Below are 144,179 nucleotides of genomic sequence, written 5' to 3' on the forward strand. Positions count from 1 at the left end.
TGCATCCTTTGCATAGAGTGTTCTGGGGGCAGCCTGTAAGTGTCGCCACAGAGTGTGCCCACAACTTCCCAACCCGTACGTCTTTGGAATGCGGGAGGAAACCGGAGCACCCAGAGGAAACCCACGCAGGCGCAGGGAGAACGTACAAACTCCTTACAGACAGTGGCCAGCCTTCTGTACCTGAACTGAAGAGACAGGTATGACTCCTACATTGGCTCTTTGAGTCACATATCAGCCAGGTAACAGATTTCACCCCCTGAAAGTCATTTGTGAACCAGATGTTGTTTTAACCACAACTTAGTATGTTCATTGTTATTGTTAGTGAGACTAATTCATATAATTCCAGAATTGCTTATATAATAATTTTAAATAACGTAATATATTTAAATTTTATATAAGATTTTTTTATATAATTCCATTCGTATTTAATTACCAGAATTTAAATTTCCCAGTTACTAGGTTGGGATTTAAGCTGGTGTTCTGTATCAACAGCCCAGTACTGCTGCAAGCCTAGTAACTTATCCATTACATTGTACCTGCTTCTGTTTCTTTTATTAGGTAAATGGCCCTGTTGGCTGACAGCTCATTTACAGTATAAATTTGTCTGGTTCTCCTCTTAGTTGACTCATTCACAATGAATCGTGATCAAAACCCGGAAGCCCAGGAGGTCTAAAACGAGATTTGAAGATCTCAAGCTAGTTAATGCACTGGGTTTATCATTACTGTTTTAATGAACTCTTTCCCATATCCTGCAACATCAATGACTACAAGCCACAGCAAATTAATTTATTAATGTATGACCAGCAGAAAAACGATCCAGCGCAGTTTTCCCTGATTGACATTCATTATAAAACATTATTGCAAACAAAAGTGTCCTTGCAGAAGTGAGTCTTGAATGTACTTTTACGGTGACACCATTATAGATCAGGCTTTGAAAAGTAGTTGCTGAATACAGGCTGTAAACTAACATGCATCTGACCTCTTAACACCTTGCAAATTTTCATTCTTTTTCCAGAATGTGCTGTCCTTTGCTGGTTTACGGTTCCCACAGCTGTTGAATGTTCTCCAGTAGTTTGTCCAAAAGGTAACATGTCTCAATGATGACCGACCAGTGGCTCTGACATCCACCATCATGAAGTGCTTTGAGAAGTTGGTCATGGCACACATCAACTCCAGCCTCCCAGACAACCTTGACCCACTGCAATTCGCCAACATAGCATGCCCACAACTTCCTAACCTGTACGTCTTTGGAATGTGGGAGGAAACCAGAGCACCTGGAGGAAACCCACACAGACACGGGGAGAACGTACAAACTCCTTGCAGACAACGGCGGGAATTGAACCGGGGTTGCTGGCGCTGTAATAGCATTACGCTAACCGTTACACTACTGTTGTTTGCAGGAGCTTGCTGTGCATACCTTGGCTGGCATTTTCCTAGATTAGAGCAGTAAGCAATCTTCAAAAGGGTATTTCATTGGCGGTATTTTGGGATGAACAATACAAGGCAGGTAAAAAATTAAGTTTGAGATGGCATAAGAGACACCATATAAAGGCAGATCTCTAGCCTAACAGACAACCTGGACCCATTGCAATTCGCCTATCACCGAAACAGGTGATATGCCATCTCCCTGGCCCTACACTCAGCTCTGGAGCATCTGGACAGTAAAGACACCTATGTTAGACTATTATTTATTGACTACAGCTCTGCCTTCAATACAATAATCCCAAGCAAACTTGTCACCAAACTCCAAGTTCTAGGACTCAACACCTCCCTCTGTAACTGGATCCTTGACTTTCTAACAAACAGACCGCCATCAGTGAGGATAGGCAGCAATACCTCCGGCACGATTATTCTCAACACTGGTGCACCACAAGGTTGCCTCCTCAGCCCTCTACTCTACTCCCTATACACTCATGACTGTGTGGCCAGATTCTGTTCTAACTCCATCTACAAGTTTGCAGATGATACCACCGTTGTAGGCCGTATTTCAAACAGTGATGAGTCGGAGTACAGGAAGGAGATAGAGAGCTTAGTGGAGCTTAGAGCTTAGAGTTTAGATCTTAGAGCTTAGCTTCAAGTTCCTGGGAGTGAACATCACCAAGAGCCTGTCCTGGTCAAATCACGTAGATGCCATGGCCAAGAAAGCTCACCAGTGCCTCTACTTCCTCAGGAGGCTAAAGAAATTTGGCATGTCCCCTTTGACACTCACCAACTTCTATCGATGCACCATAGAAAGCATCCTATCTGGATGTATCACGGCTTGGTACGGCAACTGCTCTGCCCAGGACCGCAAGAAACTGCAAAGAGTTGTGGACACAGCCCAGCACATCATGGACACCAGCCTCCCCTCCTTGGACTCTGTCTTTACCTCTCACTGTCTTGGTGAAGCAGCCAGCATAATCAAAGACCCCACCCACCTGGGTCATTCTCTCTTTTCTCCTCTTCCATCAGGTAGAAGATACAGGAGCCTGAGGGCACATACCATCAGACTTATGGACAGCTTCTACCCCACTGTGATAAGACAGCTTCTACCCCACTGTGATGAGATGGACTATGACCTCACGATCTACCTTGTTGTGACCTTGCACCTTATTGCACTGCACTTTCTCTGTACCTGTGACACTTTGTACTGTTATTGTTTTAACCTGTACTACATCAATGCACTCTGTACTAACCCAATGTAACTGCACTGTGCAATGAATTGATCTGTACGACTGGTATGCAAGACAAGTTTTTCACTGTACCTCGGTACAAGTGACAATAATAAACCAATATCAATACTAAATTCCTTGGTCTTGCTGACGTTGAGTGTGAGGTTGTTGTTGTGACACCACTCAACCAGCCGATCTATTTCACTCCTGTACGCCTCCTCATCGCCATCTGAGATCCTGCCAGCATCAGTGAGAATGAAGGTACCAACAAAGTGCTGATATTTTCTACTGAAGACACTTATACCTCTCTCAAGGTTTGCCAAGCTTGGTGTTATCACACTTTGCGAATTTGACAATTTTGCCTTACAATGTGCATTCACAAAGCATCACTTTGAAGTGGGAATCAGCAGTGCTAAATGACTTGACATTTTGAACTAATTTATCCTCAGACTTCATTTGCACAAGAGTGGGTGAAGACATGAATGTGGACTATTGAGCAGAAGGCCCAAAACTTTAAGGGAAAAAAACTGCAACATTGCATGGGCAGGGAACATAAAAATCCCATGAGCAGTGAATCAACTTGCTGCAGAGGCTCTTAGTAGAACATCGATTTTAATATCCTGAGAAATATAAGTGTGCTCAACTGGTTAAGAATATTACAATCCATTATGTCAGCAAACAAGAACAAAATTGAAGGAACCCACTGTTTCCTATTAAGATATCTTTATTAGTCAGATGTACATTGCAACACACAGTGAAATACATCTTTTGCATCGAGTGTTCTGGGGGCAGTCCGCAAGTGTCGCCACGCTTCCGGCGCCAACATAGCATGCCCACAGCTTCCTAACCCGTACGTCTTTGGAATGTGGGAGGAAACTGGGGCACCCGGAGGAAACCCACACAGACACAGGGAGAATGTACAAACTCCTTACAGACAGCAGCCAGAATTGAACCCGGGTCGCTGGCGCTGTAATAACGTTAATCTGAGGAAGCATGTGCTGACCCTGGAGAGGGTCCAGAGGAGGATCACAAGAATGATCCCAGGAATGAAAGGCTTAACGTATGAGGAGTGTTTGATGTCCCTGGGCCTGTACTTGATGGAGTTCAGAAGGATGGGTGGGGTGGGGGCGGGGGGAATCTCATTGAAACCTAGCTGATATTAGATAGAGTGGATGTGGAGAAGATGTTTCCAGTAGTGGGAGAGTCTAAGATCTGAGGGCACAGCTTCAGAATTACAGTCACTTTAAACCTGAGATGGAGGAATTTCTTCAGCCAGAGGGTGGTGAATCTGTGGAATTCGTTGCCGCAGAAGGCGGTGGAGGCCAAGTCATTGGGTGTCTTTAAGGCAGAGATTGATAAGTTTTTGATTGGTAAGTTAAGGTTTATGGGGAGAAGGCAGGAGAATGGGGTTAAACAAAATCAGTCATGATTGAATGGCAGAGCAGACTCGATGGGCCGAATGGCCTAATTCTGCTCCTGTATCTCATTATCTTTGTCACACTGGACCACAGGTTGGAGTGGGTCCCCCATGCAGTCTGACTTGTGAAAAGTAGCACCAAGGAGCCAATTTTTGTGTATGATCCTCCCACAAACAACCACTAAATAATGACCAGATAATCTGCTTTAAGTAACACATAGTGGGATGAAACTAACAGTTCTCTGTAACACTGGCACAGCAACTTCAACTTCCACCCAGGAGGGGAAAACATCATCTCCACAGATGCTGCCTGACCTGCTGAGTATTTCCAGCATCAGAACTGGGTAAAGTTACAGATGAAAGTTTATGCTGCAGAGGAAGTGAAGAGGCGGGGAAACAGAAGGTGAGGACTATAATTGGGTGGAGAGCAGAAGAGATTGAGTGACACTAATGGTGTCAGTGCTAGCTGAAAGACGGTGGCGAAAGCTCACAAATAACAAAAGGTACCTCTGGGGCAGGGGTTGTATAAACTGGAGGGAATAAATGGAATCTGAATTTACCAGAAGAAGAGAAAAAAAATGAATTCAGGAAATGGGAGTGGCAATGGCTGATTATTCGAAATTATTATCATAATGTCATAGATTCAAAGGCAGTGAAGCAGGCCCTTTGGCCCAACAATTCCATGCCAGCCATCAACCACTCACTTGCACTAATCTTACTTTAACTCCCATCTTTTTTATTCTCCCCACATTCCCTTCAACTCCAACCAGATTCTACTGACAAAACTAAGGACAATTTACAGTTCCAGCTGTTGAACTTGATGGTGGCTCCGGAAGGCTTTAATTTGTTGTATGATTCCTTGGTATTTTACTGGCTAGTCTTCAAGTACTGATGCTGTGGAACACCACATCCTAATTTCCTCCATTCATTGTAGCCTCTTGTGACCCTTATTTGTGCTATGCTTTTAGCCAATTTTTCATCCATTCCGTTGTTTCTGCCCTGACTTTATGTGGACTACCCTTTGCCATCGGTTTACCTAATGAAAGGATTTTTGAAAATCCCAAGAGTGGAGACACCCTGCAGGTCCAAGGGATGTGAGGAATCTGGGAGTTCACCATTGTTTTCTGCATTCACTAAATTCTGCATTCTGTTTTTCTTTTTACTACCTTGATTACTTATGTATGGCATGGTCTGTCTGGATAGCATGCAAACAAAAGCTTTTCACTGTATCTCGGTACATGTGACAGTAATAAACCAATACCAATACTAGTACCAAATTACCTTTGTCTACTTCTCATTACTGCCGCAAACAACCCCAAATTAAGCATGACTTAGCCTTTCAGTATTCACACAAACTCTTTTTTAAAATTATATGTCACCAGATGCTCTTTGACTTCCTTTGTAAGAGGTATCTTTTCTATTAATGACATTATACTGGATGATCCGTAGCTCTCAGGCTTCAGATGAGCTCTGGTCAGAGCCAACCCCATAAAAACAGGCCATTCGGCCCACCATGATCATAGAACATAGAACACTACAGCACAGCACAGGCCCTTCGGCCCACAATGTTGTGCCAACATTTTATCCTGCTCTCATATCTATATAACCCTTCCCTCCCACATAGCCCTCCATTTCTCTATCATTCATGTGTGTCTACCTAAGAGTCTCTTAAATGTCCCTAATGTATCTGCCCCCACAACCTCTGCTGGCAGTGCGTTCCACACACCCGCCACTCTGTGTAAAAAATTTACCCCTGACATCCCCCTTATACCTTCCTCCATTCACCTTATAATTATGTCCCCTCACGTTAGCCGTGCCGACCATCAAGCACCCGTCTGCACTACAACAAAAACAATAAATGCTGGTGACACTCAGCAAGTCAGGCAGCATCTGTGGAAGGATAAACAGTTAATGTTTGCAGTCTGTGACCCTTCATTTTAGCTGCAGTTTTTTTTGATTCCCATCAATAGAACATAGAACGTTACAGCACAGTACAGGCCCTTTAGCCCACAATGTTTTTCTATCATTCATGTGGCTATCTAAGAGTCTCTTAAATGTCCCTAATGTATCTACCCCCACAACCTCTGCCGGCAGTGCGTTCCACACACCCACCTTTTACTAGTACTAACCCCTTTTACCAGCAATTGGTCTATAATCTACTATACCTATCAAATATTCATCCAGACACTTTTTAGATGCTGTGAAAGTACCTAGTACTTCATCAGAATCTTTTTCCCAGGGTAGAAATGTCATATAATAGAGCACATGCATTTAAAGTGAGAGTGGAAAACTGATGTGTGGTGCACACTTTTTACACAGAGAGTGGTGGGTGCCGAGAATGGGCTGCCAGGGATGGTGGTGAAAGCAAATACAATAGTGGTGTTTAAGGGGCTTTAAGATAGACACATGAATGTGCGGGGAATGGAGGGATATGGATCATGCACAGACAGAAGAGATTTAGTTTAATTTGGCATCATGTTTAGTACAGATATCATGGGCTGAAGGGCCTGTTCCTGTGCTGTACTGTTCTATGTTCCATCACCTTCTCAGGCAATGTGACCCAGCTTCTGGGTGAAAAGAAATTTGCTCAGATCCCAAAGACTGAGTTACTGCAAACATTGACTTTATTTAGGGTGACTAATCAGAAAGGAGAAAAAGCTGTGTCCATTTTCATTCATATGCAGTAAACCCTGGTGAACTAAACATTTTGATTTGCGCTATTAAAATTTAAACAGATTTCTGCCGACTTTCGCACATTGATTCAAGCTGTGCTTGCTCAAGAAGGGTGTCTTTTCAGGAGCTGTGGTAACATTCAAAGAAAATAACATCAGTGTATCTTCAGAGGAGTCAAATGCTGCAGCAGGAGCCTGGTTATAACAGAATAGTGAACTGTAAAAGTATTGCTTCAGTCTGTTGTTAATTGATGTGTAGAATGCTCTACATGGTGAAAAAACACTCACAGACTGCTTGCTTGTCTAAACTGCAAGTCTGATTCTGATCACTATCTGAGTCCCAATTAATCTGTGCGCAATGACTGACTGTTTGATGCCTCACTGGGGAAATATGAGCATGACTCAAAGAATGCTTATTTCTTACCCTTTGTAAAGAAGCTACTGTGTAGAAGCGCTTTGAATGGACCAAGGAAAGCACTTTGGTGAGACGGATTTGTCATGGAAACGGAGACATGGTCTGATTTTTGCTCCAGTGTTCTGTTGAGAGCCGAGCCCTGATGGAGTGGCAGAAGCTGAGCCTGGATGGATCTTTAGATCGGAGCTGTCAGCGTGACTCAAGGTCAGGTCACTCCAGCTTCTGGGTTAAAAAGAATAAATGTTAAAGTCCTAAATGTCAGAGGTGGGAGGGTGGGTGTATCATCTGTTGAGAGGGAGCAAATATTCAGTGAAATGAGCTCTGACAATTTTCCAACTTGTTTAAAGGGCTGCCCTCAGAACACTCTATGCAAAGATGCACTTGTTTTGATGCACGTGACTAATAAAGAAATCTTATCTTAAATTCATTTGAATTGTACCATAATAAGTGTACAGACAGACATGTCCCAGGGATTTACCTTAATTCTGCTTTTGAGGTAAGTGATGAACCTATTGGCCACCCCTTTCCTGTTAGTCCCTTAGCTGCATTTCATTGAGGGTTCCAATTAAATGATTACTGACCTGCCTGAGGCAAAATGTTTCTCTAAATTCCCAAATTGATGTTACTGGTGATGTGCCCTGAAAGGTAAACTTGGTAAAAAAAAATTAGTGAAATTGGTTTGTTATTGTCACATGTGCAGAGGTACAGTGAAAAACTTGTTTTGCATGCCATCCATACAGATCATTTCAATACAACAGTGCATTACGGTAGTACAAGGGAAAACAATAACAGAATGCAGAATAAAGTGTTACAGTTACAGAGAAAGTGCAGGCAGACAATAAGGTTCAAGGTCATAATGAGGTAGATTGCGAGGTCAAGAGTCCATCTTATTGTACTAGGGGACCGTTCAATCGTCTTATAAGAGTGGGCAGGCATGGTAGTGTAGTGGTTAGCATAATGCTATTACAGCGCCAGCGACCCGGGTTCAATTCTGGCACCGTCTGTAAGGAGTTTGTACGTTCTCTCTGTGTCTGCGTGGGTTTCCTCTGGGTGCTCCGGTTTCCTCCCACATTCCAAAAATGTAAAGGTTAGGAAGTTGTGGGCATGCTATGTTAGCGCCGAAGGTGTGGCAGTACTTGCGGGCTGCCCCCAGAACACTCTACTCAAAAAAAGATGCATTTCACTGTGTGTTTCAATGTACATGTGATAGAAGCTGTCCTTGAGCCTGGTACTTTTGTATCTTCTACCCAATAGGAAGGGGGAGAAGAGAGAATGACCTGGGTGGGAGGAGTCTTTAATTATGTTGGCTGTATTACCAAAGCAGCGAAAAGTGTAGACAGAGTCCATGGACGAGAGGCTGGTGTCCACAACTCGCTTCAGTTTCTTATGGTCCCGGGCAGAGCAGTTGCTACACCAAGCCGTGATGCACCTGGATAGGATGCTTCTATGGTGCATCAAATTTGTGAGGATCAAAGGGATTATGCCAAATTTCTTTAGCTTCCTGAGGAAGTAGAGACACTGGTGAGCTTTCTTGGCCATGATGTCTACGTAGTTCGAACAGGAGATGCGATTAGTGATGTTCATTCCTAGGAATGTGAAGCTTTCAACCCTCTCTATCTCAGCAACTGTCACCTGTATTGCAAACAAGGTCAATCAGATCATTATTACTGTAGGTCACATACGCTCCTGAACTGGACACCTAGACTCAAGGAATCATAGCATCATAGAGTCATACAGCATGGAAACAGGCCCTTAGGCCCAACAGGTCCATGCTGACTAGGATACCCACCTAAGCTGGTCCCATTTGCCTGTGTTTGGCCCATATTCCTCCAAATCCTTCCTATATGCACTTTGTCCAACTGGATCTTAAATGTTGTTGATGTACCTGCCTCAATTACTTCTTCTGGCAGCTCATTCCATATACAGACCACTCTCTGTGTGAAGCAGTTGCCCCTCAGGTTCCTATTAAATCTCTCCCCTCTAACTACACTTAGAGTACTGTGTCCAGTTCTGGTCGCCTCATTATACGAAGAATGTGGAAGCGTTGGAAAGGGTGCAGAGGAGATTTACCAGGATTCTGCCTGGTTTGGAGACTATGCATTATGAGGAGAGACTAAGGGAGTTAGGGCTTTACTCTTTGGAGAGAAGGAGGAGAGGAGACATGATAGAGGTGTACAAAACATTAAGAGGAATAGATAGAGTGGACAGCCAGCACCTCTTTCCCAGGGCATCAATGCTCAATACAAGAGGGCATGGCTTTAAAGTAATGAGTGAGAAGTTCAAGGGAGATATCAGAGGAAGGTTTTTTACCCAGAGAGTGCTTGGGGCATGGAATGTGCTTCTTGGGGTGGTGGTGGAGGCAGGTACATTGGTCAAATTCAAGAGATTGCTAGATAAGCATATGGAGGAATTTAAAATAGAGGGATATGTGGGAGGAAGGGGTTAGATAGTCTTAGGCGAGGTTTAAAAGTTGGCACAACATTGTGGGCCGAAGGCCCTGTATTGTGCTCTACTGTTCTATGATTCTATGATTCACCTTATATCTGTACCCTCTCATTTTTTATTCCCTAACCCTGGGAAAAGACTGAGTGCATTCACCCTATCTGTGTCCCTCATGATTTTATACTCCTCTATAAGATCACACCTCATTCTCCTACGCTCCAATGAATAAAGTCCCAGTTTGCTCAACCTCTCTGTATAACTCAATCCTTCAAGCCCTGGTAACATCCTCAAATTTTTTCTACATTCTTTCTAGCTCAACGGTATCTTTCCTATAGCATGGTGACCAAAACTAATCGCAATATTCCAAATGCAGCCTCACCAACATCTTGTACAACTGCAACATAACATCCCAACTTCTATACTCAGTGTCCTTACTGATGAAGGCCAGCATGGCTAAAGCCTTCTTTACTACCCTATCTACCTGTGGCGTCACTTTCAGGGAACCAGGTACTTGTACTCCTAGGTCCTTCTATTCTACCAGGGCCCTCCCATTCACTGTGAAAGTCCTACCGTGATTTGTCTTCCCAAAGAGCAACACCTCACACTTTTGGATTGCTCGACCCACTTACCCAGTGATCAACATCCCACTGTAGCTGTTGATAACTAACCACTGCCTAGCACATGCTCTGCACATCCATAGAACGCTTGGGCTTTACACAAGATATGGTAAGCAGGGCTTCGAAAAGGCCCAAGTAATTCTTTCTTATAAGTGAAAACAAATAGTGAATGACCTTCTATAACCAAGCATATCCTGCGATTTTATCTGTCAACTGTACGAGGAGGTGGCTGGGACAAATCCCTGGAGATTAGTCAGCATATTAAAGATGAAGTGACTGACCAAGACTCTTCCAGATGGAGTTCAGTGGTGGATAGGTTTCATGCAACCAAAGTTGGAATTACAAACGATAGATTCAGGAATTTCTAAATGCAAAAAAGATGGAATCCACTGATAATTAATATTTTTAAGAGCTTGTGCAGAAATTACTAAAACCTAGAGACAGATCCAGAAAAATAAAAGGCTAATTGGAACTGGTCTATCTTAAATTATGAGATAGACTGCAAAAGAAGAAGCTTGTAATAGGAGTGACTATTGAAGATTAAAAGGTGATCAGAATTGGGCTTATGAGATGATGAATGATCAGATAGGAGAGAGGGTCAAATTATTTTTCTCTGATGAGTGAAACAGAACAAAAAGGCACAAGCGCAAAAATGGATCCAAGTCATTCAGAGCTATGTTAAGATGAATTCCTATATGCAAACCGCAAATTGGAAGTCTTTTCACCAAAGAGGTGTTGAGACGAGAATGGTGCTGAGGGATGAGGCATGCCACAGGAAGGGGTGAGGGTAAGGGAGTGGGGGTTACAAATTTTATTACTGAGTTTCCTGTTGGGTAAGTGTATGAACCATTGTGGCTAGATGCAGCTGAGATATAGAACAAACCTGTTTTGGGGAACTAACTCAAGGCTTTTAAATGAAAATCAAAAAACTGCAGATGTTGGAAATCTGAAACAAAATCAGAAAAAGCTGATCAGGCAGTAACTGTGGAGAGAAAAACAGAGTCAAAGTTCAACCTGAAATGTTAATTCTGATTCTTTTCTCATAGCTGCTGTTTGACCTTGATAAATTCTGAGTTCCCATTCCAGCCTCAAATGTGGACATTCTCCATCTTAATTGCCCAAGATAATTGGGTAAATGAAGCAAACATCACTGAAAATGCTTCATACCACCAAACTCAAGGACAGCTTCTATCCTGCTGTTATAAGACTATTCAATAGACCTCTTGTACAATAAGACAGACTCTTAACCTCACAGTCTACCTCAATGGAGAGTAGGGGTGGAAGGCTCTTATTCTGGTTGGAGGTCCATGACCAGTGGTGTTCCACAAGGATTGGTGCTGGGACCTCTGTTATTTGTGATATATATCAATGATTTGGATGAAAATGTAGATGGGTGGATTATCAAGTTTGCAAATGACACCGAGAACGATGGAGTGTGGACAGTGTAAAGGACTATCAAAGAATACAGCAGGATGTAGATCAGTTACAGATATGGGCAGAGAAGTGGCAGATGGAGTTTCATCTGGGCAAGTGTGAGGTGCTGCATTTTGGCAAGTCAAGTGAAAGGAGAAAGTATACAGTTAATGGTAGGTCCCTTAACAGCATTGAAGTACAGAGGGATCTTGGTCCAAGTCCATAGTTCATTGGAATTAGCTACACAAGTGGATAAGGTGGTAAAAGCAGCGTATGGCATGCTTGCCTTCATTGGTAGGGGTGGTGAGGAAGGAAGTCATGCTGCAGCTGTATAAAACTTTAGTCAGACCGCACTTGGAGTACTGTGTGCAGTTCTGGTCGCCACATTATAGGAAGGGTGTGGAGACTGTAGAAAGGTTTACAGGATGCTGCCATGATTAGAGGGTATGAACTGAAAGGAAAAGTTGGATGAAATTGGGTTGTTCTCCCTGGAGCATCAGAGGCTGAGAGGAGACATGATAAGAGGGTTTTTAAATTATGAGAGGCATAGCTAGGGTAGACAGTCAGAATCTTTTCCCCAGGGTAGAAATATCAAACACCAGAGGACATGCTTTTAAGGTTAGAGGGGGGAAATTTAAAGGTGACGTGGGGGTCAAGCTTTCTACTCAGAGAGTGGTAGGTGCCTGGAATGGGTTACCGGGAATAGTAGTAGAAGCAGGCAGTTTGGTGGAGTTTAAGAGGCTTTTAGATAGTCACATAAATACGAAGGGAATGGAGGGATATGGATGATACACAGGAGGACATTTAGTATAAATTGGCATCAAGATTGGTACAACATCTTGGGCCAAGTGGCCCGTCTAGTGCTGTACGGTTCTATATTCCATGTCAAGGCCCGGCACTTTATTGTCTGCCTGCACTGCACTTTTTCCATAACTGTAACTGTAACAGTATATTCTGCATTCTGTTATTGCTTTTCCCTTGTACTACCTCAATGTACTGATGTGATGAAATGATCTGTATGGATGACAAGCAAAACAAAGTTCTTCATTTTACCTCGGTACATGTGACAATTATAAGCCAATTTACAAATTTACTTGAACAGAGATTCTTCCGAATCGATCAGATTCTTACAGCTGTTGACAGGGTTGATGCAGAGATGATGGTTCCTCAGGCTGGAGAATAAAACCAGGTGTTACTGTTTCAAAATAAAGGATCAGCCATTCAGGAGATGTGAACAATGTCTTCTCCTGGAGACAAGTAAATCTTTGGAATTCTTTAACCAATGATAGAGGCTCAGTCATGGAATGGGTTCAAGATGAAGACTGATTAGTCTTTGGATTACAGAGAATCAGGAGATGTGGGGTTAGTACAGGAAGGGCAACCATGAACATACAGAATGGCCTGGCAGACATGAGGGGCCAAATGGCCCACTAGTGCTTCTACTTCTGATACACCTATGGTCTAATTGCTGGGGCTGGGCTCACATATAGGACTGACCAAGCAAAGATGGCAGAATGCTTCCTTGAAGGATATTATTAGTAATTGGTGATTGGTTTATTATTGTCACATGTACCGAGATACAGTGAAAAGCTTTGCATACTATCCAGATGGATAATTCTATACATAAGTACATAGAGGTAGTACAAAAGGGAAACAACAACAGAATGCAAAATATAGTGTTACAGATGCAGAGAAAATGCGGTGCAAGTAGGCAATATGGTTCATGGGCCATGACGAGATAGATTCAGAGATCAGGAGATCATCTTTATCATAGAAGAGATCCGTTTAAGAGTCTTATAACAACGGGATAGAAGCCATCATTGAGCCTGGTGGTACGTGTTCTCAAGCTTTGTATCTTCTGCCCATGGGAGTGGGGAGAAGAGAGAATGACCGGGGTGGGACGGATTCTTGATTATATTTGGCTGCTTTCCTGGGGCAATGGGAAGTGTAGACAATGGAGGGGAGGCTGTTTTTCACAACTCTGGGCTGTGTTCACAACCCTCTGCAGCTTTTTGCAGCCTTTGGCAGAGCAGTTGCCGTAACAAGCTGTGATGCATCCAGATAGGATGCTTTCTATGGTGCATCTGTAAAAATTGGTGTCATTGGGGACACGCTGAATTAGTGAATCGGTTTTATGAGAATTCAATAATTTCACAAATACCATACCTTAGATTAGCTGCTTATTCCAGATTTATTTAATTACTTGAATTTAAATTAATTTATGCTGAAGGAATAGAGGGAAAGAAGCATCCAATGAATTAAGGGAGTTGCAATACCCGCATAACAAATTCTTGATTAATCTCCCTGATACATTCTGGTACTTTTTAAGTTGATAGAATCAGTTTGACCTGCTGTGTTAGCCAACAGGACCACAGAATTTAATAGTGCACCAATTACACCACCACTGTTGTATTTGGAGATCTATCCTTTGTCCTTGAATGAAAAGGGTCATGCACTTGTGGCTGGAGATGCAAATAGTCCTTCTTTTCCTTTGGCACTCACTCTGCCATCATTGAGAATGGGAATGTTTATTGAATCTCCTCCTCCTCTTAGATACCCCACCTGTATTCACAGGCTGAAACACTTCGAAGCTCTGATCTGATACATTGGATTTGGGTTTGCAATGTTATGACATGTATCATTTTGCATGCTCATAAAAATCAGCATTTACAACCAAACCCTATTGGTTCGAGCTTCAAATATGTTATAGCCCTAAACGCTTTACAAATCAAAATGAAAATATAAAGAACCATTTTTTCAGCTATTTTTTCATCTCTTCCACATTACCATCTGTATTTCGAAACTGAACTGCAATGTCATAGATTTAATTAACTTCATCCTTTTCAATGACTTTATTTGAATTTTTTTCTTTAGACCAGCACTTTACTACTCTATTAATAGATTCATTTGTGCAGTTGCATATTCACCAAGTAAAACATAATTATATCTGATTCAATACCATTTTGTACAAAAAAATGCTTTTGGTGCATATTATCAACTGAATCAAGGCCTCCAAAACATACGAATCAATTTTTATCAGCATGCACTGGTAATTCTTTGCTCTGGTTGAGAGGTCTCAAGGAATGAATATGACAATTCATTGCTCCGCTAAAATGTATTGTTCAGTGACATCTATTCATGCACTGATAGTTCAGTTCTGCTAATAACATGCAACACAATGGAACAGACATGCTAACAACATTATAAAAATGAAACTATTGAGCTGATATGTCCATGCACATTTTTGCAGTTAATACTTCTGTGGCTAATTATTGTTTAATCAGACTACCTAAAATAAAGCTTCAATTAGACATTCCATCAGTGGATGTCTGGTTAAACTGTACTGCTCAGCAAAATTTGTGATCACTCACATAGAATGGGCAAGGATTCATTTGGTTGATTGCTGCTTCCTAAATCCCAATGGATGTCAATGAACAAAGTGAAGTGAGTCATAGCTCTTGGTGGGAAGTTGTTTATGTCTTCAGGTCTGTGTTGTAATTATGTTAAAATCTGGCCTCTGTGTGCTCTAATATTCTGCTGGATTCTCCTATTTCCCTCATACTTCCATTCAATCCATTCTGTCTATGCTAGCCCTCTGTTCGCCATGGCCATCTGGAGCTCTTGGTTGCCAACCAATTCCCCTCCCCATTTCCACAACGACCTGTCTATCCTTGACCTCCAGGGTGAGGCCAAACACAAACTAGAGGAACAGCATCTCATATTCCGCCTGGGTCCTCTACAGCTCGACAGCATGAACGTTGAATTCTCCAGTTTCAGGTAACCCGCTCCCTCTCTGTTCCTTTCTCTCCTCACCTACGCAGGTCCTCCGACACACACCAAACCCCTCCAGCCCCCTATCACCCAACTTCTTTCCGTTCCCCCACCTACTCCATCACCCCCACACTCATCCCACTGGGTCCCCTCCCACCCCCCCCCACGCCCACTGTTCCCATCTGCCCACCCCACCTCCCTGATTTGATTCCATGCTCCACCTTCCTCTCCTATCCGATTCCAGCATCTGCAGCCCTTTGTTGCCTCCACCCATCACCTCCCGGCCTCTCTTCCACTCCTCCCTCCCCCAGCTGACTCCATCTGCCAACCCACACCATCCTCACCTGGATCCACCGATCCCTCACTCCCTTCTACTTCCTTGTACTGCCTATCTCCCCTCTACTCTTTCAGTCCAGATGAAGGGTCTCAACCCAAAACATTGAATGCCTGACTTGCTGAGTTCCATCAGATTTTTTGTTGCTCAGATCAATTCTTTTTATCCCTCTCTGCCTGTAGATAAATATGTCAATCTTCTTATAGTGAAGCAAAGCAGGTTGCGCATTCTGACATGCCTATCGGTGACCCTCATCCTCTTTCTGGTACATGCATATTTTGATCAGCAGCTTTTTCGATCAAAGCAGGAAAAGTGGTAGAGGATCAGACATGATCTTACTGAATGGTACAGCAGGCACAAGGGGCTGAATGGCCTACCCCAACTTCTATTTCTAATGATCTTACACACATTAAAGAGGGAAAGGAGTGAACAAAGTGATAATGGGTGAGCTGGGACAAGTTTGGGATACAAGCAGAAGTTTGGAGAAATCCAAGCTTAATAAAATGGGCAAGCCTTTCAATTTGAACATTTTACAGGTAAAATTCAAAAACTGAATCGTTAGTTTAAAATAAAGATGGCTTATAAGCAATAAGAATTGAGACACAGGACTCCACAGATGCTGGAATCTGGAGCAACAAATAATCTGCTGGAGGAAATCAGCGGGTCAAGCAGCATCTGTGGGTCTTTCGATCTGAATCTTTGACAATTCCTTTCCTCCCATAGACGCCGCTTGACTAGCTGTTCCTCCAGTGGATTGTTTGTTGCTTAAGTAATAAGAATTGTTTCATTTAACTTGGGGGTGGGGTGGGGAGGGAGGGGGAGTGGTTTCAGTGTGATGACCATTTTAATCTGATCTTCTTGTGATCTCTGATCTCAACGAACGAAATCACTCTTTCATATTCACACATACACTTGTATTTTATCTCTAAAGTATTTCCTTTCATCCTCAATATGTTGAGCTAACTGAGTTTTTGAGCAATTTCAGTCCTTTGTCCTCTGTGAATTTTCTTTGCATCTGCCACCATGGCATAGATGTCCCATATTATAAGGAGTCCCACCAGTACGCCTGAAACAGCTTTGAGTGTTTTCAAGCTATTTCTGGTAACTGCTGAAGTTACTGCAACAATACAACCTAAGCTCTTCACAAGAGTATGAGACGTACCAATAAATACTGTGTTTGGTAAATCTCTCTCTCTACATTCAATAAAAAATTCAAGTATTTCTTTGATCTTAGTTAATTTGTCTGTCAGCTGTTTAGTCTCTATTGTATATCGTTCAATGATTTTGTTTACTCTTTCTCGTTTGTTCTTTTGGTTAACATTATCAGAAACATTAGATACAATGTTAGTGACCCCACCAGCAACACCCAAACCCATTCCCACCTCGGTGAGTATTAACAAGCTGCCCATTGTGAAAGGAGCAGCAATTAATCCTGCGATGTTTAGAATTCCTCCTGCAAGACCTGCAGAAGAGCCTGCAACATTCGCAATCGTGGCATTTTTATGATACTTGTCAATGGCCTCTGCCAGCACTCGTAGTTCCTCAACATATTCTATTGATTGATTCAGCCACCTTGAGAAATCCTGCTGAAATATATTCCACGTATTTCCTGGAAAATTATAAAGACAAAGTTTAATTTCTGATGCAATGTTCATTCATTAACTGTCGTATTGTGCATGTTTTACTGTAATTGGCATTTCTGCAACATTTACAAGCATTTTCAACTTTTTTTAAGCACAGAACAGGCCCTTCCACCCACAATATTGTGCCGACATAGCTCCTACCTGCAGAATGCCCATATCCCTCTATTTTCCTCTCATTCATGTGCCCATCCAAGCCCCTCTTAAAAGCCCCCAATGAATTTGCCTCCACCACCCTATCAGGCAACACATTCCAGGCATCCACCACCTTCTCAGTAAAAAACATACCCCTCATGTCTGTTCTGAACCTACCCCTCTCACCTTAAATGCACGCCTTCTGGTATTGCATCACTCAATAATAGGAAAATGATATTGCTTGTCCACCCTATCTATGCCCCTCATAATTTTACACACTTCCAACAGATCACCCCTCAGCCTCCACCGCTCCAGAGAAAAGAGCCCAAGTTTGTCCAGCATCTCCTGATAGCACATGCCCTCTAATCCAGGCAGCATCCTAGTAAACCTCCTCTGCACCTTCTCTAAAGCCTCGACATCCTTCCTGTAGTGAGGTGACCAGAATTGCACGCAATACTCTAAATGCAGCCTAACCAGAGTTCTATAGAGAAGCATCATAACTTCTTGACTCCTGTACTCAATACCTCGATTAATGAAAACAAGCATTCCATAAGCCTTCTTAACCATCCTGTCTACCGGTGTAGCCACTTTCAATGAGTCATGGACTTGCACCCCGAGGTCTCTCTGCTCTTCAACACTGTTAAGGGTCTTGCCCTTAAGAGTGTACTGCCTCTTGACATTAGTCCCACCAAGGTGCAACACCTCACATTTATCCGAGTTAAACTCCATCTGCCATTTTCTGCCCACATCTGCAGCTGATCTACATCACGCTGTATCCATCGCCAGTCTTCTATACTATTCACAACTCCACCAATCTTGGTATTGTCTGCAAACTTACTAACCCATCCATCAACATACTCATCTAGGTCATTTATGTACATCACAAACAGCAGAGGTCCCAGTACAACAAGATTGTTAGAAGACCAATCACAACTAGAGAGTGAAATCAATCTCAGCAGCTTTTAGCAGAAAAAGATCTGAGTCTGACTATTTCACAGGTTTGAACTTCATCTTTCGTTTGTAATTAATTCCTTTTCATAGTTCACTTGTATAATTGGGGAGGGTTTAACCAAAACCAGTAGGGTGAAGGGCCCCAGTAGATGTTGTATAGTGTTTGATGGGATCAGATAGTGAAACTAAGGGATACAAAAAAACAGGTCTGCAATGCATGAGTGTAAATGCACGAAGTGTTAGTGAATTGAAAGTGCAAATAGTCATGTGATTATGATGTGTTCATAACTAAAATGTGGCTCATTGCAAAGGACAGGACAATATTCCTGGACACAAGGTGTTGAGTGGAGGTTCAGAAGCAGAAAAGGGGGTGCGGTGGCAATCCGTAGTGCAGTCCAAATCAATGGGTGGGAAACAGACAGCTTCCCCAGCAAGTCTGGAGTCAGGCAGGTCTGCCCTCTCTCCCCTTTCTTGTTTCTGTGCTGTATAGAACCCTTTGCCGAATCCATCAGGAAGGATGAGAGCATCAGAGGGGTGACATTGCCAGGCAGTGAGGTCACTCAGGTGAAAACCTCCCTGTATAGAGACGACGTCGCCGTCTTCTGCTCAGACCCGAGGTCAGTTGGCAGATTGATCAGCATCTGTGACCAGTTTGAGTTGGCATCAGGGGCCAGAGTCAACCGTGCGAAGAGTGAGGCTATGCTCTTCGGCAAGTGGTCCGACTGATCCAACATCCCCTTCACCGTCAGGCCTGACCATCCGAAGGTGCTGGGGATCTGGTTCGGAGGGGCCGGGGCGTGCAACAAAAATTGGCAGGAGTGGATTGGGAAGGTGAAGCAGAAACTGGGACTGTGAGAACGGCGCTCCCTATCGATAACTGGGAAGAACCTGGTCATCAGGTGTGAGGTGCTCTCAGGGCTGCTGTACTTGGCGCAGGTGTGGCCTGTTCCTCGCTCCTCCGGCTTGGAAATCACTCGTGCCATTTTCTGGTTCATCTGGGGATCCAAGATGGAGCGGGTCCGACTGGTCACCATGCACAAGTCCCTGGACAATGGGGATAAAGTTGTCCCCAGTGTCACCCTCATGCTGATGACCACCTTCGTCTGTGGCTGCATCAGGCTGTGCGTGGAACCCAAGTACGTGGGCACCAAGTGTCACTACGTACCGAGGTTCTACCTGTCCCGGCTGTTGTGAAGGATGGGCCTGGCCCGTGGCCACACGGCGTCCCAGTCAGCTGGACGTTGCCGCACTACCTGTCCTTCGTGGAAAAGTTCTTCCGGACCAATCCCTTGGACCATAAGTCCATCAGGAAGTGGTCAGCACGGAACATCCTTCAAACTCTGCAGGAGAAGGACTCGATGAACACCGTGGGGTGGTTCCCTGAGCAGACTGTCCAGACCATCCGGCAGAATGCCTCATCGCCAGAACTCACTAACAAGCAACAAGACCTCGCTTGGCTGGCGGTGAGAGGGGCCCTCCCAATCAGATCCATCCTGCATGGTTGGGGCATCACCCCCAGTGCGCGCTGCCGCCAGGAGGACTGCGCTGGGGACGAGACTGTCGCCGACCTCTTTGCAGGCTGTGGGCTTGCAAGGGTCCTTGTCACGTTTCATCCCCGGCAGCTGCGTAACAGAAGATTCTCTGATCTGTGGGCTGTTCCCGGGGACACACACAGAGACGGACATCAACTGCTGCTGGAAGGTCATCAACTCGGTGAAAGACGTCCTTTGGTCTGCCCGAAAATTGTTGGTCTCCCAGCACTGCGAGACGTCCGTAGGGGAATGCTGCCGACTGACACATTCCAGGCTGCAGGAGTACGTGCTGAGGGACGCACTGAAGTTGGGTGCAGCCAGCTCGAGGGCTCAGTGGGGAAGGACGACTGTTTAGGGTTCTTCTGCCACAGGAGGAGGGGGGAGGGGGTCAGGCGAGGAAGCCCCTTAAATGTTGTAAATATGGGATTGGGGTATCCCCCCAGGGAGCCACACGTGTGGCATCGGTGCTGTGTTTTATGATGTATAAAAAGGTAACACTAAGAATGGAACTGTACACGAATGTAAAGGTTTGAACTGTTTTATTATTGTATATAGTTTCTTTTATTATGAATAAAGTTTATTTTGGGAAAAAAATAATAGGCAAGGTGGTTGTGATAGTGATTGTCTACCTCTTTGCAGTCCTCGCACTTTATTAATCTACCTGCACCTCACTTTCTCTGTAGCTGCAACCCTTTATTCTACATAGAACAGTGCAGCACAGGAACAGGCCCTTCAGCCCACGATGTTGTGCCAAACTAATTAAACTAGTAATTAAATGCCCAACTAATCCCTTCTGCCTGCACAATGTCCATATCCCTCCATTCTCTGCACATCCATGTGCCTATCTAAGAGCCACTTAAACACCTGTCATATTTGCCTCCATGACCACCCTTGGCAGCACATTCCAGGCACCCACCATTGTGTGTGGAAAAACTTGCCCCGCACATCTCCTTTGAACTTACTCTGTCACCTTAAATGAATGCCCTCTAATATTAGACATTTTGACCCTGGGAAAAAAATACCAGCACAGTAGTGTAGCAGTTCGCGTAACGCTATTACAGCACCAGCGACCCGGGTTCAATTCCGGCCACTGTCTGTAAGGAGTTTCTGTGTTCTCCCCGTGTCTGCGTGGGTTTCCTCCGGGTGCTCTGGTTTCCTCCCACGTTCCAAAGACGTATGGGTTAGGAAGTTGTGGGCATGCTATGTTGGTGCTGGAAGCATGACGACACTTGCAGGCTGCCCCCAGAACACTCTACGCAAAAGATGCATTTCACTGTGTTTCAATGTACATGTGACTAATAAAGAAAATCTTATCTTATCTTACTCAATCTATGCCTCTCATAATCTTATAAACTTCTATGAGGTCTCCACTCAGCCTCTGCAGAGAGAACAACACAAGTTTGTCCAACTTCTCCTCATAGAGAATGTCCTCTAATCCAAACAGCATCCTGGTAAACCACTTCTGCACCCTCTCCAAAGCTTCCACATCCTTCCCGTCATGGGACAATCAGAATTGCATACAATACTCCAAATGTGGCCCAACTAGAGTTTTATAAAGCTGCAACATAACTTCCCAACTCTTGAAATCAATGCCTCAACTTATAAAGGCAAGCACACCATACACCTTCTTTACCACCCTATTAACCTGTGCAGTCACTTTCAGGGAGCGATGGACTTGGACTGCATGTAACATTTTGCTTTCTGTTTTCTTTTTTACTACCTCAAATGTACTTATGTATAGCAGTCTGTCTAGATGTCATGCAAACAGTTTTTCCACTGTATCTCGGTACACATGACGATAATAAACCAATACCAATAGTGCAGCAGTGAGAGATTGACTTTGAGAGAATGAATGCGAATCCTATTGGATAGACTAAAGAGACAAATCAAACTACATTCTATAAACCATCTAACAGTGAGAGGATGGACAAGCAAATCTGCAGGGAAACTAAAAAGAGAACTGAAGAATGGGGGAGTGCAATTATTAATTGGGGTAATTTAGAAGAGAACTTTTTGAATATACCCAGGGAAACTTCCTTAATTAGATTTTATTTAAATGGCTCATGAGAAAGGAAGTATTGTGTTTAGTTCTAGGAAATGAAGGGATCAAATATCAGTGGGAGTACAATTAGGGAGTAATGATTATCAGATCATAAGCTTTAGAAAAAGAGCAAGACAAATTTCTTAATTGAATGTGGATTAAAGTCATTGGTATGAAAGGCAATGCAATTATAGGTCAACATTAAAGCTGCCAGGTTGAGGCAGGTAGAATAACATTTAAAAGATATTTTGACAGATTCTTGGATAGGAAAGGTTGAGACGGATCTGGGCCAAATGCAGGCAAATAGGACTAGCTCAGATGGACATCTTGGTCCCCATGGACCAGTTGGCCCCAAGGCCTGTGTCTGTGCTGTATGACTATGACTCTAGAAGAGATTCCAGGTCTAGACTTGGACATTCCAAGAATGGAGAAAAAGTAAGAAAACCAAGATCAATGGCCTCTGGGCGAGAAAGGAGTCAAAGTCAAAATTTATTGTAATACATACGAGTACATGTATGCACAGGTACAACAAAAAACTTACTTGCAGCAGCATCACAGGCACATAGCATCATATAAGCAGCATTCACAAGAAAAATATCAGTTAAACATGATGAAACAAGACAGGATTTATGAAGTGTTAAATGAATGACAAGTGAGATCTCAGCTAAACGAACTAAGCTGAGAGGGGAAGTACAACAAAAGGTCAATAATAAAAAAGGTAGTAGAGTTAATGGATGGACTGAAGATGGAGGAGAAGTTGGAGAAAATGCTGGAGGTATTAGGCAGATCAGGTCAATGTTTTGGTATTAGTTTATTATTGTCACTTGTACTGAGGTGCAGTGAAAAACTTGTCTTGCATACCGATCATACAGACCAATTCATTACACAGTGCATTGAGGTAGTACAGGGTAAAATAATAACAGCATACAGAGTAAAGTGTCACAGCTACAAAGGAAGTGCATGAAGGTAGACATAAGGTGCACAGTCATAACAAGGTAGATCATGAGGTCAGAATCCATCTCATCGTATAAGGGGACCGTTCAATAGTCTTATTGCAGTGGGATAGAAGCTGTCCTTGAGCCTGGTGGTATGTGCCCTCAGGCTCCTGTATCTTCTGCCTGATGGGAGAGGAGAGAGGAGAGAATGACCCGGGTGGGTGGGGTCTTTGATTATGCTGGCTGCTTAACCGAGGCAGCGGGAGGTGTAGACAGAGTCCATGGAGGGAAGGCTGGTTTCCAATGTTTCAGGCTAATGACCTTCTGTTGGAACTGAGAAAACATGTGTTTTATGTGGTTGAGCCAGGGATTAGTGGTAGTGTGGAGACTGATTGTCCAGGTGGCACCAATGCCTCTGATGGACCATAGGACAGTACAGCACAGGAACAGGCCCTTCAGCCCATGATGTTGTGCTGAACTAATTAAGCTAATAACACCTAATCCCTTCTGCCTGCACATGGCCCATACCCTCCATTCTCTGCATATTCATGTGCCTATCCACACCAAGGTTGGCAGGGCCCATAACTGCATCTCCTCTATTTCACCACACTTCTGCCCACACCCCCTCTGAATATACTTTACACTTGAAGAGTGAAAAATACTTCAGGGTCAATAACCATGCCTGTCATCAATTCAAAGGAATAAGGAAAAGGCTTACATTACCTAATCTTGGAATCAGTTCCATTATTGCAAGAAAGGAAGTTCTAATTTGGGTAAAATTGAATATCTTCTACAAATTCTTCCAATCTGAGGCAAAAGAAATGTTCAATAATGTTACGTGTTGCATTAAAGTCTTTAACTTTGTGAAATGTTCCCATTTGCATTGCATGACAGCATCAAACAATAACAAAGGAGATGCAGGCATGGTAGTATAGCTGTTAGCATAGCGCTATTACAGCGCCAGCGACCCTGGTTCAGTTCTGGCCGCTGTCTGTAAGGAGTTTGTACGTTCTTCCCGTGTCTGTGTGGGTTTCCTCCAGGTGCTCCGGTTTCCTCCCACATTCCAAAGACGTACGGGTTAGGAAGTTGCGGGCATGCTATGTTGGCGCCGGAAGTGTGGCGACACTTGCGGGCTGCCCCCAGAACACTCTGCGCAAAAGATGCATTTCACTATGTCTTTCAATATACATGTGACCAATAAAGATATCTTATTTTAAAAGTTTCTTAAAAGAAGTGGAGAAGGGATTTTGGGAGAACATCCAAAGTGTGGGATCCAGATGCCCAAAAGGAGGGGAATGAACCAGAAGACAAGAAAACTCTGAAGTTCTCCTTGTTCACACTTCAGCAGAAGCTCCTTTGACCTATTTTAGGTAAGGTACACTTATTAGTCACACGTCCATCGAAACACACAGTGAAATGCATCTTTTGCGCAGAGTGTTCTGGGGGCAGCCCGCAAGTGTCGCCATGCTTCCAGTGCCAACATAGCATGCCCTCAACTTCCTAACCCGTACGTCTTTGGAATGTGGGAGGAAACCCACGCAGACACGGGGAAAACGTACAAACTCCTTACAGACAGTGTAAGATTTGAACCCGGGTCACTGGCGCTGTAGAGTGTTACGCTAACTGCTACACTACTATGCCTTCCCTTGTGTCATTATGTCATTGGTTACCAATATACAAATTAGGAACAGGAGAAGGTTCCTCATATCTGCTCCATTGTTTAATAAGATTATGGCTTACCTGACCGAGAGATCAAATCCACATTCCCAGCAACCTGGAGTAACCTTCACTCAGTTGCTTATCCTCCTTCGTATCAAAAATGTTCAAAGACTCTGCTTCCACTGTCCTTTTGGGGAGTTGTGAAAGCCCACTCTGATAGAGAGAAAAAAAATGATTCAGATGGTTATTTTTAAACAGTAAATCCTGCTTCTAGTTTCTCCACAAATGGAGTCAAGACCCCTCAGGATCTTCTGTTTCAACGTTTCCCTCATTCTTTGGAATTCCAGCTGATACAAACCCAACCTGTCCAAAGTTTTCCGAATAGGACAACTTGCCCATTCCAGTGATCAGTCCAGTAAACCTCCCTACATTGGCCACAGCAACTGAATCTTAGTCATGGTGTAATACAGCACAGAAACAGGCCATTCAGCCTACCACATCCATACTGACCAGTGGGCACCCATCTGTATTAATCCCCACTACTTGACCCAAAGCCTAGGTGGCCCAGGCGCTCGTCAAGACACTTCTTAAATGTGGTCAGCAACTCTGCTTCCACCACTCTCTCAGGCAGGCTATGGTGGGTACTCACCACTCTCTGGGTGATAGAGATCCCCCTCAGATCCTCTCTAAATCTTTCACCCCTTACCCTAAACCTATTCCCTCTCATTTTATCTACCTCTGATGTGCTTCCTGCAGTCTACCCTATCATAACTTTATATTCCTCAGTCATGACCCCTCCTGATCTCCAAGCTTCTCCAGTCCCTGCTCATAACTGAAATGCTCCATCCCAGGCAAAATCCTGGTGCAACACACAAAAATGCTGGAGGAACTCAGGGGGCCAGGCAACATCCATGAAGAGAAATGGACAGTGGATGTTTTGGGTTGAGGCCCTTCATCTGGGCTGAAAGATAGCTAGGATTAAAAGGTGGATGGAAGGGGTGGGGCAAGAGCTTGCAGGTGATAGGTGGATCCAGGTGAGGTGGGGGTGACTGATAGGCAGATGGGGGAGGGGATCCTGGTGAATCCCCTCTGTAGCCTCTCCATGAGGAGAATCAGTTCTACAGTTCTTAATCCAAGAGGTGTAACCAACTCCTGGAGCAAAGCATCCAGGGAACTTCCCCCCCTCCCTGATGTATCACAGTCTGAACCTCAGTCTCCAGCTCATCATCTGAGCCAAAGTTCCTCAAGCCACAGACTCGAATTGCAGATGTGGCTGCTATAGATCACAAAGGTTTCCACTGGCTCCCACATACTCCAGCTGGAACACATCACCTGCCTTTTCAGCCTTAATTTGTTAATAATAAAGCTGTATTTTTGTCCTTATCTCACATCAGCACCTAACTCAAATTCCACTCTATAGACACTGCGGAATTCTAACTGATTACCTAAAGATCTGGGTGATATTGGTTTAGGGAAAATGGAGGGATATGGGCATTCCATAGGTAGGAGGGATTAGCTACGTTGGCACAACATTGTGGGCCGAAGGACCTGTTCTGTGTTGTACTGTTCTAGTGTAGCAGTTAGCATAGCACTTTACAGCGCCAGCGACCCGGGTTCAATTCCGGCCGCTGTCTGTAAGGAGTTTCTATGTTGTCTCCACGTCTGCGTGGGTTTCCTCCAGGTGCTCCGGTTTCCTCCCACATTCCAAAAACGTACAGGTTAGGAAGTGGTGGACATGCTATGTTGGCGCTGGAAGCGTGGCAACACTTGAGGGCTGCCCCCAGAACACACTACACAAAAAGATGCATTTCACTGGGTGTTTCGATGTACATGTGACTAATAAAGATATCTTATTGTCACTTGTACGGACGTACAGTGAAAAACTTGCTTTGCATATTGTTCATGCAGATCAATTCATTACACAGTGCATTGATGTAGTACAAGGTGAAACAATACAGAATGCAGAGTAAAGTGTCACAGCTACAGAGAAAGTGCAGTGCAGGTGGACAATAAGGTGCTACAGGATCCTGAGAACCACTGCAAACAGAAACACCAAGGTTAAGAAAGTCTAGCAGTAAAATTAAATTAAACAAATAAATATTTAATGTAAAGTCATTTACTTACCTACCAAAGTCCACACTCCACTGGTACCGCACACTGAATTAAGATATACCGTGCCTGAACAAGTGACTTAGACTTATATACCTAGACACCAGAAATTCTGAGTCAGCAGACTTCAAATAAGTCATTCCAACAAGTTACCTAATTACGTGGGAGATTGGCAAGTCATAAGCTAAAGGGATAAAACCTTGCCATGATAATCTAAAGTATTTGACACACAGCAGGTGTGTAAGTATTGCGTGATAATTCCACAGAGCTATTTGCTTTAACAGCTCATAGGTCTGTACAAATACCTTCTGAGATCCTGTTCAAATACAACAATAGAAGCTGACAAATGTCAATTCTGACAATTTATTAAAGTATAAATTCAGAATGAAAAGATACTTTTGATAAGCCCTTTCCATTGGGCAGAAGATACAAAAGCTCGAGAACACGTACCACCTTGCTCAAGGACAGCTTCTATCTGTTGTCATTGGTATTGGTATCTGTTTATTATTGTCACTGTTACCTAGGTACAGTGAAAAACTCTCTTGTACGATAAGTGCAAACTCAATCTCTCAATCTACCGTCATGACCCTTGGACCTTATTGTCTACCTGCACTGCATCTTCTCTTGTACCATAACAGTATATTCTGCATTCTGTTACTGTTTTTCCTTTTGTATTACCTTGATGTAATTAGGTATAGAAAGATCTGTTTGGATGGCATGCAACTTTTCACAGTGTCTCTGCACATGAGACAGTAATTGGTAATTAGTTTATTACTGTCAAATGTAGCAAGGTACAGTGAAAAACTTTGTTTTGCATGCCATCCACACAGATCATTTCATCACATCAGTGCATTGAGGTAGTACAGAGGAAAAGCAATAACAGAATGCAAAATAAAGTATTAAATTTACAATAATAAACCAATTACCAATGAAACCATTAATTGTTATAGAGGCCATTAAGTGCATGAATGAAGTAGCAATCAAACACTTGCATTGTTACAGCAGAGAAGACCATGGACCAAGAGCTGGAAAATGGGATTAGTATCAGTATTAGTATTAGGGCAGGCACAGTAGTGTAGCGCTATTACAGTGCCAGACACCTGGGTTCAATTCCGGCCGCTGTCTGTAGGGAGTTTGTACGTTCTTTCCATGTCTGCGTGGGTGTCCTCTGTGTGCTCCGGTTTCCTCCCACATTCCAAAGATGCACGGATTAGGAAGTTGTGGGCGACTCTCTTGGTGGCGCTAGATGGAGTAGGTTGCATCTTGGCACTGCTCCACTCACTTTCTAATATTTTTTGTTCACCTCCCTCTTAATATCTATGCTAAAGTTTTAACAAGACTTTTATAATGCTTTTATAAGATTGGATTTTGATTTTTAACTGCCGGAAATGAACACCAGAGCTAAAGGTGCAGCTGAAAGCAAGGGGAATGGAGATCCTCAGCTTACTTTGGAAGCTATCTCTAAACTCCTGGATAAAAAAACTTGATCAGAAATTTTCCACTTTGAAAACACTGTTAAAGGAGATTGAAGACAGACTAACAACACTTAAACAGGAAAATGTTAAACAACGGAAATTAATTGCTGAACTAGATGAAGCTGGCAAAGAGAGATCATAGACTGAGCTCATTGGAAAAGGATTTAACTTTGACTACCCAAATATTGAAACAGCAAAGACAGAAGATTATTGATTTAGAAAGTCAAAGTTGGAGGAACAATTTGCAGATTATTGGCCTTCCTGAAGATGCTGAAACTGGTGATCTAATTGAATTTTTTTCCAAACTTCTGATGGATATGTTTGGCTCTGAAGTTTTCTCTGTATGTCCCATACTTGATCGTGCTCACCGAGCGTTAAGACCAAAACCTCCAGCAGAGCAAAACCACGGCCAGTAATATTGAGATTCCACTATGTGAGTACTAAAGAGCATTTGATTCCAATTGCTCATCGTCAAGGAATGATCCAATACAAAGATTGGTAGTTTCATCTGGTTGAAGGTTACAGTCCAGAAGTTATGAAAGAGTGATTGTGCTATAAACCTATTACGTTGAGGCTTTATCAAGGGAACTATCAACATCCATTGCTGTTTCCAGCCTGACTCAGGATTGTACTCCCTGACAAATCACGTAAATGGATTAATTCTCTGGATGAAGCTGAAGAATTTCTTAAAGATTAACTTTCAACTCCAGATGGTTATCCCTTTTATTATTCTACTTTAGTATTTTTAATTGTTTATTCTGATTGGGTGATTGATTGCTTTTTTTTCTTCTGAAATAATAATAAGATTGTATTTTTTAAGTGTCGACTGTCAGTATTTTTAACTGCGTAGAATTTTCTGTTCAGTCAATTTGTCTTAATGTTTATAGTACCTGTATCTTCATGTTTTGACAAGGATGGTGTTTTGCATTCCTTTTAACTTGGAGATTTGCCACCAAGAGAGGTGGGGTTAAGGGATTTAGTAAGTAGCATTCTGGCTGTCTATTGGCCAGTTTTCTGGCTTTTGTGGGTGGGGGGTGGGGCGGGGCTGTTTTTAGTTTTGTTTTTTTCCTTCTGGACTGATTTAAAATTAGAAATATGTCTGAATTGTCATCATATCCGGCTCCTCTTTGAACTCTCTTTCCTCTTCCTATTAATGAGTCTCCTGTGCATCAAGGTTAACCCTTTACACACCATATGCTTTAATTTATTAAAATGGATAATATGATTAATTTTATTTCATGGAATACGAATGGTCTAATAAATCCAATTAAGCAGAAGATCTTTAAAGTTTTTCATAGATTGACTGCTCAGATTATTTTTGCTCAGGAGACTCATTAGGAGAGAGGATAATCAGCACTTTTTTTTAAAAAAAGATTTTGGAGGGGTCAACAGTTTCATTCTAATTCATAAGCAAAGGTGAAAGGAGTCTATTTTTATAGACTCCTCGATTTCATTTGTTCATCATGAAACAATCTCAGACCTGAATGGTAGATTTTTATTAATTACTGGCTTACTTTTTAAGCAAAAAGTTGTTATGGTGAATGTATATGCACCTAATGTGGATCATCCACAGTTCTTTAAACATTTATTTGCATCTTTTCCTAATTTAAATGAATATACATTGATTATGGTTGGAGATTTCAATTGTTGTTTAAACCCTTCGATGGATAGGCCTGCGTCGAATCAAGTACTTCCAAACAAATCTGCTGTTTTTAATTAATTCTTTTTTAGTTGATTCTGGAATTCTAGAAGTTTGGAGATTTCTAAACCCAAATGATAGAGTTTTCATTCTTTTCTCATGCTTATCACAACTACTCCAGAATTGATTACTCCTTTATCGACTCTCGATTAGCTCCATCTGTTATTGAATGTAAGTATGATGCAATTGCCGTTTCTGATCACACACCATTGAAACTATCAAATTACTGGACGTAGCTTCTGGTGCCAGACAATGGCGATTTAATTCTTCCCTATTTCAGGATTTAAACTTTGTTAATTTTATTAAAGAACAGATTTCCTTTTTCTTCCCAACTAATTCTACTGAAGAAATTTCCAGTGGGATATTATGGGATACTTTTAAAGCTTATATTCATGGTCAAATTATTTCGTACTGTGCTGGTTTGAAAAAACAAACTAGTAATGAATTATGTATATTGGCTGATAAGATTAAAGAAATCGTAAAAAAATACTCTGTTGCTCCCAATCTGGAGCTTTATAAAAAGAGAATTGAACTTCAATTGCAACATAGTTTATTATTAGCATCTCCAATTGAAAATCAAATACTCAAAACTACAAGTCAGTTTTATATACATGGTGATAAATCTGGTAAATTATTGGCCAACCAATTGAAAACTGTTTCAACTAAATGTCAGATTATTAAAGTTCGTAAATGAGATGGTAATTAGACAGTTGACCATGATCAAATTAATAAATCTCTAAGAAGTTTATGCTTCTTTATATCAATCAGAATTTAATGCATGAATTTAAGGAAATTGAAGATTCTGAAATTATCACTTAATGAATGTTTAATATTAGATGCACCCATTTCGGAGGAAGAAATAAAGAAAATAATTTCTTCAATGAGTTCAGGGTAAAACACCTGATCCCGATGGGTTTACTGTTGAATTTTTAAAACCTTTTTCTGATCTTCTTTCTCCTTGGTTATGTAAAATTCTTTTAAAGATGCCCTATTAGTAGGTAAATTACCACAATCCTTTTATGAGACATCTATCTTTTTAATTCTTAAAAAGGATAAAGATCCTACTGAATGAGCATCTTACAGACCTATCCCTTTGACTGTGAACTCCAAAATTTTTTCTAAAATATTGGCTTCTAGACTGGAAAAGGTACTTCCACAAATTATTTCTGATGACCAGACAGGATTCATTAAAATAAAAATCAGTATTTGCATTTTAATATTAGAAGGTTAATGAATATTGTATATACCCCTTCATCTACAATTCCAGAATGTGTTATCTCACTTGATGCTGAGAAGGTGTTTGATAGAGTCAAATGGGAATATTTAACACACTTGAGAAATTTAATTTTAGCCCAAATTTTATATCCACAATTAAATTGATATATCATACACCTTTGGCTTCAGTACTTACTAATAATCAGAGACCCCCTTTTTCAAAGTACTAGACAGGGCTGCCCTTCAAGTCCATTACTATTTGATATTGCCTTGGAACCCTTGGCAATTGCCTTTTGGGACTCTTCGAACATATTTGGTATTACTCGTGGAAATGGGACACATAAGATATCATTATATGCAGATGACCTGTTACTTTACATCTCTAACCCTGAGAAATCCATTCCTGCAGCATGATCACTGCTTGCTCAGTTTAGTGTTTTTTCTGGTTATAGATTAAATCTTAAAAAGAGTGAGCTTTTCTCATTAAATATGCAAGTCCCAATCTATAGGTAATTACCATTTAGATTAGTGACCAATTATTTTACTTATTTGGGTGTTAAAATTACCAAGAAGCATAAAGACTTATTCAAGGTTAACTTTTTACCTTTAATCGATCATTTTAAACAATTGCCTACTAAATGGTCCCCATTGTCTATCATTGATTGGTTGAATCAATGTGGTTAAGATGAATACTTTACCAAAATTTTTGTATTTATTCCAGGTGTTTCCAACCTTCATATCGAAATTTTTTTTTGGTACTATTGATTCTGAAATTCTTTCATATATGGCAGAATAAGAACCCAAGGTTAAGCAAGAAATATTTACAGAAGTTAAAAAAGGATGGCGGTATGGCTTTGCCTAACTTTAGATATTACTACTGGGCAATTAATATTAGATATTTAATTTTCGGGACATAAGATTTAGATGCAATTCAATGTCCCCGATGGGTATACCTTGAACATGAGTCCATGTAAGGATTTTCATTAGCTTCTATTTTAGGAGCCTCGCTCCCTTTTGCACTTACTAAATTGAGTAAACAAATGATTAACCACATAACTAAATGTACAATACAAATATGGTTTCAATTTCGTAAATTTTTTGGATTAAATAAATTCATTTTATCAAGTCCTATCCAATCCAATGTTTCTTTCAACCATCCAGAATTGATTTAGCTTTTTCTTTATGGAAAATGAAGGGAATAACATGCTTTCATGATCTATTCATTGATAATTGTCTTGTCTTTTGAACAGTTATCTAATAAATACAACTTGCCTAGGTCACATTTTTTGATATTTACAGATTAGATATTTTTAGTTATTTTACCTACTTTTCTGATACCACATAAAATTGAAATTACAGAAAAAATTTTAGGTTTTAATCCTCATCAGAAGGGCTTGATAGCAATAATTTATGATCTGATTATGAAAATACATCTAGACACACTTGATAAAATTAAGAATGAATAGGAAAGAGAACTTCAGATACTTTTACCTAGAGAGACATGGAAGAAAATTCTCCAATTAATTAATACATCTTCAATATGTGCTAGACATTCTTTGATACTGTTTAAGGTGGTTCACAGGACCCATGTCTAAGAATAAGTTAGCCCATTTTTATCACCATATAAACCCTATAGGTGACAAATGTAATTTGGAGGTGGCTTCCCTGACATGTTTTGGTCCTGCCCTCTTTTGGAAAAATATTGGAAAGACATTTTTAATATTATCTCAATTGTATTGAATATTGATTTACAACCTCATCTTACTACTGCAATTTTTGGGTTACCAATGATGGATTCCGGCCATCTATCCACTTCAGCTTGTTGTATGATTGCATTTGTTACATTAATGGCCAAGAGATCCATCCTATTTAAATGGAAGGACCCTACACCTCCTACCACATTTCAATGGTTTTCTCAAACTATAACATGTTTAAACTTAGAAAAAATTTGGGAGTGGTATTATTGATCCTTAATTTAAATTTGTGGAAGTTTGGAGCCCATTTATTCAGTATTTCCATATGATGTAAGCAGACCTTATTAGAATCTCTTTCAATAACCTTCTATTTGAATGTAGAGGAGCAGAGCTAATGACACAATGTTTTTAACCAAAGAATTAACAGTCCAGCTTTCTTTCTTTTTTTTTGAAGTTTTTTGTTTGCTTTTGTTTTTTTTAAATTTTGGGGTTCTCTTTTCATATAATCAAATTTCTTTTCAAATTCTTTTGTATCATGTTCACTTAGTAAGAGATTATGTGGTTCAGATTATATATTTTACTGTGTTTGCATGTCAATTGTTACTATTGTAATCCCGATCTCTTTGCATCGTGTGTAATCACTATTGTTATGTGTATTAATTTGAAATTTAATAAAGATTGCAAAAGAAAGAAAGTTGCGGGCATGCTACGTTGGAACCGGAAGTGTGGCAACACTTGCAGGCTGCCCCTAGAACACTACACAAAAGGTGCATTTCACTGTGTTTCCATGTACATGTGACTAATTAAGATACATCATATCATCATCAATGAGGACTTGATGTTCAGCATGGACATGGTGGGCTGAAGGGTCTGTTGTAGGACCATACGCCTATCAGAGAAGGAAGTCTGCCATCCTTCCCTTGTTTGGCCTGTCCAACCCCTGGCTGACAGAAATACAGTCATCTCAATATTCCTAGGACCTGCGCTGCTGGACATTCAGTTGAACCTGTCCAAAGGCCAGAAGTGGGGATGCTTGCTGAGGATTGTGCAGAGTTCAGTTTACTCTATCTCCTCAGATAATGAAGCAAACCTTGTCCACTGGTAGAAAATGCTGCACAAAATTCATGCCTGGGCTGATGTGTCAATGAGTGTTCATAGAGTCATGGAGAGTCATACACTACAGCACAGAACCAGATCCTTCAGCCCATCTACTCCATGCCGACCTGGTTTTTTGCCTAGTCCCATCTACCTGCACCCAGACCATAACTCTCCATACCTCTCTCATCAATGCACCTATCCAAACTTCTCTTAAATGTTACAATTGAATCCACCATTCCCACTGGCAGCTCGTTCCACACCCACACCATCCTGAGTGCAGTAGTTCCCCCTCAGATTCCCCTTACACCCTAAACCTATGACCTCTAATTCTAGTCTAACCCAACCCGAGGGGAAAAAAGCCTGCATGCATTCACCCTATCTATACCCCTCAGAATTTTGTATACTTCTATAAGATCTCCCCTCATTCTCCTGTGCTCCAGGGAATAAAGTCCTAACCTATTCAACCTTTCCCTATAACTCAAGTCCTGCAAACATCTGTAAATTTTCTCTGCACTCTTTCAAGCTTATTGATATCATTCCTGTAGGTAGGTGACCAGAACTGCACACAATACTCTAAATTTGGCCTCACCAACATCTTGTACAACTTTAACATAACACCCCAACTCCTGTACTCAGTGCCCTGATTTATGAAGGCCAATGTGCCAAAAGCTCTTTTTACAACCCTATCTACCTGCGATGCCACTTAAGTAATTATGGACCTGTATTCCCAGGTCCCTTTGTTCTACTGCACACCTTAGTACCCTACTATTCACTGTGCAAGTCTTACCTGGTTTGTCCTCCCAAAGTGCAACACCTCACATTTGTCTGCATTAAATTCCATCTGCCATTTTTCAGCCCATTTTCCCAGCTGGTCCAGATCACTTTGCAAGCTTTGATAGCCTTCCTCGCTGTCCACTATACCCCCAATCTTGGAGTCATCTGCAAACTTGCTGATCCAGTTTACCACATCATCCAAATCATTAGTATTGGTAATAAACAATAACGGACCCAGCACCGATCCCTGCGGCACACAGGCTTCCAATCAGAGAGAACCATCTACTACCACTTTCTGGCTTCTCCCACTAAGCCAACATTGAATCCAATTGACTACTTCATCCTGAATGCCAAGCGACTTAACCTTCTGGACCAGCCTCCAATGCTACACATGGGTCAGATACTGATCATCTCCAATAAAAAAAGAATTCAGCCACCTCCCCTTAACATGCAGTGACATTACCATTGATGAGAATGCCACTCTAAACATCTTGGGACTAGAAATTTAACTGGGCAAGCCACCTAGGTACTTTATCAGCTTGACCAAGGCAGAACCTGATTTTTTTTTGGAGTGGTTTATTTCCTGAAGTTTTTCAACCATCCTACGTAAGAAGTGTGATGGAATACTCTCCCCTTTCCCAGAAGGATTTTTTGAAGCCAGGTGTCATCCACAAAAACGTATGCCACCTGGCCATCACACTGAGCATGGCTTCAAGATACTCAATTCTCCCAAATGCTCCTTCTCACCAGGGGTCAGTGAGGATCCTGCACTTCAAGTTTTGTCCATGTGCTTGAATCTTTGTTCCATCCACTTAGCAATCTCCTCTCACAGCATGAACAGAGAATGTTTCGGGGGTCTAATGTTGGCATGTGAACAATGTAGGCTGCCCAATATATCTGACTGCAAGTTCCTAGGGTCTCACCACTGGGGATATTGGCCAGGGCAGGATACTGTGGAAGAATAAATTGGTGTCTTCTGACTACACTGGGGCTGATGGGATATTTGATATTGTATAAGAGAACTATGCTTGCAGCCAACTGTAAATCTGGGCTTGGAGCCAGCAGGTCTGCAGAAGACTGCTGAAAGCAGACTTTTCGAAAGGATGAGAGTTCAGCCTTGAGCACACTGATAAGAGGAACTGGTTGGTTTTGTTTTATTTTGATCTTTGTAACACTAATTATTAAGCACATAACAACTAACTGAACTAGTCACATGATATAGCTGTCATTTTTACATATAATTAAGCTTGCAGCCTTCTGTATGAGAGAGTCTGGGTGACGGTGGAGATTGCTGCCCACTCTCCATGGTACCATGTATAAATAAAAGGCTTGGAATGAAACAGAGTTATCATCTCTTATTGTAGTACAAATTAGAGTTTCCATGACAGATACTGATGTGAGTTTGCTTACTCTAAGATTGGTAGAATTTTGCAGGCACAGCATTAGTAGTATTTTTCCAGTTCATTAAGGTGCCTATTACATACAACGTAGAACAGAACATTGCAGCACAGTACAGGTTCTTCAGCCCACAATGTTGTGCTGACATTTTATCCTGCTCTATTATCTATCTAATCCTTCCCTCCCACATAGCCTTCCATTTCTCTATCATTCATGTGTCTAAGAGTCTCTTAAATCTCCCCAATGTATCTGCCCCCACAACCTCTGCCTGCAGTGCATTCATGCACCCAACACTAAAAAACTGACCCCTGACATCCTGCTTATATCTTCCTCCAATCACCTTAAAATTATGCCACCTCTTTCACCCTGGGAAAAAGTCTCTGACTGTCCACTCGATCTATGCCTCTTATCATCTTGTGCACCTCTATCAAGTCACCTTTCATCCTCCTTCTCTCCAAAGAGAAGAGCCCTACCTCACTCAACCTATCCTCATAGGACGTGCTCTCCAATCCAGGCAGCATCCTGGTACATCTCCTCTGCACCTTCTCTAAAGCTTCCACAAAGCTGAACATAATACTCCAGGGTGTGGTCTAACCAGAGTTCTCTACAGTTGCAACATTACCTCGCCGCTCTTGAACTCAATACCCCGACTAATGAAGGCCAACACAACATATGCCTTCTTAAGGACCCTATCGACCTGCACACCAACCTTGAGGGATCTATGGATGTGGACCCCAAGATCCCTCTGTTCCTCCACACTGCTGAGTCCTGCCATTGACCTTGTATTCTGCCTTCAAATTTGATCTCCCTAAATGTATCACTTGACACTTTTCCAGGTTGAATGCCATCTGCCACTTCTCTGCCCAGATCTGCATTCTATCAACATCCTATTGTAATCTACAGCAAACTCAACACTATCCACAACACCACCAACCATTGTATCATCAGCAAACTTACTAACCCACCCTTCCACATCCTAATCCAAGTCATTTATAAACATCACAAAGAACAGGGGTCCCAGATCATATCCCTGCAGAACACCACTGGTCACTGACCTCCAGGCAGAATACATTCCATCTACCACCACCCTGTCTTCTATGAGCTAGCCAATTCTGAATTCATACAGCCTAGTTTCCCTGGATCCCATTTCTCCTAACCTTCTGAATAAGCCTTCCATAAGGAACTTTATCAAATGCCTTACTAAAATCCATGTACACCATATCCACTGCTCTACCTTCATCAATGTGCATCCTCAAGGAATTCAAATCAGGCTTGTGAGGCATGACCTGCCCCTCAAAGCTATGCTGACTGTCCCTAATCAGCCTATGCTTCTCCAAATGCCCATAAATCAGGTCTAAGAATCTTCTCCAGTAATTTACCCACCACTGAAGTCAGACTCACTGGTCTGTAATTCCCAGGGTTATCCCTACTTTTTTAAAAATTTGTCACCCTCCAAGCATTTGGCACTATTCCTGTGGCCAGTGAGGACACGAAGATCATTGCCAAAGGCGCAGCAATCTCTTCCGTCACTTCCTGTAATAACCTTGGATATATCCTGTCTGGCCCCAGTGACTTCTCTATCCTAATATTTTTTTGAGAGTTCCAACACATACTCTTTCCTCACACTGACATGCCCTAGTGTATCAGCCAGTCATACACCATTTTCACAAATGTAGGGCTTCTCTCTGGTGAATACTGAAGCAAAGTACTCATTAAGAATCTCCCATGCCTCTTCCAACTCCAGGCACATGTTTCCTCTTTTATCCCTGATCGGTCCTACCCTCACTAGTCATCCTGCTATCCTTCACATATGTACAGAACACCTTAGGGTTTTCCCTAATCCTACTCACCAAGGACTTCTCATGCCCTCTTCTAGCTCTCCCAAGTCCATTCTCGAACTCCCTCCTGGCTACCTTGTAACTCACCAGAGCCCTGTCTGATCCATGCTTTCTAAACCTCAGGTAAGCTTCTTTCTTCCTCTTGACAAGATATTCTGCACCTCTTGCACTCACTCTTCTATAGTTCCTTCACTCTACCATCCTTAGCCTGCCTCAATGGTACAAACCTATCCAGAACACCATGCAAGTACTCCCTAAACAATGTCCACATTTCTGTGGTGCACTTCCCCAAGAACATCTGTTCCCAATTTACACTCCCCAATTTTCTGCCTAATAGCATCATAATTCCCCCTCCTCCCCCAGTACTTTCCCATAGTGTCTGCTCTTATCCCTCTCCAAGGCTATGGTAAAGGTCAAGGAGTTATGGTCACTATCTCCAAAATGCTCTCCCACCAAGAGATCTGAAACCTGATCAGGTTCATTCCCTCATACCAGCTCCAGAATTGCGCCTCTAGTTGACCTGTCTACATATTGGATTCACCTAACAAACTCCGTCCCATCTAGCCCCTTTAGACCAAGGAGGCAGCAATCAATAAGAGGGAAGTTGAAATCACCCATGACAACCCTGTTATTTTTGCGCTTCTCCAAAATCTGCCTCTCGATCTACTCCTCAGCATCTCTGCTGCTATTGGGGGGTCTGTAGAATACTCCAAATAGAGTGATCGCTCCCTTCCTGTTTCTGACTTCCACCCACACTGACTCAGTTGGCGATCCCTCCAGGACATCCTCCCTTTCTACAGCTGTGACACTGTTCCTGATCAGCAAAGCCACTCCCCCACCTCTTACCTCCATCCCTGACCCTTTTGAAACATCTAAACCCCAAAATATCTAGCAGCCATTCCTGCCCCTGTGACAGCCAAGTCTCTGTAATGGCCACCACGTCATAGTGCCACATACTTACCCATGCTTTAAGTTCAGCCTTGTTCCTGATACTTCTCGTATTAAAGTAGACACTTCAGCCCATCCAACTGACTGCAATTTTGCCCTTTCAAATGCCTGTCCTTCCTCACAGTCTCTCTACACTCTGCATCTACTTGTACGCTAAATGCACCAACCTCTAATCTATCACTCTGGTTCCCATCCCCCTGCCAAACTAGTTTAAACCCTCCCCAACAGTTCTAGCAAACCTGCCCAGAAGAATGTTGGTCCCCCTCCAGTTCAGGTGTAACCAGTCCCTTTTGTACAGGTCATACCTTCCCCAGAGGAGATCCCAATGATCAAATCTGAAACCCTGCCCCCTGCACCAATTTCTCAGTCATGTATTCATCTGAGAAATCATCCTATTCTTAACCTCAGTGGCATGTGGCACAGGCAGCAATCCAGAGATTACTACCCTTGAGGTCCTGCTTTTCAGCTTCCTACCTAACTCCCTATATTCCCTCTTCAGGACCTCATCCATTTTCCTACCCATGTCATTGGTACCAATATGTACCACAACCTCTGGCTGTTCACCCTCCCTCTTCAGAATGCTGTGGACCCAATCCAAGACATTCCTGACCCTGGTACCCAGGAGGCAACATACCATCTGGGAGTCTCTTCCACATCCACAGAATCTCCTGTCTGTCCCCCTTACCATGGAATCCCCGGTCACTACCACCCTCCTCTTCTCCCCCCACAACCTGGATCAGTGCCAGAGACCTGTTATTTAGGGGAGCAGCCACAGGGGTACTGTACTACCTGCCTATTCTCCATCCTTCTCCTGACATTCACCCAGCTACCTGCCTCCTGCAGCTTAGGAATGACTGCCTCCCTGCAGCTCTTATCTAGGTACTCCTCATTATCCCATAGGAGCCAAAGGTCATCCAGCTGCAGCTCCAGTTCCCTAACATGGTCTGTAAGGAGCTGCAGCTGGATGCACCTTATGCAGATGTAGTTATCAGGGAGACTGGAGGTCTCACAAGCTGAACACACCACTGACCCTTGAGCCATTCTCACTACCCTGGCCTGGTGCCAGTGCCAAAGCCAAAGCCCCCCCACTCTAACACTGGCCCACTCACACAATAGCCACTCCCCAAAATAGCTGCTCCCCTTATACCTGCCTTCCCTTTATTTGCTGCTGTTAATAAGCCAATCAGCAGGTAACAATTTGCAAATGTGCCTCATTTAGACTCTTGTAAGGTGAAACTCAGAAGCTCAGGCACAGAGACTCACTTTTCAAAGGTCCCTCTCCATATCTCGCTCCAACTCCTGACTCCGCAAGTGAAATTCACCAGCTCAGGCATAGAGACCCACCTCTTTTCAAAGGTCCCGCTCCAAATCTGGCTCCAACTCCAGACTCTGTAAGGTGAACCTCACAAGCACAGGCACAGAGACCCACCTCTTTTCAAAGGTCCCTCTCCATACCTCGCTCCAACTTCTGGCTCTGCAAGTGAAATTCACCAGCTCAGGCATAGAGACCCACCTCTTTTCAAAGGTCCCGCTCCAAATCTGGCTCCAACTCCCAACTCTGTAAGGTGAACCTCACAAGCACAGAGACCCACCTCTTTTCAAAGGTCCCGCTCCAAATCTGGCTCCAACTCCAGACTCTGTAAGGTGAACCTCACAAGCACAGGCACAGAGACCCACCTCTTTTCAAAGGTCCCTCTCCATACCTCGCTCCAACTCCTGACTCTGCAAGTGAAATTCACCAGTTCAGGCATAGAGACCCACCTCTTTTCAAAGGTCCCGCTCCAAATCTGGCTCCAACTCCCGACTCTGCAAGGTGAGTCTGGGTCTCAGATTGTAGGTAGTCCATGTCTCAGAAGCATAGACATGGCACGTCAGGGGTCATTGCTACCCAGCACACTATGAATCTTTTTTGTCACATCTGTGGTATTGACCTTCAAATAATCTTTCCCTCAATTGACCTGTCAACAATGAAGTTTGCGATGAATTTCATCATTGATAGAATACACAGTCAGAATCTTTTTCCCAGGGCACAGGTCTAGAACCAGAAGGCACAGGTTTAATGTGAGAAGGCAGAGATTTAAAGGTGATCTGCAGGGTAGGTTTTTCACACAGAGGGTGCTGAATATCTGGAGATGCAGATAGAATTAGAACATTTAAAAGGTGCTTGGACAGGTACTTGGATAGGAAAGGCATAGAGGCATATGAGCCTAATCAGGCAAATGGGATAAATGGAGATAGGCACCACAGTCAGCATGGACGAGGTGCTCACTTCTGTGCTGTACATTTCTATGATTCAATGATTCTATGTATATCTGCCTTTGCAAAGAGGTAACGTTTAAATTGGTTAATTAGTTTATTATTGTCACATGTACCGAGGTACAGTGAAAAACTGTGTTTTGCATGCCATCCATATGGATCATTTCATCAGATTACCAGCATAATCAAAGACCCCACCCACCCAGATCATTCTCTCTTCTCCCTCTTCCCATCAGGTAGAAGATACAGGAGCCTGAGGGAACGTACCACCAGGCTTAAGGAGCTTCTATCCCACTGTTATAAGACTATTGAACGGTTCCCTTATATGATGAGATGGACTCTGACCTCACGATCTACCTTGTTGTGACCTTGCACCTTATTGCACTGCACTTTTTCTGCAGCTGTGACACTTTACTCGGTACTGTTATTGTTTTTACCTGTACTACCTCAATGCACTCTGTACTAACTCAATGTAACTGCACTGTAATGAACTGACCTGTACGATCAGTATGCAAAACAGGTTTTCACTGTACCTTGGTACAAGTGACAATAATAAACCAATACCAATAGCAAGGGAACACCAGTAACAGAATGTAGGATAAATGTTATAGTTACAGAGAAAGTGCAGTGCAGGCAGACAATAAAGTACAAGGTCATAATAAGGTAGATTGTGAGGTTAAGAGTCCATCTTATTGTACTGGGGGACTATTCAATAGTCTTATAACAGCAGGATAGAAGCTGTCCTTGAGCCTGGTGGTACGTGGTTTCAGACTTTTGTACCTTTGCTCCGATGGAGAGGGAAGAAGAGAAAATGTCCGGAGAGGGTGAGACCTTTGATTACGTTGGCTGCTTTACGGAGGCAGCGAGAAGTGCAGAAAGAGTCCATGAGGGGAACCATAGAACCATAGAACAATACAGCACAATACAGGCCCTTCAGCCCACCATGTTGTGCTGACCTTTAAACCATGCCTAAGGCTATCTAACACCTTCCTCCCACATATTCCCCCTATTTTAAATTCCTCCTATTTTAAATTCCTCCATATGCTTATCTAACGATCTCTTGAACTTGACCAATATATCAGCCTCCACCACCTCAGGCAGAGCATTCCATGCACCAACCACTCTCTGGGTGAAAAACCTCCCTCTGATATCTCCCTTGAACTTCCCACCTATTACTTTAAAGCCATTCCTCCTTGTACTGAGCATTGGTGCCCTGGGAAAGAGGCGCTGGCTGTACACTCTATTTATTCCTCTCAATATTTTGTACACCTCTATCATGTCTCCTCTCATCCTCCTCCTCTCCAATGAGTAAAGCCCCAGCTCTCTTTGTCTCTCCTCATAATCCATACTCTCCAATCCAGGCAGCATGTTGGTAAATCTCCTCTACATCCTTTCCAACGCTTCCACATCCCTCCTACAATGAGGCGACCAGAACTAGACACAGTAAGTGCGGCCTAACCAGAGTTTTGTAGAGCTGCATCATTACCTCGCGGCTCTTAAACTTGATCCCACAACTTATGAAAGTTAACATCCCATAAGCTTTCTTAACTACCCTACACACCTGCGAGGCAACTTTCAGTGATCTGTGGATATGAATCCCCAGATCCCTCTGCTCCTCCACACTCCCCAGAATCCTGCCATTAACCTTGTACTCCGCCTTGGAGTTTGTCCTTCCAAAGTGTAACACCTCACACTTCTCCAGATTGAACTCCATCTGCCACTTCTCAGCCCAGCTCCGCATCCTATCAATATCCCTCTGTAAGCTTCGACAGCCCTCCACACTATCCACAATACCACCAACCTTTGTGTCGTCTGCAAACTTGTCAACCCATCCTTCTATCCCCTCATCCAAGTCATTAATAAAAATCACGAAAAGCAGAGGTCCCAGAACTGGTCCTTGTGGGACACCGCTAGTCAGAGCCCTCCAATCTGAATGCACTCCCTCCACCACAACCCTCTGCTTTCTACAGACAAGCCAATTCTGAATCCACACGGCCAACCCTCCCTGGATCCCATGCCCTCTGACCTTCTGAAGAAGCCTACCATGTGGAACCTTGTCAAACGCCTTACTAAAATCCATGTAGACCACATCCACTGCAGTACCCTCATCAATCTTCCTGGTCACCTCCTCAAAGAACCCTTCACAAAGCCATGCTGGCTGTCCCTAATCAGTCCATGATTCTCTAAATGCTCATAGATCCTGTCTTTTAGGATCCTTTCCAACAGCTTGCCTACCACAGTCATAAGGTTCACTGGTCTGTAATTCCCTGGACTATCCCTACTACCTTTTTTGAATAAGGGGACAACATTTGCCACCCTTCAATCCTCCGGTACCATTCCCATGGACAAGGACTCAAAGATCCTAGCCAACGGTTCAGCAGACTCCTTCCTCGACTCGCGAAACAGCCTGGGGAATATTCCGTCAGGCCCCGGCGACTTATCTGTCCTAATATTTTCTAACAGTTCCAACACATCCTTTCTCTTGATACCTACATGCTCTAGAACATTAACCTTACCAACACTGTCCTCAGTGTCATCAAGGCCCCTCTCCTTGGTGAATACTGAAGAGAAGTATTCATTGAGAACCTCACCCACTTCCACAGCTTCCAGGCACATCTTCCCACCTTTGTCTCTAATCGGACCTACCTTTACTCTCGTCATCCTTCTGCTCTTCACGTACAAGAAAAAAGCCTTGGGATTCTCCTTAACCTTACTCTCCAAAGCCTTTTCATGTCCCCTTCTTGCTCTCCTCGGCCCCTTCTTAAGTTCCTTCTTTACTACTCTGTATTCCTCACAGGCCTATCTGATCCTTGCTGCTTACACCTTATGTATGCTGCGTTCTTCTTCCTAACTAGTTGTTCCACCTCTCTTTTCACCCATGGTTCCTTCACCCTGCCATTCTTTCTCTGCCTCACCAGGACAAATTTATCCCTAACATCCTGCAAGAGATCCCCGAACACCGACCACATCTCCGTAGTACATTTCCCTTCAAAAAAGTCATCCCAATTGACACTCTCAAGTTCTAGCCTTATAGCCTCATAATTTGCCTTTCCCCAATTAAATATCTCCCATCCTCTTTGCTCCTATCCCTGTCCATGGAGGGGAGGCTGGCTTCCGTGATATGCTGAGCTGTGTCCATAACTCTGCAGTTTCTTGCAGTCTTAGGCAAACCAAGCTATGATGCATCCAGATGGGATGTTTTCAATGGTGAATAGATAAAAATTGGTGAGGGTCAAAGGGGACATGCCAAGGTAGCTCCTGAGATACGAGAAGTGGTCCATGTTTTCTAGAGTCTTTCAAGGCCATGTATGGGGAATATAGCAGGCATGATAGTGTAGCGGTTAGTGTAACACTAGTACAGCGGCAGCGACCCGGGTGCAGTTCCTGCCGCTGTCTGTAAGGAGTTTGTACGTTCTCCCCATGTCTGCGTGGGTTCCCTCCAGGTGCTCCGGTTTCCTCCCACATTCCAAAGACGTACGGGTTAGTAAGGGTTAGGAAGTTGTGGGCATGCTATGTTGGCGCCGGAAGCGTGGCGACTCTTGCGGCCTGCCCCCAGAACACTCTATGCAAAAGATGCATTTCACTGTGTGTTTCGATGTAGATGTGACTAATAAAGAAATCTTATCTTGTGTAGAAGTCCCATGTGAGCAGCCGAAGGAGCAAACTACCTGCCCCATCACCCACTTCCTGCTCCATCTGTGAAAAGATTTTGCTGTTCCCACACTGGTCAAATTAGCCCCATTGGGACCCCCAAAACCACAGTGGAAACAAGTCCTCCTCGATCCCGAGGCAATGTTGAAGATTCGCTCTCTGCACCATGATGCATGGTGCAGTGGTGGGTTACTACTTACAAAAGGTCCTACAGCACCTTGGCAAAACGTCTTCAAAATATTTGTGATGTTTACCACTTGGAAAGACATGGGCAGTGACACATGGGAGCAGCAACCCTGCAACTCTCTGCACATCATGCACCGTAGACACACTTAACAACCGTTGTTTCCAAAATTCTGCACGTCGTCACTTAATTGCGCAGTTGGGCAATCTTCCCTGCAAGGACTGTAACCATTCATTAAGGTGGTTGCCCAAGGGGATGGGTACCAAATGCTGGCATGTGCTAATGAGACCCATGCCCCATCTGAGAATCGGCAAAAATGCTGCATTACATGCTGCAAGGGTTTAACTTAAAAAGTTCAGCCAGATCTGAACGCCGGATTTGGATGGGAACAGACACTGGTCTTGCCATCGCCTGCCGCAACCTGAGTAGGAATTGGAGCTTCAGACTGTGGATCCCATTGCAGACCCTCCAAGAGTTACTATAGAGCCCATGATGGACCTTCCGATTTGCTACAGCACCCATTGCAAAACCTCCAAGGGTTACTACAGAACCCATTGCAGACCCTCCAGGAGTTACTGCAGAACCCATCCAGGTATTACTATGGAGCCCATTATGCACCCTCCAGGAGTTACTACGGAACCCATGTACCTGTCCAAATGTGTTTTAAATGTTGTAACTACTCCTGCCTCCGCCACCTCCTCTGGCAGTTCGCTCCATATACCCACCATCCTCTGTATGAAAAACTTACCCCTCAGATCCCCTTTAAACCTTTCCTCTCTCACCTTTACATTATCTTGTTTTAGACTCCCCTACCCTGGGAAAAAGACTGACTATCTACCCTATCCATGCCCCTCATAATTTTATAAACCTCTATAAGGTCACCTCTCAGCCTCCTTTGCTCCAGGGAAAACACTCCCAGCTGACCCAACCTTGCCTTATAACTCAAGCCTTCCAGTCCAGTAAATATCCTTGTGAATTTTTTCTGTACTCTCTCTAACTTAATCCCATCCTTCCTATAACACAGCAACCACAACTGCATAAAGATAAGAAATATCTTTATTGATTTCGGAAGAGTTTTCTCATGAGATCAATGAAATTATTTTGGCTTTTATGCTCACTGAGAAATGTAATCAGATCTTTATCATCAATTCCACACTTTGATATTTCACTCTCTATATACTGAACCTCATCTTCCATATGTTGAGCTATCTGTCGGACCATCTGAGCAATTTCTGTCCTCCTCCCTCTGTGAAACTCCCTTGCTTCCTCCACTATGGAACAGAGATCCCACGCTACAGCGAGTGCCGACAGAATTCCTGAAACAGCTACAAAAGGTCCCAAGGTATTTCTGGTCACTGCTGAAGTTACTGCAGAAGCACAGGTCATGCTGCTTGCCACAGTCCAAGTTGCATTTATCAATACCTTTTTAGCTAAATCCATCTCTTTATCGTCAATCATTAAGTGAATTGCGTTGTTGATCGGAACTAATTCATTCGTCAGGTGTTCAGTCCCTTTTATGTACTCTCCTACAATTTCATTCACTCGTTTCCATTTACTCTTATGTGTGACATTATCAGTAACATAGGCTGCAACTTTTGCCACCCCTCCAGCCACACCCAAAGTCATTCCCACCCCAGCGAGCAGTAACGAGCCATCCATTGCGAAAAGAGCGGTGATTAATCCTGCGATGCTTAGAATTCCTCCTGCAAGCCCTGCAGAAGAGGCTGCGACATTCACAATGGTGGCCCCTTTGTGATAATTGTCGATGAAGTCGGCTATCATTCACAGCTCCGTCGTGTATTCTGTCGACCATTTTGTCCACTTGAGGAACAGGATTTGAAAGTTGGCCCAAGTGCTACCTGGAAAATTGAGAAAAGGTTTTTCACTGAATTTGATCTGACATATTGTGATGCAATGCAGATTTAAACAAATAATTCACGTTTAACAGTAACAGAACTGCTATTTCATTTGTCGTTCCACATCCCAGTGAAGGAAGCGAGGGTTGGGATCGAGGGACTGCCCCAAGTACACTGTCAGGCACACCTGGAGATGGGTGGTTATACGCATGAGTTTCAACGGCTTCATTCTGTGTTATGTTATTTTTGTTTATTTTGTCATGAAAGTTATGTATAATTTATGTTAACTTTAGTTTATAAGATAAAATTTCTTTATTAGTCACGTACATTGAAACACAGAGTGAAATACATCTTTTTGCGTAGTGTTCTGGGGGCAGCCCACAAGTGTTGCCACGCTTCCAGCACCAACACGGCATGCCCACAACTTCCTAACCCATACGTCTTTGGAATGTGGGAGGAAACCAGAGCACCCAGAGGAAACTCACGCAGACACACGGGGAGAACATACAAACTCCTTACAGACAGTGGTGGGAATTGAACCCGGGTCGCTGGTGCTAACCACCGCACTACCATGTCTACCATGTAATCTATATTTGTTTTGCTGTTGCAAAAAGCGAGTTTTTGTGGTACTTATACTCATTTATGCCCATGACAATAAACTTGAACTTGAGCTTCAGTAGAGGGAGAGGTTTGATGGTGCCAGCAAAGATGAACACACCTTTCTTTACCTGTTCAGCCAGTACAATCCAACCTTCCACAACACCAACACAACAGCATGCTGAAGAACATACATAGAGTAAAGAGCTTGTTCCTGGAGCTGAGGAAGAAGTCTCGAACTGCTAAGGTGATTGAGCAGTGACGCTCAGACTGTCAATATTTTACATTTATGGGCTTTTAGCAACACACACGCATACACGCGTGCGCGCGCGCACACACACACACACACACACACGCACACATACACACACACGCACACACAGCGCATATACACACGCGCGCACACACACACACACACACACACACACACACACACACACACACACACACACACACACACACACACACACACACACACACACACACACCACAATCACATGGCACAGTAGTGCAGCCACTGCCTCACAGCTTCAGTGACCTGGGTTCAATCCTGACACTTTACTCTGTACTGTTATTGTTTCTACCTGTACTACCTCAATGCACTCTGTACTGATTCAATGTAACTGCACTGTGTAATGAATTGATCTGTATGAACGGTATGCAAGACAAGTTTTTCACTGTACCTCCATACAAGTGACAATAATAAACCAATATCAATTCCTCCAGTGCTGTCTGTGTGGAATTTGCACATTCCTCTTGTGGCTGTGCAGGTTTCCCACGGAGGTTCTGGCTTTCTCCCACATCCCAAAGATACGTCAGATTGGGAGGTGAATGTAAATTACCCCAAGTGTGTAGATGGGTGACAGAATGTGGGTGGTGTGGGGATAGAGTGGATGGGCACATGGGAAGAACAAAGTGGGTCAGAGCATGATTAGAGTTCAAATGGACGCTTGCTGGTTGGCACAGACTTGATGGGCTAAAGGGTTTGATTCCATGCAGTACAGGTGACCCCCACGTTACGGCCATTTGGGTTATGGAATTTCGCCTTTATAGAATTCACAAATCACTACCCAAAAGTTTGAGATAGGGAATAAAATTCACACTCATAGAATTCATGTGAAAATAAAGTAAATGAATCAAGGCAATTTTCTTTTCAACTTGCGTTTCTTGACGTATGTGGAGATGACAGAGCTTTGCATTATGGAAAGTTGGGATATAGATCATCATCTCGGAACACAACTCCCCTACAACGCCGGGGTTGCCTGTATCCCTTTACGATTCCATGACAAGCCTTTTGTTCAACCACCTGAACAGTTATTGTTATTGATATTGCTATTGATTTGTTATTGTCACTTGTACCGAGGTACAGTGAAAAGCTTGTCTTGCATACCAATCGTACAGGTCAATTCATTACACAGTGCAGTTACATTGAGTTAGTACAGAGTGTATTGAGGTAGTACAGGTAAAAACAATAACAGTACAAAGTGTCACAGCTACAGAGAAAGTGCGGTGCAATAAGGTGCAAGGTCACAACAAGGTAGATTGTGAGGTCAGAGTCCATCTCATGGTATACACAAGTTTTGTTCTGGCTTTTTAAATTGCTGGAATGCCAACTACAGCTGGACAGTGAAATCAGCCTGCAAGAAGCTAGAGGGGAAAATGTCTGGGTCTGAATATTTCATTGGCTGGAATGGGTTCCCTTGTGTCACTAAGTAAGGATGAAGTAAAATTGGCATGTGGTTGGGCAGCAGCAGGCAATTGCAGAGAAGAAGAATAAGTGGAAATCTTGGATGGTACCAGAGATGTTGTACTGTAATTAATGGGAGCAGAAGAAGGGAGGCTATGAGTTTGGAGTTTGGAAAGAACAAGGTTGGAATACATGAGTGTAAATGTGCCAAGTGCTGCTTAGCTGTGAGTGTTACCAGCCAAGAACGATTGTAGTGTTGTGTCCAAAAGTAAATCATGGCTGAGAAAGTACGGGAATTGGAATTGGAATCGATTTATTATTGTCGCTTGTATTGAGGTACAGTGAAAAACTTGTCTTACATACCGTTCGTACAGGTCAATTCATTACACAGTGCATTGAGGCAGTACAAGGTAGAACAAGATAAGATAAGATCTTTATTAGTCACATGTACATCGAAACACACAGTGAAATACATCTTTTGCGTAGTGATTTTGGGGGGCAGCCCGCAAGTGTCGCTACGCTTCCGGTGTCAACATAGCACGCCCATAACTTCCTAACCTGTACGTCTTTGGAATGTGGGAGGGAACTGGGGCACCTGGAGGAAACCCACAAAGACACGGGGAGAACGTACAAACTCCTTACAGACAGTGGCCGGAATTGAACCCGGGTCGCTGGCGCTGTAAAGCATTATGCTAACCACTATGCTACCTTGCACAGAATGCAAAGTGTCACAGCTACAGAGAAAGTGCAGTGCAGGTAGACAATAAGGCACAAGGTCATAGCAATGTAGATTGCGAGGTCAAGAGATCTTATTGTACTAAGGAACTGTTCAATAGTCTGAGGGCAGGCACGGTAGTGTAGCGGTTAGTGTAATGATATTACAGCGCCAGCGACCCGGGTTCAATTCTGGCCACTGTCTGTAAGGAGTTTGTACGTTCTCCCCGTGTCTTTGTGGGTTTCCTCCAGGTGCCCCAGTTTCCTCCCACATTCCAAAGACATACGGGTTTGGAAGTCATGGGCATTCTATGTTGGCGCCGGAATTGTGGTGACACTTGCGGGCTGCCCCCAGAACACTCTACGCAAAGGATGCATTTCACTATGTGTTTCAATGTACATGTGACTAACAAAGGTATCTTATCTTATCTTATCTTATCTTATAACAGCAGGATAGAAGTTGTCCTTGAGCCTGGTGGTACGTGCTTCTGTATCTTCTGCCTGATGGGAGAGGGGAGAAGAGAGAACGTCTGGGATGGGTGAGGGCTATAATTATGCTGGCTGCTTTAACGAGACAGACAGACTGGAGGAACAGCGGGCTGGGTACATCCATGGAGACAAAGGGATGGTCAACATTTTGGTTCGAAACCCTGCATCAGGACCGAGATGTAGAGGGGAAGATAGCCAGTGTATAGAAGTGAGAGGGAGGGGTGAGACAGCAGGCTGATTGGTGAAAGATGAGGGACTGATGATAGGCAGAGGGAGCCAGGTAGACGAAGGGGAGGTGATAGGTAGGGTGAACCAGTCCAGATGGAGACCCAGAAGACTCCAGATGCTGGAATCTGGAGCAACAAACAAGATGCTGGAGGAACTCAGGCAGCATCTGTGGGGGGATTGAGACCCTTTATCTGACTGAAAGATAGAGGTGAGATAGCCAGTGTATAAAGGAGGTGGGGCAGGAGCTGGCAGGTGGATCCAGGTGAGGAGGGGTGATTGGCAGATGGAGGAGGGAAGAGGCCGGGAGGTGATATGAAAGGAAGGTGGAGCATGGCACCAAATAAGACAGGTGGGGAGGGCAGAGGGGAGGGGACCCAGTGGGAGGAGTGTGTGGGTGACGGGCAGATGGAGTAGATGAAGAAGGGGAAAGAAACGGGGTGATGGGAGTCTGGGGTGGGTGTAGGAGGAACTGGGCAGATCAGGGGGAGAGAGAAAAGGGACAGAGGGGGAGAGAGAAAAGGGGGAGAGGGTTAACTGAAATCGGAGAGATCAATGTTCATGCCGTTGGGCTGTAGACTCCCGCCACCCCCCCGGCAGGATATGAGGTGCTGTTCCATTTGGCCTCACTGTGGCAATAGAGAAAGCCGAGGACAGACAGGTCGGTGTGGGAATGGGGAGGGCAGCTGAAATAACGTGCGACCGGAAGCTCAAGATGCCTATTGCGGACAGGGCCTCCTCTACCTCAACATTGCTTTTGTCGGTGAAGCTGGTGGAAGTAGCAAAGGACGATATGTTAGGCGCAGAGGGGTGAAAGGTAAGGACCAGCGGATCTCTGTTTCTGGTCTATCTGTGGAGAGGGGGACACTGGGTTTCCTTAGTATTTATGTTCTAAAATATCTTACCTGTTTCTGAAGCCAGTTCTGTAAGAACAAGAAAGAAAAACCCAGCTCCAATTTGTACACAATTGGTGTTGATGAAAGTCTGCAACAATTTCTTCCAATCTGGGGAAAAAAGTGTTGAAACACATTCTGTTAAACATAATTAACATTGTCAAATATTCCAATTGCTTCACAATAGAATGGAAATCCAAGGAAGGTATTGTAAGGGATATCCTAAAGGAATTTAGCAGATTAGATTAGATATCTTTATTAGTCACATGTACATCGAAAGACACAGTGAAATCCACCTTTTGCTTAGAGTGTTCTGGGGGCAGCCTGCAAGTGCGGCCACGATTCGGGCACCAACACAGCATTCCCACAACTTCCTAACCGGTACGTCTTTGGAATGTGGAAGGAAACCGGAGCACCAGGAGGAAACACATGCAGACACGGGGAGAACGTATAAACTCCTTAAAGACGACAGCCAGAATTGAACCCGGGTCGCTGGCGCTGTAATAGCGTTACGCTAACTGCTACACTAGGGAGAACAATTTATAGAACTATGGGGACCATTTTGTCACACGATCTCAAAGCCCATGTTCAACTGAACACGTATTTTCTTCTTTTAGTTTACCACAATTTACACTACTGTTGAACTGGCGCTGTGAGATATGCACAAAGTTTTCAGTGGGCAAGAGTAAGGAATGCTATTTAGGTCAGCACTGCACACTCACCTGAGATCCACATGTCATGAAGGCGACTGGCAAGTTCAATGTTCGGTCGAATAATCAGTTCATGTAATTCTGGAAATGGAGTAGATTTTATATATGAAAACTGAAAAAGATTTGAAGATTTTTCACCTTGCTTTACAGTCAATTCAAAGAAAAAGTAGGAAATGGTTACGTTACCACTATTTGAAACCAGTTCTGTTTGAACAAGAAAGAGAAACCCGGCTCCAACTTGCATACAATTGGTTTGGATGAATATCTGCAACAGATTCCTTTGAGCTGAGGAAAAAATGTTAATTTATACATCAGATTTAACATTGTCAAATGTCCCAGGTATCTTAACAGAACAGTCACCAAGCAATAAAGAGGCCAAGCTAAAGAAGCAGGTATTAGAAGAGTTGTTAATGGAGGTCGTAAAAGGACTTGGGGAGAGAATGCAAGATGTGGGACCTAGACAGCTGAAAAGGCAGGGGACACACAACAGATATTTTGGTGGAAAGTTTAGGCAAACTCTGGTTATTACTTACTCAGTGAAATAGAGTTCTGAATTGGTGGATTCAGAAACACTTAATCTGGCGCTTCCAGTTACTCCATCCCACTCCCACTCCTGAGTTCCCTTTCACTGGCCTCCTACACTGTTCCAACAAAGCCCAGCATCATAGAACCATAAAACCATAGAACACTACAGCACAGAAAACAGGCCATTCGGCCCTTCTAGTCTGTGCCGAAACTTTATTCCGCTAGTCCCATTGACCTGCACCCAGTCCATAACCCTCCAGACCTCTCCCATCCAATTTATTCTTAAAACTTGAGTGAGCCCACATTTACCACATCAGATGGCAGCTTGTTCCACACTCCCACCACTCTCTGAGTGAAGTTCCCCCTAAACCTTTCCCCTTTCACCCTAAAGCCATGTCCTCTTGTACTTATCTCTCCTAATCTAGGTGGAAAGAGCCTGCTCGCATTAACTCTGTCTATACCCCTCATAATTTTGTAAACCTCTATCAAATCTCCCCTCATTCTTCTACGCTCCAAGGAATAAAGTCCCAACCTGTTCAATCTTTCCCTGTAACTCAACTCCTGAAGACTCGACAACATTCTAGTAATTCTCCTCTGCACTCTTTCAATCTTACAAATATCCTTCCTGTAGTTAGGTGACCAGAACTGCACACAATACTCCAAATTTGGCCTCACCAATGTCTTATACAACCTCAGCATAACATCCCAACTCCTATACTCAATACTTTGATTTACGAATGCCAGGATGCCAAAAGCTTTCTTTACAACCCTGTCTACCTGTGACCACTTTCAGGGAATTATGTATCTGAACTCCCAAATCCCTTTGTTCCTCCGCACTCCTCAGTGCCCTACCATTTATTGTGTATGTCCTACCTTGATTTGTCCTTCCAAAATGCAACACCTCACACTTGTCTGCATTAAATTCCATCTGCCATTTTCTGGCCTATTCTTCCAGTTGGTTCAGATCCCTTTGCAAACTTTGAAAGCCTTCCTCGCTGTCTACTACGCCTCCAATCTTAGTGTCATCAGCAAACCTGCTGATCCAATTTACCACATTATCATCTAGATCATTGATACAGACAACAAACAACAATGGCCCCAGCACAGATCCCTGAGGCATACCACTAGTCACAGGCCTCCAGTCTAAGAAACAATCATCCACTACCACTCTCTGTCTTCTCCCACACAGCCAATTTCGAATCCAGTTTACAACCTTTCCATGGATACCTAGTGTCTCAACCTTCTGAGCTAACCTCCCATGTGGGACCTTGTCAAAAGCCTTACTAAAGTCCATGTAGACAACATCCACAGCCTTTCCTTCATCTACTTTCTTGGTAACCTCCTCGAAAAACCCTACAAGATTAGTTAAACACAATCTACCCCGCACAAAACCATGCTGACTATCCTTAATCAACCCTTGGCTGTCCAAATACTTGTATATCTGATCTCTCAGAACACCTTCCAATAATTTACCCACTACTGATGTCAGGCTCACCGGCCTGTAATTACCTGGTTTACTTTTAGAGCCTTATTTAAACAACGAAACAACATGAGCTACCTTCCAGTCCTCCGGCACCGCACCCATGGTTAAGGACATTTTAAATATATCTGCCAGGGCCCCTGCAATTTCTACACTAGTCTCATTCAAGGTCTGAGGAAGTATCATGTTAGGCCTGGGGGATTTATCTAACTTTATTTGTTGTAAGGCAGCAGGCACCTCCTCCTCTTTAATCTCTATATGTTCCATGACACTACTGCTTGTTTCCCTTCCTTCCATATCCACTATGCCAGTTTCCTGAGTCAATACTGATGCAAAAAAACTGTTTAAGATCTCCTTCCTTCTCCTGAGGCTCCACACATAGCCGACCACTCTGATCTTCTAGGTGACCAATTTTGTCCCTTACTATCATTTTACTCTTAATAAACTTGCAGAAACCCTTCGGGTTTACCTTCACATTATCTGCCAAGAGCAACCTCATGTCTTCTTTTTGCCTTCTTGATTTCCTTCTTTAGTATTTTCTTACATTTTCTATACTCTTCAAGTACCTCATTTGTTCCTAGTTGCCTATACCTGCTATACACCTCTCTCTTTTTCTTAACCAAGTGACCAATATCCCCTGAAAACCAATGTTCGCCATGCCTGTTAACTTTGCCTTTAATCCTGGCAGGAACATGAAAACTCTGTACTCCCAAAATTTCACCTTTGAAGGCCTTCCACTTACTGAGCACATCCTTGCCAGAAAACAACTTATCCCAATCCACTCTTCCTAGGTCCTTTCTCATTTCCACAAAATTGGCCTTTCTCCAATTTAGACCTCAACCCGAGGACCAGACCTATCCTTATCCATAATTAACTTGAAACTAATGACATTATGGTCACTGGACCCAAAATGTTCACCGACACATACTTCTGTCACCTGACCTGTCCGGTTCCCTAATAGGAGATTAAGTATTGCATTCTCTCTCGTTGGTACCTCTATATATGGACGTAGAAAACTTTCCTGAACACATTTGACGAATTCCAAGCCATCCTGCCCTTTCACACTGTGGGAGTCCCAGTCAATATGTGGAACGTTAAAATCCCCTACTATTACAACTTTCTGTTTCTTACATCGGTCTGCTATCTCTCTACAGATTTGTTCCTCCAATTCTCTCTGACTATTGGGCGGTCTATAATACAACCCTATTAGTGTGTTCACACCCTTCCTGTTCCTCAGCTCCACCCATATGGCCTCTGTAGACGAGACCTCCAGGCTGTCCCGTCTATGCACAGCTGTGATATTTTCCCTGACTAGTAATGCCACTCCTCCCCCTTTCATCCCTCCCCCTCTATCATCTGAAGGTTCAGTATTTCATCCTTTGATTGGGCATGTTGCAACCCTCGGAAATGGAGACTGAATTCAGCAATGTCAGATAACACTTTGTATTAGATCTGGCCAGGTCATCAGCCACAAATATTAACTCCCTTTCAATAGATACTCTTGATTTGCCGAACATTTTCTATTTACGTAGAACATAGAACAATACAGCACAGGAACAGGCTCTTCAGCCCACGATGTTGTGCTAAACTAATTAAACTAGTAGTGTAGCAGTTAGCGAAACGCTATTATAGCACCAGCGACCCGGGTTCAATTCCTGCCGTTGTCTGTAAAGAGTTTGTACGTTCTCCCCATGTCTGCATGGGTTTCCTCTGAGTGCTCCGGTTTCCTCCCACACTCCAAAGATGTACAGGTTAGTTGTGGTAGGAAGTTGTGGGCATGCTATGTTGGCGCCGGAAGCGTGGCAACACTTGCGGGCTGCTCCCAAAACATTCTACGCAAAAAGATGTATTTTACTTCGTGTTTTGTTGTACATGTGACTAATAAGGATATCTTATCTTCTAAATGCCTAGCTAAACTATTCCCTTCTAACTACACAATGTCCATATCCCTCCATGCTCTGCATGTTCAAGTGTCTATTAAAGCCTCTTAAACGTCCCTATCATATCTGCCTCCACCACTAATGACAACCAACCAGTGGCTCTGACATCCACCATCACGAAGTGCTTTGAGAGGTTGGTCATGGCACACATCAACTCCAGCCTCCCAGACAACATGGACCCATTGCAATTCACCTATCGCCGAAACAGGTCTACAGTGGATGCCATCTCCCTGGCCCTACACTCAGCCCTGAAGCATCTGGATAGTAAAGGCACATACGTTAGACTATTGTTTATTGACTACAGCTCTGCCTTCAATACGATAATCCCAAGCAAGCTTGTCACCAAACTCTGAGACCTAGGACTCAACACCTCCCCCTGTAAATGGATCCTTGACTTTCTAACAAACAGACCGCCATCAGTGAGGATAGGCAGCAAGACCTCCGGCACGATTATTCTCAACACCGGTGCCCCACAAGGCTGCGTCCTCAGCCCTCTACTCTACTTCCTATACACTCATGACTGTGTGGCCAGATTCTGCTCTAACTCCATCTACAAGTTTGCAGATGATACCACTGTTGTAGGCCGTATTTCAAACAGTGATGAGTCGGAGTACAGGAAGGAGATAGAGAGCTTAGTGGAATGGTGTCATGAGAACAACATTTCCCTCAATGTCAACAAAACAAAAGAGCTGGTCATTGACTTCAGGAAAGGGGACGGTGTACATGCACCTGTCTACATCAATGATGCTGAGGTCGAGAGGATTGAGAGCTTCAAGTTGCTGGGAGTGAACATCACCAACAGCCTGTCCTGGTCAAATCATGTAGATGCCACGGCCAAGAAAGCTCACCAGCGCCTCTACTTCTTCAGGAGGCTAAAAAAATTTGGTTTGTCCCCTTTGATTCTCACCAACTTTTCCTGATGCACCACAGAAAGTATCCTATCTGGATGTATCACGGCTTGGTACGGCAACTGCTCTGCCCAGGACCGCAAGAAGCTGCAGAGAGTTGTGGACACAGCCCAGCGCATCACGGACACCAGCCTCCCCTCCTTGGACTCTGTCTTTACCTCTCGTTGTCTTGGTGAAGCAGCCAGCATAATCAAAGACCCCACCCACCCGGGACATTCTCTCTTCTCTCCTCTTCCATCAGGTAGAAGATACAGGAGCCTGAGGGCACATACCACCAGACTTATGGACAGCTTCTATCCCACTGTGATAAGACTATTGAACGGTTCCCTTGTAGGATGAGATGGGCTATGACCTCACGATCTACCTTGTTGTGACCTTGCACTTTATTGCACTGCACTTTCTCTGTAGCTGTGACACTTTACTCTGTACTATTATTAGTTTTACCTGTACTACATCAATGCAGTCTGTACTAACTCAATGTAACTGCACTGTGTAATGAATTGACCTGTATGATGGGTTTGCAAGACAAGTTTTTCACTGTACCTCAGTACAAGTGACAATTATAAACCAAAGCCAATACCACCCCTGGCAGCACATTCCAGGCACCCACCACACTCTGTGTAAAAAAACTTGCCCCACACATCTTCTTTGAACTTACTCCCTCTCACCTTAAATGCATGCTCTCTAGTATTAGATATTTCAGCTTTAATCAAAAGATACTGGCTGTCTACTCTAGCTATGCCTCTCATAATCTGATAAGCTTCTATCAGATCTCCCCTCAGCCTCCGCTGCTCCAGAGAAAACAATCCAAGTTTGTCCAACCTCTCCTTATAGCACATGCCCTCTAATCCAAGCAGCATCCTGGTGAACCTAAGCCCTCTCCAAAGCCTCCACATCCTTCCTGTAACGGGGCGACCAGAATTGAATGCAATACCCTAGCTGAGGCCTAACCAGAGTTATTAAAGCAGCAACATAACTTCCTGACTCTTGAACTCAATGCCTCGACTAATAAAGGCAAGCATGCCACACGCCATTCACCAAATTGTGATATTCTGTTTCACATTTCCAGCATCTGTAGTTTTATATACCTAAAAATTCCAGCATTACTTTCTTTCTTCTTTCTACTTCTCTATTTTCACTTCTATTTGCTTCTCCTCCAGACAGAACACACTCCCTCAGCCAGCACCACCTCCATTTTGTGTCATTCAGTCTCCCTCGGTCTCTGCTCAACCACAGATATTCCCTTTGTTCTGGCCATCCCTCCTCTTTCTCTACAATTTAAACAACACACTGCGGCTCCCAGCTCTATTGAGAAGTCATCAAAGTTAAATGTTATCTTTGTTTCTCTCTCCACAGATGCTGCCTCATCACAAGACATCCCCATTTCCAACCTCAATGCAAAAGGCTTGCCATAAATCCTCTGAAACTATTGAGACATAAGGAAGGAAACACATGGCTGGAAAGTGACAAATATGGGGGCACCTTTAGAGACAATAAACAGGGAAAAAATTCTGAGCTACTTGGAGAAGCTTCATTTAATAAAGAGGATTTATAAAGGATGGACATCAAAAACAAGGGAGACATAGGTTTAAGGTGAGAGGAAGGAGTTTTAAAGGGCATCTGAGGGATAAGTTCTTTTACACAGAGGGTGGTTGATATATGGAACATATTGCCAGGGGAGGTGCTGGAATCAGATACAATTACTATAGTTAAGAGGCATTTAAACAACCGTTTAAACAGGCAAGGCACAGTTGAAGCTAGACACAGATAGACACCAGGCGGAATATGAGGTGCTGTTCCTCTAAACAGCACGTCGTGTTCCGCCTTGGTAACCTGACAGCATGAACATTGATTTCTCTAACTTCTGGTAACCACTCCTCTCTGCCTCCATTTTCCCTTATCCCACTGGCCCCATCACCCCTTCTCTTTTCCCCTCCTCCGCCCTCTCCACCTGCCCATCACCCACACATTCCTCCCTCCGGTTCCCTTCCTCACCTCCTGCCCTTTATTCCATGGTCCACAATTCTCTCCTTTCGGATTCCCATCTTCTTCGGCCCTCTGTCAATTTCACCTATCAGCTTTCAGCTTCTGACATCATTCCCACTCATCCCCCCTCCCCCATCTGCCTATCACCCCCCCCCCCCCCCTCACCTGGATCTACCTATCACCTGCCAGATCTTGCTCCACCTATCCGGCTATCTTCCCTCTTTCTTTCCAGTCCATATGAAGGGTCTTGACCCAAAACATCAACCATCCATTTCCCTCCATAGAGGCTGCCTGACTCGCTGAGTTCCTCCAGCTTTCTGTGTGTTGCACCAGATTTCTGGCATCTGCAGTCTCTTGTGCCTGCACAGAAAGGTAAGGTCCTAATGTGGGAAAATGGGATTATGTAGATGGACATAATGGTCAGCAACTCTGTGACTCTATGAGAGTAAAATTTATTTTGTTCCAGGTTGAGACTTTTTCCCAGGACGATAATGGCTAACACGAGGGGACATAATTTTAAGGTGATTGGAGGAAGGTGTAAGGGGGATGTCAGGGGTAAGTTCTTTACATAGAGAGTGGTGGGTGTGTGGAACGCACTGCCGGCAGAGGTTGTGGGGGCAGATACATTAGGGACATTTAAGACACTCTTAGATAGACATATAAATGATAGAGAAATGGAGGGCTATGTGGGAGGGAAGGGTTAGATTGATCTTAGAGCAGGATAAAATGTCGGCACAACGTTGTGGGCCGAAGGGCCAGTACTGTGCTGTAGTGTTCTATGTTCTATGTTCTAGATCACGTTCAACCATCCTGGCTGAATATTTTGAAGAGGCAACAGGGAATGTCTACAGTTGAAAATGAACCAGTGCTCAGACCTTTCTGTGTGCGAGAGACAGGATTTACAATATGAACCAGCTCTGTACAGTTTCCTGAGATCCATGTGTAAAATATCTCACAGAACAGCACAGTCCAGTTGAAGGATTGGCCAAAATAATATAATAGCTCATGCTTTTAATACTGGAAGTGGAGGAGATTTTAAATGTGAAGACAGAAAGATGCTTCAACACTGATCTTGTTCCTTTGTCAATTCAAAGGAAGGGAATTAAATGATTTACTTTACCTGTTTTTGATTTACTTTCAATTAACACAAGAAAGAAAAACCCAACTTCAACTTGGATACAACTGGTATTGATGAATGTTTTCAAAAGTTCCTCCCAATCTAAGGAAAAAAGATGAATGTTAAAACATGTTCCAAGTTGCATTTATTAACTGCAATTGACATTGCCAAATCCAACATAAGAGTAATCAAACAGTAGAAGATGTCTTGTCAAAGACACAGCCATTTGAAGCATTTTCTTAAAGGTTTTGGAAGGTGTTTCAAATTGTAGGACACAAATATCCAAAGGGAGAGATTGTGCTTGAGAGTGCAGTATAACCTGAATGGTTTTCTAGAGGGAAGAAAGTCTGTCAGCGTAATAAAAACTCTAGAAATGCTCAGCACGTCAATCAGCATCTATGGTAAGAAAAAACAAGAGTTAATGTTTCAGGTTGATGACGTTTCATCAGAATTTGGAAAATTTAGAAGCGATACATGTTTTAAGACAGGGAGATGGTAGAGATAACAAAAGAAATGACTTTGATAAGTGAACAAGGAAGATTATGATGTAGATTGTAAAGGTTTGCCTGAAAGAGGCTGGTGATGGTTCTGTCTGGAGGAGATGATGAGGGAATATTGAGGGCTGGATAAAGTAAAAAAAGAAGGATATGGCATATAGAGAACTGAAAATGGGGAGACACAAGAGAGACTGCAGATGCTGGAAATCTGGAGAAACGCACACAAGATGTTGGAGGAACTCAGCAGGTCAGGCAGCATCTATGAAGGGAAATGAACAGTCGACGTTTGGGGTCAAGACCCTTCATCAGGACTGGAAAGGAAGAGGGCAGAAGCCGGAATAAGGAAGTAGGGGGAGGAAGGTGATAGGTGACTCCAGGTGAGAGGGGGAAGATAGGTGGGTGGGGGATGCAGGGTAAAAGGGAACGATGTAAGAAGCTGGGAGGTGATAGGTGGAAGAGGCAAAGGGCTGAAGAGGAAGGAATCGGATAGGAGAGGACAGTAGACCATGGAATAAAGGGAAGGAGGTGGGCAGGTCGTGAATGTGGGGGAGGGCAAAGAGAAGGGCTGAAGGGGCCACAGGAAACAGGGGAGGTCCTTTGGGAATATGGAAAATGTAGGATACTTAAAGAAAATTAGGAGGGCATGCAATATCACTGGAGGCACTAGAGACTGTAGGTGCTGGAATCTGGGGCAGAAAAATGAACTGGTGGAGGAACTCAACAAGCATCTGTAAAGGGAAATGGACTGTTGATGTTTTAGGTTGTGATCCTTCATCTGGACTGAAAGATCACTAATGGACAAGTTTAATGAAGATCCCAAAGCAGCTTATAGGTATATTCAGGACAAAAAGTTAACCAGGTAACGTGTAAGGCCCAATAGGGATCAAAATGGCAATTTATGCATGGAACCAGAAGATGCAGGTAAGATCTTAAATCAGTACTTCTCATCTGTATTCACTGATGATAAAGACATTGTAGTTGGAGAATTCAGGGAGGGGAGTGGTAAAATTCTCAAACACATTATCATTAAGAAGGAAAAAGTAAAAGATGTCTAAATGGGTTTAAAGGTGAATAAATCCCTAGGACCTGATGAGATTTATCCCAGGCTGCTATGGGAGGCAAGGGAGCAGGTTGCTGGGGCCAGTACAGGGATTTACAATTAGAATTGGTTTATTATTGTCACTTGTACCAAGGTACAGTGAAAAATTTGTCTTGCATACCGATCAATTTATTACCTTGTACTAAGATTTTTAAATCTTCATTTTCCGCAGGCGAGGTACCAGATGACTGGAGAACAGTAAATATGGTACCTTTATTGAAGGAGGGCAGTGGGAATAAACCAGGTAATTACAGGCCAGTCTCAGGTCCATGGTAGGGAAATTATTGGGAATTATTCTGAGGGATGGGATTAATCTGCATCTGGAAAAGCAATGATTAATCTAAGGTAGTTAGCATGGCTTTGATAGGGAGAAATCCTGTTTGATCAATTCATTTGAATTTTTCGAGGAGATGACAGTGTATTGATGAGGGTAGCGTGGCTGATGTGGTCTACATGGATTGCAGTGAGCCCTTTGACAAGGTCCCTCATTGGAAATTGGTCCAAAAGGTTACAGCCCATTGGACCCAAGGCAGGTTAAAGAGTCATAAAGAGATACAGGACCAAAACAAGCCCTTCTGACCTCCACAACCATGCCGACTATCAAACACCCATTTCAACATTAACTCCGTATATTCTTTTTATTCTACCCACATTCTCACGTCAAAGAAAAATCATAGTCTGTGAGTAAACACGTCTACACTCTTCTCCCATTAGCATTGGTTTGCAGGGCTGAAGGGCAGACTCAATGAGTCAGGCAGCATCTGTGGAGGATGAGAGACAAGTCGACTTTTCAGGACGAGACCCTTCATTTGGACTGGAAAAGTAGAGGGGAGATAGCCAGTAGAAAGAGGTGAGGGGAAGGGTGGATCAAGAGCTGGCAAGCGATAGGTGGATCCAGGGGATGAGGTGTTGACAGGCATTTCAATAACCAAGCTTCACTGTCAATTAAAAAATTGTTTACATTACCTATTTGTGAAATCAGTTCTGTGACTAAAAGAAAGGAAATCCCAAATGGAATTTGGATATATCCGATATTGATGGACAACTTGAGCAAGTTCTTCCAATCTGAGAGAACAATAATAATATTAAAAAGTGTACCAGTTGCAGTTATATACACACATTTAACATTGCAAAGTGTTCTATTACTTCACGGAATAAAAATAATCACTGAAGAATGCCAAGCCAAAGAAAGCAGATATTTGGAGGAGCTTCATAAAAGAGGTGGAAAGGGGATTTTGGGAGGGAATCCAAAAGGTGGACCTCAGATGTCTGAAGGGAGGGAGATCTTAGTGGCTTTCAGAATCAGAATCAGGTTTATTATCACTGACATATGTCGTGAAATGTATTGTTTCGCGGCAGCAGTACAGTGCAAGACATAAAAAGTACTATAAGTTACAAAAATAAATAAATAGTGCATAAGACGAAATACAAGGTAGTGTTCATGGGTTCATGGACCGTTCAGAAATCTGATGGCAGAGGGGAAGAAGCTGTTCCTGAAACATTCAGTGTGGGTCTTCAAGTTCCTATACCTCCTTCCTGATGGTAGTATCGTGAAGAGGGCATGTCCCATGTGGTGAGGGTCTTTAATGATGGATGCCACCTTCTTGAGGCACCGCCTCTTGAAGGTGTCCTCGATGGCGGGGAGCGTTGTGTCCTCCTTTACCAGAATTCAATAGAAATTCTGAATCTGGAAGAGACCAAACAGGATTTTTTCCGTGCAAAAGATCAACTGCTGGAAAAACTCAGCGAGTCAAGCAACATCTGAGGAGGCAAAGAGATGGTCAATGTTCCCTTTGCTTCCACAGATGCTGTCTGACCCACCGAATTCCTCCTGCAGCTCGTTTTTTGGCTCCGGATTCCAGCATCAGTAGTCGCCTGTGTCTCCAGTGTTCTCTGTTTTTGTTCAGATCTCCAGCAACCGAAGGCAGAGATTTAAGGTGAGAGGGGAAAGATTTAAAGGGGAGCTGAGTGGCAACTGTTTCACACAGAGGGTGGTGGGTATAAGGAACGAGCTCCCAGAGGAGGTGGTAGAGGGTACGCATTCAAGGTGAGAGGGCGAAAATTCAAACGATATGTGCGGGGCAAGGTTTTTACACAGAGGTGGGTGGCTGGAACGTGCTGCTAAGGGTGGTGGTGGAGACAGATATGATAGAAGTATTTAGATCTAAGAGGTTCTTAGACAGGAACAAGAATATGCAGAGAAACGAGGGATATTGATCATGTACAGGCAGAAGGGGTTAGTGTAATTAGACATCATTAGCTTAATTAGTCTAGCACAACATCGTGGGCCAAAGGGCCTGTTCCTGTGCTGTACTACTCTATGTTCTATTTTGTTCTGGAGATGGGTACAACTACAACATTTAAAAGTCGTTTGGATAGTTTTACGGATAGGAAATATTTCGAGGGATGTGGGCCAAATGCAGGCAAATGGGACTAGCTCAGGAAGACACCTTGCTTGGCATGGGATGAGTTGGGCAGAAGGACCTGTATTACTCGGTGACTCTAAATCTTTTTATCTCATCCCTCGTGCAGTTATCACTTTGCTGACAATCCAACAGATGGATCCATTGACCTGCCAGTGACATATCTTGCATGTACATTCTGTGGTTACCTTGACTAACCACTCACCAAGCTAAAAATGAAGCCCTTTCACAGAGTCATTGACAGGTATAAGTGTAGCCACACTGAAAGGCTGTTTCTAAGCAAACTGGAGGTGGCATTTGTGGCAATGAATTATTCATCTGAGAGATCTTTTCCTCCAAAAGTAAGAAGTAATAATTCCTAAGCTGTTTTCCCGTGCATTAAACTGACCTTGTTCTGTGAGTTAACAGCAGCGCATTCATGTTTGCGAGGTGATCTGTTCTTTTTAATTCTGACCAAATCAGGTTCTGTCTTTATCTTCCCTATTTAACCCTTTTTTATTCTAGTTAACATCTTACTGCCTCACCGCCTGAATTTAGTACATTACTCATGGAAGTTTATGACACAATGAATATATGTGTTTATTTTCTGATTGAGTGCTTCAATTAGAATAATTAATCAATATAAAAGTGGGAAAGAGATAGGAAAACTAACCACAGGTGCCTAAAATCTGAAATAAAAGCAGCAAATGGTTCAACTATCTCGAAAGTCACTCAGCATTTTGGGGAGAGAAGCAGATTCAATGCTTCACATGTGGAGAACTTTATCCTCCATACCTGGAACTATCGATCGGATTCCTTCATACTTTATGGAGTTCCATTCCATTCTCCACTATGGAATTGATACTAGAACATAGAACATAGAACATAGAACAGTACAGCACAGAACAGGCCCTTCGGCCCATAATGTTGTGCCGACATAGCTAATCCCTCCTACCCACAGAATGCCCATATCCCTCTATTTTCCTCTCATTCATGTGCCCATCCAAGCCCTTCTTAAAAGTTCCCAGTGAATTTGCCTCCACCACCCTATCAGGCAACACATTCCAGGCATCCACCACTCTCTCAGTAAAAAACTTACCCCTCACGTCTCTACTGGACCTACCGCCCTCATCTTAAATGCCTGCCCTCTGGTATTGGATTTCTCAATAATGGGAAAAAGATATCGCTTGTCCACCTTATCTATGCCCCTCATAATTGTATACACTTCCAACAGATCACCCCTCAGCTTCCGCCGCTCCAGAGAAAAGAGCCCAGGTTTGACCAGCCTCTCTTGCCTGGTTTAGAGAGCACATGCTCTCTAATCCAGGCAGCATCCTAGTAAACCTCCTCTGCACCTTCTCTAAAGCCTCGACATCCTTCCTGTAGCGAGGTGACCAGAATTGCACGCAATACTCTAAATGCAGCCTAACCAGAGTTCTACAGAGATGCATCATAACTTCTTGACTCCTATACTCAATACCCCGATTAATAAATGCAAGCATTCCATAAACCTTCTTAACCACCTTGTCTACCTGTGTAGCCACTTTCAATGAGTCTTGGACTTGCACCCCAAGGTCTCTCTGCTCTTCAACAATGTTAAGGGTCTTAAGAGTGTACTGCCTCTTGACATTAGTCCTACCAAGGTGCAACATCTCACATTTATCCGGGTTAAACTCCATCAGCCATATCTCTGCCCACATCTGCAACTGATCTATATCACGCTGTATCCATCGTCAATCTTCTGCACTATTCACAACTCCACCAATCTTGGTATCGTCTGCAAACTTACTAACCTACCCATCAACATATTGATCCAGGTCATTTATGTACATCACAAACAGCAGAGGTCCCAGCACAGATCCCTGCAGAACACCACTACTCACAGGCCTCCAGCCCAAACAAGTCCCCTCAACCACCACCCTCTGTCATCTATAGGCAAGCCAGTTCTGGATCCGCACAGCCAATTCTCCACTGACCCCATGCATCCGAACTTTCTTGATTAACCTATTATGTGGGATCTTGTATTCGACAGTATAAGGGATCCTGGCATGAGTAGACAGATTCTTGATAAACAAGGAGGTGAAAGCCTATCATGGTAGGTGGTAACACACAGTTGAGGCTACAATCAGACCCACCAAGAGCTTATTGAATCATGGAGCAGGTTCAAAGGGCCAAGTGCCCTCCTTCTGCCCTAATTTGCACATTTGTTTATTTGCAATGTATTCTGCTGATTGTTTTATCCAACTAAGGAACATAATTTGAAGATTTTTTCCAAATATTTCCTGGAAGATTACAAAGATAATATTTTTGACACATTATGGCACATGGAATTGGAATTGGTTACGTGTTGAGATACACGTACTGAGATACAGTGAAAAGCTCTTGTTTGCATGCCATCCAGACACATCACGCCCTACATAAGTAAATCAAGGTAAACTAAATTTTAAATTAAATTTTATTTACAGCGTGGTAACAGGCCCTTCTGGCCCAACGAGTCCGCGCCGCCCATTTTAAACCCAAATTAACCTACCCGTACGTCTTTGCCATGTGGGAGGAAACCGGAGCACCCAGAGGAAACCCACACAGACACGGGACAACGTACAAACTCCTTACAGACAGTGACGGGAATCGAACCCCAATCACTGGCGCTGTAATAGCATCGTGCTAACCGAATGCAGAAGATAGTGCAACACAAAAGGTGCTGGAGGAACTCAACGGGTCAAGCAGCATCTATGGAGGCAATTGGACAGTCGACGTTTCAGGTCGAGACCCTTTACCTGGACTGGACCAAGGGTCTCAACCCAAAGCGTTGACTGGCCATTTCCATCTATAGATGCTGCCTGACCTGCTGAGTTCCTCTAGCACTTGGTGTGTTGCTCCAGATTCCAGCATCTGCAGTCTTTTGTGTCTCCATGCAGAACATAGAGTCGCAGTTACAGAGAAAGTGCAGTGCAGGTAGACAAGTAAAGTGCAAGGGCCACGATAAGATAAATTGGGAGATCAAGAATTCATCTTTATCGTACAAGAGGACCGTTCAAGAGTCTAATAACAGCAGGATAGAAGCTGTCCTTGAATCTGGTGGTATGTGCTTTCAAGCATGGGTCTTCGAGCTGAAATGTTGAGGGATGTTGCTTGATTGCTGAGTGTTTCCTGCGTTTTCTGTTTTTATCTCAGATTTCTGGCATGTGCAGCTTTTGATTTTCCTACAAGAGTTGTTCAGTTGTGTGGACTCTGTCTATACTTCACCCTGCCTCGGTAAAGCAGCCAGCAGAATTAAAGACCCCCAGCCACCCCAGACATTCTCTCTCCTCCCCTCTCCCATCAGGCAGAAGATACAAAAGCCTGAAAGTACGTACCACCAGGCTCAAGGACAGCTTCTATCCCACTGTGATAAGACTATTGAATGGTCCCCTAGTCCAATAAGATGAACTTTTGATCTCACAATCTACCTCGTTATGACCTTGCACCTTATTGTCTACCTGCACTGCACTTTCTCTGTAGCTGTGACACTTCATTCCGCATTCTGTTATTGCTTTACCCTGTACTACCTCAATGCACTGGGTAATAAATTGATCTGTATGAACAGTATTCAAGATAAGTTTTTCACTGCACCTCGGTACATGTGACAATATAAAAAAATCCCAATTCCAATTTTTATTTTTAAACTGTGGCTGGAGAGTCAAATCACTCCCAATGCATTCTAAAAGTTGAGGGAAAATGCCTGGGCTTTAGTGTTTCACTTGCTTCAATCTCTTTCCATTTTCCACGACAATTTACTTTATTTCAGCTAATTCTTTTCCAAGTTGGAGGGTTCACTCACATCATTGGGTGGAGCTTAAGTAAAGTAAGCAGTGTGTTGTGCAGCAGAGCCTAGTAGAAAAGAAAATTTAGCACTGAGCAGTGGGAACCTAGGAAAGTACGGTAGGCATTGTACTGTATCCAATAGGGACAGAGAAAGGGAGGCTAGGAAGAATACACAAAAGGAGGAGGAGGCACTGTAGTGTAGTGATTAGTGTAACGCTATTACGGGTTCAATTCTGGCCACTGTCTGTAAGGAGTTTGTACGTTCTCCCTGTGTCTGCGTGGGTTTCCTTCGGGTGCTCCGGTTTCCTCCCACATTCCAAAGATGTACGGGTTAGGAAGTTATGGGCATGCCATGTTGGTGCCAGAAGCGTGGCGACACTTGCAGGCTGCCCCCAGAACACTCCATGTAATAGACGCATTTCACTGTGTGTTTCGATCTACATGTGACTAATAAAGAAATCTTATCTTGTAGAATGCGTGTGTGTCAATGCATGGTGAGCTGCAAGTGAAAATATCCATTGGAGAGACTAAAACATGGTACACAAAGGTGTGGGCACTTAATGTTCCAAGATTCAAGGTGCTCTGAAGAGATTTAGATGTTGATTCAATGAGGTATTACCCCTGGTGACTGACCAGGCTTCCTTTCCCTGACTGCAGGACCCTCCTAGATGAGAAGTTCTAAATTAAGGTAAATGCCCGTTACCCTTTCACAGCTGTAATTGTACCTTTCCCTTTTCTCTTGTGGCAAATTTTGCAATCCCTTCTCCTCTGCAACATCTCTTTTCCCCCTCTCCTGTCTGGTATCTGTGCCCGCTGTTTGAGTTATTACAAAGCAACTTGGACTAACATTTACAGTGGGATTTCAGTAGGAAGATATAGTTTCAATGGAAATACTATTTACAATTGGTTTTCTAGTGGGAAAATGGGAAGCATTAAGATTTCCTATGTTCCGATGCAGAAGCAGGTTTAACACATATTGATGTGAAATGCCATACATAAACAAACCAGACCTTCAGACAGGACAAGGTTTCAATTGATGCACTCTTCTCACAGTTTTAACCCAACAACCTCTGACTATTAATACTTCCAAAAGCTCGGCATGCAGAACCCAAACACTCAGAGTGCTATTTATCATCGTACCGTGAATGTTATAGACTTGTTCATAGTCAAAACCACAGGACATTGGGAACAAAAGAAATGATTAGACTTAGCCAATAGCATCTCTCAGAGACAAAAGAGTCTGCAGAGGCTGGAATCTGGAGCAACGCACAAAGCAACTCAGCAGGTCAGGCTGTATCTATGGATGGAAGTGGACAGTTGACATTTTGGGTTGAGACCCTTCATCTGGACTGAAATAACAACTGGAATCACATCTCTCTCTCTCACTCTTTCTTAAACACACGCACGTACACACACAGATGAGCACACACACACTCTCCATCTGTCTTTTAGAGCCTGTCAATCTCCATTTAGAGCCCATGTTTCTCCCATAGTATGCTGGAAGAGTAATTTTGGTCAATATCTCTGTGTGTGGACCATAAACTGCCTTACCCGTGACATCGCTCAACCCTGATAACATAAGTACACTGAGTTACCCTTCCCGCCGATGTGGATGCAGTGGGATGAACAAAAGTGCAGGGTGATAACAGAAAGATGCAAGAATGGTAAAGTAGTGATACTGGAGAACTTCAATTATTTGATTGGGATGTGAGAGTAAAGTCATAGACAGACATACAACTTGGAAACAGGACATTCAGCCCACTGACTCTGTGCAGGCCATCAAGCTCCATTGCTGAGGTGCAGATGACTGAGAGCTTCAAGTTCCGAGGTGTAGATATCACCAACAATTCATCCCGGCCCAGCCATGTGGGCACTTCAGCCAAAAAACCACCTCTTCTTCCTCAGAAAGCTAAGAATATTCGACATGTCCCTGATGAATTTTACCAATTTTTATAGATGCACCATAAAAAGCATGCTGCCTGGATGCATCACAGCTTGGTGTGGCAACTGCTCTGCCCAAGACTGCAAGAAATTGCAGAGTTGTGGACACAGCCCAGTCCCTCACGCAAACCAACCATTGACTCCATCTACAATTCCCGCTGCCTCAGGAAAGCAGCCAAAAAAATCAAGGACCCTTCCCACCCCAGTCATTCTCTCTTCTCCCCCGCCCCATCAGGCAGAAGGTACAAAAGCCTGAGAACACGTACCACCAGGCTCAAGGACAGCTTGCGAACACGTACCGCCAGGCTCAAGGACAGCTTCTATCCCACTCTCATCAAACTCTTGAACAGACCTCTCATGCACTAAATGATGAACGCCTGAACTCTAGATCTCCCAATCTACCTTGTCGTGGCCCTTGCACTTTACTTGTCTACCTGCACTACACTTTCTCTGTAACTGCAACACTATATTCTGCATCCTGTTTTCTTTTTAGTACCTCAATGTAATTATATACAGCATGATCTGTCTCGATGGCAAGCAAACAAAAGCTTTTCACTGTATCTCGTACATGTGACAATAATAAACCAATACACTAAGCCCATGTCATTCACCGCACATTCCTGTCAATTCCTCCCAGATAAAAGCAAAGGAGATGACTTCTTAAAATGTGTCAGAGAACTTCCTTGATCAGGTTTTTCATTTGTTTCAATGAAGAATGAGAAACTAATGCATCTAGTTTGAAAGGATTGAGTGGACCAAACGTTAGTGGGAGAATTGGGGAGCCTAAAGCAAAAAAGCTCATCAGAGAAAAAGTCTTAGGTTAGTCATAAAAAGGACCAAGGAGAATCTATTGTGAACTTCTAACCTGGAGGCAGGCAAAGATCAATGGTAGAGAAGGGTAATTTGGAACTAACTACCAGTGGAAAATACTACTCTAGTGTAACAGAGGAGATATGTCATGTGCAGGCTGGGTTAAATCGAAACCAAATCTCTCTGAAATCTCTCTGAGGGCAGGCACGGTAGTGTAGCAGTTAGCGTAATGCTATTACAGCGCCAGCGACCCTGGTTCAATTCCCGCCACTCTCTGTAAGGAGTTTGTACATTCTCCCCGTGTCTGCTTGGGTTTCCTCCGGGTGCTCTGGTTTCTTCACATTCCAAAGACGTACAGGTGAGGAAGTTGTGGGTATGCTATTTTGGCGTCGGAAGCGTGGCGACACTTGCGGGCTGCCCCCAGAACACTCTACGCAAAAGATGCATTTCACTGTGTGTTTCAATGTACATGTGACTAATGAAGAAATCTTATCTTATGATGGATGACATCTTTATAATTCATCTGCAATCTCAGCTAAATATACTGAATATAATAAGCCAACAGGGGGAGTTAAAAGGCAAAAAAAGACAAGCAAAGCAAGTATGAGCAGAGAAGGACAATGAACAATAAAGGAACCCGAAAGTCTTCCATGGGTGGTGATGATTTCCCATTATCTTTGGCAGTGAAGGTGCCAAAAGACCAGAAAGTGATATATGTGGGGAAACTTTAGAAACAATAATCAAGGCAAAAAAGGTTAATATGCACTTGGAGAATTTGAGTTAGTAAAGGAGAGCTGACCTGGATTTATGAAAAGCAAATTATTTTCAATGAAGCTAAATGAATATTTTGATGAGGCTGCATAGAAGACTGGTGAAGGAAATGAAGTGGATACCGTTCATGTGAATTCTCAGGTGTTTGATAAAGTCCCACACAAAAGGCTGGTTTAGTAGATCTGACTGCTGTGGAATTTAAGGGATACTGAGAGAATGTTTCATGATGCGTGTGGGAACCTTGGCTATTTTAGAATTGTGTCTATTTCCGCTCACCTTGAAGGTTGTGAAGACCAAAGAGAGAGTGGACAAGAGACTTGCAAGAGGGAAATCTAAACAGAAAATGTCAGAAGCAGGAGAACTACATCCACTAGTGGAGACACAAGAGAGACTGCAGATGTTGGAATCTGGAACCAAACTGCTGGAGGATCTCAGGGGGTCGAGCAGCATCTGTGGCGGCAATAGATGATGTTTACAGCCAAGACCCTTCATCAAGATGCAATGTCCTAATGCAGGGTCTTGACCTAAACATTGACTATCTCTTTTATTCCCATTAGTCTATGGTCCACGGAGTAGGGTTATAGATTTAAAGTTTTGAGGCAATAGGTAAAAGGGAATTATGAGGAAAAACACCTTTATGGAAATGGTATGATCTGGGGTTCACTGCCTGTGGAGTGGTGTTAACACCAGGATGTTCTTGACATTTGGATAGACATTGAGGGAGAATAATTTGTATGGCAATGGAGAGAGAGAGGAAGATTGGGATTGGCCTACAGATTCTATCATTCTTTGATTCAATTTTGCTTTGAGAAGCTTCAAGTTCCTGGGCATAAACATCTCAGATGATTTGACCTGGCCCCAACACATTGATGTAATCAGGAAGAAGGCACGCCAGTGGCTGTATTCCGTTAGGAGTTTGAGGAGATTTGGTATGTCACCAAAGACTCTTGCAAACTTCTATAGATGTACGTTGGAGAGCTTTCTGACTGGTTGCATCACCACCTGGTATGGAGGCTCCAATGCGCAGGATTGAAGATGCTGCAGAGGATTGTAGACTCAGCCAGCTCCATCACGGGCACAACCCTCCCCACCATCAAGGGCATCTTCAAGAGGCAGTGCCTCAAGAAGGCGGCATCCATCATTAAGGACCCTCACCATCCGGGACATGCCCTCTTCTTGTTACTACCACCAGGGAGGAGGTACAGGAGCCTGAAGACCCACACTCAAAATTTCAGAAACAGCTTCTTCCCTCCACCATCAGATTTCTGAATGGTCCATAAACCCATGAATGCTATCTTGTTATTCTTTTTATTTTGCACTATTTACTTATTTTTATAATTTCTATTAATTTTACTTTTCCACTCTACTGCTGCCACAAAACAACAAATTTCGTGACATAAGTCAGTGATAATAAACCTGATTCTGACTCTGATTCTGATACTGTACTTAAATTCCATATTGCTTTGCTGTTCCCATTCTTTTGTCCATTTTGAAAACAAATCATTTTGTATTTCTAGCAGGTTGTTAGTCTCTGCTCTGGTCATAATGAGGTATATTTGTAATGGTCTCACCCTTCCATTAAGTCTGTTTATTTATATTTATTTATTTACTAGTCACGTGTACATCGAAACCCACAGTGAAATGCATCTTTTTGCATACTGAGAATGTGCTGGGGGCAGCCCATGAGTGTCGCTACCCTTCCGGCGCCAACATAGCATGCCCACAGCTCCTAACCTGTACATCTTTGGAATGTGGGAAGAAACCGGAGCACCCGGAGGAAACCCACACAGTCACAGGGAGAACATTCAAACTCCTTACAGACAACGGCAGGAATTGAACCCAGGTCACTGGCACTGAAATAGTGTTACGCTAACCGCTACACTACCCTACGACCATAGTATGTATTTTCAGGATGTATTCTAAATAACTTTCACTATTGATCTTGCAATGTTTTTTTCATATGAGCCTGTGGCTTTCATACCACTTCCATGTTCTTCATTTCTTGCAGTTGTCCACCAAGTCACTCCATCTTAGGTTCTCTCTCCTTAAATACCGGCTCCATCACCCACCCCAAAGGTGATGAGGTCACCATTACGTCCTCTTTCTTAATCTTATTCCTACCTATTCACAAGAGCCTGCCGTTCAATCACACATCCGCCCTTCCTGTTGAACTTCATTTCACCATCATGAAGTGCTTCGAGAGGCTGGTCATGGTATGCATTAACTCCAGCCTCCCAGACAACCTCAACCCACTGCAACTCACCTACCGCTGAAACAGGTCTACAGCGGATGCCATCTCCCTAGCCCTACACTCAGCTCTGGAGCATCTGGACAGTAAAGACACCTACATTAGACTCTTGTTTATTGACTGCGGCTCAGCCTCTCATACTATAATTCCAAACAAACTCATCACCAAACCCCGAGACATGGGACTCAACACCTCCCTCTGTAACTGGATCCTTGACATCACACACCATCCTGACTTTGAAATGTATCACCATTCCTTCCCCATCGCTGGGTCAAAATCCTGGAACTCCCTCCCTCACAGCATTGTGGCTATCCCCACACCACAAGGAACACAACAGTTCAAGAAGGCAGCTCACCACCATCTTCTCAATGGCATCTAGGGATTAGCAATTAAATGCTGTGAAACCCACATCCCTTGAATGAATAAAAAAATACTAGCAGATCCTTTTCCTACCTGTAATTTGCCTGCGATATTCATGTTAAAAATCAGACTGAGCAGCACAAATTAGTTTAACTGATAGTCCATGCAAAGCTGGAAGTCGTAGAGTCATAGAAACAGGCCCTTTGCCCCATTGAGTCTGTGCCAACCACCATGCACTCATTTACACCAACAGTATACTAACCCCACACATTCTTCCCACATTCCCATCAACTCCGCCCAGATTCCACTGCTATTCCGCACACTAGGGGCAATTTACAGGGATCAAATTAACCTCCTGACTTGGAGGTCTTTAGGATGTGGGAAGAAACCAGAATTGTCAGAGGAATTCCACTGCCAGAAAAGGTGGTGGAAGCAGGTATTCCCACAACATTTAAGAATCATCTGGCTGAGAACTTGAATCGCCAAGGCATTGTAGCTATGGACCAAGCGCTGGTAAATGGGATTAGTATAGATAGGGAATTGATGGTCAGATGGACGTGGTGGGCCAAAGGACTTGTTTCTTTGCCATCTGACTCTACGAAACCCATGCGGAGACAGGGAGAACGTGTGAACTCCACACAGACAGTACCAGAGCTCAGGATTGAACCGGATCACTGGTGCTGTGAGGCAGCAGCTCCACAAGTTGTGTCACTGTGGAGGATGTTTCATATTTTATATTTGAGAAATGCAGAGTAGCTTCAATGCAGGTGATGGTTTTATCAGAAGTTTAAAAAATATATGTGTACAAAAAAAATGTGTACAAGATGATAAGAGGCATAGATCGAGTGGACAGTCATAGACTTTTTCCCAGGGCGACAATGGCTAACATGAGGGGGCATAATTTTAAGGTGATTGGAGGAAGATATAAGTTTTTTTACACAGAGAGTGGTGGGTGCATGGAACGCACTGCCAGCAGAGTTTGTGGGGGCAGGTACATTAGGGACATTTAAGAGACTCATAGATAGACACATGAATGATAGAGAAATGGGGGGGGGGCTATGTGGGAGGGAAGGGTTAGATAGATCTTAGAGCAGGATAAAACATTGGCACAACATTGTGGGCTGAAGACCCTGTACTGTGCTGTAATGTTCTATGTTCTATGTTCTGCATATATATTATATATATATATATTAAAGCAATTTACATTACCTGGTTTTGAAACTTCTGTAATGGCATGAAAGAAAATCACAGCTCCAACTTGGATACAACTGATGCAGATGAACTTCATCAATAAGTCCTTCCAATCTGAGCCAAAAGTTAAGGTAAAAATCTATTTTAATATAACTTGCATTCCTGCACCACGTTTAACTTTGTGAGATGTTTCATGTTAACGGTATTCAATCAATAAAGAATGCCAAGCCAAGAAGCAGACATGAGAAGGAGTAGACCTTACTGTCTGCCTGCACTGCACTTTCTCTGTAACTGTAACACTTTATTCTGCATTTTGTACTGTTTTACCTTGCACTATCTCAATGCACTGGGCAATGAATTGATCTGAATAAACAGTATGCAAGACAAGTTTTCCACTGTACCTCAGTACATGTGATGATAATAAACCAATTTACCATCATAAAGGAAGTGGAAAAGGGATTTTGGGAGACAATGCCAAAGTGTGAGTGCAGACATCTGATGGGGGAGGGCAGCAAAACTCTGATGGTGTTCTGGAGGAGAGAAATTCTCTGAGCAATCTGCTTTGGCAAAATTCAATGCAGATTCAGAACTGGAGGAGGATCAAAGAGACCAAAGAGGATTTTCCATACCCCTGCAAATTTGAAAAAGAGATCGAAGTAAAATTTTTCATGTTTACAAGTCATCCCCAGGTAATGAACAGGTTCTGTGTTTGCAGGCATTCGTAAATCAGTTGTGTCCGTAAGTCAGAAAACACACCTATGGTAACCACACCTCCACACCATTCTAATGAATTGCATCAAAAGCACACTAGACTGATAAGAGAGAAAAAACAGAGAGAAGAAAGAGAGAGGAAACTAGTTCTGTCATTCCTAGGAACAAATGTGTGTGTGCTGGACTTTTGAGTATCTCTATATATTACGTGTCAACCTTTATATGTTGAGCAGCTGGTCAGCTTCTGAGTAAATTCAGTCTTCTTCCTTTGTGAATGTCCTCCACGCATGGAATAGATATTCCACATGATAAGGAGCCCTGTCAAGACTCTGCAGATATGCAATTTAAGTTGTTTGAAGGAATCTGAGATACACCAGTAAATAGACTTCCTAATAGCACTCTGTCTTTCTCCCTCTCCCCCACCAATTTATTTTATTATTTATTGTTTGGACTTTTGACATTATCAGTAACATTGGCCACTGCCACCCCTGTGAGCTCTAACAACCCACCCGTTGTGAAAGGAGTAGCAATTAATCCTGTGATGCTTAGAAATCTCCCTGAAGCCCCTATTGGAAGAGTCTGTGATATTTGCAATAGTGCCACTTTCACGGAAATCATCAGTATAGTTTGCAGTCATCGGTAACTTGCAAATGTTTGCTACCAACTGCAAGGAACATGCTTTGAAAATCATTCCAAGTGTATCCTGAAAGATTTTAAGTCTCTTTTTTTCATAAATTATTTTGACACTACATGACGTATATTGGATTAATAAAGTCAGAAACAGCACTGCTAATTCTCAGTTTGGTCATTTGAGGTTGCAGTGAAGGAAGTCAGGGTGAGGACAGAGTTGCAACTGGAATTGGTGGTTAATGGGATGAGTTTCAACAGCATCATTGTCAACATCTGGTGTAATAGGGAGGTCTGATGATATCACAACACCAGCAAGGCTGAGCACAGCTCTTTATAAAACATAAAACAAGAACAAACAAGATGTTGGAGGAACTCAGTGGGTCAGGTAGCATCTGTGGAGGGAAATGGACGGTTGATGTTTTGGGTTGAGATCCTTCATCTGCTTACTCCCAAACTCCATATTCCATAGAATTCATCCCATTTATTTTTCTGTTAGCTCGGTACAATTATGGACAAGAGTGAGGATTACCATGTAGGTTGGGTTTGTATGAGGTCTGCATGTTAAAAGCATTACTGGGCAGCACAATCTGATTGATTGGTTTACCAAAAAGATTCAACAATCAATCCATCTAATGCTGGAAATGGAGGAGATATTATATTTTATAAGACAGCTTTAAGGTAAGTAATTATTTTATCATCAGTTGAAGGAAAATGTATAAAATTGTTTGTATTACCTGCTTTTGAAACTAGCTCCATTATAACACGAAAGAAAAACCCAGCTCCTATTTGGACACAATTGGTTTGGACAAATGCCTTCAACAAATTCTTCCAATCTGAAAAAAGAATTATGATTAAAAAATATTTCAAGTTCACTGCATTTAACATTGCCAAATGTTCCAATTTAACAGTGTCCAAGTTGATAGGGTGATTAAGAAGGCATATGGTGTGCTGGCCTTCATTAGTTGAGGGATTGAGTTCAAGAGCCATGAGGTAATGTTGCAGCTCTATAACACTCTGGTTAGACCACATTTAGAGTACTGTATTCAGTTCTGGTCATCTCTTTATAGGAAGGATGTGGAAGCTTTAGAGAGGGTGCAGAGGAGATTTACCAGGATGATGCCTGGATTGGAGAACATGTTTTATGAGGAAAGGTTGAGCGAGCTAGGACTTTTCTCTTTGGAGCGACAGAGGATGAGAGGCGACATGATAGAGGTGTATAAGATTATGAGGGGTATAGATAGAGTGGACAGCCAGCACCTTTTCCCCAGGGCAACAATGGCCAATACCAGAGGACATCAGTTTAATGTCAGAGGAGGAAAGTTTAGAGGAGACGAATTGGAGCTGAGTTCAGTTGAGATTAATAGGGAGAAGGTGCTAGGAAAACTAAAGGGGCTTAAGGCTGATAAGTCTCCCGGACCGGATGAGATGCATCCCCGGGTTCTGAAGGAGGTGGCTGTAGAGATAGCGGAGGCATTGGCGATTATTTTTCAGGAATCGATAGATTCTGGCATGGTTCCGGAGGACTGGAGGGTAGCGAATGTAGTTCCGTTGTATAAGAAAGGTGGGAGGCAGCACAAAGGCAATTACAGACCTATTAGTCTGACGTCAGTGGTGGGAAAATTATTGGAGTCTATCCTCAAGGAGGAGGTTACCGAATACCTAGAGGCGCAAGGCAAGATTGGACCTAGTCAACATGGTTTTGTGAAGGGGAGGTCCTGTCTGACCAACCTATTGGAGTTTTTTGAAGAAATCACAGGTAGGGTGGATAAGGGAGAGGCGGTAGACGTTGTGTATTTAGACTTTCAAAAGGCCTTCGATAAGGTACCTCACAAGAGACTGATTAATAAGATGAGAGGTCATGGAATTATGGGCAGGGTAGCAAAATGGGTGGAGCATTGGCTGGTTGGCAGGAAGCAAAGGGTGGAAATAAAAGGATCTCGTTCTGGTTGGTTACCGGTTACTAGTGGTGTGCCGCAGGGGTCGGTGTTGGGGCCGCTCCTTTTTACCTTGTACATCAATGATTTGGATGATGGAATAAATGGTTGTGTGGCTAAGTTTGCGGATGACACCAAGATAAGTGGAGGAGTAGGGAGCATAGAGGAAATAGAAAGAATGCAGAGGGACCTAGACAGTTTAGGAGAATGGGCAAGGAAATGGCAGATGAGATTCAATGTTGAGAAATGTGCAGTTGTACACTTTGGAAGCAGAAATAAGCAGGTAGATTATTATCTAGAAGAAGAGAAGATTGATAGTGCAGTAGTACAAAGGGACTTGGGGGTACTCGTACAAGATACCTTAAAAGTTAACCACCAGGTTGGATCGGTGGTTAAGAAAGCGAATGCTATGTTGGCATTCATCTCTAGAGGTATAGTGTATAAAAGTAAGGAAGTGTTGATGAGGCTCTACGGGGCGCTAGTGAGGCCTCATTTGGAATACTGTGCGCAGTTTTGGGCCCCACATCTTAGGAAGGATGTGCTGACGTTGGAGAGGGTTCAGAGGAGATTTACGAGAATGATTCCAGGAATGAAAGGGCTTAAGTATGATGAGCGTTTGTCGGCTCTTGGACTGTACTCGCTGGAGTACAGAAGGATGAGAGGGGACCTCGTAGCGACATTTAAAATGTTGACAGGTAAGGATAGAGTAGATGTGGCTAGGCTGTTTCCCTTGGTGGGTGAGTCCAGGACCAGAGGGCACAATCTTAGAATTAGAGGGTACAGTTTCAAGACAGAGATGAGGAGAAATTTCTTTACCCAGAGGGTGGTGAAATTGTGGAACTCCTTGCCACGCACAGCAGTGGAGGCCAGATCAGTGGGGGTATTCAAGGAGGAGATAGACAGATATCTAAATAGTCAGGGTATCAAGGGATATGGGGATAAGGCTGGAAAATGGGATTAGAATAGTTTTTTTTTCTTTTTCTTTTCTTTTCTTCTTTTTTTCCCACCCCATTTCTTTTTCCCTTTTCCTTGGAGCAGACTCGATGGGCCGAATGGCCTGCTTCTGCTCCCTTGTCTTGTGATCTTGTGATCTTGTGACACAGAGTGGTGGTGCGTGGAATGCACCGCTGGGGGTGGTGGTAAGGACTGATAAAATAAGGACATTTAAAAGACTCTTAGGCACATGGATGTAAGGAAAATGGAGGGTTATGGCTGTGTAAGAGGGAAGGGTTAGATTGATCAGGGAGTAGGTTTATATAGGTTGGTACAACAGGGCCTGTACTTTGCTGTACTGTTCTCTGTTCTATATTCTATGTTCAAACAATAAGGGCCACCAAGCCAATGCAGTGGATTATTAGAAGGAGTACCTCAAAGAAGTGGGGAAGGGGTATAAGAAGGGAATTCACTGTGTGGGTGCAGATATCTAAAGGGGAGTGGGTTGCACAAGAGGGCAACAAAACCCTGTGTTCCGGAGGAGAGAAATACTGTGAGCAACCTGCTTCGGCAGAATTCAATGCAAATTCAAACCCTGGAAAATGAACAAAGAGACCAAATAGGATTTTCCCCGCACCTGCAATTTTGGGAAAGTGATAAAAGTAAATCTTTTTGTTTGCGTAGAATATACGAAGTTTGAACAAACTCCAGTTAATTTTAAAAACAGTTTTTGACCTGTTTAGTCATAGATTTCCGAAATGGTTGACTAAATGAAGGGTAATCGCAGGCATGACTGAGCTTTTTATCACCTTAATTCTTCATCTCACTCCCACTCTGATCCCTCAGTCTTTAGCCTCCCACTCTGTTCCAATGAAGCCCAACGTAAGCTCAAGAAACAGCATCTCATCTTTCCCCTGGCAAGTTACAGCCTTCAGAACACAACATTACTTTCAACAGCTTGGGATACCAGCCTTGCCAGTTTGTGTCAGAGCTGGCCAGTTCTAATGAAAAAAAATGTAACGTTAACTCATGCTTTCTCTCTCTACAGTTGATGACTGATCGAATGGTGTTTCCAGCATTCTGTTTCACTTTATATTTTCAGCATTTGCAGTACATTTTAAATCTCACAGTCCTGATGCAGACTCTCGACTTGAAACGTCGACCATCCCCCTCCCTCCACAGACGCTGCTCGATCCACTGGGTTCCTCCAACAGTTTGTTTTTTGGCTCCGGATTCCGGGATCTGCAGTCTCTTGTGTCTCCAGTTTTCCTTCTGTTTAGTTCTAACTGCTAAGACAAATGTGGGGCCTCTCTCTCCGGAATTGTTAATGGGTGCAAGTGTAACCATACAAACTGAGTGTTTCTAGGCAAATTAGAAATGGTGTAATTGGTAATTGGTTTATTATTGTCATATGTCCCAAGATACAGAGAAAAACTTTGTTTTGCATGTCATCCACTTAGATCATTTAGATCAGCCTCTATACCTCCTCAGGAGGCTAAAGAAATTTGGCATGTCCCCTTTGACACTCACCGACTTTTATCAATGCACCATAGAAAGCATCCTATCTGGATGCATCACGGCTTGGTACGGCGACTGCTCTGCCCAGGACCTCAAGAAACTGCAGAGAGTTGTGGACACAGCCCAGCACATCACAGAAACCAGCCTCCCCTCCATAGAGTCTATACCTCTCGCTGCCTTGGTGAAGCAACCAGCATAATCAAAGACCCCACCCACCTGGGTCATTCTCTTTCCTCCCCTCTCCCATCAGGTAGAAGATAAGCCTGAGGGCACATACCACCAGGCTCAAGGGCAGCTCATAATACTATTTTATGGTCCCTTAGGTGATGAGATGGACTCTTGACCTCACAATCTACCTTGCACCTTATTGTCTACCTGCAATGCATTTCCCTGCAGCTGTGACACTTTAGTCTGTATTCCGTTTTTACCCTGTGCTACCTCAATACACTGTGTCATGAATTGATCTGTATGAACGGTATGCAAGACAGGTTTTTCACTGTACCTCGGTACACGTGACAATAATAAACCAATACCAATACCAATCAAGATAGTAAAAGGAAAAAGCAATAACAGAATATAGTGTTACGGTTACAGTTACAGAGAAAGTGCAGTGCAGGTGGATAATACGGTGCAAGAGACACAACGAGCTAAAGTGTGAGGTCAAGAATGCCTCACAAGGGGACCACTCAGTTGTCTTATAACAGCGGGATAGAAGCTGTCCTTGAGCCTGGTGGTGCGTACTTTCAAGCTTTTATATCTTCTGCCCAATATATAGAACAGCAGTGTAGGCAGTGAAAAGTAAATGAACAATGACATGCCAAATGCAATATGATGTGAATCGACTTTGGTAGAAAAAATAAAAAGGGAAGAATATTTTTCAAATAGTGAGAGACTGGAAGGCAGGCATTAGTTTATTTAAGGAGACTTATCTGTATATTATTTGCTTGCAGTGCATCCTAGCAATGGATACACCGTGATGTAGATCAGCTGCAGATGTGGGCAGAGAAATGGCAGGTGGGAGTTTAACCCGGATAAATGTGAGGTGTTGCACCTTGGTAGGACAAATGTCAAGAGGCAGTACACTCTTAAGGGCAAGGCCCTTAATAGTGTTGAAGAGCAGAGAGACCTTGGGGTGCAAGTCCATGACTCATTAAAAGTGGCTACACAAGTAGACAGGGTGGTTAAGAAGGTTTATGGAATGCTTGCATATATTAATCGGGGTATTGAGTACAGGAGTCAAGAAGTTATGATGCATCTCTGTAGAACTCTGGTTAGGCCGTATTTAGAGTATTGCATGCAATTCTCGTCACCTCACTATAGGAAGGATGTCGAGGCTTTAGAGAGGGTGCAGAGGAGGTTTACTAGGATGCTGCCTGGATTAGAGGGCATGTGCTATCAGGAGAGGCTGGACAAACTTGAGCTCTTTTCTCTGGAGCGGCGGAGGCTGAGGGGTGATCTGTTGGAAGTGTATAAAATGATGAGGGGCATAGATAGAGTGGACAAGCAACATCTTTTTCCCATTATTGAATGATCGAATACCAGAGGGCTTGCATTTAAGGTGAGGGGGGTAGGTTCAGAACAGATATGAGGGGTAAGTTTTTTACTGAGGGAGTGGTGGATGCCTGGAATGCGTTGCCTGATAGGGTAGTGGAGGCAAATTCATTGGGGGCTTTTAAGAGGGGCTTGGATGGGCACATGAATGAGAGGAAAATAGAGGGATGTGGGCATTCTGTAGGTAGGAGGGAATAGCTATGTCAGCACAACTTTGTGGGACGAAGGGCCTTTTCTGTTCTGTACTGCTCTATGTTCTATGTTCTATGTTCGCTCTCAGTGACTTGTATACAAAGGCAATCAGCATATTTGTCTTATCTTGGCAGACAGCTTGGATATAAGAATAGAGGCATTTTGCTCCAATTATATTGAGTCCAAGGGAAGTATATCTGGAATATTGTGTGCAGGTCTGGTCTGCCTACCTAAGTAAAGATATACTTGCAATGGAAGGAGTGTAGATACGTTTCACCAGATTGATGCAACAAACAAGACACTGGAGGAACTCAGCAGGTCCGGCAGCATCTGTGGAGGGAAATGGACAGTCGATGTTTCAGGTTGAGACCCAGTTTCTTGTGTCTTCTACAGATTGGTTCCTGGCATGGCAGGTTTGCAGTGTACTTAATGTAGTCAGAACTTGAGTTCAGAGAAATGAGAGGTGAAAAATTGATAATTCTTACTGGCCTTGACAGGGTAGATGAAGGTACAAGATACAACCCTTGGCTGATGTATCTGGACTATAAGTTACAATCTCACAATAAGGGAGCAGCTCTTCAGAGCAGAAGAAGGTTCATCACCCAGAGGGCAGAGTATATTCAAGATGGACGTTCATGGATTTTAAGAAATTAAGATAAGATTTCTTTATTAGTCACATGTACATCGAAACAGACAGTGAAGTGCATCTTTTGTGTAGAGTGTTCTGGGGGTAGCCTGCAAGTGCCGCTACGCTTCTGGTGCCAACATAGCATGCCCACAACTTCCTAACCCATATGTCTTTGGAATGTGGGAGGAAACCGGAGAACCTGGAGGAAACCCATGCAGTCACGGGGAGAACGTACAAACTCCTTACAGATAGCGTCAGGAATTGAACCCGGGTCGCTCACGCTGTAATAGCATTACGCTAACCGCTATGGGGATATGGAGTTAGTTCAGGAAAGTGGTGCTGAGGTAAAATATCACTGTGGGTCTTTTGAATGGCAGAGGAGGCACAAGGCGCTGAATGGTGTTACTCTTATTTCCACTTCTTAAGCTCTTGTCAGGGTCTACCTGGAGATTGCTGTTTGTAGAAACACAAAGGCTTAAAACTGCTGAACAAATCTTGTTTGCTAAAGAGATTTTAAAAGCACTTGTGTGGTTATCAAGTCCCATCTCAAAGTCTAATGCTATTTTTATGACTCAATACAGTTTAGATCTGTTTAAGGAACTAAATACATTACAGCACAATATAATTCTGTACACATGGATGGAGAAAGGGCAATGCTTTTTGCTGTTATTTTGAACAGAAAATCCATCCAGTTTCCTGTGCAGATTTCACCCCAAAGCAAAATAAACACTGCATTTGATTAGCTAGTTTTAGTTTAGATGCTCGGTTTCTTTCATATGGTAATCAGGAGTGGAACTCCAGTTGTTTACAGAAACTTTAAAGGAACCTCTAGAGATCATCAATGAAATATTTACATGAACTTTGCAGTGTCCTTGGCTTATTGTGAAGCCAGGAGTAGTTTAGATGCTCCCTCTGTCTCCCTAGTGACACTGTGGACTGCTGTGACCTGTAATCACCTGTCCATTTGCTTTTCCCACCTCTCCCAACCAAGCTGAATGTTGGGGCCAGCTAGTGGCTATTTGCAACTCATTGTCACAGTCAGATCCTTCCTGTACAGACAAAATATCATCCCCAACGCACACTGCCCTCGGGACAGCTGCAGTGGGGAAGAGACAGTCACTCACCTCTTTGCAGACTGTGGATTTGCTAAGAGGGTGTGGAGACGGATGCAAGGTTCCATGTCCCGGTTCACCCGCAGCAGCTGTGTAACAGAGAACTCTCTGATCTACGGGCTGTTCCAGGGCCACACACCACAGACATCAAGTGCTGCTCGGTGAAAGACACTTTTTAGTCTGTCTGAAACTTGTTGGTCTTCCAGTACAGCGAGATGTCCGTAAGGGAATGCTGCCGATTGGCACATTCCAGGCTGCAGGAGGACGTGCTGAGGGACGCACTGAAGCTCGGTGCAGCCAACGCAGAGGTCTGTGGGGAAGGACCACAGTCTGGGCTCCTTCCGCTACCGCACTTGGAGGGGCTGAGTCGGGTGGGGGAGCCCCTCGAGCAATGAAAGGGTGCATCACCCCAGGGGGCCACATGAGTGGCAATGGTGCTGTGATTTTAAAAAAGTGTTAATGTTACTGAATGTATTAACCATGAATGTCTAACCAGAAGGGCGATGTAGGCTAATAAACTATTGTCTCATGGATTTATTGAGGATGAAACATATCACAGGAGATTGCAACCCAGGCTTACAGGGGGAGATGAGACGATAAATACATGGGGTATGGATGGTACATCTTGCAAGCAAAATACCAGAAGAGCAGAGACGCTATGACCAATCAGGTAGCTGATCATGCATCTACAACAGTGGACACTGTTGATACCTTCTTGTCTTTATCCTCAATTGGAGATGTAGTCAGAAGAGGAGTCGATCTAGTTAATCAATTCAAGAAAATATGTTCAATGGATTATCTGAGAACATTCATACACAGCAATAATCATCTAAATTCCGAATCTGTGAATTAGTAGTGGTTTAAGTGATTTGAGGATGGAACTGTGATTTGTGATCTTGGACATTAACTTGTAGTACAGTTAAGGTTATTGCTAAGGCCTGTCAAATGTGTAACACAACCTCAGTAAAGCTATAAAATAAACTCCTGGTTGCCTGTCTTGGTAAAAATCTGAAAATGAAACCAGGGGACTGAGAAGTTGAGAAAATATCAGGCTTTTTAGGATAAAGCAAGATTACTGACACGGAAGCCTTTCACCAAATATAAAATCTCCTCCATTTCCCGCATAAAATGAAGCCTTCAATTTGACACTGCTGCCCAGTTTTGGGGCAATCCCTGGGTTTCTACCCCTCCCCTATCCCTTTCATGTTGTTATTGCTGTACATTCAAAGAAATGAGATTCCCTTTCAACAGTTCTCCTTTTCTCCTCCCCACTCCTGCTGTAATGTGTTCCTTAAAACTATTCTTGTGAACAAGCCTTGTCAATCCTCCAATTTTACTCCAATGGCAGATACGTTAGGGACACTTAAGAGACTCTTAGATAGACACATGAATGACAGAGAAATGGGGAGGTGTGTGGGAGAGAAGGGTGAGATAGATCTTAGATCAGGATAAAATGTCGGCACAACATTGTGGACTGAAGGGCCTGTACTGTGCTGTAGTGTTCTGTGTTCTATGTTACCACTATTAGTTTTGAGTTAATTCTCATCTGTTGTATATCTGTTTGCAACCTTGGCTACTTGCCAGTGTATAAGTTCTAAGAAAATGGGATTAGTGTAGGAATAGTGGAAATGGATGCTGAAAGATCAGCATGGACTTGGTGGGCTGAAGGGCCTGTTTCCATACTGTGTGACTCGACGAATCTCTGACTCTGTGCTGTTGTATCAGACCAAGGGGAGGAATTGGTAGCATATGAAGTGCCAAATTTGTCGTGTCTTAAAGATGAAAGATTTAATGATTGACTCAAAATATTCTTCTGACCTCTTTTTAACAAACATTTAAAGTACAGATATAGAGTACTGTGTGCAGTTTTGGGGTCCTTATTTAAGAAAGGATGTGCTGACGTTGGAGAGGGTTCAGAGAAGATTCACTAGAATGATTCCATGAATGAGAGGGTTAACATATGAGGAACGTTTGACAGCTCTTGGGCTGTACTTCTTGGAGTTCAGAAGAATAAGGGGGGGACCTTATAGAAACATTTCGAATGTTAAAAGGCCTGGACAGAGTAGATGTGGCAAAGTTGTTTCCCACGGTAGGGGAGTCTAGTACAAGTGGGCACAACTTCAGGATTGAAGGGCGCCCATTCAGAACAGAGATGCAGAGAAATTTCTTTAGCCAGAGAGTGGTGAATCTGTGGAAGTTGTTGCCACGGGCGGCTGTGGAGGCAAAGTCATTGGGTGTATTTAAGGCAGAGATTGATAGGTATCAGAGTAGCCAGGGCATCAAAGGTTATGGTGAGAAGGCAGGAGAGAGGGGCTAAATGGGAGAATGTCTCAGCTCATGATAGAATGGTGGAGTAGTTTTGATGGGCCGAATGGCCGACTTCTTTGTCATGGTCTTATGGTCTTATTTAAGCTACAGGGGTGTCAAGGAGAACAAGGAGAGATGGGAAAAACAGGACTGAAACCAAGACTGGATCAAACATTATCTCACTGAGGGGCAGAGCAGGCTTAAGGGGTAGACTATTCCTGATCTGCTTCCTTATGTTTCTATCTTTACCTTGAAGCCAATGTTGCAATGGTTTTTAAATTTTGAAAATAAACTTTATTCATAATAAAAAATATATACAGAAGAATAAACAGTGCAAACCTTTTTGTTCAGTTCTGGTCGCCTCATTATAGGAAGGATGTGAACCTTGAAGGTGCAGAGGAGATTTACTAAGATGCTGCCTGGATTGGAGAGCATGTCTTATGAGGAGAGGTTGAGTGAGCTAGGGCTTTTCTCTTTGGAGAGGAGATGGATGAGAGGTAACTTGATAGAGGTCTACAAGATGATGAGGCATAGATCAAGTGGACAGTGAGAGACTTTTTCCCAGGGCAACAATGGCTAACACGAGGGGGCATAATCTTAAGGTGATTGGAGGAAGATATAAGGGAGATGTCAGGGGTAAGTTTTTTACACATAGAGTGGTGGGTGTGTGGAACGCACTGCCGGCAGAGGTTGTGGGGGCAGATACATTAGGGACCTGAGTGTGATACTTTAATATTTAACTATTAAATCCAAGAGGAGACTTCTACAGTTCCTGTTCAAATGTCTTTTGCTGTTTATAACTGAAGACATTTCCAACATGTTTTCCAACATGCTGCAAGTAAGTTTTTCATTGCCTGTGCATACATGTACTTGTGCATATGACAATAAACTGGACTTTGACTTTGAAAGTAACCCCCTCTCTTCCTCTCCACATAGCGCCTGTCAGCAAAGAGTGCCAGTCTAATTTATTAATACCATTAATACAGGTTGGCAGCAAAGTCAAATTATTCACGTTAATTATTTTCCAACAAGTTTATAAGTTCAAAGGTTCCAATGTCTTCAGATAATTTATATATTAAATAGCACAAATACGATTAGCATCATCAGAATTAAAATCAGAAAATATTGTAGTTAGTCTTATTGACAACATCTGAAACCATGGATGATGACTAATATTACGGTAGTGTCACGGTTTGCGTAACACTATTACAGTGTCAGTGACCCAGGTTCAATTCCAGCCGCTGTCTGTAAGGAGTTTGTACGTTCTCCCCATTTCTGCATGGGATTCCTCTGGGTGCTCCAGTTTCCTCCTACATTCCAAAGACGTACGGGTTAGGAAGTTGTGGGCATGCTATATTGGCGCCGGAAGTGTGACGACACTTGAAGGCTGCGCCCCAGAACACTCTACGCAAAAGATGCATTTCACTGTGTGTTTCGATGTACATGTGACTAATAAAGAAATCTGATCTTATCTTGCTATAAACAGTCTCAAACCACTCATATTCTCCAAGCCAGTATTTTGTTGGATTGTTGTCACCATGTTTTACGGAGGTGTTCTTTCCTTCAATGTTTTATTCATCCCTTCTACTATTCCAGATGGCTGTGGATTTTGAGCAATGTGTCATTTTCCCTCATGCCCAAGAGCTACAGTGTGGTCAACTCAAGTTGTGTTTATCGTCAGACGCAAAGTATGTTTATGTACAGATGCAATGAAAACTTACTTGCAGCAGCATCACAGACACATGAGCGACACAGCATTCACAATAAAAACATAAATTATACATAAATTACACATGAATTGTACAAGAGTTATACAAGTAAGGACACAATTAGAACCAAAAGTAATAAACAAAGTTCATTGTAGTGCAAAGTGGCCAAAGTGGTCTCATAACCTGACAGGTAAAGGGGTTCCCTCCTTGGATACATTGTGACTTTGCACCTTATTGCACTGCACTTTCTGTGTAGCTGTGACACTTTACTCTGTACTGTTATTGTTTTTACCTATACTACATCAATGCAGTCTGTACTAACTCAATGAAAGTGCACTCTGTAATGAATTGACCTGTACGATCGGTTTGTAAGACAGGTTTTTCACTGTACCTCGGTACAAGTGATAATAATAAACCAATACCAATACCAATACCTTTGGGATAACTTCCCTCACCATAATTTTAGTGGCAGCTGACACCGTGGCGTCTTTACTTGGGAGTGTCTCTGCCCATTGAGCCTGTCAGAACAAGACCATGTCTGGTCCATCAGCATATTCGATCTGAATACACCACTTCTCTGGGTTGTCCTGGGGGTGCCTTCACTTAGTGTGGGGTGGGATTGTAGGTGGCACATTGGGTGATTATCACAGTACACCTCCATGTCCTCCCTCAGGTGAAGACACATCATGCCCAGGTGGTCTTGGGGCATAGATAGGGTGAATGCACAGTCTTTTTCCCAGGGCTGGGGAATCAAGAACTAGAGTGCAAAGTGAGAGAGGAGAGATTTAAGAGGAACCAGAGGGGCAACTTTTTCACCCAGAGGGTGGTCAGTATATGAAACGAACTGCCAGGGGAAGTGGTTGAGGCAGGTGAGAACCATTTTCCCAATTCCAAAAACTGGAACAGCTTCCTGGTCTTCCCAGGTAACTCAGATTGACAATAGATTTTGGCTCTGTTAACTGCTCCATCTTCTGGTTAATCCCTGACAGAGGAAGAGTCAATCTCCCGAGCTGTGCATGGTTATGTTTTCATCCTGCAACCTCAGTCAGCAGTATCTCCATAGGTGAATGACTCATCCGTAAAGTCACATCCACATCCATTGTGGCCCCTTAAAACCAGAAAGTTAATTTGCGTTGATCCTCTTCTCATAAGAATGGACCAAAAACCCATTCGAAATATCCAGTACCACAATCCCACTGGTGGTGCTTGGGACCGAACCATTTATTACATAAGAGAATAATTCTGCTTGGAAAAAATAACTTGGAAAAAAATGTATACATCACCTCCTTTTGAAAACAGTTCCATTATGAGAAGTAAGAAAAACTTGGCTCCAATTTAGACAAAATTAATTCTGAGAAGCGTCTTCAATAAATTCCTCCAATCTAAGGGAAAAAAATGTTAAATGTAAATTGGTAAATTGGTTTATTATTGTCACATGTACTGAGGTACAGTGAAAAACTTTGTTTTGCATGTGATCCATACAAATCAATTTATTACAACAATGCATTGAGGTAGTACAAAGTAAAACAAAAAGAGAATGCAGAATAAAGTGTTACAGTTACAGAGAAAGTGTAGTGCAGGCAGACAATAAGGTGAAAACCATAATGAGGTAGATTGTGAGGTCAAGAGTCCTTCTTACTGTACAAGAGGTTCATTCAATAGTGTTATCACAGTGGTATAGAAGCTGTCCTTGAGCCTGGTGGTACATGCCCTCAGGCTCCTGTATCTTCTACCTGATGGAAGAGGAGAGAAGAGAGAATAATCCGGGTGGATGTGGTCTTTGATTATGCTGCCTACTTCCCCAAGGCAGCAAGAGGTAAAGTCCATGAAGGGGGGGCTGGTTTCTGTGATGCGCTGGGCTGTGTCCACAACTCTCTGCAGTTTCTTGTGGTCATGGACAGAGCAGTGCCGTACCAAGAAGTGATGCATCCAGATAGGATGCTTTCTATGGTGCATCAATAAAAGTTGGTTAGTGTCAAAGGGGACAAACCGAATTTCTTTAGCCTCCTGAGGAAGTAGAGACACTGGTGAGCTTTCTTGGCTGTGGCGTCTACATGGTTGGACCAGGACAGGCTATTGGTGATGCTTACTCCTAGGAACTTGAAGCTCTCAACTCTCTTGACCTCAGAACCATTGACGTGGACAGGTGCATGTGCACCGCCCCCTTTCCTGAAGTCAATGACCAGCTCTTTTGTTTTGCTGACATTGAGGGAAAGGTTATTGCCATGACACTATGTCACTGGCTTTCTATCTCCTTCCTGTACTCCGACTCATCGCTGTTTGAGATATGGCCCACTACGGTGGTATCATCTGCAAACTTGTAGATGGATTTATTATCACAGACTTTGATGACCTGAAATTTGTTGTTTTGCAGCAGTAGTACAGTGTGATGACATAAAATTACTATAAATTACAAAAATAAATAAATAGTGCAAAAACAAAATAGAAGGTAAAAAATTAAAGTAATAGTTAACATTTAAAGAATTAAAACTTAGCTTACAAGTTATGCATAGGTACAGTTTTTATAAAGTAATAGCATAAAGAAAACATGGTCCAACCAAGGCTATCAATAAAAATTAATGATAGTATTAGATCATAAAGAAAAGCTTGGCATGTTACCAAATAAAAATCTATAATCCTGAGGAATTGGAAAAGACCAAGGCATTCACAAGGAACAAAAACGTAGAGCACAGGAGTGGTGAAAGGAAAAACCTAAATAGATTGTAAATGCTTGAAGAGATATGTAAAAAAGTTGTTTAAAGTTGATTTGGGTCCCTCATAAACTGAGGCAGGGGAAAAAGGAGAGAAATTAAAACAAATATTTTGTATTTTTCTTCATAAAAGCAGACTGAAAACCTTAAACTAGTGTAGAATAATAGGTTTAGAATAAATGACCAGAAAGAAATTCACACTGGTTAAAAAAAAGTATTGAAAAGTAATGGGATTGAAAGCCAATAAGTACCCCAGACCCAATGACCTGCATCCTAAGGTTCTGGAGGTATTGGTTACATTGGTTGTAAGCTTCACATGGACTCTTGAATGTTTCCCACAGATTGGAAGTTAGTGAACACAATTCCATTACTGTAGAAAATAGGAAGAGAGAGAGAACACAGGAGCAGATCCCATAAAGCAGGTGGGTCAATATCAGTAGCAGAAAAAATGCTGAAATCTATTATTAAGGGAGTAATAACAGGGTACTAAGAAAAAAAATAATAGGATTGAGCAGAGTCAATGTGGCTTTAAAAAGGGAGAAATCATGTTTGAAAAATCTGTTGGAGTTTTGAGGTGGTAACTAACAGAATGGGTAGAGCAAGCCAGGTGATATGGTACATTTGGACTTTCAGCAGATCTTCACTAAGATGCTGCACAAACACAATTCAAGGGCATGGTATTGGGGTAATATCTTGGTGTGGATTGAGGAATGATTAACGGATAGGAAACAACTGGAATAAATGGGTCAATTTCAGGTTGAGACATTGTCCCGCTTGCAATGCCTCACAGATTGATGCTGGGATCCTGGCTGTTTACAATAAGACCATTAGACCATACAATATAGGAGCAGAATTAGGCCATTAGGCCCATTGAGTATGCTCTGCCATTCAATCATGGCTGATTTATTTCAACCCCATTCTCTTGCCTTCTCCCCAACACCCTTAACCGCTTTACCAATCGAGAACTCATCAATCTCTTAAATACACCCAATGCCTTGGCCTCCACAGCCATCTGTGGCAACAAATTCTACAGATTCATCACCCTTTGGCTAAAGAAAATCCTCCTCATATCATTTTTAAAGGGATGTCTCTTTAGTCTGAGGCTGTGTCCTACTAATGGAAACATCCCCTCCATGTCCTGTCTATCCAGGCCTTTCAGTGCCCACAAGGTTTCAGTGAGATCTTCCCTCATCCTTGAACTCTATTCAGTACAACCCAGAGACATCAAACGCTCCTCATACATTAAGCCTTTCATTCCTGGGATCATTCATGTGAACCTCCTCTGGACGCTCTCCAGGGCCAGCACATCTTTCCTTAGATGTCGTGCCCAAAATTGCTCACAATATTCCAAATGCAGTCTGACCAACACATTTAATTATGGGGATATAATAATAACAAAATGTATGATTTGGATGTGTGGATCAAGTACATTATATCAAAGTTTGTTGATGATAAGAAAAAAATCTTTGTGGCAGTATGGACACCAAAAAGACTTCATCAAGGCTTCAGGGAGATAAAGGCAGGCTAAGTGAATGAGCAAGGACATGGCAGATGGATTGCAATGTGAAAAAATACAAGGTCATCTGATTTTGGTTGAAAAGAGGACAGGATTATATTTTTAAATGGTGAGTGTTTGAAAGATGTTAACTTTCAGTGATTCCTATATATGCACTCAATTAAGAAGGAAAATGGTTTGTTTGCCTTTTTGGGAGGAAATTTTGAGTGCAAGGGTGGAGTTTTCTTATCAAGTTATATGACAGGGTGTGTTGTGACAGTGACTAAGCCACTGGAGACTGAAGCTGGTGGATGTGAAAGGTCTTTATCCATCATGACAAACAGGCATTCTCTTGGATACCCTCTCAGTAGGATCTCTCCAAATTTAAAGTACATTCAGCTTCTAAACTTTAAAGAACAAATAAAATTCAATAAAATTTCAATAGCTACAATGACACTGTTTACTTCAATATTTTGAGTCTGACAAACAGTTCCATTGAATTACATATTTCCAATGGGAGCACACTGTACCCAACAAGACACCTTTGAATGTTCAAGCACCTTAGACAAAGTAATTCACACAGATGGTCTAAAGGCTTCGGCAGTCAGAACCTAGACACTCAAAATTAGTGTTGTGCGGGTTAACTCTCTGGGTACACAATTATTGATAGACAGAGCAAATATGCCAATGTTTGATGTGCTAAGTGACAAAATAAGACTGGTCTGGAACCTTCCTTGATCTCAATCGTAATGATGCAAAATAACTGAAGGTGTCTGATGTCTGGCTTGATGTAGGGCAATTAACATAGCCCCAATTGTCTTACATTTGGCCAATGCAAATGAGGACATCTCATAGTCATCTCAGTTTGCAAACCATAGAAAAATAGGGGGTTATGTGGGAGGAAAAGGTTAGATAGACCTTAGAGCAGGATAAAATGTCGGCACAACATTGTGGGCCGAAGGGCCTGTACTGTGCTGTAGTGTTCTATGTATTTATATCTCTTGAGAGGCCTCCTGCTGCAGGCCATGAGCTTGTGCTCTGTTTTGTCACAAGGCTGTGCTTTTAATTTCAAAACTGAATACTACTTGTTGTTTGCATTTGAACTGGTTTTTGAAGACTTGATTCTCTCCTGTGTATTAATATCTGCTATCCACATAATTCCTGAAGGATCTCCAATGTCCAACAATCCCGAACAGAGTCTACTCCTGATAGTTCTGCAACCTTGAAGACTATCCTGGTAGGCCCATTGTTTCTGCTTGCTCTTGCTATTCTTTTTTGGCAGTCTCGATAAAGGGTCTCATAGGACATAGAACATTACAGCACAGTACAGGCCCTTTGGCCCACTATGCTGTGCTGACATTCTATCCTACTCTAAGATCTACCTAACCCTTCCCTCCCACGTAGCCCTCCATTTCTCTAACATTCATGTGGCTATCTAAGAGTCTCTTAAGTGTCCCTAATGTATCTGCCCCCACAACCTCTGCTGGCAGTGCGTTCCACGCATCCACCACTCTCTGTGTAAAAAATTTACCTCTGACATCCCTCTTATACCTTCCTCCAATCACCATAAAATTATGTCCCCTCCTGTTAGCCATTGTCGCCCTGGGCAAAAGTCTCTGACTGTCCACTCGATCTATGCTTCTTATCATCTTGTACACCTCTATCAAGTCACGTCTCATCCTCCTCCTCTCCAAAGAGAAAAGCCCTAGCTCGCTCAACCTATCCTTATAAGACATGCTCTCCAATCCAGGCAGCATCCTGGCAAATCTCCTCTGCACCCTCTCTAAAGCTTCCACATCCTTCCTGTAATGAAGCGACCAGAACTGAACACAATACTCCAAGTGTGGTCTAACCAGAGTTCTACAGAGCTGCAACATTACCTCATGGCTCTTGAACTCAATACCCCGACTAATGAAGGCCAACACACCATACGCCTTCTTAACAACCTTATCGACCTGCGTGGCAACCTTGAGGGATCTATGAACATGGACCCCAAGAATCCTCTGTTCCTCCACACTGCTAAGAGTCCTGCCATTAACCTTGTAATCATGCCTTCAAATTTGATCTTCCAATGTGTGTCACTTCACACTTTTCTGGGTTGAACTCCATCTGCCTCTTCTCACCCCAGGGCTGTATCCGTCTCGACCCAAAACGTCAGCTGTTCACTTCCTTCCACAGGTGCTGCCTGTCCCGTTGAGTTCCTCCAGCACTTTGTTTGTTGCAGCATCTGCAGACTCCTGTGTCTCCTATTCCCGTTTGTATAATATGGTGACTGGGCTTTTCCTACAGACTTTCATGGACTTCACACAGGAGGTTCTCATCAACCAACCATCCAAGAAGAAGAACAACATTTGCTGGAGCTCCCAGTCTCTGTGAACAGTGCACGCAGATGTGTATCTCATCAGTAAAGCAAACTGCAGAATCCTTAAAAAAACACTGAGCCTGAACCAGTTTGTTTTCAGTAGACAAGTAGATATAATCTTAAATCACATACAGATAGCAAATTAACAAACCATAGATAAAGAATAGATTAAGAAAATAAGATAAGATAAGATATCTTTATTAGTCACATGAACATCGAAACACACAGTGAAATGCATCTTTTGCGTAGAGTGTTCTGGGGGCAGCTCACAAGTGTCGCCATGCTTCCAGCGCCAACATAGCATGCCCACAGCTCCTAACCCGTATGTCTTTGGAATGTGGGAGGAAACTGGAGCACCCGGAGGAAACTCACGCAAACACGGGGAGAACGTATAAACTCCTTACAGACAGCGGCCAGAATCGAACTCGGGTCGCTGGTGCTGTAATAACGTTACGCTAACTGCTACACTACTGTGTTGTTATTATAAAACTCTGTAGCCAACAACCCTTTGGAACGCATGAACATAATAAAGAAAAGAGAAACAAAGGACTACAGATGCTGAAATCTGGATGGAAAGCACGATGACGCTGGAGGAACTCAGCAGGCCGGGCAGCATCCGTGGAGAAAAGCAGGCGGTCAACGTCTCTGGTCAGGACCCACTTCAGGACTGAAGATAGGAAAAGGGGAAGCCCAATCTATAAGAGGGAAAAGCAGAGCAGTGATAGGTGGACAAAAGTGGAGGGGGGAGGCGGGGTGGGCACAGGGTGGTGATAGATAGATGCAGGTAGATCCAGGGACCCAACAGTCTTTTCAGGTGACATCACCTCCATCCAAAAACCCTGATAAAGAAAAGGCCTCACTGCCCCTTGCACCTTTTCCACTGTCCCATTTTCACCTTGGTATGTGCCTTTAACGTCCTGATTTCTGTTTACTCCTACATTATCCCTAGTGTTTGGAGGCATATAGAAAAAAACTGCAAATGCTGGAAATCTGAAACAAAAACAGAAAATACTGGAAAAACTCAGCAGATCAGGCAGCATCTGTGAAAGAGAAACAGAGTTAACCTTTCAGAGCAGATGACGGTCTCACACTTGAAACGTAGAACATAGAACAGTACATCACAGAAGCAGGCCCTTCGGCCCACAATGTCCATACTGACTAATTAACCCTGTTTCTCTTTCCACAGATTGGTAGATTAATTGGTAAATTGATTTATTATTGTCTCATGTTCCAAGGTACGGTGAAAAATCTTTGTTATGCATGCCATCCATACAGATCATTTCATTACAACAGTGCATCGAGGTAGTACAAGGGAATGCAATAGCAGAATGCAGAATAAAGTGTGACAGTTACAAAGTGCAGTACAGACAAACAATAAGGTGCAAGGCCATCTGAGAGACATGGAACTTAGATTTAAAAGAGTTGACCAATTATAATAGAAGCAATGAATAGATCTGCAGAGAGCAGCTTGCAGTGAGTCGCCGTGTCTGGCGCCATCGATCTCTTATTAGCGTTATTTCAAGTTATAGAAAACAAAACAATTGCCACCATTTTGAATGAGGGTGCTTTAGATGCAGCAGCTGTGGTTGACGCAAAGCTGAGGTGTCAGATGAGAAGTGTATCCAACTCTCAGCTCAGATCATTACTGTAGTCCTCTTGACTCAAGACATCACCAGCTAGCCATCAGCATGATCTGTCCATTATCTGTGGTATCTAACAATCATGGACCAAAGTGCATTGTTCCTTCTAATTCTCACAGCTAGGTCATCCTTTTAAAAAAATGTGATCATACATATTACAGTAACAGTTGATAAGTATAAATTTTCCAGTATGTCTTGTCTTCCCATTTGAATTCACATTTTGAATTTTGAAGCTACAAACAATATCACCAACATCATGCAAACAGTTTTGCAAGTGTTAACACTACTCTTGCATGACTGGTCTTTATGTAGGATGCTGCCTGACCTGCTGAACGTCTCCAGGATTTTCTGTCTGCTTTGAAGTTTTTATTTCTTAGCTCCACCCAAACGAATTTAACTTCCTGATATTTTGAGCCAAGATCCTTTCTCTCTGGAGACACAAGAGACTGCAGCTGCTGGAATCTGCAAACTGCTGGAGGAACTCAGTGGGTCGAGCAGCATCTGTGGGAAGAAAAGCCAGTCTTGATGCAAGGTTTCAACCTGAAACGTTGACAATTCCTTTCCTCCCACAGATGCTGTTCGACCTGCTGAGTTCCTGCAGCAGATTGTTTGTTGCTCCTTTCTCTCTACTTGGTGATCCCATTGTGCCCATCTCTACTAAAAGTTAAGTAGCCTTGAATATTTATTTCCTGACCTTGTAATCATACCTCTGCACTAGTGGTTTGGCCTCACGCATTTATCCTATTTTTGATTATTTTACCACTTTTCCCTGCACTGAATCTGTAACTGGGTGCCCAGAACAGTGCACAATACTCCAAGTGTTGTCTCACCAATGATTTGTACAGTTGGAACATTATCCATGTTCTTGCTGTACACACACTTTTGTTCAAATCCTTAGCTATAGCTCTTGTTACTCATTTACTATGCAGTCCAATTCAAGGGAAATGTATCCCAACAAATCAGTTCCCTCCTTCCCAGAAATGGTGCCTCATGAAAGGAAACCCATTTTTTGGACACGAGTTTTTGAGTCATACATTCAATTGACCCAATGTCAATTTAATAAGATTAAGATATCTTTATTAGTCACATGAACATCGAAACACAGTGAAATGCATCTTTTGCGTAGAGTGTTCTGGGGGCAGCCCGCAAGTGTCGCCACACTTCTGGCACCAACATAGCATGCCCACAACTTCCTAACCCGCACATCTTTGGAATGTGGGAGGAAACCGGAGCACCCGGAGAAAACCCACGCAGACACGGGGAGAACGTACAAACTCCTTATGATAGTGGCCGGAATTGAACCTGGGTCCCTGGCGCTGTAAAGCGTTACGCTAACCACTACACCAGCGTGCCTGCCCTCTGCACTATCATGCCTGCCTCTACACTACTGTGCCTCCCCAATTTGCACTTGATTCAGGTATTAATCCAAGAAAAGAACAGACATCAAAAGTGTTGCAAATTCTCAGCAAGTCAGTTAGCGTCATGGAGAGAGAAACAGTGTTAACATTTTTTTATCTCCAGAACTGGAAAATCTAGAAAACAGACAATTTATTAAGTTGTGAAGAAGGCGAACTAGTGAGGTAAACAAAAGTAGTGTTTGTGAGGGCATAGGTTTGAGAGGAAGGAGTTTTAAAGGGGATTTGAGAGGTAAGCTTTTCATACACACAGACTGGTTGATATCTGGAACATGCTGTGAGAGGAGATGGCGGAATCAGTTACAATTACTACACTTAAGAGACATTGAGACAGACACTTAAATTGGCAAGGTATAGACGGATACAGTCCTAATGCAGGCAAATGGGAGGCTATGTAGATAGATTGAAAGGTCAGCATGGAAATAGTGGGCTGAAGGACCTGTTTCTGTGCTGTACACCTCTACGGCTCCATGAGAAGATGACTGATGTAGAATTGTGTTGGCTGTAGAAGAGAAGATGGTGAAGGCTAATCTATAAGGAGGAGGTTTAGATAGAGAGAGAATCAAAACAAGACACAGTGGATCTGTGGGATAGAGAGCACGGCAGATGCTGGAAATCTGAAATAAAGGAGAAAGCCAGGAAAGCCCAGTAGGTCAGGCAGCATCTGTGGAGGGAGATCATTTAGTAACATCAGAAGTGAATAGGGCTTGAAAAGCCAAAAAAAATCTGCTGGTACAGGAAGTCTGAAACAAACCCAGAACATGCTGCAAATACTCATCAGGCTAAGCAGTATCCATGGAGAGAAATAGGGTGCTGAGAGCCTTGGACAATGGCACCCCCCCTTTTCTTCCCCAGTGTGAAAGATCATAAACTCAAAAAACTAATAACCTCTGTAGACACTGCCTGGTCTGTCCAGAATCCCAACATTCCCCACTCTTACACCAGAACTGGCCAGTGCTTTCACAAACTGGAAAGTGGTTATCTGAAATGGAGGAATTCAATATTGAGCCCTGAGGTCTGTTGTGTGGCGCATGATTGAAGATAAAACATAATAGCCTGAAAGCACGTACCACCAGGCTCAAGGACAGCTTCTATCCCACTGTTATAAGACTATTGAATGGTTCCCTAGTACAATAAAATTGACTCTTCACTTTATAATCTACCTCATTAAGGCCTTGCACTTTATTGTTTACCTGCACTGCACTTTCTCTGTAGCTGTGACACTTCACTCTTCATTCTGTATTGACTTACCTTGTACTACCTCAATGCACTGTGTAATGAATTCATCTGTATGAATGGTATAGAACAAAGAACAAAGAACACTACAGCACAGTACAAGCCCTTCAGCCCACAATGTTGTGCCGACACTTTATCCTGACCTAAGATCTATCTAACTCTTCCCTCCCACATCGCCCCCTATTTTTCTATCATTCATTTGTCTAAGAGTCTCTTAAATGTCCCTAATGTATCTGCCCCCACAACTTCTGCCGGCAGTGCATTCCACACACCCACCACTCTCTGGGTAAAAAAAATTACCCCTTATACCTTCCTCCAATCACCTTAAAATTATGTCCCATCATGTTAGCCAATGTCGTCCTGGGAAAAATTCACTGACTGTCCACTGGATCTATACCTCTTATCATCTTGTACACCTCTATCAAGTCACCTCTCATCCTCCTTCTCTCCAAAGAGAAAAGCCCTAGCTTCTCAACCTATTCTCATAAGACATGCTCTCCAATCCCGGCAGCATCCTGGTAAATCTCCTCTGCACCCTCTCTAAAGCTTCCACATCCTTTCTATAATGAGGCAAACAGAACTGAAAACAATACTTCAAGTGTGGTCTGACCAGAGTTCTATAGAGCTGCAACATCACCTCGCGGCTCTTGAACTCAATACCCCGACTAATGAAGACCAACACACCATACGCCTTCTTAACAACCCTATTGACCTGCATGGCAACCTTGAGGGATCTATGAACATGGACCCCAAGAATCCTCTGTTCCTCCACACTGCTAAGAGTCCTGCCATTAACCTTGTATTCTGCCTTCAAATTCGATCTCCCGAAGTGTATCACTTCATACTTATCCAGGTTGAACTCCATCTGCCACTTCTCAGTCCAGCTCTGCATTCTATCAATCTCCTGTTGTAATCTACAGCAACCTTCCACAGTATCCACAATACCACCAACCTTTGTATCCTCAGCAAACTTACTAACCCACCCTTCCTTATGCAAGACAAGTTTTTCACTGTACCTCGTTACAAGTGACAGTAATGAACCAATTCCAATTCCAATTCCAATATTTCACAGCAGTGTGCATCAAATAATCTTTGGTATATTTTTGCAATATCCTAGGTCATGTTATTTATGGACTGTGAGTTTAAGTTATTTTATATGTGCTACTTCACATTTAAAAGATGCTGTGCTGAAGTTTTACCTCAGCCAGTCAGGTTCCAGACAAACTCAGTGGGCAAATGTAAGAGATAACTGCTTACAAAGATTAAGAATACATACAGGTTAAAAAAAGTAAAACCAAATTCAACAAGTAAGTATTATTAATGAAATCACCCTTTTACTCACCAAAACCCACACTGCTTCAACAAGGCACTCATTGAACACTGTACTTTGTACTTTGAAACACACTGTGGCTGAGCAGGATCTGTAAACTTGTATAGACATGTGCTGCAGGTTCTGAGTCAGTTTGTCAATTCTAGCTGGTGACATATTTACCTGGGAGGATGGAAGACTGCAGGCTCAATGGATATCGCCTCTCCATTGTATTCTGACTCATCTTCCAATCGGGTAAACAACAAGTATGCAACACTTGTTTGCAGAAGCCACATCCAATTTTTTATTTTTAACAAAGCACGATGCTAGTTCCAAGTCCTAAAATGTAAGCAAAAAAATAAGATGCTTGAGGAACTCAGTAGGTCAGGCAGCATCTATGGAGAGAATTGGACAGTTGACCTTTAAGGTCAAGATCCTTCATATGGACTGAAAGATAGAAGGGAGATACCCAGTATAAAAAAGTGAAAGGAAGGGGTGGAGCAAGAGCTGGCAAGCGATAGGTGGATCCATGTGAGGAAGGGTGATAGGCAGGTGGAGGAGGGAAGAGTGGAAAGGTGGAGGTCACAAAGGGTTGAAGATGATGGAATCTGATAGGAGAGGAAGGTGGAGCCTGGAATCAAGTGAGGGAGGGTAACCAGTGGGAGGAGTTTGTGGGTGATGGGCAGATTGAGTGGGTGGAGTTTGTGGGTGATGGGCAGATGGAGTGGGAGGAGTTTGTGGTGATGGGCAGATTGTGGGTGGAGTTTGTGGGTGATGGGCAGATTGAGTGGGTGGAGTTTGTGGGTGATGGGCAGATTGAGTGGGAGGAGTTTGTGGGTGATGGGCAGCTTGAGTGGGTGGAGTTTGTGGTGATGGGCAGATTGAGTGGGTGGAGTTTGTGGGTGATGGGCAGATTGAGTGGGAGGAGTTTGTGGGTGATGGGCAGCTTGAGTGGGTGGAGTTTGTGGTGATGGGCAGATTGAGTGGGTGGAGTTTGTGGGTGATGGGCAGATTGAGTGGGGGGGGAGGAGAAGAAGAAACTGGGGCAACACACACAAAATGCTGGAGGGACTCAGCAGGTCAGGCAGCATCTATGGAGGGAAATAAACAGTCGACATTTCAGATCGAGATCCTTCATCAGGACTGGAAAGGAAGAGGGCAGAAGCCAGAATAAGAAGGTTGGGGGAGGGGGAGGAGCACAAGCTGGCAGGTGATAGGTGAGTCCAGGCGAGAGGGGGAAGGTAGGTGGGGAAGGGAGGGGAGGGGGGAGATGTAAGAAGCTGAGAGGTGACAGGTAGAAGAGGCAAAGGGCTGAAGAAGGAGGAATCAGGCAGGAGAGGAGAGTAGACCATGGAATAAAGGGAAGGAGGCGGGGAACAGGTGGGCAGATCATGACGATGGGGCAAGGGAAAGAGAAGGGGTGAGTGGTCCACAGGAATGAGGGAAAACAAAGGGGAGGGAGAAAGGGGGAAAAAGGGGAAAAAGAAGGGAGGAGTTACCGGAAGTTAGATAAATCGATGCTGACGCCATCAGCTTGGAGACTACCAAGGCGGAATATGAGGTGCTGTTCCTCTAGTTTGCATTTAGCCTCATCCTGGCAGTAGAGGAGGCTACTGTCGTGTGGGAACATAAAACATAGAACATTATAGCACACTACAGGCCCTTCAGCCCACAACGTTGTGCCGACATTTTATCCTGCTCTAAGATCTATCTAACCCTTCCATCCCACATAGCCCTCCATTTTCTTATCATTCATGTGTTTATCTAAGAGTCTCTTCAATGTCCCTAATGTATCTGCCCTCACAACTTCTGCCGGCAGTGTGTTCCACACACCCACCATCCTCTGTGTAAGAAAACTTACTCCTGACATCCCCCTTATACCTTCCTCCAATCACCTTAAAATTATGTCCCCTCGTGTTAGCCATTGTCGCCCTGGGAAAAGTCTCTGACTGTCCACTGGATCTATGCCTCTTATCATCTTGTACAGTATTGAGTCACCTCTCATCCTCTTCTCTCCAAAGAGAAAAGCCCAAGCTCACTCAACCTATCCTCATATGGGAGGTAAGTAAAAAGGCTGGCAGCCGGGAGATCCAGACAGCTATGGCAGATGGAACGCTGGTGCTCGGCAAAGTGGTCACCTACTTTGTGCCTGGCCTCCATAAAATGTAAATATATTATATTTCTGTAGGGATAAGACTGAATGCCAGAATAGGCTGAAGAGCAGGGTAGGTGGTAGACTCATTATATTACTGATGTAATATCTTAAAAGCTGGGCAAATAACTATCGAGATATATGTTCAAATATCACAATGGAACTGGGAGTTGTGAATTCAGATAATTTATTAAAATATTGGGTCTGGAATGGTGGGGATCGCTGACAATGGATGTCACCTTCTTGAGACATCATCTCATGTAGACGTCCTCGATGGTGGGGAGAGCTGTACCCGTGATGGAACTGGCTGAGTCCATTGCTCTCTGTAGTCTCTTGCATGTCTGTGATGTGGTGTGTGTGTGGTGTGATATGTGTGTGTGTGTGTGTGTGTGGTGTGATATGTGTGTGTGTGTGTGTGTGTGGTGTGATATGTGTGTGTGGTGTGATATGTGTGTGTGTGTGTGTGTGTGTGTGTGTGTGTGTGTGTGTGTGTGTGTGTGTTGTTATTCTTGTATTTGAAGATTACAGCAGTACAAACGTGAGGTCATGAGTTTTTATCAATATTAACACCAGGTCCGTGGTGACTCACTCCAGGTAGTTTCACCCTTCTCATCCCTTCCACTGCTGTCATGATGTTCATTCCAGGATTTATTAACTGGCAATAACACATTCAGGTTAAAAAAATGAACTTTATTGAATCAATGCAAGAGCTAACTTGCATGAAGCAAGCAGTTACGCTATATCGGTTACACACACGTCCCTGGCCCAGTTGATAGACAAAGGCCCGGCAGACTGAGGACTTCAGTCTCTTCATTTGCTTCTGTGTTTCAGTCTCTGTTCTTCTTCACTTTCTCCCTTCTCATCCTTCTCCTTGCTTTCACTCTCAGTGAAGTGGTTCTGTTCACAGCCAGTATCTTTGTCCTAGGGTCAAAATGTCTAATACTGGAGGGCATTCGTTTAAGGTGAGCGGGGGTAAGTTCAAAGGAGATGTGCGGGGCAAGTGTTTTACACAGAGTGTGGTGGGTGCCTGGGATGTGCTGCCAGAGGTGGTGGAGGAGGCAGATACAACAGAGGCGTTTAAGAGGGCACATGATTGTGCAGGAATGGAGGGATATGGATATTATGTAGTTAGAAGGGATTAGTTTGGTTAAGTAGTTAATTACTAGTTTAAATAAATTAAAAATTAAAGTTAAAAATTAAAGAGGACATCTTCAATCTCTCACTGCTGCAGTCAGAGATTCCCACCTCCTTCAAAAGGACATCAATCATACCAGTGCCCAAGAAAAGAGTGAGTTGCCTCAATGACTATCACCTGATAACATTCACATCTACCGTGATGAAGTGCTTTGAGAGGTTGGTCATGGCTAGAATTAACTCCTGCCCAAGCAAGAACCTGGATCCACTGCAATTTGCCTACCGCCACAACAGGCCTACAGCAGACGCAATCTCACTGGCTCTCCACTCGGCTTTGGAGTACCTAGACAACAGCAAAACATATGTCAGGCTGCTGTTTATCAAAGAGGGACACGATGGATACTGTGGGGTGGTTCCCTGAGTAGACTGTCCAGACCATCTGGCAGAACACCTCCTCGCCAGAACTCACCTACAAGCACCAAGACCTCATTTGGCTGGCGGTGACAGGGGCCCTCCCAGTCAGATCCTTCCTGCATGGTCGAAACGTCACTCGCAGCATGCGCTGCCCCCAGGATGATTGCGCTGGGGACGAGACGGTCGCCCACCTTTTTGCAGGATGTTGGTTCGCAAGGAAGGTGTGGCGAAAGATGCAAGGGTCCTTGTCACGGTTCAACCCCAGCAGCTGCGTAACAGAGGATTCTCTGATTTATGGGCTGTTTCCGGGGACGCACACAGAGACGGACATCAACTGCTGCTGGAAGGTCATCAGCTTGGTGAAAGACGCCCTTTGGTCTGCCCGAAACTTGTTGGTCTCCCAGCACTGCGAGACGTCCGCAGGGAAATGCTGCTGACTGGCACATTCCAGGCTACAGGAGTACGTGCTGAGGGATGCACTGAAGCTGGACGCAGCCAACGCAAGGGCTTGGTGGGGAAGGACTACAGTTTAGGGTTCTTCTGCCACTGGAGATGGAAGGGTGGGGTCAGGCAAGGAAGCCCCTTAAGTGGTGTGAATATGGGACTGGTGTATCACCCCAGGGATCCACATAAGTGGCTTCGGTGCTGTGGTATTTAAGAAAAAAAGGGTAACATTAATGATTGATCCGTACACAAATGTAAAGGTTTGCACTGTTTTATTGTTGTATATAGTTATTTTTTAAGATGAATGAAGTTTATTTTGGAATAAAAACAAAATTACAACTCGGAGTTCAACACTATCTTCCCCTCAGTATTATTCAACAAGCTTCAAAACCTGGGCCTCTGTACCTCACTCTGCAACTGGATCCTCAACATCCTTATTGGGAAACCACAGTCAGTGCGGATCGGTAGCACATCTCCTCCTCGCTGACAAACTTAGGCGCACCTCAAGGACGTATGCTGAGCCCACTGCTCTACTCTCTCTACGCTCATGATTGTGGCTAGGAACGGCTCAAACGCCAACTATAAATTCGCAGATGACACCGCTGTTGTTGGCAGAATCTCAGATGGCAATGAGGAGGCATACAGGAGTGAGATAGATTGGCTGGTTGAACATAGAACAAAGAACACTAAAGCACAGTACACCCTTGGCCCACAATGTTGTGCCGACATTTTATCCTGCTCTAAGATCTATCTAACCCTTCCCTCCCACATAGCCCCCTATTTTTCTATCATTCATGTGTCTATCTAAGAGTCTCTTAAATGTCCCTAATGTATCTGCCCCCGCAACCTCTGCCGGCAGTGCGTTCCACGCACCCACCACTCTCTGTGTAAAAAACTTACCCTGACATCCCCCTTATACCTTCCTCCAAACACCTTAAAATTATATCCCCTCATGTTAGCCATTGTCGCCCTGGGAAAAAGTCTCTGACTGTCCACTCGATCGATGCTTCTTATCATCTTGTACACCTCTACCAGGTCACCTCTCATCCTCCTTCCCTCCAAAGAGAAAAGCCCGAGCTCACTCAACCTTTCCTCATAAAACATGCTCTCCAATCCAGGCAAAATCTTGGTAAATCTCCTCCGCACCCTCTCTAAAGCTTCCATAACCTTTCTATAATGAGGCAACCAGAACTGAACACAATACTCCAAGTGTGGTCTGACCAGAGTTCTATAGAGCTGCAACATCACCTCACGGCTCTTGAACTCAGTACCACAACTAATGAAGGCCAGCACTCCATATGCCTTCTTAACAACTCTATCGACCTGAGTGGCAAACTTGAGGGATCTATGGACGTGGACCCCAAGATCCCTCTGTTCCTCCACACTGCTGAGAGTCCTGCCATTAACCTTGTATCCTGCCTTCGAATTCGATATCCCAAAGTGTATCACTTCACACTTATCTGGGTTGAACTCCATCTGCCACTTCTCAGCCAAGCTCAGCATTCTATCAATCTCCTGTTGTAATCTACAGCAACCTTCCACACTATCCACCACACCACCAACCTTTGTATCATCAGCAAACTTACTAACCCACCCTTCCACATCCTCATCCAAGTCATTTATAAAAATCACAAAGAGCAGGGTTCCCAGAACAGATCACTGCAGAACACCACTGGTCACCGACATCCAGGCAGAATATGCTCAATCTACCACCATCCTCTGTCTTCTATGGACAAGCCAATTCTGTGTCCACACAGCCAAGTTCCCCTGGATCCCATGTCTCCTCACCTTCTGAATGAGCCTTCCATGAGGAACTTTTATCAAAAGCCTTACTAAAATCCATGTACACTACTTCCACTGCTCTGACTTCATCAATGTGTTTTGTCACTTCCTCAAAGAATTCAGTCAGGCTCGTGAGGCACGATCTGCCCCTCACAAAGCCATGCTGACTGTCCCTAATCAGCCAATGCTTCTCGAAATACCAAGACGCATTCTATGCACGTTTTGATCAGGAGGGAAGTGGATTGTCCCCATCCACCCCGATAACCACCAATGCAGCTGAACTTGTGATCACCGTGGAGGACGAAAGATCAGTCTTCTGGAGAGTGATCACGAGGAAAGCACCTGGCCCAGATGGTGTACCTGGCCGTGTGCTCAGATCTTGAGCTGATCAGCTGGCAGAAGTATTTGAGGACATACTTAACCTCTCCCTGCTTCAATCTCAGGTTCCCTCCTGTTTTAAGAAGACCACCATCATCCCAGTACCAAAAAACAGCAAGGTAAAATGCCTCAATGACTACCGACTAGTGGGTCTGACATCCACCATCATGAAGTGCTTTGAGAGGTTGGTTATGGCATGCATCAACTCCAGCCTACCAGACAACCTGGACCCATTGCAATTCGCCTATCACCGAAACAGGTCTATAGCAGATGCCATCTCCCTGGCCCTACACTCAGCTCTGGAGCATCTGGATAGCAAAGGCACCTACGTGAGACTATTGTTTATTGACTACAGCTCTGCTTTCAATACAATAATCCCAAGCAAGCTTGTCACCAAACTCTGAGACCTAGGACTCAACACCTCCCTCTGTAACTGGATCCTTGACTTTCTAACAAACAGACTGCAATCAGTGAGGAAAGGCAGCAATACCTCCGGCACGATTATTCTCAACACTGGTGCCCCACAAGGCTGCGTTCTCAGTCCTCTACTCTATTCTCTATACACTCATGACTGTGTGGCCAGATTCTGCTCCATCTACAAGTTTGCAGATGATACCACCGTTGTAGGCCGTATCTCAAACAGCGATGAGTCAGAGTACAGGAAGGAGATAGAGAGCTTAGTGGAATGGTGTCACGACAACAACCTTTCCCTCAATGTCAACAAAACAAAAGAGCTGGTCATTGACTTCAGGAAAGGGGACGGTGTACATGCACCTGTCTGCATCAATGGTGCCGAAGTCGAGAGGATTGAGAGCTTCAAGTTGCTGGGAGTGAACATCACCAACAGCCTGTCCTGGTCAAATCATGTAGATGCCATGGCCAAGAAAGCTCACCAGTGCCTCTACTTCCTCAGGAGGCTACAAAAATTTGGTTTGTCCCCTTTGACTCTCACCAACTTTTACTGATGCACCATAGAAAGCATCCTATCTAGATGTATCACAGCTTGGTACGGCATCTGCTTTGCCCAGGACCACAAGAAACTGCAGAGAGTTGTGGACACAGCCCAGCGCATCACAGACACCAGCCTCCCCTCCTTGAACTCTGTCTTTACCTCTTGTTGTCTTGGTGAAGCATCCAGCATAATCAAAGACCCCACCCACCCGGGATATTCTCTCCTCTCCTCTTCCATTGGGCAGAAGATACAGGAGCCTGAGGGCACGTACCACCAGACTTAAGCACAGCTTCTACCCCACTGTGATAAGACTATTGAACGGTTGCCTTATACAATGAGATGGACTATGACCTCACGATCTACCTTGTTGTGACCTTGCACCTTATTGCACTGCATTTCCTCTGTAGCTGTGACACTTTACTCTGTACTGTTATTGTTTTTACCTGTACTACATCAATGTAATCTGTACTAACTCAATGTAACTGCATTGTGTAATGAATTGACCTGTACGTTCGGTACGCAAGACAGGTTTTTCACTGTACCTTGGTACAAGTGACTATAATAGACCAATACCAATACCAATAAATCCCATCTCTAAGAATCTTCTCCAGTAATTTGCCCACCACTGAAGTAAGACTCACTGGTGTGTAATTCCCAGGGTTATCCCTACTCCCTTTCTTAAACAAAGGAAAAACATTTGCCACTCTCCAATTATCTGGCACTACTCCTGTTGCCTGTGAGGATGCAAAGATCATCGCCAAAGGCACAGCAAGCTCTTCCTTCTCTTCCCGTAATACCCTTGGATATATCCCGTCCGGCCCCAGTGACTTATCTATCCTAATGTTTTTAAAAAGTTCCAGCACATCCTCTTTCCTCACGTCGACATGCTCTCATGTATCAGGCTGTCCTACGCCATCCTTGTAAACGTCAAGGTCTCTCTCACTGTTGAATACTGCTTCATTATTCCTTCACTTTGCAGTATTTATTTTGTAATTTGCAAAACTTTTAAGTCTTGCACTGTACTGCTGCTGCAAAACAACAAATTTCATGATGTGTCAGTGATAATAAACCTGATTCTGATTTGATATATGTCACCCCTCAACCTCCCATACTCCAAGACAAATCGCCCTTGATCAGCTAGTTAATTGGGCCAAGGAATGTCATTCAATTCAGATAAGGGTGAGGTGTTGCATTTTGAGAAGTCAAACCAGGGTAGGACTTATACAGTGAATTGTCGAGCCCTGGAGAGTGTTGTGGAACAGAGGCACCAAGGAATACAAGTACATAGTTCCCTGAAAGTGGCATCACAGTTAGACATTTAAGACCATAAGTCCAGAAAATATAGGACTAGAGTTACCATTCGGCCCATTGAATCTGCTCCATCATTCAATCATGGCTGATTTTTTTCCAAACTCATTCTCCTGCCTTCTCTCCATAAACCTCAGCTCCTTTATCAATCAAGAACCTCTCAAACTCTGCCTTAAATACACCCAACGACTTGGTCTCCACAGCCCTCCGTGGTAATGAATTCCACAGATCCACTACCTTCAAAACAAAGGAAGGAAGATGGCACCAGAGCGTGGCGACTCATTGCAAGCTGCTCTCTGCTGATCCACTCATTACTTCTATTATAATCGTTCTACTCATTTAGATCTAAGTTCTATGTCTCTGAGAATTACTGATAACATTCTTTCTGTAACTGTAATATTATATTCTATTCCCTTGTTCTACCTCGATGAACTGATATGGTGAAATGATCTGTATGGATGGCATGCAAAACAAAGTTTTTCAATGTACCTCAGTACATGTGACAATAATAAACCAATTTACCAATTTATCTCTGGCTGAAATTCCTCCTCATCTCAGTTTCAAAGGAACATCCCTTTATTCTGAGGCTGTGCCCTTGGATCCTAGACTCTACCACTGATGGAAACATCCTCTCCATGTCCACTCTATCCAGGACGTTCAGTATCTGGTAGGTTTCAATGAGATTCCCCCTCATCCTTCTGAACTCCATTGAGTACAGGTCCAGAAACATCAAGCACTCCACATGTTAAGCCTTTCATTCCCAAGATCATTCTTGTGAACCTCCTCTGGACCCTCTCCAGAGCCAGAACATTGTTCCTTAGATACATGGTCCAAATTTACTCAAATATTCCAAATGCAGTCTTACCAATGCCTTAGAAAGCCTCAGCAGTACATCCTTGCTTGTATATTCTAGTCCACTCAAAATGAATACAAGCATTGCATTTGCCTTCCTTATTACCAACTCAACCTGCAAGTTAACCTTCAGGGAATCCTGCACAAGGACTCCCAAGTCCCTTTTCTCTTCTAATTTCTGAATTCTCTGCCACTTTTGAAAAAAGTCTATGCCTTTATTCTTCATACCAAAGTAAATATCTCCTTATTCCTTTGTGTTTGCACTGATTATTTTTGTAATTTATTGATTTTTATGTCTTGCACTGCACTGCTGCTGCAAATTTCACGTCATATGTCAGTGATAATAAATCTGGTTCTGATTCGTAACCCCGCACTTCCCGATGCTGTATTCCATCTGCCACTTCAATTTCTTGATCGTCACAGAGTTACAGAGACATGGAACTGGACTTTACAAAAACGGGCCCTTCAGCCCATCAAGTCCATGCCAACGATTTTGCCCTTCTTCACTAATCCCATTTGCTCACATTACAAGCACATCCTTCCATATCTTGCCTATTCGTGCCTGTCTAAATGCCTCTTAATGTGGTAATTGTACCTGATTTCACTACATCTTCCAGCAGTGAGTTCCAACTATCAACCACACTCTGTTTTAAAAACTTACCCCTCAGCTCCCCTTTAAAAGTCCTTCCTCTCACCTTAAACTATTTTGTTTTTGATACCCCCACCACGCGAAAAAGATTTTGACTCTCTACCCTATCTAAGCCTCTCATAATCTTATATGTTTCTGTCAGGTCACCCCTTGGTCTCCTCCACTCCAGAGAACGCAAGCCCAGACTATCCAATCTCTCCTACAGCTAAACTTCTCCAATGCAGGCAACATCCTGGTGAATCTCCTCTGCACTCTCTCCAGTGCAATCACATCCTTTGCTGCAGTTTGGAACACTCCCAGTCCTCAGGCTTGCTTCTAGTTCTGGCAACTTTATAGGCCTTCCTCCTTGATTTAATTTCTCTTGCAATCCATGTTCCAACCATCCTTCCTGCTGTTATTTCTCTCCTTCCCTGAAGACAGGCCAAGGTATCTGGTTATTAGCTCCACCTTGTTCTCCATTATACATTCTCTCATGTCTAATGATACATTTGCCTTTACTAAATTTTCTTTTAATCAACTTGGAGTCAAAGAAACATAGACTGCTACAGCTGGGAAACAGGCCACTCGACCCAACTCATCCATGCTGACCAGTGGGCACCCTCCCATATTAATTCCATCCCCCGGCTCTTAGTCCATAACCTTCCAAGTCGAAGCAAATCAAGTATTTATCCAGACAAGTCTTAAGTGCTGTCAGCAACTCAGCTTTAACCATTCTCTCAGGCTGAATATTCCAGGTGTTTACCACTCTCTCGGTGAAAAGCTCCCCTCATATCCCTTGTAAATCTCTTCTTTCTCACCTGAAACCTATGCCCTCTAGTTTCATTCAAGACACCACACATATACCATGGCTCCACACAAAGACTTCCCTTTTGACCCTTGACTGCCTACACTTCCTGCTGCCTTGGGAAAGCAGCCAACGTAATCAAGGACCCCTCCCACCCTGTCATTCTCTTTTATGCCTCCTCAAATCAGGCAAAAGATACAAAAGCTTGAGAACACGTACCACCAGGCTCAAGGACAGCTTCTATCCCACTGTTATAAGAGCCTAGAATGGACATTTTAGATAAGATAAGATCTTTATTAGTCACATGTACATCGAAACACACAGTGAAATACATCTTTTGCGTAGTGAGTTTGGGGGGCAGCCCGCAAGTGTCGCCACGCTTCCGGCACCAACATAGCTAAAGATGATCTATTGATCTCTCTCAGTCTACCACGTTATGGCCCTTGCACTTTATTTGTCTACCTGCACTGTACTTTCTCTGGAACTGTAACACTATATTCTGCATTCTGTTTTTTTCTCCCCTTTTGAACAGCCTCGATGTACTTATGCATGGAATAATCTGTCTGGATGGATGCAAACAAAAGATTTTCACTGTATCTCGGTACATGTGAACACAATAAACCAATTTCCAATTACCTACTCATAGAGTCATACAGCACAGAAAGACGCCCTTCAACCCAACTTGTCCATGCCGACTGTGTTGCCCAGCAACCTCGACCCATCTGCCTGCATTTGGCCCATAGCTGTCTACTCCGTCCTTGCTATCCTCTTGCTTTCAATATACTTGTAAAAAGTTTTGTAATTCTCTTTAATTCTGTTGGCCAAGGCTATTTCATGTCCCTTTTGCCCTCCTAAGGAACGGGTTAGGAAGTTGTGGGCATGCTATGTTGACGCCAGAAGTGTAGCGACACTTGCGGGCTGCCCCCAGAACACTCTACGCAAAAGCTGCACTTCACTGTGTGTTTCGATGTACATGTGACTAATAAAGATATCTTATCTTATCTTATCTTCTGAAGTGGAACAGGTCTTTCTTTCCTCCTGATGCCAGTGGCCCACAACTTGAAACCCACTTCTCCTAAAGCAATCTATGAACCATGCATTCATAGAACATAGAACATAGAACAGTACAGCACAATACAGGATCTCCGGCCCAAATGTTGTGCCGACCTTTAAACCTCGCCTAAGACTATCTAACCCCTTTCTCCCACATATCCCTCTATTTTAAATTCCTCCATATGCTTCTCTAGTAATCTCTTAAATTTGACCAATGTACCTGCCTCCACCACCGCCCCAGGCAGCGCATTCCATGCACCAATCACTCTCTGGATAAAAAACCTTCCTCTGATATATCCCTTGAACTTCCCACCCATTATGTTAAAGCCATGCCTTCTTGTATTGAGCATTGGTGCCCTGGGAAAGAGGCGCTGGCTGTCCATTATATCTATTCCTCTTAATATTTTGTACACCTCTATCATGTCTCCTCTCATCCTCCTTCTCTCCAAAGAGTAAAGCCCTACCTCCCTTAGTCTCTCCTCATAATCCTACTCTCCAAACCATGCAGCATCCTGGTAAATCTCCTCTGCACCCTTTTCAACGCTTCCACATCCTTCCTATAATGAGGCGACCAGAACTGGACACAGTACTCTAAATGTGGTCTAACCAGAGTTTTCTTCATCTCCTTAATCCCGTTATTCCTGTGCCTCTGACCCCGGTGCTATCTTTAAAGCAATGGAGCCCTGTCCTATGATGCCATCTTTGAAACCACAGAGCCTCTCTCTCTCCAGTGCTGCCATTAAGCCCACAAGTACCACAAGCTCTGAGTCAGTTGACATGAGTTAACCAATTCTGTGGAGACACAAGAGACTGCAGATGCTGGAATCTGGAGCAACACACAAGATGCTGGACTAACTCAGTGGGTCTGCTGAGTTCTTCCAACATCTCACGTTAATCAGTTCTAGTTGTGTATCTAATTACCTTAGAGACTTCATCGGAGACCAGCTCTTTCTGACCACTGCAAATGAAAAGTAAAAGGAGGAGGAAATGTAATGGTAACACTAAATTTTGAAAAAAATTAAAATTATATCACCCTCTTACTCACCAAAGTCTACACTCCGAAGATATTGCACAGCATGGGTATTGTGCACTGTAAAATGTGCCTTAACAGACCCATAAACTTAACGTAATCAGCTATCAGTGTCAGTTGATATCAATTAGCAAGTTTGAGGAGGTAAAGTAATTACCCGGGAGACTGGGAGTAACTGGATAAAACTTCTCCATTATAATCTGAAGGGTTTAGCTCATCTCCCAATCAGAGGAAGCAAACTGACCGTTAACTACAAAACCACACCTAACCTCATTTTTTTAACAAAGTTCATTTGTTAACAAGAGCAAAAATGTAAACTGACAATGAGGACTCATTGCTGAAGGGATGGAGTTGAAAGTCAGAGCATGCCAACAGATAAAGTGGAAAGCCCAAGTACACTGATGGTATCAAATTGCCAGAAAAGAATTAAATCACAGAAGTCGATCAGAGACAATCCACCTTCTCTGGATTCCACATTTATTTCTCTCTTGGGACAGATGGCTCACAGGCAAGGCTAGAATTTGATGGCCATCCCAAATTGCCAAGAGGAAGGTATTCAGGAAGAACCTGATTGAATGGCTTGTGGTGGAAGTTGTCCAACAGTGTAGTCAAGTGGTGAGCTCCATGACTTTTGGCACCAAAGGAGATTGGCACAGTATGGTGTGTGATCAAGGCTGGTTGGGTGAGGAAGAAACGAAGAACTCACAGCCCATTCAGGTGTAGGAAGGAGGTCTAAAGGGGTTGGTCATCCATGGTGAAAGTGATCTGGTTGGGGCCAGGAAACAGCAAACAGTTAAAATGTCTGAAGGCATCAAAAGTGTCATGGATATAGGTGGGAGAATGCCACGGAGTTATAGGGAGATTAACTACTGAAACAGGACCTTTGGCCAACCTTGTCTATGGCCACCATCCAGTACTTATCTATAGTAATCCCATTTACAAGCTCTTCATATATTGCCTACATTGCTTCAGCGATTCAAATTCTCGTCCAGATTCTTTGAAAATTTTGTGACAGTCTCTGCCTCCATCACTTCCTCAGGAGATTTGACAAGAGGAAGATGTATAGAGGAAAGTAGACGGAAATCAGTGGGACAAGAACAGGCTGAATTGAAGGATCTGTGAGGACAGTTTCCTTGTGGGTTCTTATGGAGGAGATGTGACCATGATTAGTTGACTGTGAAGTTGTAGGCTTGGACTGAAGATAATGGTCTGATGTTCAGTGATGGGTCTTGGTGTAAAGTGAAGTATAAGGTGGCATCAGAGAGCTAATATTTGGCCTCTGTAAGGTAGCATCCAGTTCAACAAACCACGACAGCATTGTCCTTACCAGCAGGTTTGATGAGAATGAGCAAAGTGCTGCGGGTACAGATAGATCAGAGCAGTGGAAAAGATAAATCTTCAGCCGTTCACGATGAACAGATCCAGCAAGGGCGAGAGGGAGATATGCATCTCCTGAAAACAGAAGAAAGGGTTCATAGTGTGGACTGAAGACTCGTGGCTAAAATAATGTACATGGAAGTGAATGCAGCAGGAGAAAGGTCAACATCATGTCGGCTTGGACTTCATTGAGATGGGGATATGGGAGATGAAGCTGAGGCCTCTGTTGAGGTTGATTATTCGGATCAGGGATTGGGAAAACAGGGCAGGCGGAGGGAGTGGCGGAAGAGAAGCGGTCAGAGAAATGTAAAAGGGAGATCGATGCAGAGGAGTTTAGAATAAAGTATCAAAATTTGTGATCCTTGACTGGTATAGAGGCTCCAATGTACAGGGTTGTGGAGTCAGCCAGCTCCATCATGGGCACAACCTTCCTCACCATTGAGGACACCTTCAAGAGGCAGTACCTCAAGAAGGCGGCATCCATCATTAACGGTCCTCACCATCCACGACATGGCCTCTTCTCATTACTACCATCGGGGAGGAGGTACAGGAGCCTGAAGACCCACACTCAACGATTCAGGAACAGCTCATCAGATTTCCGAATGGTGAACCTCATTAATCCTTTCCTTTGCACTATTTATTTAATTTTGTAATCTATAGCGATGGTTATGTCTTTGCACTGTACTGCTGTTGCAAAACAAAAAAATTTCACATCATATAAGTCAGTGACAATAAATCTGCTTCTGCTTCTGATTCTGAAAGGCAGATTAAAACGTCCTGACCACAGAAGGGACTTCTGTTGCTCTCACTTTCCTCTCCGAGTCTGTATTTACTAGAAATCACGTGGTTAAGATGAGATGAACAACATCGTTCTCAGTGTTAGCAATGCAGATATGCTTGGAAATCACATGACTCACTTAAGCAGGTTAGTTGCAGTTTCCCGCTCTCTCTCCTGGATACCTGGTGAGCTGCAGATTTCAGATAAGCAGTAACAAGTGTCTCAGCATGCAACTTAAACCTCACTGTTGCACTTTCCTTACCTGTATACTCCAACTCCGGACAAGAGGTAGGGTTGTAAAGGAGAAAGGAATCAGGGCTTATACTGATTGACTGAGATTGTGAACAGAGGAGGTTTCACTGGAGCATAAACACCAGCACAGAGTGCTTGGGGCAATTTTTTTTTATTTACTGCGTAGTAACAGGCCCTTCCGGCCCAACGAGTCTGCGCCGCCTATTTTAAACCCAAATTAACCTACTCATACATCTTTGCAAAGTGGGAGGAAACCGGAGCACCCAGAGGAAACCCACGCAGACATGGGAGAATGTACAAACTCCTTACAGACAACGACGGCAATCGAACCCCGATTGCTGCCGCTGTAATAGCAGCACGCTGACCGCTACGCTACCGTGCTTTTGTATAATTCTATGCAATGTAGCTTTTGAGCCTGGTCCTTGAAATTGATATCTCTTCTGCAGAACAAAAACAAGAAAGATAAGGAGAACGAATCCACCATTCGTACATAGAACCTAGAACAATACAGCACAGGAACAGAGGCTTCAGCCCACAATGTTGTGCAGACATAATTAAACTAGTAATTAAATGCCTCACCAAACTAATCCCTTCTGCCTGCATAATGTCCATATCCCTCCATTCTCTGCACATTCATGTGCCTTTCTGAGAGCCTCTTAAACGTCTCTATCATATTTGCCTCCACCGCCACCCCTGGCAGCGCATTCAAGGACCCACCACTGTGTAAAAAAACATGCCCTGCACATCACCTTTGAACTTACCCCCTCTCACCTCCAATGCATGCCCTCTAGTATTAGGCATCTCGACTCTGGGATAAAGATACCAGCTGTCTACTCCACCTATGCATCGCATAATCATATGAACATCGATTAAGTCTCCCCTCAGCCTCCGCTGCTCCAGAGAAAGCAACCCATGTTTTTCCAACCTATCCTTATAGAACATGCCTACTAATCCAGGCAGCACCCTGGTAAACCTCTTCTGCACCCTCTCCAAAGCCTCCACATCCTTCGTATAATGGTGTGACCCGAATTGAATACAATAACATCAGCAAGATCATAGCTAATCCTGTGTGCCTCAGGTCCAGTTCCCTGCCCAATCCCCCTTCCCTTGACCATACAGAGTGACTGACCATCCACAGTCCCCTGTGAGAGAGAATTCCAAGGATTAACAACTCTTCAAAAAAAGCAAATTTCTCACCACAGCCTCAAACAGTTAACAAGCCCTCTCATCCTGTCCAGTTGTGGGGAGCAGTCTCTTGGCTCCCAACACAACCAAACATCTTATATCACTTTAGAGGATATTACAGTACCTCAGCACTTGAATTCCCCAAAATATCTTTAAAATCAATCCCTTCAGAGATCACACACTTGAGGTGAGAGTTTATTATTAACACAGCTGTCTTGTTCCAGATGTCAAAGTAAAATGTTTCAGAGGTCACTTTCTTATGTTAATCCTTTGAGTATTTTCTTGGCTTCTAGTGACTACATTGCAACATCTGGCTCCATTCCAGACTGGGAATTGTTAGAAAGGAAAAAGAGAACCTGGATTTCTTTTATGAATTTCATCACCTCACTTCATCTGAATGGAATTGACAGCTAATGTATGTCATTTGTAGGACTTGATTTCTTTTTGTGTGTTGGGGGAAGTTAGTGATAATAAGTGAAAAAATAATCCAAAGGCCAACTTAAAAAGTGTGGTTATTTTATATTTTTCCATTAATAGAATTGTGTTGGAACTATATTTTACAATGTCAGCCAGGCATTTTGCTTAAAGAATGTGGTATTCAACTTGAAAACTTGTACATAAACTACAGACTGCAGTATTTGTTTGTGAACAAATAATAAAATTACTAGATAATGACATGACTGGTTACCAAAGATGCAAACAACGTGGGCAGTAATAGGCCAACTTTGAACATGCAAATATTAGTTATTGCCATTAACATTATAGTCAAAAATGATTATAGAACTCAAAACTTGACCCTCTGCTGAGAGACTGAGTTTTAATGAGTGGAAATACTTGAATCTGTGAAAGGTAATAACCAGCCTTCATTGTAACAAGCATGGCATAAAAAAAGCAGGAAAAACTTGACAGGGTGCAGATGAGACTGCATCAAGAGTGGTGCATACCATCTGGTCTTTGTTTTATACAGCATAATTACACTGAGGTAACATTTTCTTAAGATATAGAAGATGATTTGATTGGGTTGAGTCGCAGAGAGTGTTCCCCATAACTGGGCAGTGCAGAGTAAGAGGGCCAACCAGTTTGTATTAACCATTGTTACACTAATCCCACCTTTACACTAATTCTTTGCTGACACAACTTTCATTCACCTCTCTGCAGATTCTACCACTCACCAACACACTGGGAGTGATTCACAGTGATCAATTAATCAACCAACCTGCACACCTTTGGAACGTGGACAGAAACAGGATCATCTGTGGGAAAGACACACAGTCACAGGGAGAAAGTACAAACTATGTTCAGACAACACCCGAGGTCAGGATTGAAGCCAGATCATTGGAGCTGTGAGGCGGTGGCAGTGTGCCACCCTTTCAAAATGGATGCATTTGCAATTTGAACGTCAGATATGGTTCACTTGATTGATTCCTGGGATGAAGGAGTCACGAGGAGTTAGACTGCAGACTGGTGTCTGTTCAATGGGGTTCCAGTGAATGGGACGGGTTCTAGTTGACAGGTGGAAGATTCTGAGAGGACGTGGCAGGATGGATGCTGAGAAGTTTCTGCTTGTGGTGGGGACAGAGTGCTCAGGAGGGGATGCTTTCAGAATATGATGTCACTCATTTGAAATGGAGATGAGGGAGAATTCTTTTCTCTCTGAAGGTAATGAATCTTTGGAATTCTCAACCCCAGAGAGCTTTGGAGGTTGAGTGATTGAAAATATTCAAGGTCAGGATTCACAGGTTCTGGAAGTGATGTAATTCCGATAATAACAAGAAAGGTTGTCAAAGGATAGAGCAGGATTTAGATCAGTTGGAAGTTTGAGTGAAGAAACAGCAGCTGAGAGGCATTGAGGGGTAGACAGTCAGAGGCTTTATCCCAGGGTGAAAATATCAAATAATAAGGACGTAGGTTTAGGGTCAGAGGGAGAAAATTTAAGGGAAATTGCCAAAGCCATTTTTTTTTTACAGAGACACAAAAGATTGTGCAGATGCTGGAATCTGCAGCAATACACAAAAAGTGCTGGAGGAACTCAGCAGGTCAGGCAGCATCCATGGAAGGAAATAAACAGCTGACGTTTCGGGCCGAGACCCTTCATCCGGACTGGAAAGGAAGAGGGCAGAAGCCAGAATAAGAAGGTGGGGGAGGGGGAGGAGCAGACACAGGTAGGTGATAGGTGAGTTCAGGTGAGAGGTGAGTCCAGGTGAGAGAGGGAAGTGAGGAGGGAGGTGGAGGGGGGAGATGTAATAAGCTGATAGGTAGAAGAGGCAAAGGGCTGAAGAAGAAGGAATCCAGTAGGAGAGGGCAGTGGACCATGGGGTAAAGGATGGGGGAGGGGAGAAGAAGAGATGGACAGGTCATTGCGGCGGGGGAAGGAAGCCATAGAAACAATAGAAGATAAAGGAGTGGGGGGGGGGGGAAGGAAAGAAAAACAAGGGGTGGGGTTACCAAACAAAAGTTTTTCACTGTATCTCTATACATGATTGTGGGATATGGACGATGTGCAGGCAGAAGGCATGAGTTTGATCAGAAGTCATTAACTTAATTAGTTTGGCACAACATTATGAGCAGAGGGGTTTGTTCCTGTGCTGTACTGCTGTACATTCTTGAACATAGAACATAGAACATTGCAGCACATTACAGGCCCTTCAGCCCACAATGTTGTGCCGACATTTTAACCTGCTCTAAGATCTATCTAACCCTTCCCTCCCATGTAGCCGTCCATTTCTCTATCATTCATGAGTCTATCTAAGAGTCCCTTAAATGTCCCTAATGGATTTTCCCCCACAACCTCTGCTGGCAGTGCGTTCCACACACCCACCACTCTCTGGTTAAAAAACATACCCCTGACATCCCCCTTATATCTTTCTCCAATCAACTTAAAATTATGCCCCCTCGTGTTAGCCATTTTCGCCCTGGGAAAATGTCCCTGACTGTCCACTTGATCTATGCCTGTTATCATCTTGTACACCTCTAACAAGTCACCTGCCATCCTCCTTCTCTCCAAAGAGAAAAGCCCGAGCTCACTCAACCTATCCACATGAGACATGCTCTCCAGTCCAGAGAACATCCTGGAAAATCTCATCTGCACCGTCTCTAAATCTTCCATATCCTTCCTAACAGAACTGAACACAATACTCCAAGTGTGGTCTAACCAGAGTTCTATAGAGCTGCAACATCACCTCACTGCTCTTGAACTCAATACCCTGACTAATGATGGCCGACACACCATATGCCTTCTTAACAACCCTATCGACCTGCACAGAAACCTTGAAGGATCTATGGACGTGGACCCCAAGATCCCTCTCTTCCGCCACACTGCTAAGAGTCCTGCCATTAACCTTGTATTCTTCCTTCAACTTCGATCTCCCGAAGTGTATCACTTCACACGTAACTGAGTTGAATTCCATCTGCTACTTCTCAGCCCAGCTCTGCATTCTATCAATATCCTGTTGCATTCTCCAGCAACCTTCTACACTATCCACAACACCACCAACCTTCATGTCATCAGCAAACTTACTAACCTACCTACCACATCCTCATCCAAATCATTTATAAAAATCACAAGGAGCAGGGTTCCCAGAACAAATCTCTGTGGAACACCACTGATCAGCGACCTCCTGGCAGAATACGCTCCATCTACAACTACCCTCTGTCTTCTATGAGTGAGCCAATTCTGAATCCACACAGCTAAGTTTCCCTGGATCTCATGCTACCTGACTTTCTGAATAAGCCTTCCATGAGGAACAGCCTTACTAAAATCCATGTACACCACATCCACTGTTCCACCTTCATCAATGTGCTTTGTCACATCCTCAACGAATTCAATTAGGCTTGTGAGGCATGAGGCTTATGAGTAATAAAGACCTCCCCTACCTCTTCCGACTCCAGGCACGTTTCCACTTTTATCCCTGATCGGTCCTACCCTCACTCTAGTCATCCTCCTATTCTTCACCTAGGTGTAGAATGAAATTAAGAGGCCTTAATGCAACCTTTGTAAACCGTTTCACAGATATACTTCGATTTGGCTATGAAAGAATTTTATCTAACTTGAAATCTATTTCACCAGTCAAATATAAAATCTGTTCCATTTCTGGCTTTACATGAATGGACTGTTCAACAATTCTGGGTAATCCACCAGTTGGACTGTGCTGCCCACTGAGGTTTCTAACATGGACAGCTCAGGTAGTCATACAGTGGGCAAGTCCTTAGTGAATGTTGGCTCCCTCTTCTTCTGACGGCCTGACTGAATTCTGTACATCATGAGATGAAGAGAAAACTGAAAGCAACCTGTTTAAATTAGTCATGTGACTTCCAAGTATATCCATCCGGTAGTGCAGCTGGTAGAGCTGCTGTCTCACAGCTCCAGTGACCCAGGTTTAATACTGACTCTAATGCTGCCTGTGTGGAGTCTGCATGTTCTCCCTGCGATGCTGTGGGTTTCCATGGGTAAACTGGTTTCCTATCACATTCCAAAGGCATTCTGGTTGGTAGGTTAATTGGTCAGGGTAAATTGCCCCTCGTGTGTAGGTAATTTGCAGAATCTGAGGGAATTGATTGATGAGTTGGGCAGAAAGCCCTGTTTCCATGCTGTTTAGTTCTATGACCTTCTATGAATGTGGGAAGGATTTGTGTCGGATTAGTGCAAATGGATGTGTGATGGTTGGTACAGGGTCAGTTGGTCAAAAGAACTGTTTCTGTGCTCTCTGTCTCTAGGACTCTACTTTTCATGAGTCAGATACTTTCCTGTTTGGCTGGACTTCCTGCAGTTATAGATTTTGTGCAATTGGCACTGTTGTCATTTACCTTTGGAAAGAGGCTTCTGGTCACAACCAAACTGACCACTTGGGTATCTGAGCATATAAAGACATGCTTCTGGTCAATAAATTTTGCCAGTAATGTGGAATGGAAGAGATTCATGTAACTACTTGCGAGACTTGATAGGAAATACTGTTTGTATTTTCAGTTCCCGTGGTATGAAGTCAAGCGGAACAGTTCCATGTACTGGGAAATATCTTAGCTTGCAAATCAACCAAGGCAGGTACATTGGTCATATTCAAGAGATTTCTAGATGAGCATATGGAGGAACTTAAAGTAGAGGGATATGTGGGAGGAAGGGGTTAGATAGTCTTAGGCGAGGTTTAAAGGTTGGCACAACATTGTGGGCCAAAGGGCCTGTGTTGTGCTGTATGATTCTATGATAACTATCTTTTCCTTGAAATCGTGGTGGGTGCCTGGAATGTGCTGCCTGGGATGGTGGCAAATATGATGGGGGCATTCAAGAAGCTCTTAGATAGGCACATGAATGTGATGGAAATGGTATGGTATGGACATTGTGTAGGCAGAAGGGAGGGGTGTAGTTGGGCATTTGATTACCATTTTAATAGGTTCGGCACAACGGTGTGGGCTGAAGGGCCTGTTCCTGTGCTGTACTGTTCTATGTTCTGTGCTCTGACTGAAATGGAGCCCAGAGACTCCAGGAAAGCCGAGAAGGAGAGCAGAGGCCTGGAAATGGGAGTGCAAAACACTCTGGTTAGTAAGGTTAATTGGCCAGTGTAAGTTGCCCCTAATGAGTGGGTAAGTTGCAGAATCTGGGGAAATTGAAGGACAAGTTGGGCTGAAGGCCCTGTTTCCGTGTTGTATAGTTCTGTGACTCTTTACTCTATGAATATGGAAAGAATGTGTGTAGGATTAGTGCAAATGGCTGCATTGATAATTGAATGGATCTAGTCCACTGCAGGAGAGTTCACTCATGTGGGGTTCACAATGTCTGCAACTTTGCCTTAGGGCCTTACTGAATAGCCATTGGTTTGGTCAGCGCCAGTCAGTTTTCTTTTGTACTGAAGAATTAAAATGAAAGCAGATTTCCCATCATACACAAGTCACATCTGGAAAGTTTGCCCCTTAGATTTTAAATGTTTTTTGCGAATCATTTTGCTTCTTTAGTATCATCAATTGAGTTGTCAGCTGCCATATGAATTCTGATAATGCTGACATGGATTTTGAAATGCATTAAATTCACCTTTTTCATTATACTTGGAGACAATTTCCTCTGATTTTCTACCATTTTACAAGTTAAAAATTTGCATCACGTAATGTAGTCACAGCTGAAGATCTAGTTGTCCACAGAACTTCACTGGAATTATCTTCAAGAAGCGGTGCCTCAAGAAGGCAGCATCCATCACTGAAGACCCTCACCATCCAGGACATGCCCTCTTCTCGCTACTACCATCAAGGAGGAGGTACAGGAGCCTGAAGACCCACACTCAACAATTCAAGAACAGCTTCTTCCCCTCTGCCATCACATTTCTGAACGGTCCGTGAACCCATGAACACTACCTTGTTGTTCCATTTTTTTTGCACTATTTATTTATTTTTTTGTATTTTATAGTAATTTTCTGCCTTTGCACTGTACTGCTGCTGCAAAACAACAAATGTCACGTCATCTAAGTCAGTGATAAGAAATCTGATTCTGATTCTGATTCTAAATTAGATCTACCAGAACATCCACATAGAACAGCTCTGGTCATCTGTAAGCTGCATATTCTCTCAGTGAGATGCTACAGAGATTCTTTGTGTTGACAACTTACATTGTGAGGACTCAATTTTCTTTGCAACTGACAGTATGGAAGCAGACCCTTCAATCCATTGAGTCCACACCAGATAGTAAACACTAATTCTTTGCTAACTCAATTTTTATTCTTCACAGGGACAATCTATAATGGCCACTTTACCTACCAACGCATGTCTTTGGGATGTGGGAAGGAACCAGAGCACCTGGAGGAAACTCACGTCATCAGAAGGAGAATGTGCAAACTCCACCCAGACCGAACCAGAGGTCAATATTGAACCCGGGTTGCTGGAGCTGTGAGGCAGCAGCTCTTCTCGCTCTCCCACTGTGCCGCCCACTTCCGACAACTGAAACTGAAAGTCATTTTTGCAGGATGTTTCTCTCAGAGGTTTGCAAGCGACTTAATTGGGGCTTTCAAGACTTGAAAGGAAAAAACAAACTTGAACAAGGTTGTATTGTTGGGGGTGGGGGGTGGGGGGGGTGGTTTCTGAGTTTGTTAAAAAGTAAAAATAAAAGTTTAATGGGACATTTCATTCTGAAGTGCTGTACAAATGCTGTTAAAGTGGAATGTAAAAACATTCAAAAGATAATTGATTTTTTAATTCTTACAAGAGATTCAGGAGTTGCTGAGAAGGCCAGTGTTTTAGAGTCTTCAAGTAATACAACATGGAAATCGGCCCTTTGGCCCAATTTGTCCTCGCTAACCCTGGTGCCCATCAAGTTAGTCCCATCTGTCCACATTTGACCCATATACCTCTAAATCCTACCAATCCATGTACTTATACAATATTTTTTGAATGTTGTTGTTATACCTGCCTCAGCCACTTTCCCAGGCAGCTCATTCCATGTATACACCACCCTCTGGATGAAGAAGTTGCCCATCCCCCCTCACCTTGAACCTATGCCCCCTCGTTGTTAGCTCACCTTCCCTGGGAAAAAGACAGGACCTTCACTCGACCTATGGCCCTCATGATCTTATACACCTCTGTAAGGTCACCACTAGGTTTCAAGGAATAATCTCCTAGGTTTCAAGGAATAAAGTCGTAGCCTGCTCAACCTCTCCCTGTAACTCAGGCCCTCAAGTCCAGGCAGCATCCTTGTAAATCTACTCTGCACTATTTCCATTTTAATGATGTCTTTCCTATAACAGGGCAGGCACAGTAGTGTAGCGGTTAACATAACGCTTTACAGCACCAACGACCCGGGTTCAAATCCGGCCACTGTCTATATGGAGTTTGTACATTCTCCCCGTGTCTGCGTGGGTTTCCTCCGGGTGCTCCGGTTTCCTCCCACATTCCAAAGACGTACGGGTTAGGAAGTTGCGGGCATGCTAGCTTGGCGCTGGAGGCGTGGCGACACTTGCGGGCTGCCCCCAGAACACTCTACGCAAAAGATGCTTTTCACTGTGTGTTTCAATGTACACGTGACCAACTTAAAATCTTATCTTAAAATTGTACATAATCTTCCCAGTGTGGTCTCACTCACATCTTGTACGACTGCAAAATAACGTACTCAACACCCTGACTGATGAAGGCCTGCATGCCAAATGTCTTCTTCACCACCCTGCCCACCTGTGTTGCTGGTTTCAGCGAACTATATATTTGTAACCTGAGGTCCCTCTGTTCCACTGCCACTCCCCAGGGCCCGACTGTTCACTGTTTAATTCCTACCCTGGTCTGAATTCTCAAAACGTGACACTGATCTGAATTGAAAGCTACTTGCCATTTGTTGGCCCACTTACTTAGCCGATCAAGAGGCCCCTGTAATTTTTGATAACCTTCTTCACTGTCTCCAAGACCGCCTGTTTTAGAGTCATCCACAAACTTACCAACTGTGCCTTGTACATTCCATCCAAATCATTTATACAGTGAACAACAAACGTCTCAGTACCAATCCCTGGGGAACACCACTCGTCACAGGCCTCCAGACCAAGCAGCAATCCTTGACTGTCACTCTCTGCTTCCCACCACTGAGCCAATTATGAATCCAATTAGCTATCTCTTCCTGGATCCCATCCCATTTAACCTTTCTTGTTCTTTGTTTGTTACCATTGCAGTCCTTCTGACAAAGGTGATACTAAGCAAAGAGTTCGAATATTTTGATCGAGTGGCAAAGACTGAAAGTCAGGCTAGTACATCAATTGGAGGGGAGTTGTTGGTGATGGTTTCCCTGTTGGATCTTGACTAAAATTGGAAATCAAGCGGAGTAAAGGTGAGAAGTGAGGTTAGGAAGCTAGAGTTGTGGTCCTCCAGAAAGGGAAACAACAGATTTACTGCTCACAAGAACTCAAGAAAATAGGAGCAGGGGTAGGCCACTCGGACCCTCAAGCCTGCCCCGTCATTCAACATGATCGTGACCCAGGCCTCAATTCATCTTCTGTGCCAGTTCCCCATTGCCCTCTACTCCCTGCTCTTTCAAAAGGTATCTACTTCCTCTTTAAGTACATCCAAAGTTCCAGCCTCCACTACCCTCCGGGACAGAGAACTCCAGAAATTTCTCACCCTCTGTGAGAAGTATCAATGCACCTCAGTTCTACATGACTGCCTCCCATTCTTGTAACTGTGTATAATTGCAATAATACCTCCTTATTTCTAAGCTCCAACCCCCTCGCAAAGACCAATGTACCATTTGCCTTCCTATCTACTTGCTGCACCTGCCTGCCAACTTTTTTTATGATTCATGCACAACAGATCTCTCTACACTCCATTCATTTAGTCTCTCTCCATTTAGATAATAATCTGCCTTTAGATTCCTCTTACTGAAGTGCACAACCTCACACTTTCTCACATTAAACCCCATTTAACAAATTTTTGCTCTCTGCCTCAACCCATTTATATCCTGTTACAGGATCCAAATATCCTCATCACAACGTTCCCTCCACATACTTTCAGGTGGTTGGCAAACTTGGATACCTTACCCTTTGCCCCTTCCTTCGTGTTATAAATGTAACTCGAGCTATAGAGCAATACAGCATGGATACAGGCCCTTCGGCCCAACCAGTCCATGCCGACCAAATAGAAAACAAAGAGCGAACTTACTTCCTTTGCACAATGCGACCAAATAGAAAACAAAGAGCGAACTTACTTCCTTTGCACAGACTAGCGAACGTTTGGAACGGATTATACAGGGAGGTGAACAAAGTGAGAACATGCAAAATTTTAAGAGAAAGTAACATAAGCATTGAATGAGAAAGGTTACCAATATTGAAAGCTTTGTTCACCAGGACGTGAACTATTTTCTGTAGTTCCAGTCACTTGTTTGGAAAGGCTTTGAGGTCATCAGACCGGGTACAAAAATATTTACCAGGATGATACCAGAAATGTGAAGTGAGGAAAAGATAATTAAGCTGGTCCACATTTGTCCTGAAAATAAACTGCAGAGAGTTGTGGACACAGCCCAGTGCGTCGTGGACACCAGCCCCTCCATGGACTCTGTCTACACTTTTCGCTGTCTCAGAAAAGTAGCCAACATGATCAAAGGCCCCACCCACTCCAGACATTCTGTCTTCTCCCCCCTCCCATTGGGTAGAAGATACAAAAGCACGAAAGCATGTACCACCAGGCTCAAGGACAGATTTTATCCCATTGTTATAAAATTATTGAACAGTCCCCTAGTACGATAAGATGGACTCTTGACCTCACAAGCTACCTCGCTGTGGCCTTGCACCTTCTTGTCTGCCTGCACTGCACTTTCTCTGTGACCTTAACACTTTGTTCTGCATTCTGTTACCGTTTTACCTCAATGCATTGTTGTGATGAATTGATCTGTATGGATGGCATGCTAAAGGAAATAAAAGGTTAACCATTAGAAGGCAGAGGTTTGGGATAAATGGGTGTTTCCCTGGTTGGCAATCAGTGGTGAGCAGGGTGCTGCAGGTGTTGGTGCTGGGCCTGCAATAGTTCATGAAATACATTAATGATTTGGAAGAGGGGACTGAGTGTAACGTGTCTAAGTTTGCTGATGACATTAAATTGAGTGGAAAAGCAAATTGTGCAGAGGATGCCGAGAGTCTGCAGAGAGATATAGATCAGTTAAGTGAGTGGGCAAGGGTCTGGCAGATGGAGTACAATGTAGGAAAATGTGACGTGATCCACTTTGGAAGGAAAAATAGAAGATCATATTATTATTTAAATGGTGAAAGATTTGTCACGAACCAGCAACAAAGGAAACACACTGAGCATGATTCAGTGTTAAAAACTATTTTATTAATCACTACTTATGATAATACGTAAAATAAAAGTTAAAAATGTTAGTATGTTAGAATTCAAAAATGTTAAACCTTGAACGTTAACCCCAAAACTAAACTCTTCGTGTGTGTGTGGGTGGCAAAGTCCAAAACTCCCAGTTCCGGAATGGTTCTTAAAGTTCAGTTCCGCAAGCCATAAGGTGAAACCTGAGCAAGGGCTTCTTCAACAACCACCGTTGTCTGAAGATAAGATGTAGATGTAGAAAAACATAGAGAGAGTACATACGAAATCCAAATGTTCCACGATGGAACCCAAACGACACTTCAGTGTTTACTCGGTAGTGACTTCCTCACCCCGAAAAGCATCCGAACCGTGGTCGTCCACACACAAATACCTGTTTCCTTCTACAGGTCAGCAACAAAGTGAACTCCACCGGATTACTTCCAACTTCCATACATGGATTTCAGTGGCAGACACAGTTATTGTTTCTCATCCATCGATAGAGAAAACAAGCAGGCTGGTGTCTCTCTCCCTTCTCTCTCTCTCCTTCTTCTTCTTCTAACCTCTTCAACAACGTCATTACGTCCTTTATCTTCTATTGACGTAAGCACGCCCCACACACATATACACACACTCTCTATCTTAAAGGGACTTTCACTGAGTCCGTAACAGATTGCAGCATGCTGTTGTACAGAAGGATGACATGTGCTTGTGCACGAGTCGCAAGAGGTTGGTTTGCAGGTGCAACAGGTTATCAAGAAGGCAAGTAGAATGTTGGCCTTCATTGCTAGAGGTATTGAATTTAAGAGCAGGGAGGTTATGCTACAACTGTACAGGGTACTGGTGAGGCTACACCTGGAGTACTGCGTGCAGTTCTGGTCTCCATTCTAGAGGAAAGATATACTGACTTTGGAGGAGGTGCAGAGCAGGTTCACCATGTTGATTCCAGAGAGGAAGGAGTCGTCTGGGACTATAGTCACTGGAATGCAGAAGAATGAGAGGGGATCTTATAGAAACATATAACATTATGAAAGGGATAGATAAGGTAGAGAAACAAAGGCCAGGCAGCATCCGTGGAGAAAAGCAGGCGGTCAATGTTTCGGGTCAGGACCCTTCTTCAGGACTGAAGATAGGAAAAGGGGAAGCCCAATATATAGGAGGGAAAAGCAGAGCAGTGATAGGTGGACAAAAGAGGGGAGGTGGGGTGGGCACAGGGAGGTGATAGGTAGATGCAGGTAAGAGATAGTGATAGGCAGGTGTGGGGGAGGAGGGGAGAGCAGATCCATTGACGATGGGTCAAAGGTGAGGAGAGAAAGAAAAAAGGTAGAAAAAAGAGAGAGGTTAGGAAAGGGAAGAAGAGAAGAAGCATGGTGGGGTGGTGGGGGGGGGTGTGGGGAAGGGGGGGTGGGGATTACGTAAAGTGGGAGAATTCAATATTCATGCCGTTAGGCTACAAGGTTCCAAGATGGAAAATGAGGTGCTGTTCCTCCGGTTTGCGCTTGGAATTCTCCTGGCAGTGGAGGAGGCCGAGGACTGACACATCAGTGATAGTGTGGGAGGGGGAGTTGAAGTGACTGGCAACGGGGACATGCAGATCGTGGTTACAGACAGAGCGCGAAATGGTCACCTAGTCTGCGTTTGGTCTCACCAATGTAGAGGAGGCCACACTTGGAGCATCAAATGCAATAGATGATATTAAGGGAGGTGCAGGTGAATCTCTGTCTCACCTGAAAGGACTGCTTGGGTCCCTGGATGGAAGTGATGGAGGTGGTGCAGGGGCAGGTGTTGCACCTATGATGGGGGCAGTGGAAAGTTCCCAGGGTGGGAGCAGGATGGGTGGAGAGGGGAGGAGTGAACTAGGGAGTCGCAGAGAGAATGGTCCCTGCAAAAGGCAGAAATGGCTGGGGAGGGGAAGATATGCTTGGTAGTGGGGTCCAGTTGGACATGGCGGAAGTGACGGAGAATGATGTGTTGGATATGTAGGCTGGCGGGATGAAATGTGAGGACAAGGGGGAACCCTATCCCTGTTAGATCTGATAGAGGCAGGAAGGTTGTTTTCAATGGTTGGTGAGACTAGAACTAGGGGACATAGCCTCAAGATTCAGGGGAGTAGATTTAAGATAGAGATGTGGAGAAGCTGCTTTTCCCGGAGAGTAATAAATCTGTGGAATTTTCTGCCCAGGGAAGCTGTGGAGGCTACCTCATTAAATATATTTAAGACACAATTGGACAGATTTTTGCATAGTAGGGGAATTAAGGGTTATGGGGAAAAGGCAGCTAGGTGGATCTGAGTCCACAGCTAGATCAGCCATGATCTTATTGAATGGCGAAGCAGGCTCGATGGGCCAGATGGCCTCCTCCTGCTCCTATTTGGTACTGGTATTGGTATTGGTTTATTATTGTCACTTTTACCGAGGTACAGTGAAAAACTTGTCTTATGAGCCAATCATAAGGTCAATTCATTACACAGTACAGTTACGTTGAGTTAGTACAGAGTGCATTGATGCAGTACAAGTAAAAACAATAACAGTACAGAGTAAAGTGTCACAGCTACAGAGGAAGTGCAGTGCAATAAAGTGCAAGGTCACAACAAGGTCACAACATAGTCCATCTCATTATATAAGGGAACCGTTCAATAGTCTTATATTCTTATGTTAGGTTACTCTTCTGACTGCCTGACTGAAATCTGTTCATCATGAGTCATGGGGAAAACTGAGACCAACCTGTTTAAGTCAGTCATGTGATTTCCAAGTATATCTGCTGGTGGTGCATCTAGTAGAGCTGCTGCCTCAAAGCTCCAGTGACCCAGTTTTGTTTCTGACCTCCAACGCTCTCTGCATGCTGTTCGCAGGTTCTGCTTGTGACCGTGTGTGGTTTCCTCCCAAGGCATTCTGATTGGTAGATAAATTACCCCTAGTGTGAGCTGCAAAATCTGGAGAAGTTGATGGATGAGTTGGGTCAGAATCAGGATCAGGTTTATTATCACTGACTTAGATGTCCTGAAATTTGTTGTTTTGCAGCAGCAGTACAGTGCAAGATATAAAATTACTATAAATTACAAAATAAGTAAATAGTGCAAAAAATGAGGAATAACGAGGTAGTGTTCATGGGTTCATGGACTGTTCAGAAATCTGATAGCAGAGGGGAAGAAGCTGTTCCTAAATCACTGAGTGGGGTCTTCAGTCTCCTGTACCTCCTCCCCAATGGTAGTAACAAGAAGATGGTGAGGGTCCTTAGTGATGGATGCCGCCTTCTTGAGGCACCACTTCTCAAAAATGTCCTCAGTGGTGGAGAGTGTTGTACCTGTGGTGGAGCCCGCTGAGCCTACAAGCCTCTGCATCTTTCTTGCGACCTCTGTACCAGGCTATGATGCAACCAGTCAGAATGCTCTCCACTGTACATCTATCAAAATTTGCAAAAGTCTTTGGTGACATACTAAATCTCCTCAAACTCCTAAAGAAGTAGAGCCGCTGGCCTGCCTTCTTCATGATTGCATCAATGTGTTGGGCCCAGGATAGATCCTCCGAGATGTTCTATGACTCTAAGAGTCTATGACTGTGGAAAGGATGTGCATAGGATTAATGCAAATGGCTGTATGATGTTTTGTGTAGACTCAGTGGGCTGAAAGGCCTACTTATGTGAACTCTGCAGGACTCAATCTAACATGAGTCATAAACTTCCCTGTTTGGATGGACTTCCTGCAATTCGAGATTCTGTGAGGAAATTGAGACTAACAAAGATATAAACTGGAGCTACCAACCCACATTCAACACTGTTGTCATTTACCAGATGGAAAGAGGCTTCAGGTCACAGCTGAACTGACCGCTTGGGCATCTGAGCATATAACGCTTTGCCTCTGGTCATTAATTCCCCAACCCTGGGTAAAAGACAGTGCGCATTCACCTTATCTATGCTCCTCATTATTTGATACTCCTCTATATTTTATATTTCTTATTCTCCTATACTCCAATGAAAAAAGTCCCAACCTGCTCAACATCTCTCCATAACTCGTCCCTCAACTCCCAGCAACATCCTCGTAAATCACCTCTGCACTCTTTCCAGCTTAATGGCATCTTTCCTATAGCAGGGTAACCAAAACTGAACATAATACTCGAAGTGCAGCCTCACCAACGTCTTGTACAACTGCAATATAACACTCCAGCTTCGATACTCAATGCCCTGACTAATGAAGGCCAGCATGCCAAAAGCCTCCTTCACCGCCCTGCCTCACTGTGATGCCACTTTCAGGAAACCATGTACTTGTGCTCTTAAGTCCCTCTGTTCTACAACACTCCCCAGGGCCCGACCATTCACTGTGAAAGTCCTACCTTGGTTTGTCTTCCCAAAATGTAACACCTCGCAATTCTCCGAATTGAACTCCATTTGCCATTTCTCAGCCCACTTACCCAGTTGATCAAGACTCCTCAGTAAATCCTGATGACCATCCTCACTGTCAATGATACCACCTATTTTAGTGTCATCTGCACATTTACTAAACATGCCTTGTACATTCTCATCTAAATCACTGATATAGATGACAAGTAGCAATGGGCCTAGAACTGAGCCCTGGGGAACACCACTAGTCACGGGCCTCCAGTCTGTAAAACAACTTTCCACCATCACCTTATGCTTCCTACCATCAGAGTAATTTTGCATCCAATTAACTAGCTCTCCCTGGAACCCATGTGATCTAACTTTCCATTGCAGCCTACCATGCTGAACCTTATCAAAGGCCTTACTGAAGTCCGTAGAGACCATGTCTCTCACCCTGCCCTCCTCGACTGTTTTGGTTACTTCTTCAAAAAACTCAATCAAATTCGTGAGATATGATCGGTCAGCGTCGGAGCGGGCAGCTGAGTGAGAGGGAGCAGAGTGGTCGGGCTTTGGCTCGAGGGGCTTCGGCGTGAAGGGGCAAGGAGGGTAAGTAGCTGGTAAGTAGGTAGAGGTAAGGTTTGTTGTCTATTATAGATTTGTAGGTGAGACTAACTCGGGAAAAAAGAAGGGTAGTCAGATGGAGGACATGGTCATATGCTGCAGCTGTTTGATGTGGGAACTCGTGGACCTTGCTGCGGTCCAAGATGGCCACATCTGCAGTAAGTGCTTGAGGCTGGAGGAACTTCGGCTCAAACATGATAAGCTGGAGTTGCAGCTACAAACACTGCGCAGCATAAGGGAAGGAGAGAGTTATGTAGACACGGTCCATCAGGTGACAGTCACCAGCTTTAGAACAGGTACATCTGAGGTTCAGGATGCAGATAGAATGGTGACTGTCAGGGGAAGGAAGAGGAAGAAAAAAAAATCAGTCAGGCAGACAGAGCACGGAACCCCGGAGGCTGTTCCCCTCAGCAACAAGTTTTCTACCTTGGAAGCTGTTGAGGGGGATGACCTGCAGGGGCCTAGCTGCAGTTACCAGGTCTCTGGCACTGGGATTGGTCCTGCTGCTCAGAAGGGAAGGGTGGGAAAGAGACATGCAGTAGTGATAGGGGACTCGATAGTCAGGGAAACAGATAGGAGGTTCTGTGGCAGTGAGCATGAATCCCGGATGGTATGTTGCCTCCAGGTGCCAGGGTCCGGGATGTCACTGATCAGGTCCACAGGATTCTTGAGCGGGAGGCAGAGCAGCCAGAAGTCGTGGTCCATGTTGGCACCAACGACATAGGTAGGAAGGGGGATGAGGTCCTGAAGAGTGAGTTCAGGGAGCTAGGCAGAAGATTGAGGAACAGGACCTCAAGGGTAGCAATCTCAGGATTGTTGCCAGTGCCACGTGATAGTGAAGGCAGGAACAGGAGGAGGTGGCAGATAAATGCGTGGCTGAGAAGTTGGTGCAGGAGGGAGGGTTTCAGATTTCTGGATCATTGGGATCTCTTCTCGGGAAGGTGGGACCTGTACAGAGAGGACGGGTTACACCAAACCAGAAGGGGGCCAATATCCTTGTGGCTAGGTTTGCTAGGGTGGTTCGGGAGGGTTTAAACTAGTTTGTGAGGGGGAAGGGAACTGGAGGAGTAGGTCAGAGGAAGAAGGGGATGGGGAAAAGTTAGATCAAACAGATAGAGAGGCATTGAGGAAGGAGAAACAGAATACAGGCTATAGAAGTAGTAAGGTAGATGGACTGAAGTGTGTTTACTTAAAGGCAAGAAGTGTCAGGAATAAGGGGGATGAACTGAGGGCTTGGATAAGTATGGGGGACTATGATATCGTAGCTATTACTGAGACGTGGCTGACGTCAGGGCAGGAGTGGATATTGAATATTCCTGGTTTTCGGTGTTATAAGAGGGATAGGGAAGGGGGGAGAAGAGGAGGAGGGGTGGCGATACTGGTCAGGGACACTGTTACGGCTGTGGAAAGGATGGATGTTGTAGAAGGATCATCTCTAGAGTCCATATGGGTGGAATTAAGGAACAAGAAAGGAGCAGTTACTCTACTAGGAGTATTCTATAAGTCCCCCGGTAGCGGTAGAGATATAGAGGAGCAGATTGGCAGGCAGTGTTTGGAGAGAAGCAAAAATAACAGGGTTGTTATAATGGGAGACTTCAACTTCCCAAATATAGACTGGCACCTGCTTAGTGCCAAAGGTTTAGATGGGACGGAATTTGTTAAATGTGTCCAGGAGGGATTCCTGTCGCAGTATGTCGACAGGCCGACTAGAGGGAATGCCATGTTAGATCTAGTTTTAGGAAATGAACCGGGACAGGTGAAGGATCTATTGGTGGGTGAGCATTTGGGGGACAGTGACCATTGCTCCATAACCTTTAAAATTGTCATGGACAGGGACAGGTGCAGAGAGGATAAGAGGAGTTTTAATTGGGGAAGGGCGAACTATAAGACTATAAGGAGAGAACTTGGGAGTGTAAATTGGGATGTCCTTTTTGAAGGGAAATATACCATGGAGATGTGGTTGATGTTCAGGGATCTTATGCAGGATGTTAGGGATAAATATGTCCCGGTGAGGCAGAGGAGGAATGGCAGGGTGAAGGAACCGTGGGTGACCCGAGAGGTGGAACGACAAGGTAGGGAGAAGAAGGTAACATACGTAAGGTATAAGCAGCAAGGTTCAGACAGGGCCCATGAGGAATATAGAGTAGCAAGGAAGGAACTTAAGAAAGGGCTGAGGAGAACTAGAAGGGGACATGAAAAGGAGTTGGCTAGTAGGGTTAAGAAAAATCCCAAGGCCTTTTTCAAGTACGTGAAGGGTAGGAGGATGACTAGGGTAAAGGTAGGTCCGATTAAAGACAAAGGTGGGAGAATGTGCCTGGAGGCGGCGGAAGTGGGAGAAGTTCTCAATGAATACTTCTCTTCAGTATTCACCGAGGAGAGGGGTCTTGATGACGCGGAAGGGAGTGCTGGTAAGAGTAATGTTCTCAAGGTTGTAGATATCAAGAGAGAGGATGTGTTGAAGTTGTTAAATAATATTAAGACGGATAAATCTCCGGGGCCCGACGGGATTTTCCCCAGGCTGCTTCGAGAGGCGAGGGAGGAGATTGTTGAACCGTTGGTAAGGATCTTTGAGGCCTCGTTGTCCACGGGGATGGTGCCGGAGGATTGGAGGGTGACGAATGTTGTCCCCTTGTTCAAAAAAGGTAGCAGAGATAGTCCAGGGAATTATAGGCCGGTGAGTCTCACGTCTGTGGTGGGTAAGCTGTTAGAAAGGATTCTAAGGGATAGGATCTATGAACACCTCGAGAATCATGGACTGAATAGGGACAGCCAGCATGGCTTTGTGAAGGGAAGATCTTGCCTCACAAGCCTGATAGAGTTCTTTGAGGAGGTGACGAGGAAGATTGATGAGGGTAGTGCGGTGGATGTGGTCTATACGGATTTTAGTAAGGCGTTTGAAAAGGTTCCTCATTGTAGGCTTCTTCAGAAGGTCAGAGGCCAAGGGATCCAGGGAAGCTTGGCTATGTGGATTAGGAATTGGCTTGCATGTAGAAAGCAGAGGGTTGTGGTGGAAGAAGTGCCCTCAGATTGGAGGGCAGTGACTAGTGGTGTCCCGCAGGGATCGGTTCTGGGACCTCTACTTTTTGTGATATTTATGAATGACTTAGATGAGGGGGTGGAAGGCTGGGTTAGTAAGTTTGCAGACGACACTAAGATCGGCGGTGTTGTGGATAGTGTGGAGGTCTGTCGGAGCTTACAGAGGGATATTGATAGGACGCAGAGCTGGGCTGACAAGTGGCAGATGGAGTTCAATCCGGAGAAGTGTGAGGTGGTACACTTTGGAAGGACAAACTCCAGGGCAGAGTACAGGGTAAATGGCAAGGTACTTGGCAGTGTGGAGGAGCAGAGGGATCTGGGGGTTCATATTCACAGTTCACTGAAAGTTGCCTCACAGGTGGATAGAGCAGTTAAGAAGGCCAATGGGATGTTGGCTTTCATAAATCGTGAGATTGAGTTTAAGAGCCGCGAAGTGATGATGCAGCTTTACAAAACTCTAGTTAGGCCACACTTGGAGTACTGTGTTCAGTTCTGGTCGCTTCATTATAGGAAGGATGTGTACGCGTTGGAGAGGGTGCAGAGGAGATTTAGCAGGATGCTGCCTGGATTGGAGTGTATGGAATATGAAGAGAGGCTTAAGGTGCTAGGGCTTTATTCACTGGAAAGGAGGAGGATGAGGGGAGACATGATAGAGGTATATAAAATATTGAGAGGAATAGATAGACATTCAGCGCCTCCTTCCCAGGGCACCAATGCTCAAGACAAGGGGGCATGGCTTTAAGGTTATGGGTGGGAGGTTCAGGGGTGATGTCAGGGGGAGGTTTTTCACCCAGAGAGTGGTTGATGCGTGGAATGCGCTGCCTGGGGTGGTGGTGGAGGCAGGTACATTGGACAGGTTCCAGAGTTTGTTGGATAGGCATATGGAGGAATGTGAGATAAGAGGGATATGCGGGAGGAAAGGGTTAGATAGTGTGAGGGTGGTTTGATGGACGGCCGAAGGGCCTGTTTTGTGCTGTATGGTTCTATGGTTCTATGGTTTTGATCTCCAATGGATAAAGCTATGCTGACTATCCCTATTCAAACCCTGTCTTTCCAAATGCTTTTATATCTTATCCCTCAGAATCCCCTCTAGTAACTTTCCTGCCAGAGATGTTCGGCTTACTGGTCTAAAGTTCCCAGGTTATTCTCTGCAGCCGTTCTTAAATAAAGGCACAATATTAGCCACCCTCAAGTCTTCTGGCACTTCACCCATCGCTAACAACGATGCATATATCTCAGCCAAGGATCCCACAGATGTTGGGGTGCAAGTGCATTGCTCTCTAAAAATGGCCACACAGTTAAATAGGGTGGTAAAAAAAGGTGCATGGCATGCTTGCCTTCATTATACAGTGCACTGAGTATAAAAGTCGCCAAGTCATGTTGCAGCTGTACAAAGCTTTGTTTGGGCCGCATTTGCTGTATTGTATGCGGTTCTGGTTGCTGCATCACAGGAAGGATGTGGAGGCTTTGCAGAGGGTGCAGAAGAGGTTCACCAGGACGTTACCTGCTTTGGAAAGCATTCGATGTAACAGGAGTTTGGACAAACTTGGATTGTTTTCTCTGGAGCATCAGAAGTTGAGGATTGACCTGACAGAAGTTTATAAAATTATGAGAGGCACAGATAGGATTGAGAGTCAGAGTCTTTTTGCCAGGGTAGCAATGTCAAGTACGAGAAGGAATACATTTAAGGTAACAACATTTAAGACGCATTTAAACAGACACATGAACAGGCAGGGAATGGAGGGATACAGACCATGTGCAGGCAGATGGGATTAGTTAGATTGGCCTCATGTTAAGCACAGGCATGGTGGAGCAAAGGGCCTGTACCTGTTCAGTACTGTTCTATATTCTAGACCAGGAGAACCCCTGACCCCTACCTTTACATGTGAACAATTTAGAGTTTCATGTCAGGATCTATGATAAAGAAGGTTGTAGAGAATGCAAAAAATGGCCAGAGAGAAGGAATACTTCAGACTGCTGAAGATATATTTGAGCAGAAAATGGAGTTCAATCCAGAGGCGATGCTTTTGAGAAGGTGTCAAATAATTAAGAGGATGTAGATTGGTGTGGATGTACCAAGGAACCTTGGAATATTTCACAGGAAAATCTGGAAACCTTCACCAGGTAAGGTAGCATCTGTGGAAAGAGAAACAAGAGCTAATGTTCAGGCAAGAACCGACAAAGAGTCCTAGACCTGAAACATTAACTTTATTTCTCTCTCCACAATGCTGCCTGACCTGCTGAGTGTTTCTGGCATTTTCTGTTTTTATTCAGATTTCCACCATGATCAAATTTTTCTTTTGATTTTCATCTTTGATATCTGTCGACGAATCCTTAGTTAACAGAACAGGTCAGTAAGATGGTTAATAAAACGGGAACAATGCTTTGCTCTATTAATCAGGGCACAGAACATTGAAGCGGGGATGTCATGCCACAACACTAATTAAGAATGAATATTGTGGACAGTTCCAGTCACTTCATTACAAGAAAATATGAATTCTGATCAGTCCTTGTTCTAGAAAATTAACTTGATTTCTGTCATTACTGAACTGAAAGCAAATGGTGTTGGACAAGCATCATTCTTAATGCCAGTAGACTGCCTACCTTAAAACCAACCTCTGACTAAATATTGGTCACCTTTCTTAATTTCTCCCCCTTCATATTGGTGAGGGTTTCATCTGATAACCCTCCCGTGAAGTATGTTTAAGAAAGAAATAGATTACATTTCTATCGCAGTTTTTATAAACTCAGGACATTCCGAGACAGTTCCCACCCAATACGTAACTTGGATGTGAAGCATCGATATTGCAGACTTCCAGAAGGACCAAATAATAATGGATCTACTTTTGTTTTGTTGTTTAAATGATGAAATGGGCAATGTTTCCAGGGACAGTTCCCCTGCTTTTTTCCACCCATCTAAGAGCAGACCACAACTTGGGTTAAAATCTCATCTGAAGGGTAGAATCCTTGAGTGTACAAAGGCCCTGAATGTGTCCAAAACCCTCTGAAGAAATGCAACATCCCTCCTGGGAATCTGTAGCCCATATCTACATAAAGTGAAGAAGAAGCATTCAGTGTGACATTGAGCAGCTTAGGTCCATGTATCAGGAGCAAAGAAGCCCAGTGTAAGTGGCAGAAAAGGCCCACCATCTCAAACTGACAACCCCGAAAGACACACTGTGGAACAGTCTGTGATTAACCCCATTGACTCTTTCAGTCACCTCCAAACCCACAAAAACAATTGTGGAAGGAAGTCCTTCTTGCTAAAGAAGAGCATTCTGCTTTAGTGGAGAGCCTTGGGTTGATTTTCAATGTCACCATTAAATGTAGATTTTTGTTGTTAATGCAGCAAATCATCCTCTGAAAAGGAGGAGTTGTTAATTTACCTATAAGAGGACTCAGACCTTGAGCATCTTATGCAAGAAATGTAGTCTTTAAAAAACATTCTACACAATCAAGTTGAGTGTTTGCTTTATTTCAGGAGTGAGTCCTGTACAGGGTAGATGACTCATTTAATTCTCAATCAAGCACAAAGCATTACAATTGATTACGATTCAGATAGAAAAACTGCAGTATAAAGTGTTGAGCAGGTTAAAATGATCTAAAATGTACTGAGAAAATGAATGCATCGTTTGAGGTACTTAACAATTACACATATAATAATAATAATCTTCTTTTATTGTACATCAAAACACACAGTGAAATACATCTTTTGCGTAGAGTGTTCTAGGGGCAGCCCGCAAGTGTCGCCACGTTTCTGGCGCCAACATAGCATGCTCACAACTTCCTAACCCGTACGTCTTTTTGGAATGTGGGAGGAAACCGGAGAACCCGGAGGAAACCCATGCAGACACGGGGAGAACGTACAAACTCCTTACAGACCCCGGCCGGAATTGAACCCGAGTCACGTTATGCTAACCACCTCACTGCAGTGCTATTCCTCCATACTCCCAGCTATCTACCAGGTTAACTGCAAATTTCAGTCTTTTTTTCAAGTTCTTTTGCATCCTTCAATATGGAAAACCATTTCCACACTTAAGCGAACCTTGTCAAACGTACAGTCGGAAGTGTTTCAGAAGTTACGGCTTTCCTGGTCCTTATTGTAGTCACAAAATCCAAGCTGTTCACGAGAGCCTGAGCTGTACTAACAGGTGCTGCATTTGCTAGCTTTTTCTCCTCAATTTCAATCAATTCAATTCCTGCCGCTTCCCACGCCTGTGCACTGGCGTCTGCTGGGGGTGAAACAAACTCCAAGCAAAATGGCGAGAGAAACTAAAACTTACCGGGTCAGGTGACTCTCTGCTCTCTTTCCGCTGCTGGTGATGGTAGACAGGGTGATGAAGGCAGCACTTGGCATGCTGGCCTTCATTAGTCAGGGCATTTAGTATAGGAGGTGAGTCGCTATGTTACAGTTATACAAGATGTCTGTGACACTGTACATGGAATTTTGTGTATAGTTTTGGTCGCCCTGTTATAGGAAAAGCATCATTCAATTGAAAAGAGTGCAGAAAAGATTAATGAGGATACAATAAAAACATTTAAAAGACATTTGGTTAAGTATGTGGATAGGAGGGGTTTAGAGGGATAAGGGCCAAATGTGGGCAAATGGGACTAGTTTGGTGGACACCATGGTCAGCATGGACGAGTTGGGCCAAAGGCCCTGTTTCCATGCTGCATTACTCTATGACTATGAATCTATGACCGTGAGACCAAAAGAATGAAAAAGTTATGTAAAGTTGGAAAATTCAATATCAATTGCAGAAAGCAGCAACATCCCCAGAGGGAAGATGAGGTGCTGTTCCTCAAGTTGTAACAGCACAAGAGGCCACAGGCAGGTAGGTTAGTGTGGGTGTGGGATGGGGTGTTACAGTGGCAGGCAACAGAGAGATCAGGTCACTTCTGCAGACTGACCGCTTCTGCTCCACAATCGTCCAGTTTGTTTTCTGCAGTGTAGGGGAAACACCGAGTGCAGTGCACCGGATTGGTGGCAGCACAAGTGGATCTCTGCTGGACGTGGAAAGACTGGGCCCCTGGATGGTGGGTGGAGGTGAAAGGACGAGTGTTGCACCTCCTGCAGTTTTCCATACCACACTCTGACCGATTGTCCATGGTCTCCTGAACCGTTGGAAATTAAGTAGTTTTAATGCAGGCTTTAAACCACTTCACAGATATACTTCGATTTAGCAGTAAAAGAATATTACCTAACTTGAAATCTATTTCACCAGTCAAACATAAAATCTGCTCCATTTCTGGCTTTACATGAACTGACTGTTGAACAATTCAGGGTAATCCATCAATTGGACCGTGAGGTTTCTAACATGCACAGCTCAGGCAGTGGGCACCCACATGGTGATCCTTATTCTTGTCCAGGTGCTTGAGGGCAAAAGGAAGGAATGTCAGGAATATGGAATGGCAAGGCCGAAGTGAGTGTTGGCTCCCTCCTCTTCGGACTGCCTGACTGAATCCTGTGCATCATGAGACGTGGGCAAAACTGAAACCAATCTGTTTAAGTCAGACATGTGACTTCCAAGTATATCTGTCTGGTGGTGCAGCTGGTAGAGCTAATGCCTCACAGCTCCAGCGACCCAGGTTCAATCCCTACCTCCAATGCTGTCTGTGTGGATTTTGCATGTTCACACCCAAAAGCGTTTTGGATGGTAGGTTAAACAGCAACACACAGAGCACTGAGGACCTCAACAGCATCTATAGACGGAAATGGACAATCAACATTTCAGGTCGAGTCCCCGCACATTTGAGTCCAGGTGACATAGTGCCAAATGTGTGTTGGTAGCACCGGTCTGTATCTTTGTTGGTCTCACTTTCCTCACAAAATCTATAACTACAAGAAGTCCATCCAAATAGGAAAGTTTCTGACTTATGGGAGGTAGAGTCCTGGAGACAGAGAACACAGAAACAGGTCTTTTGACCCACTGACCCTGAAGTGACCATCCTGCACCCATTTGCACTAATCCGATACACGTGCATCCTACGTTCATAGAGTCAGAGAGTCGTAGAACTATACAGCATGGAAACAGGGCTTTCTGCCCAACTCATCCATCAATTCCCTCAGATTCTGCAACTTACCTACACACAAGGGGCAACTTGCACTGGCCAATTAACCTACCAACCAGTAGAGCAGAGTTACCAGATGGAAAGAGGCTTCAGGTCACAGCTGAACTGAACACTTAGGTGTCCGATCATATAATGATGTGCTTCGAATCAATAATATGTACCAATAATGTGGAATGAAAGTGATTCATGTAATTTGCAGCGAGAATTAATTGGTCCCAGGTGCCAGGATCCAGGATGTCTCTGATCGGGTCCACAGCATTCTTGAGCGGGAGGAAAAGTAGCCAGAAGTCGTGGTACATGTTGGTACCAACGACATAGGTAGGAAGGGGGATGAGGTCCTGAAAAGTGGGTCTAAGGAGCTAGGCAGAAGGCTGAAGAACAGGACCTCAAGGGTAGCAATCTCAGGATTGCTGCCAGTGCCACGAGATAGTGAATAGGAGGAGATGGCAGATGAATGCGTAGCTGAGGGGTTGGTGCAGGGGGCAAAGTTTTAGATTTTTGTATCATTGGGATCTCTTCTGGGGAAAGTGGGACCTGTACAGAGTGGATGGGTTACACCTGAACTCAAGGGGGACCAATATCCTTGCAGGCAGGTTTGCTAGTGTGGTTCGGGAGGGTTTAAACTAGTTTGCAAGGGGGATGGGAACCCAAGGGATAGGTCAGTCGAAGAAGTGCATGGAGTAAAGTCAGATCTAACATACAGAGAGACTTTGAGGAAGGAGAAGCAGAGTATAGGGTATAAAAGTAGTGAGGTGGATGGGCTAAAGTCCATTGACTTAAATGCAAGAAGTATCGGGAATAAGGGTGATGAACCAAGAGCTTGAATAAAAACATGGAACTATGATATTGTGGCTCTTTCAGAGACTTGGCTGTCATCAGGGCAGGAATGGATACTGAATATTCCCGGATTTCAGTGTTTTAAAAGGGATAGGGAGGGGGGAGAAGAGGAGGAGGGGTGGCGTTACTGGTCAGGGACACGGTTACAGCTGCAGAAAGGGTGGCTAATGTAGCAGGATCCTCTCTAGAGTCAGTATGGATGGAGGTTAGGAACAAGAAAGGAGTAGTTACTCTGCTGGAAGTATTCCATAGGCCCTCTGGTAGCAGCAAAGATACTGAGGAGCAGATTGGGAGGCAGATTTTGGAAAGGTACAAAAATAACATTGTTATCATGGGAGACGTCAACTTCCCAAATATTGATTGGCACCTGCTTAGTACCAAAGGCTTAGACGGGGCAGAGTTTGTTAAGTGTGTTCAGGACAGATTCTTGTCACAGTATGTTGACAGGCCGACTAGAGGGAATGCCATATTAGATCTAGTATTAGGTTATGAACTGGGTCAGGTGACAGATCTCTCAGTGGGTGAGCATTTGGGGGACAGTGACCACTGCTCCCTAACCTTTAGCATTGTCATAGACAAGGATAAGAGCAAAGGGGACAGGAAGATATTTAATTGGGGAAGGGCAAATTATGAGGCTATAAGGCTAGAACTTGCGAGTGTAAATCTTTGAAGGGACTATGGAGATGTGGTTGTTGTTCAGGGATCTCTTGCAGGATGTTAGGGATAAATTTGTCCTGGTGAGGCAGAGAAAGAATGGCAGGGTGAAGGAACCATGGGTGACAAGAGAGGTGGAACATCTAGTTAGGAGGAAGAAGGCAGCATACATAAGGTATAGGCAGCAAGGATCAGATAGGGCTCTTGAGGAATATAGGGTAGCAAGGAAGGAACTTAAGAAGAGGCTGAGAAGAGTGAGAAGGGACATGAAAAGGCCTTGGCGAGTAGGGTTAAGGAAAATCCCAAGGCATTTTTCCCTTATGTGAAGAATAGAAGGATGACGAGAGTAAAGGTAGGACCGATTAGAGATGAAGGTAGGAAGATGTCCCTGGAAGCTGTGGAAGTGGGTGAAGTCATCAATGAATACTTCACTTCAGTATTCACCAAGGAGATGGGCCTCGATGACGCTGAGGACAGTGTTGGTAAGGTTAATGTTCTCGAGCATGTTGATATCAAGAGAGAGGATGTGTTGGAGTTGTTAGAAAATATTAGGACAGATAAGTCCCCAGGGCCTGACAGAATATTCCCCAGGCTGCTCCTCAAGGCGAGGGAGGAGATTGCTGAGCCGTTGGCTAGGATCTTTGAGTTGTTGTCCACGGGGATGGTACCGGAGGATTGGAGGGTGGCAAATGTTATCCCCTTATTCAAAAAAGGTAGTAGGGATAGTCCAGGGAATTATAGACCAGTGAGCCTTACATC

At 43.7% G+C, this 144,179-nt stretch overlaps 1 protein-coding gene across 14 annotated transcripts; it reads right to left on the bottom strand.

The window, feature by feature from the left end:
• Nucleotides 1-46,612: 46,612 nt before the first annotated feature.
• On the bottom strand, nucleotides 46,613-101,066 carry LOC127567526 (uncharacterized). Of its 14 annotated transcripts, none has more exons than XM_052010534.1 (11): nucleotides 100,791-100,809; nucleotides 89,723-89,821; nucleotides 85,135-85,183; nucleotides 77,290-77,388; nucleotides 75,233-75,328; nucleotides 62,654-62,752; nucleotides 60,095-60,193; nucleotides 52,322-52,420; nucleotides 52,148-52,216; nucleotides 51,438-51,536; nucleotides 46,613-46,823 (listed from the first exon to the last, which is right to left on the bottom strand). In XM_052010534.1, the coding sequence occupies exons 4-11, from the start codon at nucleotides 77,309-77,311 to the stop codon at nucleotides 46,747-46,749; spliced, it is 660 nt and encodes a 219-aa protein (XP_051866494.1). In that variant the 5' UTR covers nucleotides 77,312-77,388; nucleotides 85,135-85,183; nucleotides 89,723-89,821; nucleotides 100,791-100,809; the 3' UTR covers nucleotides 46,613-46,746. The 14 variants fall into 14 exon arrangements, with proteins under 14 accessions (XP_051866494.1, XP_051866490.1, XP_051866486.1 ...); XM_052010530.1 differs by lacking the exons at nucleotides 85,135-85,183; nucleotides 100,791-100,809 and adding exons at nucleotides 96,973-97,148; nucleotides 100,641-100,703; XM_052010526.1 differs by lacking the exons at nucleotides 85,135-85,183; nucleotides 100,791-100,809 and adding exons at nucleotides 90,079-90,172; nucleotides 100,641-100,679.
• Between the last annotated feature and the right edge of the window lie 43,113 nt (nucleotides 101,067-144,179).

This window comes from Pristis pectinata, chromosome 2, assembly GCF_009764475.1.
Source record: "Pristis pectinata isolate sPriPec2 chromosome 2, sPriPec2.1.pri, whole genome shotgun sequence".
NCBI classification, from domain to species: domain Eukaryota; kingdom Metazoa; phylum Chordata; class Chondrichthyes; order Rhinopristiformes; family Pristidae; genus Pristis; species Pristis pectinata.

Excerpts from the sequence above, each read along its gene's own strand:
- LOC127567526 (XM_052010524.1), bottom strand. The coding sequence starts at position 100,851 with ATGAGTCAGAATACAATGGAGAGGCGATATCCATTGAGCCTGCAGTCT. Across the intron at positions 75,329-77,289 it reads GGAGCTAGTTTCAAAAGCAG|ATTGGAAGGACTTATTGATG; the intron begins GTAATACAAACA and ends CTTTTGGCTCAG. Across the intron at positions 46,824-51,437 it reads AGAACTGGCTTCAGAAACAG|GTAGCACTTGGGCCAACTTT; the intron begins GTAAGATATTTT and ends TCAATTTTCCAG.